Below are 144,179 nucleotides of genomic sequence, written 5' to 3' on the forward strand. Positions count from 1 at the left end.
AGGAACCAACCATGGTTACAGGATGGAACTTCTGGTCCCACCCTCCAACCTCCAGTAAGGGGAGAGGGGCTGCAGGCTGAATCAGTTGCCAGGGGCCAATGATTTAATCCATCATGCCTATGTCATGACATCTCCATAAAAGCTTAAAAGGACAGGGTTTGGAGAGCCTTCGGGTTGGTAAACACATGGAGGTTTGGGGATAGTGGCGTGTCCAGAGAGGGCAGGGAAGCTCCAAGCCCTTTCCCACATACCTTGCCCCATGCATCTCTTCCATCCGGCTGTTCATGAGTTATATCTTTTTGAAATAAACCAGTAATCTAGTAAATAAATTGTTTTCCTGAGTTCTGTGAGCTGTTCTGGCAAATTAACCAAACCTGAGGAGGGGTTGTGGGAACTTCCAATTTGTAGCTGGTCCGTCAGAAGCAAAGTAGCAAGCTGGACTTGTGATTGGCAAGGGAAGTGGGGGTGGGGGGCAGTCTTATGGGACTGAGACCTGTTGAAATAAATGGCTGGCCCAAGATGGAGCCGCTCCGGCCTAGGGTGCCACATCAGCAAACTAAAACTTAGATAATTTTCGCATCCCTGTAAATGCTTGCTTGTCCAGAATCACTGTATATCCAGCCAGCCAATTCTCAACTGCCAAGAAACTGTAATTATTTCCTTGTTCTAAATAAGGACAGATATGCAACCTCAGCCAATCAACTTAAGCCAAATACTTTTTCCCTATTCTGATTGACCTGCTAGTCTTATAAGGAAATCCCCGACCTCCTAGCCAATCATGCCCTGTTTCCACGTTGCCTCTCCTGACATTTTCTAAAAATCGCTCTTTCCCAAACAGCCCTGGGGAAGAGCGCTCCACCGCTTGGGAGGCACTGGACTCCCCCAACCATGGACTGCTTTCCAGTGCATAAAGGACATCAAACTTGTTACTAAATTGTTTTATTTTTGTCATTTGACAGCCCTTACTTAACCCGTGGGATCTGACACTATTCCCAGGTTGATACTGGCAGAATGGAGTAAAATTGTGGGACACCCAGGTGGTGTCCCAGATGGGTGGGTGTATGGAAAGCCCACACATCTGGGGTCAGATGTATAGAGAGCAGGGGTGACACAGAAGGAGTAGGTTTTGTTTTTTGTTTATTTCCTTTACAGACACGTGGGTTCAAGCTTTCTCTTCTGTTTCCTGGCTGAGTAACTCAGAACAAGTTCCTTAAACCTTCTGATCCTCAGTTTCCTCCTTTGTAGATTCTGGATACTAATACCCATTTCATAAGGTTGTTCTGAGACATTAGAATCCATACGTGAAAATGTCTGACAAGAAATAAGTCCAGGGGCGCCTGGGTGGCTCAGTCGGTTAAGCGGCTGCCTTCAGCTCAGGTCATGATCCCAGGGTCCTGGGATCGAGTCCCGCATCGGGCTCCCTGCTCTGCGGGGAGCCTGCTTCTCCCTCTCCCTCTGCCTGCTTCTCTGCCTACTTGTGTTCTCTATCTCTCTGTCAAATAAATAAAAATAAATAAATAAATAAATAAATAAATAAATAAATAAATAAAAGAAATAAGTCCTTAAGGAATGGGGTGTCCTACTTCATAAGTTTTCTTTCATCTCAACCTGAACTGGTTACTCTCTCTGAACTGTCATAAAGACCACAGCTGGGGCGCCTGGGTGGCTCAGTCGTTAAGCATCTGCCTTCGGCTCAGGTCATGGTCCCAGGGTCCTGGGATCGAGCCCCGCGTTGGGCTCCCTGCTCAGCGGGGAGTCTGCTTCTCCCTCTCCCACTCCCCCTGCTTGTGTTCCCTCTCTCGCTGTGTCTCTTTCTGTCAAGTAAATAAAGAAAATCTTTAAAAAAAAAAAAAAAGACCACAGCTAACACAACTGGTTTGACTATTAGCTGGGCACTATGTTGTGATAACTGTTTTGTTGCTGTCTTAGACTTCCATTTAGAACTCATAACTAGTTAACTTTCCAATTAGATTACAAGCAACTTGTAATCTCTGTATTATGTAGCACAGGGTCTTGCCCATAGATTTGGGAAGAATACCCAGTGCGAAACTTTCTCTTCTTCAGGCATAGTTAACACTACTTTAATATGTTAAATACCAGTCATTCTCAGCTATGAGGCTGACAGTAGAAACACGATGTAGGAAGACTATGTCCCCCCTGCATTTTGAAGGATGACAGTGGTCATTGTGAATAAGGACACGGACCGTTATAGCTGTTCTGATGTGGATGTGGTTCCTACTGACTCTGAGATTCCCAGTAACCTCAAGAGCAGTCTGCTTAAGCCCCCACAGGTGGTCCTGGGCCACAGTGTCCATTTCAGGCCTCCCTTTATCCCAGTTTTTAAAGATTGCTTCTGCCGTGGTTCCTGTTGCAAAAGTTGTTTTCCTGGTATCCTTCCAAGCATTCCATGCCAAGAATGACATGATTTATTGTCCTAAGTAGGAACCTACTGGGGACGAAAGGGATGCTATTTATATTTATATTAAGACAATAGGCTTCATACAGTACTACTCTAGACTAACTACCCATCCTTCTCCTGGGACTGGAGCTTGGCCTTATGTTTGCTTATTCTTTCCTTGAGGACCAAGAGCCTGTCGCTGACATCCAGGCTGGTTGGTGAGTAGAGGTCACCACCAAACAACAGATACCCTACACACGGAGTGCCTTACCTGAGGACACTGTCCTTTGCCCTTCTGGCTGGACTCCTGTTGTCAGCTGAGTCAGAATCTCCCACCCCCTTCCCAGAGGAGTGAGTTGGGCCACGTCCCAAGATTAGTGCCTGTTTTACTCTGAGAAAATAGCCACGTTTCCATGCGATAGGGCGAATGCTGCTATTAACCAGTTATCTGGTTAAAGTACAAACAGTCCAGGCGCCTGGGTGGCTCAGTCATTAAGCGTCTGCCTTCGGCTCAGGTCATGATCCCAAGGGTCCTGGGATCAAGTCCCACATCAGGCTCCCTGCTCGGTGGGAAGTCTGCTTCTCCCTCTCCCACTCCCCCTGCTTGTGTTCCCTCTCTCACTGTGTCTCTCTCTGTCAAATAAATAAAATCTTTAAAAAAAAAAAAAAAGTACAAACAGTCCTCAAATAAGGGTCCAGTAGACACGGGTGCTTTGAACTTAGAGAGTGCTGCCAGTTCCATGTGTGCTGTTATTTACAGTGCTCCCAGCGCTGCACGAAGTAGGTCTTTGGGTCAGAATGCTTTGGGGAGTTCCAGCAAACCAGTGTTGCTGTGACTCCCAAGCAACTCCCCATCCACCCCAACTTTTCTCCTGGGGGTCTTGTCATCTCTCTGCCAAGTCAAGAACTTGGGTTTTTCTGACTCCTAGTTTAGGCACCACTTGACACCAAAACTTCCCAAGACACCTTTGCTTTCCATTCTAATTGCTCTTTGAGTTAAAAGCATTTTCCCTAGAAGCCCATATTAAAGACACACATTGACTTGAAGGGGAAGAATGTCAATTAGGACACAGAGGATGCCATTGCTTTTGGATGATCAGAATACTGATACTTCAAAAGGCAGAGTTTTTAAGGTGGGGGATGGTCCCTAGGCATGTTCACCAAAGGGCTTATCAGTATAGTTTCATCTCCTTGAGGGTATTTCTGTTAAATAGGAGGATAAGATCAGAAGAGTCCAGTTAAAAGATCTTCCTTGAAGTAAGTTTAGTCCCCTTTTCTTGGTCTGTATCGCTCTTCGGTGATCTCTCCACTTCTGGAAATTCAAATAATCTCAATTCAGTAAGCATTTATTGAGGCCAACTTTGTTCATGGTATTATTAATAGGCACGGTGATACCAAGAAGAATGAGACATAGTCCTGGGCTTCAAGAAACTCAAAACCTGGGGCGCCTGGCGGGCTCAGTCATTGGGCATCTGCATTCGGCTCAGGTCCCTGGGATCGAGCCCCGCATCGGGCTCCCTGCTCGGTGGGAAGCCTGCTTCTCCCTCTCCCACTCCCCCTGCTTGTGTTCCCTCTCTAGCTGTCTTTCTCTCTGTCAAATAAATAAATAAAACCTTAAAAAAAAAAAAGAAAGAAACTCAAAACCTGGGGACACCTGGGTGGCTCAGCTGGTTAAGTGGCTGCCTTCAGCTCGGTCATGATCCTAAGGTCCTGGGATCGAGTTCTGCATCGGGCTCCTTGCTCAGCTGGAAGCCTGCTTCTCCCTCTGTCTGCCGCTCCCCCTGCTTGTGCTCTCTCTCTCTGATAGAAAGGAAAGAAAGAAAGAAAGAAAGAAAGAAAAGAAAGAAAGAAAGAAAGAAAGAAAGAAAGAAAGAAAGAAAGAGAAAGAAAAAAAGAAAGAAAGAGAAAGAAAAAAAGAAAGAAAGAAAGAAACTCAAAACCTGGTGGACCATTTGAGAGAACTATGTATCCCATAAAAATTATTATCTGCCCTCATTGTCAAAACTTCAGCACCCACGTTTTTTGTTTTTTTAATATTTATTTATTTGAGAGAGAGAGTGTGAGAGAGAGAGAGCGAGAGCACAAGAGTGAGGGGCAGAGAAAACCTCAAGCAGATTCCATGCTGAGCATGGAGCCCGACATGGGGCTCGATCTCACAACCATGAGATCATGACCTGAGCAGAAACCAAGAGTTGAACACTTAACCAACTGTGCCATGCAGGCGCCACACCATGTTTTTATTTCCTTTCCACTAAAAATGATCTACAACCCAAGGGTACCTACCAAAAAAGAACAGATTATACCTGCCTCTTTTAAGAAAAAATTCCCATTAGGTTGCAAATGCATTCTAATTCTCTTGTCTTTTTTTTTTTTTTTGGTTACTGAGTCTCTGTATAAAGTAGATTAAGTACAACTAGATTCACATTTATAGTAAATCCTAATGCATAATTCCTTCCCACCTGAAGGAGCCAGAGAAAAAACAAAGATGGTGGAAAGAAATATCACAGCTACCTCCATAAAGCTGAAAAGCTGCAACCTGCGTGGGTGATGTGCTCACTCTGGTTTTCTTCAAAAGACACATGGGTCTGGGTAGGCACCTATGGGCACATTTAGAAGGAACGTTAGCAAAGGTCTTCTAATTACTAAGTTTCCTAAAAATAGGAAGAGGTTCCATGAAGTAATGAGTTCCTTTTCACTGGCTTTAAACAAAGTTGAAGCTAGACAACCTGTTGAAAAGGGTGCTATAAAGATGAAGATGCCTATATATATATATATTTTTTTTTAAAGATTTTATTTATTTATTCATAAGAGACAGAGAGAGAGAGAGAGGCAGAGGGAGAAGCAGGTTCCCCGCCAAGCAGGGAGCCCGATGCGGGACTCGATCCCAGGACCCTGGGATCATGACCTGGGCCGAAGGCAGACGCTTAACCATCTGAGCCAGGCACCCAATGCCTATATATTTTTTAATGAGGCATCTGTGGGCTGCACTCAAGGTAGGGAGGGACCCGCGGAGGATGCTAGGCCAGTTTGAACTGTACTGAAGATTTTGAAAGCCAACTTTTTTGCTGTCCTCTAAATTATGAGTATGGCATATTTACTGAAAGAACCTCTTCTCTTGGGAGTGGAGGGAACTTGATAAAACACAATATTATCTACAGGATTACGCAGGTTTGGAAACTCTCAAGGAAACTAGGATCACTGACTAGGTCCGCAGGTTTTGGCAACTTAGAAACTCACATCTGTTGGAGGAGTGACTCACTTTAGGCTGAAAGGCTGTTGCTTTAAAAAAGAGACAGAATGAGGGGTGGGAGGGATGGGGTGGCTGGTGATGGACGTTGGGGAGGGTATCTACTATGGTGAGCGCTGTGAATTGTATAAGACTGATGAATCACAGACCTGTACCCCTGAAACAAATAATACATTATATGTTAATAAAAAAATTAAAAAAAATTAAAAAATAAAAAAGAGACAGAATCTGGGACATTATTCAAGCATTTAGAACAAAGTTTAAACCCAAACTGGGATCAGTGCCTGGGTATTCATCAACTTTGCAAATGAAAACAAAGTAAGGGGTGTCTGGGTGGCTCAGTCAGTTAAGCGCCTGCCTTCAGCTCAGGTCGTGATCCGGGAGTCTCAAGTCCAGCTCCCTGTTCAGTGGGGAGTCTGCTTCTCCCTCTGCCCCTCACCCCTCACCCCACTCGTGCTCTCTCTCTCTCTCTTTCAAATAAATAAATGAAATCTTAAAAAAAAGAAAACAAAATAAAATTGAAAACAATCATAGGTACATTTGCCTGTTTGTGAAGATGTACTTTTAATAATGTCGTTGCTTGTAATGTGCCATAGACACATTGATTGTATCTAAATTGATGTGCTAATTTAGATACAAGTTTTAAACCAATTGCACATTTTCTTCACAACTGTTTTAAATAGGACTGTACCATTAATTTAAAAAAACTGGTCACTGCGATTTTGTGATTTATAATAAGAAATAAATATTTGTTCTTTATCCCCCTTGCTTGCACAGAGTTCCTTAAATGCTTGAGATTTTCCAAGTGATGAGAACAATTAAAGTGCCTTTTGTTATGTTAATGAAGTGACTTTGAAAAGCACCCGAGGAAGCTAGCTGGTTGCCACTCCCAACCTTGGGGAAGAGGAGAGAAGCTGGAAGTTGAATACACCACCACGGGCCATTCAGTTCATCAGTAATGTCTATGTAGGACTAAACCTTTAACCTGTGGGATCTGATGCTATCTCCTTGAGATAAGTCAGAATTGAGTTGACATCCAGTTGGTATCCCAAGAATTGCCTGTTGGTGTGGGGAACCACCTCTCCGCCAACACTGGAATGAGTATCAGAAGCTATTTTAGATACTGTAATAGCCTCTCAAGTAACTATTTGCTTGGTTCATTGTCTGGAAAACTAGCATTCTTGCAGTCCATCCCAGCATCATTTATAGAGTTGATTCATCTATGTAACAACTGTTCTTTTATGTTTCCTAAAAAATAAATTCATAATAATAGCTTATACTTATCCATATTCTGGGCCAGGCATTGTTCTTTACATGTATTAAGTCACTTAAGAAAATCTACTTTCCAGGTTAACAATCTTAAGGAGAAAAATAGACCTTTTTCTTTTACAAGCAGTCCATATGTCAGTGATAAATATAGCAGAAATGATCTTTGGTTTTTTGTTTTTGTTTTGTCTTTGTGTGTGTGTTTGTTTCTCAAGGGGATTGTCATGCTTCCCTTTTCTTGAGCCTTATTTCAGAAGCTTCAGAAAAGGGAACTGATTCCAAGACTCTTAAGACTAACCGTATCAGAATCTCTGCCCGCAGGGTTTGTTTGTTTGTTTTTAGCAATTTAAACATTTTAAAGAATGCCCCTGATGATTCTCGTGGATATTAAAGTTTGAAAACCCGCAGCTGCTATCCCTCTTGAATTTCCCCAAACACCGGTAGCCCCCCCCACCTCTCGGAGCTCCCCCCTCTCAGGGTAGTCCTGCTCTTCAGCAGTTTCTTGGTTTTTCTCTATCACTGGTGCTTCTACTCCGTTGCAGGCAAAATGGACAACCTGCATTATCCTGAGAAAATATATTTGGAGCCCTCTTCCTGTATTTTTTTGTAATGCCGTAGGTTGGGGGAAGAGATAGAATAGAGAACACATACCCTAGGCAGAGATGGTTCTTGTTAATAAGGTCAATCACGGGGCGCCTGGGTGGCTCAGTCGTTAAGCGTCTGCCTTCAGCTCAGGTCATGATCCCAGGGTCCTGGGATCGAGCCCCGCGTCGGGCTCCCTGCCCAGCGGGGAGCCTGTTTCTCTCTCTCCCACTCCCCCTGCTTGTGTTCCCTTTCTCACTGCGTCTCTGTCTGTCAAATAAATAAATAAAATCTTAAAAAAAAAAAAAAAATAAGGTCAATCACTATAACACATACATACGCCTTCAAGATTTGAACCTAGAGGGCGCCTGGGTGGCTCAGATGGTTAAGCTTCTGCCTTCGGCTCTGGTCATGATCCCAGGGTCCTGGGATGGAGTCCTGCATCGAATTCCGCATCGGGCTCCCTGCTCAGCGGGGAGCCTGCTTCTCCCTCTGCCTCTCTCTCTATCTCTTATGAATAAATAAATAAAATCTTAAAAAAAAAAAAAGATTTGAACCTAGAGGTATCCTTTTATTTCCCATAGATACCATCACCAGCAGTGGCTTACAAAAGCAACACTGGAAGTTTCTTGGTTTTTCAGATTTTCTCATCTCTCATTATTTATCCAGCTAGCAGTGTATTATTGTTTTGAAAAAGTGATACATGTTTATGGTAAAAACAATTAAAACAGTACAAAAGGATACACAGTGAAAAATAAGGGTATCCCCACAGTAACACCCACCAACGACATATAACTGTGGCCAGTTTATGGGGTGTTTTCACATCAAACATATGGATGTACATATAAACCCCTTTTTGTATACAAATGGGAACATGCTATAGATAATATTCTATGTCTTCTTTTATTCATTGAATAGATCCTCTTTTTTCACTTCATGGGTCAAAAGATGATACTAGGGTCTCTTTGATACTATGCTCATTCTGTTTCCAGGTTTTCTGAATTATACTTCCTGGGCGCCTGGGTGGCTCAGTCGGTTAAGCGACTGCCTTCGGCTCAGGTCATGATTCTGGAGTCTCGGAATCGAGTCCCACATCGGGCTCCTTACTCAGTGGGGAGTCTGCTTCTCCCTCTGCCCTTCACCCTGCTCTCACTCACTCTCTCTTTCAAATAAATAAAATCTTAAAAAAAATGAATTATGCTTCCTTCAAGGTATGCTTCGGTATAACCATAATGAAATGGCTGAAGATTATCTAACCCCACTCTATTATTTGGATCCATCCCAGGTAAATCTTTGATTGAGTCAACAATATTGCAGCTTACAGGTAAGAGGAAGCTAAAAAGGATACAGAGGAGGAGAAATGACTAAATCACACACCAGTACTTATTAGGGCAGAAGTTTACAACTGTAGATTGTGACCCACAGGTAGGTTGTGAAATCCATTTACTGGGTTTCAAAATCCAGGATTCATGGGAATGCAAGAAAAGCAGGATAGAAAATAGGCACAGCACCTATAGAAGAGCTAAGTATGGTCTTATAAACATTCCTGTCAGTGTTACATTCACAAGCATGTGTGTCCTGGTTTCCGACACGAAATCTATCCCCCTACCTGAAGTCACAGAAAAAAAAAAATTGAAAACCATTGTCCCTGAGTACTCCTTGGGAAATTAAGTCCATTAAATCTTCAGAAAAAGTTAGAGGTTTGTGGCCAAATACATTTGACAATGTCTGAGAACCAATTTGCTTTTTGGAGTTTCAAAACTCTTACTAGTATAGGGGCACCTGGGTGGCTCAGTCGTTAAGCGTCTGCCTTCGGCTCAGGTCATGATCCCAGGGTCCTAGGATCGAGCCCCGCATCGGGCTCCCTGCTCTGCAGGAAGCCTGCTTCTCCCTCTTCTACTCCCCCTGCTTGTGTTCCCTCTCTCGCTGTGTCTCTCTCTGTCAAATAAATAAATAAAAAATCTTTAAAAAAAAAAAAAAAAACTCTTACTAGTATAGAAGTCTTGCAGTGAAGCTCATTTAACCAAACATTTCCCAAAGACTGGCTGCAGAACTTTTCTCTGTGTTCCAGAGCTAGCATGAACCTCCTCCAGCGCTGGTTTGGGGAGAAGCGCGATTTCATCTGTGTTGTCAGGGCCTCGTTTCTACCCGCAAGCTGTCTTCTTTGAGAGTGCTAAGTCCTGTTCCCAATTTTGATCCCCTTTTGTCTAGCCCTGAATAGTACAAAGAGGGCTAAGACCTCTTCTCAAGATTCCTCCAATCCGGACATGCTAAGGTAACTAGTCTGGGGCCAGAATGCAAGAACCCAGGGCCTTTCCTTAATAATTCCTTTTGCGGCTCGGCTGGTATTGGGTAAGGTGCACTGGCTTAAGAGCCGAGGCCTAACATTGAGGGGTGATGCAGTAACTAACTAGACTAGGATCTGTCACCCTGGACAAGTTACTTAACTCCTCCGTGTCTCCAGTTATGATATCTATAAGGAGATTGGATGCTGATTTTGAAAGTCCCATTTTGCACCAGTATTTGGGTCTTTATCTGCTGTTCTTAATCTTCACAGTAATCCTGAAACTTCTCTCCAGCCTTTCTTCCCTTCCTTCTTTCTTGACTTACTTTCCAAAGTTTTTTTGAGAGTCTGCTCTTTGCCGAGCACTGTATCGACTGCTGGAGATATGATGGTGAACAAACAATTTTTACATCCCGTTCCCAGCAATCACCTGCTTGGACAAAATGGTGCTTCCTTTAACTCTGTCCAATCTTGGCCCAAAGGAATTTTGAGAAGGATATTCTCGCGCCTGATCCCTATCATTACTACAGAAAACATTTCTTCATTTTACTGAAACATCTACTCTGCTCAAAAATAAATAAGTAAATCTATCACTCATATTTACATTAGAAAATGGATCATGCCGGGGCACCTGGGTGGCTCAGTCATTAAAGAGTCTGCCTTTGGCTTGGGTTGTGATCCTGGGGTCCTGGGATCAAGCCCCGTATCGGGCTCCCTGCTCAGCAGGAAACCTGCTTCTCCCTCTCCCACTCCCCCTGCTTGTGTTTCCCCTCTCCCTGTCTCTCTATCAAATAAATAAAATCTTACAAAAAAAAAAAAAAGAAAATGGATCATGCCAGTTTTCTATTTGGGATGCTTCCCCAGTAATATCCCCCTTGTTCCCTTGGAGAAGGCCCATGATATCTATAGGTGCTGCCACCATACAGTAGCTGGTCTCAGTTCTTACTGTATTCATGCTCTGAATAAGTCCTACCCAGTGGAATTTTGTGCAGGCAAGAATCATTTCTGAGCAGCTGATAGACTGACTTAAAATTAAGTGAAAGTGCTTACCGATGCTAATGCAACCATTCCTTAAAAAGGGTGTAATATCCATGTTAAACATAAATATCAAATATACTGAGAAGGTGGACACAAAATTAGATGTCCCATAAACTTTAACTGTATATTCTGCAAGTTTTCTTTAAAATACACATACAGGGGCACCTGGGTGGCTCAGTCGTTAAGCATCTGCCTTCGGCTCAGGTCAGGACCCCAGGGTCCTGGGATCGAACCCCGCATTGGGCTCCTTGCTCAGCAGGAAGCCTGCTTCTCCCTCTCCCACTCCCCCTGCTTGTGTTCCTGCTCTCGCTCTCTCTCTCTGTCAAATAAATAAATAAAAAATCTTAAAAAAAAATACACATACACACACAAACAAAAAAACAAAATAAGCAAAATATGCTGGCTATTCTTTTTTTTTTTTCTTTTTTCTTTTTTTTAAGATTTTATTTATTTATTTGACAGAGAGAGAGACAGCGAGAGAGGGAACACAAGCGGGGGAGTGAGAGAGGGAGAAGCAGACTTCCCGCTGAGCAGGGAGCCTGATGTGGGGCTTGATCCCAGGACCCTGGGATCATGACCTGAGCCGAAGGCAGACACTTAACGACTGAGACACCCAGGCGCCCCAATGCTGGCTATTCTTTTAACAACATTCAGAAATACTTTTGGATTGCCTGCAACATACATGACAGTCACAATAAAAAATTCCTACGTACTAAAGGACATTAAAAAGGTATACTCTCCAGGGGTGTGTGGCTGATTCAGTCAGAGGAGTATGTGACTCTTGATCTCGGGGTTGTGAGTTTGAGACCCATGTTGAGGGTAGAGGTTACTAAAAAAAAACCTCAAACTTTAAAAATACATAAAAAATAAAGTATACTCTCCAAATGATGGAAGATAATCATTGTGTTGTACTTTATACTGATCAGATCACATCTGGAATGCTGTTCAATTCTTTTTTTTTTTTTTTTTTTTAAAGATTTTTTATTTATTTATTTGAGAGAGAGAGAATGAGAGAGAGCAAGCACATGAGAGGGGGGAGGGTCAGAGGGAGAAGCAGACTCCCTGCCGAGCAGGGAGCCCGATGTGGGACTCGATCCAGGGACTCCAGGATCATGACCTGAGCCGAAGGCAGTCGCTTAACCAACTGAGCCACCCAGGCGCCCAGAATGCTGTTCAATTCTAACACTGCATTTTTAGGGCAATACAGACAAATGAAAGTGTTCTCAGAGAAATGAGGGGAAAATGGAAAAGGAACTTAAAACCATGCCTAAATGGAACTATAAATAGGTGTACATTTTTAGTTTAGAGAAGAGCAGATTATAAGGGCACGCAGTAGCTAGCTGGCTCTCTTTGCATATGTAAAAGGAGATAGTATTTTTGCTATATATTGCTCTGGAAAGCAAAATCCAGACAAAGGGTAGAAGTCATGAGGAGGCATGTTTCAGCTCAAGCTAAGATGTGGATTAGACCTTTGCTTTGGTACTCGATCATCAGAGGCAACCAAGCAGAGGCTAAACTATCACCTGGCTGGAATTCTGTAGCTTTTAATTCTATTTTGAAAATTAGATTTTTAGGTCCCTTCTTGCCCTTTGATCGGTCAGTGTGAAACCCAGAATCCGATGAAGGAATGAGGCCACACTGCGCAATTCTACGATACATTTGAAAAGCTTTAGCTGGTACAAGTTATACATTTGAAAAGCTTTAGCTGGTACAAGTTGATACAGAACTTCTGGCTATTGTTTGGAAACATGTTACTCACAGCTCTAAACCGACTGCAATGCTGTGCGTGGTCTCATTCATATTTCTGATGTCTATTTCCAAGCATAAGTAGGATAAAATATCTCTTCTTATGACCTCAAGGACATAATTTCAAGATATGTATAACTTGCACAGCCAGAAATGTAGTCTTTTGGCTTTTTAAGAATCGAAACTTTGAGAGAATTTTCTTAAGATAGATTGAGTTCAACTTGCCCTGCAATTTTCTGGAAGAAAACCTGTTATCAATTTTCAGAGAATCATCCTGGAAAGTGCTCTCTGACTTTCAGAAGGAGGATGAGAATCGCATCTCATGTGTATCACATCCTGCGTGTGGGCAGAGTGGCTCAATAAAGTGTCACTCATGGATGCATGCCCTGAGTGAGGGGGTGGGGAGTAGGTGACAGGGCAAAGCCAGTGAGGGCATATGGCATAAGGGGGGGGCATGATAGGAGGGTGGAGCTCTGCAGAAGGAGACAGGAAGGACTGGCAGGGCCTCTGCAAGCAAGGGGTTCAGCATTCAGCAGAGCAGTGAGATTAAGCACAGATCCATGCAAGGAGACTGGAAAGAGTAAGAGTCCTTTCCTTTCCAGAAGGCATTTAGATGCACAAAAGGAGAATTGTATATTCTCAGATTTCAGTCCATTGGTATTGAGAATAGAGAAGCCTACAGATTCTGATGGTAAAAATACTACTTTATATTTGAATACTACCTTTGAAATACTATTTTGAATTGTGTGGTATTTTGAATAGTATTTGAAATACTATTTTTCAAAGTTCTTTGTCATTTAATGGGACCAGTTTTAACACTGTAGAAACTTTAATAGTCTTGAAATTTTTGGAATCCCAAACCTGATTAATGACTGCAAAACTCAGGGTATCGAATGTCTCTGCATTTTATTTTTGTAGTAACTTGTATAAAGATCATGTCCCTAACTTCACCATTCTGGCCCACTGCATATTTTGGAAGGTTAGAGTTAGTTTTGTGGTAGCAAAATACTGTCCAGAGGGAAACTGGGCCAGGACATTGACTCAGTTGCTTAAAAGCATGAACAGCAAGTCCAAGATGTATTTTATAAGTTTATTCTGGTGTATTCTAATAAACCTTTGTTCTTACGGTTTTAAAGCTTGTGCCAGTATTCCTCAAACTAAAGCAGAAATGCTGAGTATTATTTTTAAATCAATATTCTTCATACCTTGTAGTCTTACTTAGAAAATGCCAACTCTTTTATTTTTCAAACACATTATTATTAAGAATTCTAGGGGTGCCTGGGTGGCTCAGTCAGTTAAGTGTACGACTCTTGATTTCAGCTCAGGTCATGATCTCAGGGTGGTGAGATAAAGCCCTGTGTGGGGCTCCATGCTGAGTGTAGAGCCTGCTTAAGATTCTCTCTCCCTCTGCCTTCCCCCTCCCCCACTAGCACTTTCTCTCACTAAAAAAAAAAAAATTCTATTCAGATTCATTTATTGAGTATTTATTGAGGAGAAACTTGAAATACAAGTTATGATATTATAAAGATTCAGGGCAACAGAAGGGGTATAGCACATAGTAGATAATAGTGTGGAGTCAGAGTCTGTCAGAGATTAGATTCCAACCCTACCACTTACTACATGGGACTTCTTGGGTGAGTCAGTTTCTCTGTGACTTGGTTTCCTCAGTTGTGCAGTCAGGATAATAATAGGACCCACTTCTTAGAACTGTTGCAAATTTTCAATGGACTAATGCATGTAGAACACTCTGAACAGTGTCTAGCCTTCGGTAAGTGCTCTGTAAGTGGGAGCTATCATTATTCAGAGATTTCTACTTGGAATTCTAAGAGTTCAAGCAAAAGTTTCCTTAATCTTCCCATATATTTTGAAGTATTGGGAAAGGATTTTAGATCTTTGGACCTTTGGGAATGCCCTACCGAAAGAATTTCATTTTAAAAAATGAGAGAATTTAGGTATATGTAGACTAAGGGACTTGCTCAAGATTCTAAAGACAAAAACAATATCAGGGATTCAGTCTTCTTATAATCTTTAGAGCATTGCATAAATATGCAAGCAATCATATGCAAGCAAAAGTAAATAAGTACCCAGAGCCAACTTTGGATCACAGAATCTATTAACACTTGTACCCTTTGGTGTTTTTATGTACACAGCTTTATTTATTATTTTTAAAAATTATTATTATGCTTTGTTGTTGTTGTTATTGTTGTTTTGAGACAGAGAGAGACAGTGGTGGGGTGGAGGGGCAAAGGGAGAGAGAGAATCTTAAGCAGGCTCCATGCGGGGTTCCATCTCACGACCTTGAGATCATGACCTGAGCCGAAATCAAGAGTTGGATGCTTAACCAACTGAGCCACCCAGGTGCCCCTGTACACAGCTTTAAATGCAAGATGAGTTATTCCAAGGTGAGTTTAAATGAGTGACCTGAGTCATCTTACCTTCTGGAAAATGTACTCATTTGTTTTTCCATGCTAGCAACCTTAAGACAATTATCTATACATAGGCAAGGTAGAAGGATTCATTGGGGAAAGCAAACCATATAATTCAAACCAAATGACCCCTTTGGTCTGAACTGTCCAAATAACTCTGACTAACTTGGTTGTGTTTTATTTTGTTTGCTTCATTTTGGAAACTGTGGGATCAGCAAGAAAAGTGGATGAAGAAAGAACTGAATTTTCCAAACAATTGTCTCAATTTTCTACAGTGTTAGAAACAATCAGTGTTTGACCCTTAAAATAGATAATAGGAAGTGCTATTAAAGTGTTTTACCCCAAAATAAGGGCCCCCCAGATCTGTCATTTCACTATTATACAAAATTTCCATTTAAATTTTATGTCTGAAAAGCATTGTTTTTTGTTTTTTTTTTTAAGATTTTATTTATTTATTTGACAGAGAGACACAGCGAGAGAGGGAACACAAGCAGGGGGAGTGGGAGAGGGAGAAGCAGGCTTCCCGCTGAGCAGGGAGCCCAATGTGGGGCTCAATCCCAGGACCCTGGGATCATGACCTGAGCCGAAGGCTGACACTTAACGACTGAGCCACCCAGGCGTCCCTGAAAAGTATTGTTATTCTCAAGATGTTTACTCTAAGCTGCTATCAGCCAAAACTTGAGAGTGCAGCGTCACTACTGCCCATCAGCAGAAAGCAAGGCTAGCACATTGATTTCTAAATATTTGTCTCAGAGGAGAAAAGGTCTTAGACATGAGGACCCAATTTTCCAACATGCATGCCTTGGATTTAGTCCAAAATATAAACCCTAAAATCACCTATCAGTATGAAATTAATTGAGTTATTACACATAGAAATGAAAAAGTGTAGAGCAAAATCAATTATTAGTTGCCACTATTTAAAAATACTAGAAACCTCTTAAAAGTATTTGTCACCATAGTTGGTGTGAACTAAACTATCAACTACCTTAACTGATAGTGACAGAACTCTACACCTAACAACTATAGAGTTGTTCTCTTTGCTTGCACCTTTCAAATTTCTTTTCAAATTCATGTTTACTCATGAATATTGACTCAAAGATGTTGACTCATTAAAAAATATCTAGTGAGTCAATCATAATCATGTAGAAAATGCTATTTGACTACAGCAATATTAAATTAGAAATCACAAACAAGAGATCTTGGTATATTAGGTTGCTCAGGCTGCTACAACAAAATACCACAGAATAGGTGGTTTAAAGATTAAGGTGCCATGGGACGCCTGGGTGGCTCAGTCGGTTGAGTGTCTGCCTTTGGCTCAGGTCATGATCCTGGAGTCCTGGGATCGAGTTCCACGTCAGGCTCCCTGCTCATTGGGGAGTCTGCTTCTCCCTCTGCCCTTCACTCTGCTCATGCTCTCTCTCACTCTCTCTCTCCCTCAAATAAATAAATAAAATCTTTAAAAAAAAAAGATTAAGGTGCCAGCAAATTTAGTTTCTGGTGAGTCCTCTCTTCTTGGCTTGTACATAGCCAACTTTGTGCTATGTCCTCACATGGGTGCATGAGAAGAGAGAGGAGAGGTGAGCGGGCTCTCTGAAGTCTCTTCTTAGGACACGCTAATTCTATTGGATCAGCGCCCCGCCCTTATGACCTCACGTAACTTTTTTTTTTTTTTTTAAAGATTTTATTTATTTATTTGAGAGAGAGAGAATGAGAGAGAGAGAGCACATGAGAGGGGGGAGGGTCAGAGGGAGAAGCAGGCTCCCCGCCGAGCAGGGAGCCCGATGCGGGACTCGATCCAGGGACTCCAGGATCATGACCTGAGCCGAAGGCAGTCGCTCAACCAACTGAGCCACCCAGGCGCCCTTTTTTTTTTTTTTTTTTTAATCTTCTTTAACCTTAATTACTTTCTTAGAGTCCCATCTTCAAATATAGCTACACTGGGGGTTAGGGCTTCAACATATGAATTTTGGAAGGACACAAATGTTCAATCCATAATACTTGGAAAACCTCAAATATTTAGAAGTTAAAAAACAAACTTCTAAGTAATCCATAGATCAAATAAGAAATGACGGGGGAAATTGGAAAAATATTTCAAACTGAGTAACAATGAAAACATACGATATCCATTCTGGGGAGGATGCAACTAAGGCAGTGCTCAGAGAAACATTTATAGCTTTAAATTCTTTATTTTTTTTTCTAAAGTTTTATTTTTTGAGAGAGAGAGAGCATGCACAAACAGGGAGAGGGGCAGAGGGAGAGAAGAGAGAATCTCCAGCAGACTCACTGCTGAACATGGAGCCCCATTGCCAGGCTCGATGTGGGGCTCGATCTCACAACCCTGAAATCACGACTCCATTGAAATCAAGAGCTGGACGCTCAACCGACTGAGCCACCCAGGCACCCCTATAGCTTTAAATTCTTATATTAAATAGAAGAAAGTTCTGGGGCACCTGGGTGGCTCAGTTGGTAGAGCATGCAACTCTTGATCTCCAGGTGATAAGTTCGAGTCCCACGTTGGGCATAGAGTTTACTTAAAAAAAAATTAATAAATAGAAGAAAGGTCTAAAATCAATGATCTAAGATTCCACCTTAACAAGCTTAAAAACAGAAGAGCAAAGCAAACCCTAAAAGTGTAGAAGGCAGAAAATAAAGCAAAAAGCAGAAATCAGTGTAATAGGAAACCTCAAACAATAGAAAAAGTTAATAAATGTAAGAGCTGATTTTACATTATTCACTAGTAATGCTAAAAAGATTAGCATAATTAGTCAAGCCTTAGAAAAGTAATCAAGGGAAAAAAATAAATAATACATTACCACCAATAATAAGAATGATACAAGAATTATTACCATAGATCCTATAGACATTAAAGTAACAATCAAAAGATACTATTAAAACATTTTACCAATACATTTGATGCATTATATAAAATGAAAAAGTTCCTAGAAAAATAAAACTTACCAAAACTGACAAAGATGAAATAATATTTGAATACCTATACAGTAGTCCCCCCTATCTGCAGGGCATATGTTCCAAAACACACAGTGGCTGCCTGAAACCGAAGACAGTACAAAACTCTCTGTATCTTATGTTTTTTCGATACATACACACCTATGATAAAGTTTAATTCATAAATTAGGCACAGTAAGATATTAACAGCAAGAGCTAATAACATGGAACAATTACACTAACAGTGTAATAAAAATTATGTGAATGTGGTTTCTCTCTCTTTCTCAAAATATCTTCTTATATTGTATTCACCCTTCTTATGATGATGTGAGATGATAAAATGCCTATGTGATGAGATGAAGCGAGATGAGTGATGTAAGCATTGTGACATAACATTGGGCTACTATTAACCTTCTGACATATGGTCAGAGGATCATCTGCTTCCAGACTGCAATGGACTGCAGGTAACTGACACCATGGAAAGCAAAACCAAAGATAAGGGAGAACTACTGTATCTATTAAAGAAATTGACTTTTTCATCAAAAACCTTTCCATGAAGGAAAGCCCCAGTTTCATTTGTGAATATTCAAATATTCAAGAAAAAACATCAATCTTACATAAATTCTTTTAGAAATAGATGAAGAAAGAACAGTTACCAATTTGTTTTACGTGGCCAGCATAACCACAAACCAGACAAATATAAAAAATAAATAAAATTAAAGACTAACATCCTTCATAAACACATACTCAAAAATTCTTAATAATTAGTCAATAAAAGCCAACAACATACAAAAAGGATAATACATCATGATCAAGTAGAGTTCTACCCTGGAATGCAAAATTGGTGTCACATTTGAAAATCAGTATAATTCACCATATTAACTGAATAGAGAATAACAATAACATCATTTCAATAGATGCAGAAAAAAAAAACTCAATACCAGAAAAAAAATCTCAATACCCATTCATGATTCATTTAACATCTGAATCATGAACACAATCAATGGTGAAATATTGAATGTTTTCCTTCTAAAGTTCAGGACCAAGTAAAGGACACTCTTCTTCATTACTTCTATTCAACCTTGTGATGGAAGTCTTAGTCATTGTATTAAGGAAAGAAAAATAAATATAAAACATGAATATCAGGGATGAATAATGCTATCTTTGTTTGTTGATGACATGATTATTTACTTATAAAATGCTAAAGAACACGTGCTAGAAATAAAGGAGTTTAGGGATGCCTGGGTGGCTCGGTCATTGAGTGTCTGCCTTTGGCTCGGGTCATGATCCCGGGGTCCTGGGATCGAGTCCCACATCGGGCTCCTTGCTCAGCAGGGAGCCTGCTTCTCCCTCTGCCTGCAGGTCCCCCTGCTTGTGTTCTCTCTCTCTCTGACAAATAAATAAATAAAATCTTAAAAAAAGAAAAGCTATATACCAATGAATTAAAAAAAAAAAGTTTAGCAAGGTCATGAGGTAAAAGGTCAATATACAAAAGTCAATTATATATACATATTTTTAAAGATTTTATTTATTTTTTGACAGAGAGAGAGACAGCTTGTTGAGCAGGGAACCCAATGTGGGGCTCAATCCCAGGACCCTGAGATCATGACGTGAGCCAAAGTAAGGCATTCAACCAACTGAGCCTCCAGGCACCCCTTTGATATAAATTTTAGAATCAGTTTTACTAAATTTTCTGTTTCTGCAAAAAACTTGCTTTAATATGCAAAGAATTGTCATCTTTAAAATATGGAGTTCTCAAATCCATGAAGATAGCACAACCTTGATTTATTTGAGTCTTTAATTTTTCTCTGTGATGTTCTGTTATTTTCTGAATATAGGTCTTGGATATCTTTCATTAATTTTTTCCTTAAGTATTTGATGTCTTTTGATGCAATTGTAAGTTACATTGTTTTAACATTTTATTATTTAATTTTTTAGATTGTATTATGTCGCCTTTTCTCTAGTATGTAGAAATATACGTGATTTTTATATAAACTGTCCTTATATCCAGTAACCTTGCTAAAATCACTTATTGAATCTACCGGTTAATGCAAAGTTCTGATTTTCATGTGCACAATTATATCATCTGTGAATAATGGCAGTTTTATCTCTTTCTTTCCATTCTTTGTGGATTTTACTTGTTTTTCTTGTTAATTGCATAGTTTATATCAAGTAAAATGTTGAATAAAAGTGGCGATAGTGGACATCCTTTTCTTTTTCTTAGAAGACTGAGTATTTCATCACCAAATATATTTTCTGTAGGAGTTTGGTAGATACCTCTTATCAGATAGAGTGTATCCTTTTTCCTTATTTGCTGAGAGTTTTTAGCATCAATAGGTATTTTCATATGAAGGGATATTAAATTTTACCAAATGCTTTTTGGGATCAATTGAAATTATTGAATGATTTCTCTCCTTTGTTTTGTTATTGTGGTAGATTATAATGATTGGTTTTATAAATATTAAATGAACTTTACACTCCTTGGAATAAACCCAATTTGGTCATTGTGTCAACACCTATATCTATATGAATTTAATTTGTTAATATTTTATTTATAATTTTTGCACCTATGTTTATGAATAAACCAGAATTTCCTTGTTTTTGTAATTGACTGTCAGGTTTTGATACCAATGTTATGGTGGTTAGGTAAAATGAGTTGGGAAGTGTTCTCTCTTTCTCACTTATCTGGAAGAGTTTAGGATACATTTTTTTGAACATGTCTGATAGTATTTACTAATAATGCCACTTGGGACTGAAGTTTGCTCTGTGAGAATTTTTTTTTTTTTTAAAGATTTTATTTATTTATTCATAAGAGACAGAGAGAGAGAGAGAGAGAGGCAGGCTCCCCGCTGAGCAGGGAGCTTGAGGAGGGACTTGATCCCAGGACCCTGGGATCATGACCTGAGCCGAAGGCAGACGCTTAACCATCTGAGCCACCCAGGCACCCTGTGAGAATTTTTTTTAATTACAGATGCAATTTCTTCAATAGTATAATATTATACACATATTCTGTTTCTTTTGGTTTCCATTTTGTAAGGGATTTGTTAGTTTCATCTAAATATTCAAATGTATTGACACGATTAATTCATTCTCTCCTTATCCTTTTAATGTCTTTCACATCTTTTTGTCTGCTTTTTCATGCCTATATTTGCACCTTCTATCTTTTTCTTGTTAAATCTTGCAAAGGGTTTTGTTTTCTTTTAAAGATTTTATTTATTTATTTGAGAGAGAGAGAGAGAGAGAGAGAGAGTGCACGCGCGTGCTTCTGCGCACAAGCGGGGGAGGGGCAGGCAGAGGGAGAGGGAGACGTAGACTTCCCGCTGAGCAGGGAGCCTGATGAAATGCTGAGATGCGTGCACAGTGGGGCTCAATCCCAGGGCTGAGATCACGACCAGAGCCAAAGGCAGATGCTTAACCTTAACCGACTGAGCCACCCAGGCAACCCTGCAAAAGATTTAATAAAAACTTCAAAGATAAACATTTTGCCTTGTTGAATTATCCCAATTTGTTTTCTATTTTTTTATTTCTGATCTTATCTGTATTAGTTCCTTATTTTCTTTAGATTTAATTTGCTTATTTTCTTTTAGCTTCTTTAAATAGTTGACTGCCAGCATTTCTTTTTATTTGTAAATATTTAAGTCTTTTTTTTTAAGATTTTATTTATTTATTTGACAGACACAGCAAGAGAGAGAGAGAGAGAGAGAGAGAGAGAGAGAGAGAGAGAGCACAAGCAGGGGGAGTGGGAGAGGGAGAGGCAGGCTTCCCGTGGAGCAGGGAGCCTGATGTGGGGCTCAATCCCAGGGCCCTGGGATCATGACCTGAGCCAAAGGCAGATGCTTTAACGACTGAGCCACCCAGGCGCCCTAAATATTTAAGTCTTAAATTTCCCTCTAAGCACTACTTTAGCTGAATTCCATAACTTCGAAATGATATATTTTCATTAGCATTTAGCTCAGAATATTTTTATTTCATTCTGATTTCTTATTTGGCCAGGAGTTATTTAGAAGTATGAAATTTCCATGCATTTGTGGATTCACTAGTTACCTTTCTGTTATTTATTTCTAGCTTAATTTCTTTGTAGTCAGAGAACATACTCTCTATGATTGTAATCTTTGATATTTGTTTTTTTTAAAGGATTTTATTTATTTATTTGACACAGAGAGAGTATGAGCAGGGGAGAGGAGCAAGGGGAGAGGAGAAGGAGGCTTCCCCCTGAGCAGGGTGCCTGATGCGGGACTCCATCCCAGGACCCTGGGATCATGAGCTGAGCTGAAGGCAGATGCTTAACCGACTTAACCCTAGGCACCCAATATTTGATTTCTTGATTTCTCACAAGCATATGATTTATTTGAATAATTTTTCCATGTGCATTTGAAAAGAATGTGTATTCTACAGTTATTGGGCTATATTTTATTGTACTATATTTTATGTAATGATTAGGTCAATTTTGTTAATTGCCTTATTCAAATATTAAATAACCTTATTGACCCTTTTCTGCTTGTTTTATCAATTATTAAAAAGATTTGTCTGTTTTTCCCCTAATCCTTCAAATATTAGCTTTGTATATTTTGAGGTTGTATTATTAGGCAAACAACTTCATTTTTATTCTATTTTTAAATTAAATTAAATTTTATTTTATTTTAAGAACATTTAACATGAGATCTGTCCTCTTAACAAATGTTTAAGTGTGCAATATATTATTGATGACCATATGTGCAGCAAATCTCTAGGGCATATTCATCTTGCTTGGCTGAAACTTTATGCCCATTTATTAGTAACTCCCCATTTCTTCCTCCCTTCCACCCCTGTCAACCACCACTTCACTCTTTGCTTCTATGAATTTTTAGATAACTCATGTAAGAGAAATCATACAGTATTTGTCTTTCTGTGGTTGGCTTATTTCATTTAACAAAATGTCCTCAAGATTCATCCATGTTGTTGCATGTTGCAGAATTTTCTTCTTTTTAAGGCTGAATTATATTCCACTCTATGTATATACAATATTTTCTTTATTCATTCATCAGTCAGTGGACATTTAGTTTATTTCCACATCTTGGCTATTGTGAATAGAGCTATGTGGGACATTAATGTGCTAACATTTCTTCAAGATCCTAACTTTAATCTTTTTGTATAATTTCCCAGAAGTGGGATCGCTGGATCATGTTGCAATTCTGTTTTTAATTTTTTGAGGAACTTCCATACTGTTTTCCATTGTAGCTGCACCATTTTGCATTTCCAGCAACAATGTACAGAGTTCTACCTTCTTCATATCCTTGCTGACACTTGTTTTTTTGTTTTTCTTATAAGAGCCATCCTGACAGGTATGAGGTGTTACCTCATTTTGGTTTTGATTTGCATTTCCTTGATGATTTGTAACATTCAGCACATTTTCATATGCCTGTTGATCATTTATATATATTTTTGAGGAATGTCTATTCAAGTCCTTAGCCCATTTTATTAGTTATGAGTTTCTTTGCTATTGAGTTGTAGTATATATTAGATATATGGTTTGCAAATATGTTCTCCCATCTCATATGTTGTCTTTTCACTCTATTGGTTCCTTTGCATTGATTCCTTTATAGTGGAATTTTGCAGCTGAAACTATTTGAAAATAATCTCAAAATAAATCTGTTTTCTACCCGAATCTCTAAGTGATTATGCCTTTGTAATAATCTCTCTTCATCTGTCTTTTACATTTCTTTTCTTATTGCCTCCTCTTTCCTACTCTGCTTCACATCTCTGAGGAAAGATTACACAGGAGATATTAGTGAACTAGACTTGTGTCTTGATGGTCAAGTATAGTTCAGAACCATGGAGAGCAGCCCATATGGTTCAAACTTTTAGTAGTCATGATATGATTATAGAAGGATTGTTGGCCTTATTCTAAACCAATTTGTGCAGGACTATGAACACTTCCATAGCTCTTGATACATGCCACTAAACTGCTTTTCAAAAGTGGGACATTAATTTACAGAGCTGCCAAGTAAAACTTCCATGATTTCTCTCTTTATAGCCTTCTCTCATTTATCTTACATGGGTGATGAAATGAGTGCCTACTTTGTACTTGCTCTCAAAAAACTAAAAATTTAGATGGGGGAACAAGTAAGAAAACAAATGATTATATTACAATGAGATAGATTCTATATTAAAGTATGCTATGAGACATGTAGAAGTACACATTATTGCTAAACTTGAAAGTCAGAATTGTATCTCATGAGAAGGTGAAATTTGAGCAGAATGCATTTGAGGGGCAAGAGGCTGGTAGGAGGACAAAGGTGAGGTCAAAATATATCCTAATATGTCATGCCAGCGATTTGGCCTATGGGGAGTCACTGACAATTTTTATGGAAGTGAATAACATGTTTAGATATGCATTTTAGAGAGTTCACTCTAGAGAATGTAATTGAAGCTGGGCAAGACTGGAGGGTGAAAGAGCAATTAATGAGCTATTGAAAAATTGAGGTGAGGTGTAATGAAACAGGAAAGTGAGGCAATAACTGAGGATGGAAAGAAGTGGGACTGATTTGAGATATGCATAAGAACAAAAAGAAAAAAATTTATCATAAATATAACAAAAAGCAAATATGTTTCTCACTGAAAGGCTTCATAGAAACTATACATGAGAACCATGTTTGCCTTTTTTTTTAAAGATTTATTTATTTATTTTAGAGAGGGGTGGAGAGGGGCAGAGGGAAAAGGAGAGAGAAACCCAAGCCGACTCCGTACTCAGCGTGGAACCTGACGTGGGGCTTGATCCCACAACTCATGCAATCATGACCTGAGCCAAAAGTCTGATGCTCAACTGACTACACTATCCAGGCACCCCAAAACATATTTGCTTTTTATTATGTTTATGATAAATCTTTCTTTCTGTCATGTTATTTTCTGAATATTACATTTTTTGCTAAATAATAGTTTTAAATTTTGAAGTAGTAAAATTTACTGATTTCTTCTTTTGTGATTCCTCATATTCTTAATTTTAGAATTGAATTTACAGATTAATTTGGGAAGAACTGTCATCTTCACAGTGTTGAGTCCATAAACAAAGTATATCTATTTACTTAAGAATTCTTTTAAATTATTTAGCCTTTCAAAAAAAATTAGTTTTTCAATAAAGTTTTGTAGTTTTCTTCACAAAATACTTCCATGTTTTAAAAATTATATGTGTCATACACATAAATATATATTATATATATATATTCCAATAAGGTCAAATATTTAATTGCTATTGAAAAATGTATCTTTTCAAATGTCTATTTTCTAGGTATCTATTGTTGATATGTAAAAGCACAATTGATTTTTTGATCTTTTATCTAGCAAACCTGTAGAACTCTTTCTGTTGTAAATAATTTTTCTATGATAATAAAAAAAATTTTCTCTCTAAATAATATCATCAGGGCACCTGGGTGGCTCAGATGGTTAAGTGTCTGCCTTCGGTTCAGGTCATGATCCCGGGGTCCTGGGATCGAGTCCCGCATCAGGCTCCCTGCTCCTTGGGGAGCCTGCTTCTCCCTCTGCCTCTCTCTCTCTCTGTCTCTCATGAATAAATAAATAAAATCTTTAAAAAAATAATATCATCGGCCAAATAATGATTTATTTTACTTTTCTTTCTGATCCATAAACCATATATTTCTTTCTTTCCTTACTATGCTAACAAGACCTCCAGGATTATGCTGAATAGGAGCAATGATAGTGTGCATTCTTAACAAAGAAGCCTATTTATCAAGAGGACTTACAATACCAAATGTTAATGCACCAAATAGAGAGCTTCAAATTACATAAAGCAAAAACTGGTAGAACTGAAATGAGGAATGGATCAACCCACTATTACAGTCAGAGATTTTCAGATTTCTTTCGCAATAATTAATAGATGTACACCAAAAAATCCACTTTAAGGCTAAAGAAACAGAGGATAGATGTAACATATAAGAATAGATATAAGGCCAGTGTTGTGGATTCAAATGCATCATGAAAGAGATGTGTTGAAGTCCTAACCTCTATACTTATAAATGTGACCTTATTTGAAAATAGGATCTTCACAGATGTAATCAAGTTAGATGAGGTCATATTGGATTACAGTGGGCCCTAAATTCAATAAGTCGTGTCTTTATAAGGAGAGAGAGATTTGAAGACACACAGACATAGGGAAGCAATCCAAGTGATAACAGAGTCAGAGACTAGAGTTGCCACAAGCCAAGGAATGCCAAGGATTGTCAGTATCCAACATAAGCTAGAAAAGGGAAGAGGAAGAGGATTCTGCTTCAGAGCCTTCCAAGGGAGAATGGCCCTGCTGACACCTTGATTTTGGACTTCTAGACTCCAAAGCTGTGAGAAAATAAATTTCCATTGTTTTAAGTCACTCAGTTTGTGACAATTTTTTTGTTACAGCAGCCCTAAGAATAAACAGATAATAATAAGATAACAGATAAATGTAACAGATAGATATAAGAATACAAGGCAAAGATATAGAAGACTTGAAGAACATGACCAATCAATGTTACCTAATTAACATTTAGAAAACATCCTCCCAACAAAAGCAGAATACATAATTTTTTTCAAGTATGCACAGAACATTTACCAAGACAGACCATATTCTGAGCCTTAAACCAACTCTCAATAATTTAAAATCATTCATTCATACAATGTTCTGACCACAATGGCATTAAATTATGAATCAATACTAGAAACAGATCTGAAAAATCCCAAATATCTGAAAAATAACTGAAATTTTCACTGATTGAGATAACCTTCTAATTCAGGAGTATGGATTTGAATATGACATCTTTTTTAAAAAAATTTTTCTAATCAGGTTATTCTTGTTCATTGCTATTGATTTTATGAATTTAGGACCCATACTTTTACTAATTCTCATGGTTTTTTTCAGTAAAATTTGTCTAGGTTTTCTGAGTATATAACAACCTGTTTTTCTTTCCCAATATTTACACTATTTATTTTTATTTCATTTGCCCAAATTTTCAGAACAATATTAAATATTAATAGTAATTAACAGTGCTTTGTTCCTGATTCACAGAATGCTCCTGATGTTTAACAACTTCTCAAAGAGATCTGTGATCCTAAAAGTTAAGAACTATTGTTTAGAATCATGAGTTACTAGCATTGATACAATCCTTAATCTATAGGAGATGATTCTTGAGATCATAAAGGTTAAGTGACTAGTGTTCCAAGATCTTACAACTAGACACTGGAAGAACCATGACTAGAATTTCTTTCCATTTATGGTTTTGTTGTTACCAGACTTTATAACACAAATTGTAATGCTTTTCCTCATCTCTCTTTTTTTTAATTGCAAATTATTGCAGGTGCACTTTTTAAAGTAACAAGTGTATTGAGATATAATTCACGTAACATACAATTCACCCACTTAAATTACACAAAGCAGTGGCTTTTTAGCATATTCACAGAGTTATGCATCATCATCACAATTATCTTAGAATATTTGTATTATCCCAAAAAGAAGCCTGGCAGTCCTTGGCCAAAACCTTCCAACTCTTTCACTCCTCCTCCCCTATCTGCCCCCAGCCCTAACCTATTTTCTATCTTTATAGATGTACCTATTCTGGATATTTCATATAAATGGAATCATATGTGGTCCTTTATGACTGGCTTCTTCCATGTAGCATGTTTTCAAGGTTCATCCTTGTTGTAACATGTGTCAGTAATATTAATAATAATATTCTGTTACATGATATATACTTATTCACTCATCAGTTGATGAACATTTGGACTGTTTCCACTCTTTGGCTATTGTAAATAATACCATTATGAATGTTCATATACAAGTTTTTATGTGGACATACATTTTCATTTCTCCTAGGAGTAAAAGTGCTGCATCATATGGTAACTCTATGTTTAGTAGTTGAGAAACTCTATGTTTAAGGAGTTGTTGTCCAGACCACGGCACCACTTTAACCTTCTCACCAGCAGTATAAGAAGCTCGAATTTCTTTCTTTTTTTTTTTTTTTAAGATTTTATTTATTTATTTGACAGAGAGAGACACAGTGAGAGAGGGAACACAAACGGGGAGTGGGAGAGGGAGAAGCAGGCTCCCCGCCGAGCAGGGAGCCCAACGCGGGGCTCAATCCCAGGACCCCGGGATTACGACTCAAGCCGAAGGCAGACGCTTAACGACTGAGCCACCCGGGCACCCTAGAAGGCTCAAATTTCTCCACATCGTTGTCTTACTTGTTATTCTTTGTTCTTTGATTATAGCTATCCTACTGGGCGTGAAGTGGTGTTTTAGTATGGTTGGATTTTCATTTCCCTGATGATTAATGATGTTGAACATCTTTTCATATGCTTATTGCCTATTTATTATCTTTCTTTGATAATATCTATCTATTCATATCCTTTGCCCATTTTTTTAACTTTGAGAATATTTAAACGTTTATTGACAGTTCCAAGTTTCCTCTTTTGTGAAATGACTTTCAGTCACTTGTCTATTTTTCCATTGTATTGTTTCCTTTTTTTCTTATTAATCATAGTTCTTTAGTGTAAATATGTATCTTTTCATATTTGTAGCTTGTATTTTTGCTATCTTTGTGGTCTTTTGATGAAAAGAAGTTCTTAGATTCAATTATCAATCTTTTCTGTTAGGATATCCACTTTTGGAATCTTGTTTTAGAAATCTGCCCTTCCCAGGGGTGCTTGGGTGACTCTGTTGCTTAAGCATTCAACTCTTGATTTTGGCTTAGGTCATGATCTCGGGGTCATGAGATAGAGCCCTGCATGGGGCTCCATGCTTGGCATGGAGTTTGCTTGAGCTTCTCTCTCTTCCTTTCCCTCTGCCCTTCCCCCTGCTCTCTAATTAAACAAATAAAATCTTAAAAAAAAAAGATGTGCAGTATAGTGTATCAGTGTACAGCATATTAAAACAGATTCAAGAGGCAGATTACCTAAGTTCAAATCACAGCTCTGAGACAATTTAACTAACCTCTTTTGCCTCAGTTTCCTCACTTATAAAATGGATGATATTAACCATGTCTACTACTTAGGGCTGTTAGGAGGAAGAAGAGTTGGCGTATGTAAAATGCTTAAAACTATAGCAGGCATGTACTAAACATCAAGTAAGGTTTCCTATTATTATTTGCATCTTTTCTCTATCTGATCTGATTTTTTGAATGAATTGGGTTTTTGTTCCAGAGATAACCAATTATTAAAGCACCATTTTTCGAATAATTCATCCTTTCTTCATTGCTTTGTTCATGTTTCAATTTGGTCTATCTTGCAGCTCTCTATTCTATTCCATTGGCCTACTCAACTATGCCTGTCTTTTAATAATTGTGTTATAACCTTGGTATGGCTGGCTTGCTGGTAGAATAAATCCCTTGGTATTTGCCTTCAAAATTATATAACTATTCTTAGACCTTTGCTCTTAAATATGGATTTTAGGATTCGTTTGTCAAATTCCATAAAAACTCTGTGGGTATTTTGATTGAAATTGCATTGAACCTGTAGATTAATTTTGGTAGAATTGACATCTTTATGGTGCCTCTGCCACTACCAATGAGAGCATAAATTAAAGTTCTCCAAAAACATGTTTTCTCACACAATACACTTTCAGATAGAATTCTTGCAAGTATATGTCTAGCTGACCACAACCAAGTCAAATGATGATGCCTTAAGTCTAAGAGCTAAAAATATGAGTTCTGCCTTCTTCTGGGAAAGCAAATGAAGAGATGAATAGCCACATATATATGATGAAGGTACCTATATATTTAGTTCACTATATCATTCCCAAATGAGTATACTTTTTAAAAAAGATTTTATTCATTTATTTGAGAGGGAGTGGAGCACAAGCAGGGGGAGGGGGAGAGGGAGAGGGAGAAGCAGACTCCCCCCTGAGCAGTGAGCCCAATGACACAGGGCTTGATCCCAGGACCCTGGAATCATGACCTGAGCAAAAGTGAGACCCTTAACCGACTAAGCCATCCAAGCACCCCTAAAATGAGCAAAATTTTGTTTCCTCCTTTTGCTTTTGTTTTGTTTTGTTTTAAGATTTATTTATTTATTTTAGAGAGAGAGCAAGCTAGTGCAGGGAAGGGCAGAGGGAGAGGGAGAGAGAAATTTTAGCAGACTCCTCACTGAGCTTGGGGCCTGCCTTGGGGCTCAATCTCATGACCCTGAGATCATGACCTGAGCCAAAACCAAGGGTCGGAAGCTTAACTGATTGCACCACCCAGGGGCCCCTTGTTTCTTCCTTTTGAAATCCTCTAAATTTTGCTTATTTTTTTCTTCTTTAGCTGCTCTTATAGAAAGCTAGAAAAGTATTGAATAGAAACAGTGATAACAGACATCTTTGTTTTATCCTGATTTTAAAGTAAATGATTCTTATATTTCACCATTGAGTATAATATGGATTTTTGCTACATTTTTATCCAGTTTTTGGAAGTACTAATATATCATTTAAAAGCAAATAGTAATAAAAAAAGCAAACATTAATATTATCTCTTATTTTAGAAGCATAAGGGAGAAAAATATTTATAAAAGATTTTTACCTGCAGATTTAATTAGAGAAGACTTATATGGAGCTTAGAAACCTCTAAGTATAAAATTGGGGCGCCTGGGTGGCTCAGTTGGTTAAGTGACTGCCTTTGGCTCAGGTCATGATCCTGGAGTCCCTGGATCGAGTCCCGCATCGAGTCCCGCATCGGGCTCCCTGCTCGGCAGGGAGTCTGCTTCTCCCTCTGACCCTCCCCCCTCTCATGTGCTCTCTCATTCTCTCTCTCTCAAATAAATAAATAAAATCTTTAAAAAAAAAAAACAAACCTCTAAGTATAAAATAGAATTATGGGCTTTGGAGTACAACACTGTAATTATGATTCATCCTTAAAATAATCAGGAAATGGATGTCATGTTAATTTTAGAACGTTAATAAATAATCTTAAAACATCCAGTGCAGTAAATAAAATAAAAAATGTGGGCCAATATATGGATTATATATTTAAGTCGTTTTCCCCCCTAAGGTTTTAAAGTAACATAATGTAAAATCTTTGAGCTTAAAAAACTTTTAATGTATAAATATGCTGGGCATCCCCCTGACCTCTAATGCTCTGATATACAGGTAGGTATTACCTATGTGATGACTATGCACTCAGTAATTAGAGTGGTTTTTACTGGGTTTTAAAGCCAATACTCAATAGCACCATCTATTGTTGACACAGTGAAATTTAATAATAGTGGAAAGAAAATAGATTCTCAGATCTTCACATTGAAACAAATACAAGATATCTTCTAGCCCCAACTTTCTAAGCTTACTGATAAAGAATGTGAGGCTTAGAAAAGATAAGGGACTTGTCAAAAGCCACAGATTTCTTGCTAAAACTATGTATGCTGTTGCAAACTAAAACTTCTGGAGGTGATTTCAAAGGAAGGAAACATGGAAAAGCAATTTATCCTAGTGATCAAGTCTCAAGGGTTAAACTGTGCTGGTTTTGTTCCTGGCTCCAGTGCTGATTATCTTTGGGCAAATTAATTAACTGATCTGTGCTTCAGTTTCTACATCTGAAAATTGGCGATGCATGTACTTCTCAGGGTTTGTGTCAGAAGCAGAAGTAGTAGAGAACATCAAGCATTGTGCTTGGTAGATAGTGACCAATAAAGGTGATATTATTTCTATTTACAAGTGGTAGCACTACTTTTGAACCCCCTCTATGACTTCAACGTCTGTGTTCTTTAAACTTGACTTTACTAGCCATCAGAAGAGACTGGCAATACCATACATACAAAATAAAACAATCAATGTATGCTTGATATCACAGTATAGATATAAATTTAAGCCCATTGGCTTAGCAGAAGTTTTACAGCATTCTTTTATTTTGGGGAGAGAAGGAAGCTGGTTCTCATATTTAATATTGGAAAAGAGGTCCTTAGTTGTTTGTGTTATTGTTACTGTTTTGTCCAACAAGTTGCCTCTTGTGATAGACCCTATCCTCTTGACTTCGAGGGCAGGCACATGGCCAAAGCCTGCACAATCATAGCATCTAATTTTTCCTGGACACAGTGAATAGTCCAGAGGATGTGTGATGAAAATGGGCCAGGGTCCAGAGGAATCAGAGAAACGAGAGATGTGTGGTATCATGGACCCCACACAAATACATTCCGCAGGATACCTCATTCCTAATAAAGTGTGGTGGACACCCTTGACTATTTATTTATTTATTTAAAATATTTTATTTATTTATTTGACAGAGAGAGGCATAGCGAGAGATGGCACACAAGCAGGGGGAGTGGGAGAGGGAGACGCAGGCTTCCTGCTGAACAGGGAGCCTGATGTGGGGCTCGATCCCGGGACCCTGGGATCACGACCTGAGCCGAAGGCAGACGCTTAACAATTGAGCCACCCAGGTGCCCCACCCTTGACTTTATAAATAATAGTCCCTCTCCTCCTCTTCGTTTAACAAGAGAAGCCTATGTTTTGCAGTCTCTGTTGGAGATATATGTGATCGTGAGACTCACTGAGGCCAGTGGGATGTGAGTGAAATTTTTGAATGCCACTAATACAATTTGATCCTAAACCATTAATCATGTGCTTTTCCATTCTCTTTTCTCCATTCCTGCAGCCTGGAAAGCAGATGTGGCAGTGACTCAGCATTAACCTTTAGATGAGGACAACACTTTAGAAGATGAACATCTTAGAAGACCAGGAGAGAATGGGAAGAAATAGTTTTTTACAGTGAGTTACTTACTGGAAACACTATGTGTGAATGTGGTGTTAGACTGTAAAGTCAATGCATAAGACAAAAATCCATTTGGGGTCAGCCATAAAAAGGAATGAAATACTGATACATGAACGAACCTTGAAAACATTATGCTAAGTGAAGAAGTCAGACAGAAAATGATTCCATTTATATGTAATGTTCAGAATAAATAAATCTATAAAGACAGAAAGTAGATTAGTGATTGCCCGGGGCTGGAAGGGGTGAGGGGTAGACAGGGACTGCTAATGTGTACCAAGCTTCTTTTTAGGGTGATGACAATGTCCTGGAATTAGATAGAAGCAATAGTTGTGCCACTTCAAATATACTAGAAGCCACTGAAATGTACACTTTAAAGGGGTGAATTTTATGGAATGTAACTATCTAAAAAAATTCATTCAGGCTAAATTACTCTTGAAAGTTCTTCTCAGAGAGCCTAATACAACTAGTTTTAACTTTAGTGTAAAAAATATGTTGCCTTTTTAACTTTTACTTTGAGCTGAGTGTTAAATAAAGTAGTATGCTTGCACTGAGGAGCCCTCTTAACCAAAAAAAAAAAATATCTATATATATATATAGATAATATTTATATATATATATTGCCTATATATATATGTAATATATATATATACTTTGAGTCATACTCACTCGTACGGATTCTCACATAAGGGATTGAGATCTGAAGTATTCAAAAGGAAATGTGTGCTCCTGGGGATACAAGAAGAATTTCCAAGGGGTGCTCAGGCACAAATAGTTTTAAAATGAATTTCCTGATCCTCAGCTTGCACGTTATCTTTTCTAAACTGATTTGTGGCTTAGCTGTCAAGTCATTATGTCTTTTTGTCCTTTCTTACCTCCCACCTTTCAATTTACAGGAGGAAGGCATACCTCTTGCTTGTTATAAATTCTTATTACGGTAAAAACCTCAAGGCGCCAAACAATCCGACAATTTGAGGTACTCGTGTTGGGAAAGCCTCCTTTAAGTCAGGGTACCATAAAATCGCGATAGAGCGTTGTATTTTTCCTTGCTTTATATTTTTGGCAAACAATTCAGAGGGAATTCAAGCAATTCCGTGACACGATAGTAGAATCCCTTTCATTCACTTCTACTTATGTAAAAGAACAATCTATAAAAAGGAACGCTAAGAACGGAAGCCAGTTTAAGACTCCATTTGGTAAGGAATTACTGGCTTCTCACCTCTGGGGCTACGAAGAAAACCTCCCGGCATAGTGAAATAAAGGACGCGGCTGCGGACGAAAGACTCAGACGTTTGCAAGCATACTCTTTCCCTGCGACCAACAAAAACGCAGTAGCGCGAGCTTTCCGTTACACTCGTGTTAATTGCGGCACATACATTTCTGCTCACTGGTTGAGTCCACGTTCGTTCGTGGTAGTCCGCTTCTAAAAGCATGGTTGTGTTCAAGCGATACCAGGCCGGCGCCACGGGAACCACTCTTCCGTGAGCAGGTGCCCCTTGCCGTTCTACCGGGAGCTCGGGAAGCAGAGCGAACAGCCACATTATTTCCCTATTGTTTCTAGGGAGAGCCTTTGGGGCTCCAAACAGACCCGGCTCGCGTGGAAGGCGAGCGAGCGCCCCCACCACTGTGACAGCCGGATCTCGAACGCCGACCTGTACGCTCGCCCCCAGCGGCTCTCTTGGCTTTGCCAATGGCCCGCCTGAAAACCAGGCCTAAAGTCGCGCGTCTCCTGTTTGGCTCCGCCCACCAAGTTGGTAGCCCCGCCCCTCCCCGTAGGGGCCCACCCACCCCACCATTTCCGGCACCAGTCTTCCCACCGGCCTCCGTCGCTCTTCACTTCCCTCTCCTCGCTCTTTCCCCCCGCCCCCATCGCCTCCTTTAATACCGTCACGTGAGGGGCGAGCGCGGGGCCTGCCGGGACGGGTACTGCCGGTGGGTCAGGGTTCGGCCTCGATATGGCGGTTCCGGTCGGGCAGTGACCAAGGTTTTGCCGTCGGGAGGATTAACTGGCGATTGTCGGCGTCTCCACTTATCGGGGTGGAATGCGAGGACGCCGGGGCGAGCCCTGAGGAGCGGCGGTGCCGGGGAGGGGTCGGTGTTGTGTGCCCGTGAGCCGAGGCAGCGGCGTCCGTTCCTTCTATTGGTCTCAAGGCTTCAGTGCGGAGCCCCGCCCGGCCGGGCTAGGCCGGCGGGCGGCGGCAGTAGCTGCTGCAGCCGCAGGATCAGCCTCTGAGAGTGGGCCGGAGGGCGGGCGCCGCCGCTGCTTGTGCCGCGGCGATGGCCCAGTGTGTACAATCAGTGCAGGAGCTAATCCCGGACTCCTTCGTCCCCTGTGTCGCCGCTCTGTGCAGCGACGAAGCCGAGCGGCTCACTCGTCTCAATCACCTTAGCTTCGCGGAGTTGCTTAAGCCCTTCTCTCGCCTCACTTCGGAGGGTATGTGGTCTCCTCCCTTTTTCACTGTGCTCCCTCAAAGCCGGGCTGGGAGAAGGAAGTTGGGAGCGGGCAGGGAAGAAAAGGGCGATGTTTACATCTTGGAGCCGGTAGAGTGGCGTCTGGGGCTGGGGCCCCGCGGTGTCTCCGGCGGCGGCTGGGGGAGGGGCCGTGAGTGAGGTTGTCAAGACAGCGCGGTCCTATCCAGTTTTTCTGGGCACTTTCCTTCTTCCCGGGACAAGCCGAGCTGCTTGGTAATTAGAGGAAAGAAAAACATGAGCCCCAGAGAAGGGCGTTGAGACGGTTTTCAACGGCCATAGGGAGGGAGTTAGAAAGTTGCAAGGCGGGTAAGGGTAGGAAGATTGCTGCCTCTTAAACCGATGAGGTCTTAGTAAAGAAGACGAATCATCTTCCTCTGGGTGTTAAACTGGACTTTCAAAGTTGTCTTGAATATTACATTCTTCGGGTAATGGGGTCTGTCTCTTTCTAAGCTTCTGTTTAGTTATTTCATGTATTTTCTTTGAAAATATAAACATTTTAGTAGGTATATAATATCTTATTTAACCTCTTCCCAAAAAATGTTATGAAAATAATAACTTGTAATAGCCTTTTGCTTGATGGACGAGGAAGTAAGGACAAGTTGTAATTAATCTAGATAGTTGGAGTTGAATAGATTTATAGGAATGAAAAACCCCTAAAATTTAGCTTTTCAGATAAAAGTTTAATTAACAGGAGAAATGTGTCTTTTATTTAAGAGCTACCTGTTTTCTCCACCTTTAGGTTCTTTATTAGGGAGAAATAAGCATAGTAAAACTCCCGAGTATTTAACCAATAATATATCTGCCTTTGTAAACAACATAAAGTATAGGTGAAGTTCTTTGTTAAGGGCTGTATAAAATGAAGGGTTCTATAACAAGGCTGTGTCAAGCGAACGACTATGATGTTTATTTGGTTATGATGATTTCTCCACAAAAAGTGCTGTGCCATAAATTTATGTATTTACATGCCACAGGTGTGTATTCTTTGGGAGAATAGCTCCGTAAGTTCACTTTATTATTTAAAGGAGAGCAGGAGCTGTCCAAAAAAAGTTTGGGAACTCTTGGATTTCTTCAGCTTGTACCTTAGTGATCAATCTCAGCTCCTCCAGTGTTATACTAAATCAACAAGAACAACAAAGTGCCCTACATTCTTAAAGTCTTTTAAAAAATGTGAGAATCTGTTTGACTTTGATGTGTATGCCCTTTCCTGCTTTTTAATAAAGAATAATACTAATACCTGATACCTGCTGTATTTAGCTTTTCTCTTTTAGTCTCATTGAATAATATGAGGTAGCTAACTTACCACCATTTTAAATTTGAGGACATTGAAGCATAGAGATGTTAACTTGTTCACAGTCTTCCATGTGGGAAAGATTTAAAAACAGGCAGTGTGACTCAGGGTGTTCTTAGCTCATCTTATCTCCTCGCAATAGAATTGTTCATTCACACTAGAGAGCAGTGCTATCTAGTAGAAATAAAATGGGAGTCACATACACAATTTTAAATTATTTAGTAGTCACATTATAAAAAAAGTTAAACAGGTGAAATTAGTTTTAATATTTCCAAAATGTTAGCATTTCAACATGTAATCATTATAAAACATCTTTGTATTTTACATTCTTTTTCTGTTGCCAAGTCTTTGAACTTTGGTGCGCATTTAGACATTTATATTTTAGTTTGGACTAGACATTTCAATTGCCCAGTGACCACATCTGGCTTCTGCCTTCTGCATTGAATGGTGCAGTGAATAGGGGCTCACTTCAGTATTCTGATTTCCTTCTGTAAACTGCAAAAGATTTAGGGAAGAAATACAATGAATTGGACTTTCATCCTTGAGTAGACAGTTGGTGGAAAGGAAAAGTGCCAGCATTCCCTGTTGAGGAGGGGTGAGGTTAGAATGGCATGGGCAAAAGGTGTAAATTATGGTTGAGTGGTTGGGGAACAGTGAGGAAACTGTCCCTATCAGAGTACAGGATAGTAAGGGAAGATGCCTAGATGAGGGAGGGTCTTGAATTCTAGGAAAGGGATTTTGGATTTCATATCTAATGGTTAAGTGTATAGCAGTCATAGATTCTTGAGCAAGGGTATCAAATTGGGGAGATTAGAATTGTAAGGTTTATAAGGGTAAATAGGAGTTGATAACAATTTCAAAGTTAAAGATAATTAGGGCATAGAAATTTGGTGAAAAGGACTTAATTTTTCTGTGGTTTAATTTTTTGGCTGGTAAATAAATTTTGGGGTTCTTTGCCATCCAGAAAAGCCTACTTTTTTTTTTTGTCTCAAGTGTGGGGATTCCTCGAAGTTAGCTTATCTTTAGGCAGTGAGGCATGAGCATATAACTTCAGGCACATAATTTAAGAATACAACTAACCAAAACAGCTAAAATTTCCTTAGAAGGAGAAAGGAATGTTTAAAAAATGATTGGACTGCCTTTCTGGCCTGCGGGTATTTGAGGTCAAAACTTGCTTTGACTACTGAGGTATCAACATACACTGTTGAGTATTTCCAGGGGACTTTTTTTTTTTTTTTTTTTAGATGTCAGTAGAGAAACACATGGTTTAAAACTGTACTGGGAGAGTTGAGAAAACAAATTTGAATACCATGCATGTGTAGTGCCTTAAAAATACAGTTTAGACCTGATGTATTAGGCAGTAGAGAACCATTCTAGATTCCTTGGATACATTTTTTTAAACCCAAGTATTTATATTAAATAACAGTAATTAGATATATTTTTATGATCATTATGCTAGATATATGTTTGAAACTTAAAGAATATATATTTGTCATTTCAACACAAAGTTTGTAATCATAATACTGCTTGAGAAATTTCCACTGGCCATCCATTCAAAGAGTAGTGGTGGTAGTATTACTTAACCAAACCTCACTGTTTTGCTGCAATAGTGATAGTTCTTTAATAATTCTAAGCAGTTTTCAACACATCATTTAGACATTTATAAGACTTAAGAAAATTTAACTTAAACACCAACTTTTGAAAGTACTTGGTTTTTACTTTCAAAAGGTATATATTACTATTTTTAAATGGTTTAAATTTAAGGGTTTAAAAAGAATAGAATGTAATTTTTATGTAAATCTTGAATATTTTCTGAAGGACCTTTGAAGGATACTTACTGCCTCTTGTTTTCTTAAGTTTCTTTTAAAAAGTATTTCATCAAATTTTTTCATCAAGCTTAACTACTTCAAGTACCAAACTGGGTAAATTCAAGTCAAGTTTTCAAAATTTAGATATATATGTTGTTTGTGTCATTTTTGTACAAGTTATGATTTTTACCCAGCAATTGAGGTTTGCTTTATACAGTAAAGTTTCTTGTGCTAGGTAAAAACATAAAAAATATCATTATTACATTTTTCAAAATATGTTCCATAGAACACCCGATGTATTATACGTTCTCTGGAAATGAATTTTGTGATCAAATAAGTTTCCTTCAAATAGATGTGTTTGGGAGAATTACAGTGTCATTTAGCACATTAAAGGCTCTCGGAAGACCTGGTATAAAGAGACCTTTTAAAAACTTAATCCTATATTTCTCAAATTTACTTAAACCTGGAATCGATTTTTCTAAAACAACTCTTAACTAGCTTGAGGAAAAAGTACTCCATGGAACTGCACATACTAGGAAATGTTACTTCATAATAACAGTATTCAAGAAATTATATGGTAACTTATAAAAATAAGACAGTGGTAGAGCTGAATTTTATTTTGAAATTGAGATGTTATGTGATATATAAAGTCAGCTTTTGTGATGTTGTACTCTTAATTAAGCTGAGCTTTTGAATTTTTTGTGTGTGATTTTTTAAGAGCATATCTCTTAATCATTCTTAGTTCTTATCTTCCTTTTTATTAGGTTAGTTTTGTGATACTCCCGTGTTTTTTCTTATCTATTGTTGTATAACAAATTACTCCAAAATTTAGCACCTTGGGGAAAAAAAAAAAGCATTTATTTAAAATCTTTCAGTTTCTCAGGAATCTGGGAGTGGCTTAGCTGGGTGGTTCTGGCTCAGGGTCTTTCTTGAGGTTGCAGTGGAACTGTCGGCAGAGACTATAGTCATCAGGGGCTGGAGGATCTGCTTCCAAGCTCACTCATGGGATTGTTGGCAAGTCTCATTTCCTCACTAGAAGTTGTCCCGAGACCTCTGTTCTGTGCCATGTAGGCCTCTCCACAGGCTCCCTGAGTGTCCCCATGGCGAGGCAGTTAGATTCTCTCAAAGGGAGTGATGAAAGAGAGAACCCAAGGTAAGAGCTGTACTCTTACAATGTTATTTCAGAAGTAATATGCCCTTGCTTTTGCTGTGTTCTACTGGTCACATATGCCAACCCTGGGACGTGGGAAGGGACTACACAAGAGTATGTATAACACAAAATATGGCATTATTGGGGACCATTTCAGAAGCTGGCTGCCACATCTGTTAACTCATTTCTGGATTTATTAGTAGGATTATCTAATAAATCACCTCTGAACATAGAATGTCTTTTTTTTTTTTTTTTTTTTTTACGTACCTTTACCTTCAGCGAGCGGCTCTAACTCACAACCTCCCTCCCCAAACCAAAAGTCAGTGCTCTATGGACTGAGCCAGGCAGGTACCCCTAGAATGTCTTTTTTTGTGTTAACACTTAGGAATACTAAAAGATAATTAGCCAATTTAAAATTTTGAGAGACGTTTAATACACACATGGCTACTTCTGTTATTTAGCAATTATACCAACTTTAGGGAGAATACTTAATATTTTCTTAAAATATCAAATACAACATGGTATTTTCATTTTTTTCATTTGCTCTATTTCATAGACTAGCTGAGAAGTTTAATTAGGGAGAGAGGCTTGTGTGTGTTTATTTAAATTAGAAAACAAACAATGAATTCAGAGAAGCGAATTTCCTACTACCCAGCTCCCCACTATGCAGAACCAACTAATATTAATCTTTATGTCATATTTACATTGTATTTTTTCCTTTAACAAGAAATCAAACATTATACGATTGAAGTCCCCTTTCCTACCTTCTTTCATTGTGGGCAATCATAATGGAATTTGCATGTATACTTTCTATATATGTATTTATTCTTATAAGTACACATATTTATACCATATATACTATTTTTAAAAGATTATTGTCTGTTTTTAAAAGGAGGTATTGGGGTGGGAGAAGGGATCTGGGCATTACGGGTTTTTTGTTTTGTTTTTTTAAGTAGACTTTATTTTTTAGAGCAGTTTTATGTTCATAGCGAAATTGAGCAGAGAATACAGTTTCCATATACCTCATGTTCTGGCACATACACAGCCTACCTACTATCAACATCCTGCACCGAGGTGGGCACTGACTTTTTTGATGGTGGAATAGGGCTGAGAATGCAGGCAGTACACTAGGAGAAGCAGAGGAAGCCCACATGCAGCACTTAATTTCCCTTTCTTCCCCTTTACTGTTTTCAGCAGTGATACCACAGATCTCACAGGTCACACTGCCCCGCACTGGTCTGAGGGTGAGGTGAGAATTAAGGTTTTGGTATGGATGGGGATTGGTCCCTGGCAGGTCCAAACATAGGGGGAAGGAAAGGACCTACAAATAGGAAAATTGGGAGCAGTAGCATTGTGGGAGGTTAGACTGTCTAGCTAGCCCTTTTGGTGTATAAGGAAGTATTCTAAGTCAGTTGTATTTCTGGAAGACTGTTCCATTTGGAATTTCTGCTTTTTTCTTTTTTTAAGATTTTATTTATTTGACAGAGAGAACAAGCAGGGGGAACAGCAGGCAGAGGGAGCGGGAGAAAGCAGGCTCCCTGCTGAGCAGGGAGCCCAATGTGGGGCTCGGTCCCAGGACCCTGGGATCATGACCTGAGCCGAAGGCAGATGCTCAACTGACTGAGCTACCCAGGCGACCCCCCTTTTTAAAAAAAAAATTTTTTTTTTTAAGATTTTATTTATTTATTTGACAGAGAGGGCGCACAAGCAAGGGCAGCAGCAAGCAGAGGGAGAGGGAGAAGGAGGCTCTGACGTGGGGCTTGATCCCAGGACCCTGGGATCATGACCTGAGCCGAAGGCAGACGCTTAACTGACTGGGCCAACTAGGTGCCCCCCAAATATTTAATTAATTAATTAAATAATTAGTTTATTTATTTGACAGAGAAAGAGCACGAGCAGGGGGGAGGGGCTGAGGGAGAGGGAGCTCCCCGCTGAGCAAGGAGTTGGATATGGGACTTGATCCTAGGACCATGGGATCATGCCCTGAGCCTAAGGCAGATGGCAGATGCTTAACTGACTGAGCCACCCAGGTGCCCCCTCTGTTTTCTGATTTGAGCATTCTTTTTGTGAAGTATTAACCCAATTGTTTATTGTTGTTGTTATAGTTGGGTTGTTATGCATTGTGTAGAATTAATTTCAAGTTTTTTTCCTTTTTTTTTTTTTTTTTTAAAGTTCATATGAGAGATCCTAATAATCAGCTTCATGTAATCAAAAATCTGAAGATAGCAGTAAGCAACATTATCACCCAACCACCCCACCCTGGAGCCATTCGGAAGCTTTTGAATGATGTTGTTTCTGGCAGTCAGCCTGCGGAAGGATTAGTAGCTAATGTGATTACAGCAGGAGATTATGACCTCAACATCAGTGGTATGTAATAAGTTTTATTATTTAAGTAAAGTTTTCTTTTGTTAGAAAAAGCGGTTCTGTATCTTGGAAATCATTCAACAAACACTTAAATGCCTACTGGGTGCTAGGGGCTGGGAATACAGTTGTGGAAAAAACAGTCCTTGTTTTTATGGAGGTTACAGTCAAGTAGGCAGCCAACTATGAACTTCATGATTTCATTTTATATTTTTATAATGAAAATGTGTTTGTAGTTCTCCTTGTAAAGTTAATAGAAGGCTCCATGAGGGCAGGAACTTAGGCTCTTTATTTTCTTTCCAGTGCTTAAAGTAATGTCTAAAACATAAGCATAATAAATATTTCTTGAATGAAAGAACTAGCAGTAGACAAAAAACATTTTTTTTGTGACATAAGTAATACTAAAATAAAGAACATTAAGTTTATTTTACTTTTTATCCAGCTTAGTGTTAAGTTGAAGAAATTTTTATAACATATGAGTCTATATTTAATCTTTTTAAAGTGTTTATTAATCTGATTTAAATGGTAAATGTTTTCTTAATAAGATTGGTAGGTGAAATATATTAATATGTAAAATGAGTTGGCAATGTTTGGTGTGACTCTTTTCTAGTATGAAAAAGGCTAGAGAAATGGAATAGACTTTTAGAGGAAAAGATTAAAAGTACATCATCTAATCAGGATATTTCAGCAACCTAATAAAATAATCTTTTTAGGTTGGTATAATTTATAATCTAATTATTTTAGCACCTGCTTGCATTTCCTTAAACATTCAAAGAGAATTTAAGTGGTATCTTTTAGGTCGTAAAGTTAGTTGGTCGCACTTGTATAGCTAGAAACGTTTGTAGAATTATTTTGTTTAGATATCTTTCTATGTTATTAGCTTTAATTCCAGCAAAAGTTAATTTGATTATTTTAAGTTTAGAATATTATGGTTATCTTTTACATATTAAAAGAATCTGAATTTCAGGTTACGTATTTGAGCAGTTCCTGGCATAATATGTTTTAACACAAGACAAATTTTTGGATATTTCTGGGAGTAAGTGTTGGAATTTGAACTATTGTTTCCCTGTCACCATGGAAAATTCATGTTGAAATGTGAAGGACAATAAATGCCAGAGTGTCCAAGTTTTTATACTACTGTAGTCATTAGTTAATTGGATAATTTGAATAAGTCACTTATTCAGACTTGGTTTCATTTTTTGATAACAAGAGAATTTATTTAGATTCTTTCTTAAGGCCTTTCCTAGAACTTTAATCCTGTGATTCTGTTTCATAGGGTCTTTAACACTTTCGTGATTCTTGCAACAAATATTTATTGATTTCCTACTATATGCCTTGCTTCGCAATAATAGAGATGAATAAGACGTTATATGAGTTCATAATCTGGTGGGGAGATAAACATCTAAATCAGTAATGATAATACATTCTAATTTACAATATCTTATAATCATAATACATTATGACAGGGATGTGGCATATCTGATATGCCAGAGTGCTAAGGGGGCACAGAGCGGGATTAACTATCATATTTAAAAAACAAAAATTTTTTTTTTATACTGCAAATATCTTCCTAACCTCTAAAGCCCACAGTACCTTTTACTTTAAAAAAATTTATCAAAATGATATGTGCACATAGATAAAATGCTGAAAAGACTTGTGCTCCCTAAGTCTCTGCCCCACCAATTCTTTTTTTAAAGATTTTATTATTTGTTTGACAGAGACAGCACAAGCAGGGGGAGCTGCAGGCAGAGGGAGAGGGAGGAGCAGGCTCCCCACTGAGCAGGGTGCCTGATGCGGAACTCCATCCCAGGACCCTGGGATCATGACCTGAGCCGAAGGCAGATGCTTAACCGACTGAGCCACCCAGGTGTCCCTGCCCCACCAATTCTTTTAGTGGTTTCCTCTGGTATTTAGTTAAGCATTTTTTGTTTTGTTTTGTTTTTAAGATTTATTTATTTATTTGAGAGAGAGAGAGAGAGCAGGGGAAGGGGCAGAGGGGGAGGGAGAGAGAATCTCAAGCAGGTTCCACACCCAGTGCAGAGCCCAGTGTGGTGCTCAATGCAGGGCTTGATCTCACAAACCCTGAAAGCATGACCTGAGCTGAAATCAAGAATTGGATGCTTAACCGACTGAGCCACCCAAGTGTCCCTTTGTTTAGTGTTTTTAGGTACTATCTCTATATGGCTGGCTATGGCTTAATCAATTTTAAATTTTATTTATTGATTCTTCATTATAATTGATGAAGATTTTTTTTTAAAGTTTTTGTTCTTTTTTTTTTTAAAGATTTTAGTTATTTTTGCAAGAGAGATTGAGAGAGAGAAAAAGAGGGAGAGAGAGCACGAGTGTGGGGAGGGACAGAGGGAGAAGCTGACTCCCCACTGAGCAGGGAGCCTGACACGGACTCGATCCCAGGACCCTGGGATCATGACCTGAACCAAAGGCAGACGCTTAACCATCTGAGCCACCCAGGTGCCCTATAATTGATGAAGATTTAGCTTAATTATTCCCTCTTGTCCTTTCCCTATCTTCCTAATGTAGTTTTCAAAATTTTTGGTTAAGAATGCTGCAGTCTCGGGTCAAAATGGCGAGCAGGCCTGCTGTTGTAGCATCAAGCTGATGGCTGGAGGGTATTCGAAAGTGGTACTACAGTGCTGCAGGGTTCAATAAACTGGGGTTAATGAGAGATGATACAATATATGAGAATGATGATGTGAAAGAGGCCATAAGAAGGCTTCCTGAGAACCTTTAGAACAACAGGATGTTTCACATTAAGAGGGCACTGGACCTGACCATGAGGCATCAGATCTTGCCTAAAGAGCAGTGGACAAAATATGAGGAGGATAAATTCTACCTTAAACCATATCTGAAAGAAGTTATTTGGGAAGGAAAAGAGAAAGAAGAATGGGCAAAGAAATAACATGGAGTTGAAATCTGTGGTTGCAGCTGCCCTCAAATATTTTTAAGAAGTTGAATAAACCTGAAATATACAATTTAGAACTAAAGGGGCTGCAAATGTATTACTTTAAATAAATGTCTGTTGTGATTATTAAAACAAAAATTTGGTTAATATTCACTGTTTACAGTATTAAGATTAAACATTATTCGCTTCTTTATTTCAAAGCCAAATATTGGGCTCAGTTTGTTCTTATCACTTTGTTTTTTTAGGACTTAGTAATTGCCTTTTTTTTTTTTTAAGTAAACTAGGCCCAATGTGGGGCTTGAACTTAGACCCTGAGATCAAGAGTCACCTGCTCTACAGACAGAGCCAGCCAGGTACCCGTAATTATTATTTATTAGAGAGAGAGAGAGCATAAGCAGGGGGAATGGCAGGCAGAGGGAGAGGGAGAAACAGGTTCCTTGCTGAGCAGGCAGTCCGATGGGGAGCTCAATCCCAGGATCCTGGGATCATGACCTGAGCTGAAGGCAGACGCTTAACTGACTGAGCCATCCTGCTCAGCGGAGAGCCTGCTTCTCCCTCTGCTCGCGTGCTTGTTCTCTCTCTCAGGGTCATAAAGTGGAGCCATGCTCAGGGTGCAGTCTGCCAGGATGCAGTCTGCTTGGGATTCTCTCTCTCCCTCTCCCTCCCTGCTCTGCACATGCTCTCTTTCTCTCAAGTAAAAATAAATATATGAAATCTTAACAAACACACACACACACACACACACACACACACACACCGGAGAGCACCTCATAGTAATATATAAAGATTTTCTCTCTCTCCATCTCCCTCCCTGCTCTGCACATGCTCTCTTTCTCTCTCTCAAATAAAAATAAATATGTGAAATCTTAACACACACACACACACACACACACACACACACACACACACACACCGGAGAGCACCTCATAGTAATATACAAAGATTTTCTCTCTCTCCCTCTCCCTCCCTGCTCTGCACATGCTCTCTTTCTCTCTCTCAAATAAAAATAAATATATGAAATCTTCACACACACACACACCACACCACACCCCTCCCCGGAGAGCACCTCATAGTAATATATAAAGATTTTCTCCCTTCTTACACAGCTGCATGGTGCATCCTTTAATGGATGTGCCATATTTTATTTCACCAGTCCCCTCCTGATGAGCATATGGGATTTGTAGTCTTTTATTACAGATAGTGTTTCATGAATAGCCATTTTGGAAGATTTAATTTGTTTATTCAGAACTCCTCAAAAAAACCTGAAAAACTCCTCAACCTCATCATGAAACAAACACCTTTTTATATATCTACAACTTTTATTACAGATAGTGTTTCACTGGATAGCCATTTTGGAAGATTTAATTTGTTTATTCAGAACTCCTCAAAAAAAACCCAGAAACTCCTCAACCTCATCATGAAACAAACACCTTTTTATATATCTACAACTTACCTATTATTTGTTAATTTGAAGCAGCAGCAAAGCAGCAAAGTAACTAAAAAAATAAAGTAGATAGAGAACATTTCCCCGTATCTGTAAAGATTCCTTCCTATTTAACCAAATTTTCTTGTCCTTGGTGCTGAGTGAAAATATACAATAATTTTCTAGACAGACTAATTTTCACTGATTTGGGGGGGGAAGATATAGGATATTGGTTGGTTAGAAAATTGGTTTTTGTAACAGAGACTAGTATTGTCATTTATTCTCCAATTTTTGCCACTTTTCATATAGATTATAATATTTCTGGGAATGCTTTTTCTCTCATAGCAGTGAACATGAAATGGTTACAGTGATAGCCCTCCTAAACAATATATGAGTTATTCTCATAAGGTATTTGTTGGAGTGAAAATTTTATATATATATATATATATGGCACCAGGTTAGATATTACTATTTGGTCAAGATGAATGGTTCTTTTTCCCCTTTACCTTCCAGTTGGTTAATGTAGTATTATAATGTGAACAAAGTATATTTGCTGTTTTCAGTGATTAAGATGAAAGGTTTGGTAATCAGCATAAATAGCTGGGAATGGAGTGTCTTTTATTTATTTATTTATTTGACAGAGAGAGACACAGCGAGAGAGGGAACACAAGCAGGGGGAGTGGGAGAGGGAGAAGTAGACTTCCCGCCGAGCAGGGAGCCCGATGTGGGGCTTGATCCCAGGACCCTGGGACCATGACCTGAGCCGAAGGCAGACGCTTAATGACTGAGCCACCCAGGGGCCTGGAATGGAGTGTCTTTTAGTAAAATTGATTTAGATAATCTTTTTAAACCTTGTGAAATGACCAGTCTAATGACTTAACTTTAAGTAAGTTTAAAAAAAAAAAAAAATTGTAGAATGCTTAGCATGGAACAAGAGAGGTTTGACATTTTAAGGATTGCATTATATACATTTATTAAAAAGTGAAAATACACCTCTTTATATTTGATTATATAAGGTAAGTATAGTTTGAAATTTCATTTAAAGAGGTTTTGTTATTGTTATACTCAAGTAATCAAATTATAAGGTAGAGGTTGTCAATCTTAACCATTATTGACATTCTGAACCAAATAATTCTTTTTTGTGGGGAGCTGTCTTGGTCTTTTCATTGTAGGATGTTTTGCATCATTTCTGATGTATTTCCCTAGAAGCCAGTAGCACCTGTCTCCATCCCTAGTTGTGACAACCCAAAATATCTCCAGACATTGCCAAATATTTCCTGGGGGTCAAAATCACTCTTGGTTGAGAAAACATTGCTTTGAAATGATATTTATGAAGAAGAGCCACTTGTGACAACGTGACTAGTGGCAGAGGCACAAAACTTTAGTTCTAGAATCTTTTTACTCATATAGGTAATATTTAACGGATGAATAGGTAAGTAGGTTCTGGGATCATTGTATAGGTTTAGGAATAAGTCAGTTTTATTTTTGCAAATATGTATATATGTAAACCTTAAAGAAGAGGTGAAATCTTAAAGAAGAGGTGAAAAATTTTTATATCTTTAAGTACAAGTGAAAAGTGCTTATTTACTGCTGGGAATTATCTTTCACACCTTTTACGAGTATGGACTTAAAATATTGTCTGTTGTAGATTGATTCTATTGAGGAATTTTAACTATTTTATATATTGTTCATTTTAGCTACTACTCCATGGTTTGAGTCTTATAGAGAGACCTTTCTTCAGTCGATGCCAGCATCAGATCATGAATTTCTGAACCACTATTTAGCCTGTATCCTTTGACCTTTGCGTTTTCTTAAAATGAAATGTTTTGGAAGTTATCAATCTCAGAAATAGTTCTACGAAGGCAAAATTATTGAGAGGATATGGAGAATGGAGAAATTATTTTTTATTGATGATGCTTCAAGATTTTGTCATTGTTGTTTTGTTAAATGGCACTCTAGATACAAGACTGGTTGCAAGACGTTAATTTTTTAGTACAAAGTAAGAATACTTTTCTCCAGCTCAAATATTGCACATTTAATAAGTTTCTAAGCCATTTTACAAAGAGGAAAGGTAAACTGTCAGTGTTAACTGCCTTTGCTGATTGCCTCAAAATTAATTGCTTATGCAGAAACTCATATTTAAAGATAGTTTTCCATTTTTTTAGTAACCTGTTTTATAGCTGTTAACCTCTTCTGACCATTATGGCTTTTTAGTTTTCTTAATGAAGTTGCAGAGAGAAGTTAAGAGGTAGGATAGATATGAAATTGCAGTGAGATGGATTGGGGAGGAACAGGATTCAGCAGAGTTGTTGAGGATGTTGATGTATAATTTTGATACTGTTTATTTTTATGTTCATGGATTCCCTTATATATGTAAATGACCTAAAAAACTGTTAACAAAAAACTAAGATTTAAAACCTTGAATTATTTGGAAATGTTGGAGGAATTACTTTGTGTTTGCAGTGAAAATCTATGAAATCAGACTTTTTTTAGCTTGAAAAATCTTAAAGTTTTATTTTAATAGGATAAATATCCTATTAAGGATAAGTGATAATTACCTTAATTAAGTGATAATACCTTAATATGGTTTATAAGGTATGTTGGTAGCATCATCTAGTGAAGCTGAACCTGTGGAACAGTTTTCAAAGTTATCACAAGAACAGCATCGAATTCAGCACAACAGTGACTATTCCTACCCCAAGTGGTTTATACCAAATACCCTTAAATATTATGTACTTTTACATGATGTAAGTGCAGGAGATGAACAGAGGTAAGCTTTATTTTTTTAATTTAAAATTTTCCCTGTTAAATGACTAAACATTAGTTTGGACATGGCTTGTTTAAATTTTAGATGTATTTTTTATCTAAGAAAGTAAAAGCTTATTAATAAAACATTTAACTATATCTTTTATTCCTGAGTTATATTTGACAACAGAGTCATTTTATGTTAGATTTCATGTGCATATCCAAACTTCCCTTTCGCTATATATCTCTGTTACTACAATGTTTGTACAAAAGTGCCTGCCATTTTACACCTATAGGTCTTAGCTGTTATTTCTTACTTTAAATTATTTCCAATGTTTTTCTTTTCTCCTTCCCAGCTTTTCTTTTACTTTTCACTTCTTGACTGTTTTTTAAAGACACTTCTTTTTTTACTCTTCACCCTCTTGTCACTTTATATTTTTAGCCTTGATATTTTCACGGTCTCAGAAACATCGAGACATTTCTTTCTTACGTGCCCTTTAATAATCATTATTAGTGAGTTGCCATAGTCCTTTTATCTTTGGAACAAATGATTAACTTATCTTTAAAAATAAGTCTTGAAAAATAAGATAACATAAAATGCAGTTTTATTTTTATGGTTTTGGAGTTTATTTTGACTTTTGATTCAAGATGTGGATCAAATTAATTTTTTGTTTCAAACTGTCACTGTGATTTCTCAATGCCATTTAGGAAATGCAGTCAAATAATTGTTTCTTGCCGTTGTTCTGAGCACATACCATTATCTTTTAAATAAATATTCCTTTCTTTTTATTTTTTTTATTCTTTTTTTTTTAAAGATTTTATTTTTAAGTAATCTCTACACCCAGTGTGGGGCTTGAACTTACAACCCTGAGATCAAGAGTCCCATGCTCTGGGGCACCTGGGTGGCTCAGTCGGTTAAGCATCTGCCTTACACTCAGGTCATGATCCCAGGGTCCTGTGGTTGAGCCCCATATCAGGCTCCCTGCTCAGTGAGGAGCCTGCTTCTCCCTCCTCCCTCTGCTGCTCCCTCTGCTTGTGCTCTCTCTCTGTCAAATAAATAAATAAAATCTTAAAAAAAAAAAAAAAGTTGCCTGCTCTACTGAACCAGCCAGGCACCCCATAAATTTTCCTGTATAACCAAAAAATTTTTCTGAGGAATAATTATTATTTGGGATTTTTTGAAATCATAAATAGTCTGTAGCCTGTGGATAAGGTATACCGTATAAATAGAAATAATTTGAACTGGCTATTAAAATTAATTTCTATCAGTTGAATATGGTATATATCTTTCATACTGAATATTTGTAACTGGGATATTTAAGTAATTCAGGTATTAGATCAGTTGTTAGTATGTTTAGCAGTATCATTGGTAAAGTGAGCAGTTTATTGTACTTAAGTGTATATACATATATACACATACTTGTATCTGTTTATACAAATTTATAACTTTTATTTATCCAGTCTTTTTTTTTTTTTTAAGATTTTATTTATTTATTTGATAGAGAGAGACACAGTGAGAGAGGGAACATAAGCGGGGGGAATGGGAGAGGGAGAAGCAGGCTTCCTGCTGAGCAGGGAGCCCGATGCGGGGCTCGATCCCAGGACCCTGGGATCATGACCTGAGCCGAAGGCAGATGCCCAACGACTGAGCCACCCAGGCGCCCCTATTTATCCAGTCTTAATTTTATAGTGTATAAATATGAATTAATAGTTTGTCATGCCTGCTATTTGTGTGGTACTATTTTTTACATTTGAATACGATATAAGATTTCTGGGTTTGGGTTTTTTTTTTTTTTTTTTGCACTAGATGGCTAATTAACTAAAAAGATACCATTTAAATTAGGTTAGCTCTATGTACTAAAATTTCATTTTTCATCAGAATATGATGTTTGGTTCTTAGGCTGTCTTATCACTTGAATTATCTTTTTACCTACCAACTAGCGTAGTTTAAAGTATGGAAATAAAAATGCTTTTTGTTGCATCTGAGATGTAACTCATGGATCTGGCTATTACAAATTTTGCAAGAAAAAAGGGTGGATTTTATGCAATAAAAACCTTGGCTGCTCTTCAATTTTCTCTCTTTTTCTTCCTTTGAACTGTGTCCCTTTGAAGACAAGGGAAGGGTAAACTGTGGCAGTGAAAGATGTTTTCGAAGTTTTGGGGTGCTATACTTTTCTGTTTAGCCCTTACTTTTTTTTATAAATGTTTGTTATTTAAGATGGAATTTCCAAAAGTTTACTTCCCAAAACCTGGTTGTCATAGTTGAAAGAGTTCCTGATCTATAAGTTTGAAGCCATTCTTTGGAAATTCACAGCGGACATTATTTGCAAATGGAAGGCTTGGACGTGGTCTCCTGGCTTTGTTTACTGTGGTTCTCCAACTAGTTTGACCACCAGTACCCTCTCTTTGAATAATGTAGGAGTATCTTGCAAAATTTTATTCCATGAAGCACATTTTGATAACTGTTTTTTTTTTTTTAAAGATTTTATTTATTTGAGAGAGAGAGAGAATGAGAGAGAGCACAAGAGCAGGGAGGGTCAGAGGGAGAAGCAGACTCCCTATGTGGGACTCGATCCCAGGACTCCAGGATCATGACCTGAGCCAAAGGCAGTCGCTTAACCAATGAGCCACCCAGGCGCCCTTGGTAACTCTGTTTTAAGGTGATATCCAAGCTAGCTAAATTTCAGTTAGGATCATGATCTTTGTTTTAATTTTTTTACTACTTTATTTCTGATTTTCTGTTCTGCCTTTTTTGGGGATTATTTTTACATTATTTTACTATCTGTTATTGCTTAAGGTATGCTCTCCATTTACTACAAACTTTTTTTCCATTTTTTATTTTAGAGCTGAATCAATTTATGAAGAAATGAAACAGAAATATGGAACTCAGGGTTGCTATTTACTTAAAATTAATTCTCGAACATCTAATCGAGCATCAGATGAACAGATACCAGATCCTTGGAGTCAGTATCTCCAGAAAAATAGTATTCAAAACCAGGTATATGTAAAAAACAACAATGAAGCAAACCACAAAAGCTGTATTTCAGTTTTATGACATAATGATATCACTGTAGAATTTTTTTTATGTCTTCATCTAACTAGTAGAATAGTTAATATTTATTTTGTGGAATCTGGCTAGTTCTGATCCATCAGCATGTGAGCTCTTAATTCAGTGGTTTAACACTGTTTTAACTAATACGTAATCCCTTATGCGTACTCCTTCCAGGTATATAACATCAGTGTTACTTGATCTTTTCTTAAAAGATGAAAAGTAAATTACCTAAGAATTGAATTGGATTGGCTAGACATGTAGCGAATAGAATTTTTTACTTGTACATTTAATTCCTTATGAATGCTTACAGTCAATTCTTTATTATCCACATGCTCTGGGGTTGCCTTCCTTCATTTTCAACATGCTGTTCTTATGGCCACCTTTTGGAGCTCATACTTTTTAGGTGGGTGGGCTTTTTTCCCTAACTTTCCTTTGATTTCCTTTCCTTCTGAATTTTCAGGAAGTGTTATTTCTTCCTAATTTGTTCCTTTCTTAATCTAGAATTCTAGACTAATGTTAATTGTTGTCTATGGGTTGAAGTGGGTAGGTATAAGTTTTCATGGTCTGTCAAACTTTTTAGATAGAATTGTATGCCACTTGGTAGTAGTCAGGTGCCAATTTCCCATGCTTAGTTCAGATAATCAAGAGTTGACTGTTTTCTGTATAGAAGGGGGATTTTGTAAGTAAATGGAAAATGTATTTGTATTTTGTACATTTAAACTACATGTGTACTTTGTGATATTTTTTAAAATATCAATTATAGTTTATGTAATTTTGGATGTCCTAATATAAATATTGTTTAATAATCTGTTTATTTGCCTTATTTTTCTATTTTACATATGGAATTTTTGATCCAGATATAGTGCTATGCTGATATTTACTTTAAGATAATGCTGGGGGAAAGTGAGGAAAAAAAGAACCAGTTGAATAGGAAGGAGTTTTATTTTAAAATATGGTCTTTCCGGGCCACACTCAGAATAGGAACAATATTGAAAAAAAGAATTTTGAGTCCAGTCATCCTAAGGAAGGGAAGCATAAGTCAGATTGTCCAATTTGAGAACTTTTAACAGAAGACAGAAGTATCAGAAATTCTATAGCGATTGGAGGATAGTTTTAAAGCTTATCAAATCTAACCCCCTAATCTAATACTTTTAATTTCCTTTACCTAATGAATAACCTCATCTAGTACTCACTCTCTTAAGTGACCTGTTCCATGTCTGAACAGCTGGAGGATCAACCAAAAATCATCTCCCTTTGCTTGTACTCATTGGTCCTTTGGGACCAGTTTTTCATTTAGTCAACTTTCAAAATATAGTTCCCATGTCCCCTTTTATATTTTTTCTAGGCTAACTATACCTAGTTTTTTCAACTCTTTCTTGAATGGTGGTTTCAGACTGTTTCTTGTCCTAATCACTTTTATCCTGTTAAGTTCCAGCTTATATATTTCTCTGAAAGCAAGACACTCAGAATAGTACCTCAGATTTACTACTCTCACAGAGTAGTCTGGGTATTTATTTATTTATTTATTTATTTTCCGTCGGCTGGGTATTTTTATTTTAAGTTTTTTTGTTGACTGAGAAACCAGCGCCTTTGTACAAATATCACTTTGGATATTTTAACACACTATGATGTATTCAGAATTACTCCGGCCTATTAACACTGTATCCATGACCCAGGAGATTACATACCATCCCTCTTATTTTCCCCTTCCTGACTAGTAGTCCATCTCTCTTCGCATTTATTTACTTCAGACACTTCTACAGGTATTAGTTTGGGCATGTACTTACCATATGTAAACAGGAAAACTGAGCTAGAGATCATTTGAAGTCAGAAGAATTAGGGTAGTAGATTGAATGTGAAAAGGAAGTTAGGAATATAGGAGGTGTGGATTGGAATGATAAGATAGATGGAAGAAGTTAAGAATTTGGAGGACTGGAAAGAAAATGTCTTGCTAAAACAAATAAATGAGGCTTAGAGTTAGCAGAAGTTGTTGATGGATTTGGTGGTATCTTAAACATGATTAATTAACTATAACTGCTAATGCTTTTTTATTTTATTTTGATAGGAATCATATGAAGATGGCCCTTGTACTATAACTTCAAATAAGAGTTCTGATAGTAACTTGCTTTCATTGGATGGATTAGATAACGAAGTCAAAGGTCTTGATATACTTTCTCTAAGTTTCTCTTTTGATTGGAAATATGCACTGTTCTCAAAGCATGCTAATCCTTACAGATAAAAGATGAGGGAAATTTTCATAATAAAAAAAATGAGCAGATTAGCTTTTCCTTTGAAGAATTTTTTGGATCATTTGAGTTTGAGTTTTTTTGACATTTAAAAATTTATAAGAGTAATATAACATATTTCTTTTATTTATTTATTTATTTATTTTATTTTTTTAAAGATTTTATTTATTTATTTGACAGAGACATAGCGAGAGAGGGAACACGAGCAGGGGGAGTGGGAAAGGGAGAAGCAGGCTTCCCGCTGAGCGGGGAGCCCGATGCGGGGCTCGATCCTAGGACCCTGGGATCATGACCTGAGCCGAAGGCAGACGCTTAACGACTGAGCCACCCAGGCGCCCCTCATATTTCTTTTAAATAATTTGTAGAAAGCAAGGGGGAAGATACTGTGTGCAGCATTAATTATTCCCAAAGTTGACATGATTTTGAGAGCTTTATTTCTGTATTTTAAATACAGTTTTGATAGTGACAGCTCTAAAATTTCTTTTGTTAAAAATTTTTATTAGCTGTGTTATTTTAAAATGACTCTCTTATTTTAACACTGTATTTTTCTTTTATTTACATGAATCTTTAAATTTCTATTATGTGTAACAAGGATTAACCCAAGTTCTATAATTTTAGGAGGGAAAATGTTAATGTTATTGTATCTTAGACTTATAAGATATACAGAAAGATAAAGGGTTCCAACATTGTTCTTTTTTTTCTTTAGCAGTATGGTAGTAATATCACAATTTTCTGTTGCATTCTGAGAGTAAAAGAAAGATCTGTTTTTCAGTAGATGGCTTACCAAATAACTTTAGAGCTCATCCACTTCAGTTGGACTCATCCAGTGACCCTTCTAACAGCATTGATGGCCCAGATCATGTAAAATCTGCTTCATCATTACATGAAACAAAGAAAGCAAATACTGGAATTATTCATGGTGCATGTTTAACTCTTACTGATCATGATAGAATTCGACAGTTTATACAGGAGTTCACGTTTCGGGGCCTTTTGCCCCATATAGAGAAAACAATTCGGCAATTAAATGATCAGGTAAGCTTTAATTGTTTGGATTAGTATTTTTAAAATTTCAGCGAAGAGTTAACTTGGGAATATAGTAGTGTAAGGTATTTACTAGGATTTATTGGTGTCACTGTTAGTGATGAAATTTTGTTAAATCCTGGAAGGTACCTATTCATTTACATTAGGGATTTTGCTAGCATATTGAACAATTTTCTTTAAATTGATGTTGTTAAAATGAATATTTGCTCACTTTTAAAGCTTTTTAGTTATTTAGAATTCTTTTGTATGTAAAAGTAAACTATTAAATTCTCATATTTGTAATAATCTTTTTTGGTAGCTAATATCAAGAAAAGGTTTAAGTCGATCTCTATTTTCTGCAACTAAAAAATGGTTTAGTGGCAGTAAAGTTCCAGAAAAAAGCATTAACGAGCTGAAAAATACATCTGGATTGCTGTGAGTAAAATATTATTGTTTTTGTTTTTCCTGTGTTTAACTCTGACTGGTGTTTGACTTTGTGATGTCCGGCAAAAATTGATTATGTTTTTAGATTTTTAGTTTCATATTGGTTAAAACTGAAGTAGATAAGAACAGTGATTATAAGTTAATTATAGTAAAAAGTTTTTTTAAACCATTAGGTAGATATCTAAAAATAAATAAGAACTGGGAAGGTCCCTTACTTTGGGTTTCTTTCCCTATTTGTAAAAAGATGGAGTTAGATTAATCCATTAATAACTCATCTAAATTAAAATATGGTCTAGTGATTCGGAGTCATGGCATACATTTAGACAGTTTTCATTAATATAAAATCTTATTTTAAGGGAAAATAAAATTCATTTTGGGTTTTTATGTTTTTCTTGGTTATTTATAAAGTTAGTCACCTAGAATTAACCATTTGCTTCATAATTTGACTATGGAGAAAATGCTTGCCTGCTGTTGAGAAGTTCTCAGTATAGGGCTATAAATTATATAAATATAATTGTTTCCACATATCTCTGGGAAATGACAGTCTCTCGTTGGAGATAGAATTCTTATAAGACCAGATTCGTTTTCCTAATGTTTTAGACAGTTGAACAGCTTGTTAGACATTTTATAATATTTAATGGTTTAGGGGTCATAAATTACAAATTACTTTTTAAATTTATTTTATATTTACAGGTATCCACCAGAAGCACCAGAGCTTCAAATCCGAAAAATGGCTGACTTATGCTTTTTGGTGCAGCATTATGATTTGGCTTATAGCTGCTATCATACTGCAAAGAAAGATTTTCTTAATGATCAAGCAATGCTTTATGCAGCTGGTGCCTTGGTTGGTATTCTATAATATTATAATTTCTTACTTCTGTTACCATAAATGATTTAGAAATTTCTGTTTATGAAATGGCAAGCAAAATACCTAGGGATGAAGTTGTACTCAAAGAGGATATAATGCTTTATAGGTTTTGAATTAGTTTATGCTGAATTGATGGATTTTCCTCAAACTAGTATATTTAAGTATATCATATATGAGAGTTGATGTCTTAGCTTTGGCTAGTACATTCTAATTTTTGTGTATGCAAAATTTAATTTGAATTTCAGTTATTGAGTGTAACTTTTTTTTTAGCAGATGCTTTTAGACCTATTGAAAAATCTTTTAAAATTGCTTAAATGCTTTTTTTTTTGACGTATGACTATATATATCAGTTAAGAACATGTACTTTGGTGTGAGACAGACTGTCATCTGAGGCAAATATTGAACATCCCTAAGCCTCAGTTTTTTTGCGTGTTAAATGTGAATCCTAATGGCATAAGGTTAGATAAGGTATAAGGCCTGTGCTGTGTCTAGCGCACTGCTTTGTATATAAAGAGCTGTAAGCATCAACTATGTTAGTTTTTATAATTGATATGTAAACCTTGGTGTGGCAGTATTTTTTTTTTTTTTTTTAGAGAGTGAAAATGAGTGGGGGGGAGGGGTAGAGGGAAGAGGGGGAAAGAGAATCTTAAGCAGGTTCCATGCCCAGCAGGGAGCCCGATGTGGGGCACCATCTCATGACCCTGAGATCATGACCTGAGCTGATATCAAGAGTTAGATGCTTAACCGACTGAGTCACCCAGGTGCCCCCAGAAAGAATTTTCTATACTTGTTTGCCTTGTAACATATTTTTAAAAAGTTGTCATACATAAATGCATAATCTGCTTTCTGTGTGTAGAAAAGAGTAAAATTAACACTGTTCCTTTCTACATAATCACTTTAAAAATATATAAGCTTGTAAACAAAAGTGTGAAGAACAAAAATGTATAAGAATAAATATTTCATTGGAAATTATCATGTAGACACTCGTTTAATAATTGCCATTTATTTTGCATTTGTTTTAATATGTATGTATAAAACTAAAATACGTAACTTAATGTAAAGCTAAAATAGCAAAATTATATTTTTCTTTTTATTTCTGTAATATTTTTAATGAAACACGTCTGCTAACTTTTGAAAACCTTGTTCAGGAACTGAAATCTTTATGAGTTGAAGTGCTTAAAAACTTATATGATTTGTCCTTGGCTAGACATTCTGTAATCTCATCTAAAATAATGACTGTATGAATATGAATTCATAAATACTTAATGTTATTTCATAAATACAACATAGGTATGAATTTATAACATGTACATTATATAACTGCTAATTGAATATTTGTATATAGGTAGAATTTTATAAAGGTAGGGCAAAAGATTTCTGTGGTTTTATGGTATGTAAGCTTTTTCATTTTTATCTACAATCTGTTAAATACCATATTTAAATCATTTAGGTAGAGGTATTAGTAGCAACTATATGAGAGAAAATAGTTTCGCCCTGGAAAATAAAGTCATATCTCCTATAACATAATATATGAATACCTGAAAATTCTTGTAGTCTATAAAAACTGCCCTAAAAATAACAGGCTTTGGAGAAAAATAGGGTTGGGATCTGTATATGTATCTTTGAAACCAGACTACAAACAAAAACATAAAATGTGTTTGTTCCTTGCGAGGTGATCTATGTAATGTAGTGAGGCTACTGCAGCATGGCTAGAAGTTACCTCAGGGAATAAAAAACATACACAAAACCAACATGTAAATACTAGCTGGAAGTAGAGGTGGAGGAGAGTAGCTCCTAACCAGTGGACATGCCATAAAGTAGAACATGGAGGGAAGTGCAGCTGCCTTGAGCCAAGAACTGTGCAAGTACACTGGGCGTGTACTTCTCTGGAGAGAGGATCTGTGTGCACCGAAGTGTAGGTGGTCATTTTCTGTTTTCTTAAAATACAGATGAAAAGAGCTCCTGCCTGTGCAACAGCTGAGGTCAGGGCTTATTCCTTTCCTGCCAAAGGTTATAATTTTATATTTGCTATTTTTGATCCCCTTGTCTAAGAAAAATTGTTTATAAATGAACACAAATTTTATTTGTACTGCTACCACTTTCCTATTTACCATTCACGTATTAGCTAATTGATAAGGTCAAAATGTATCATAGTAGAACAGACCATACTGCCTGCCTTTTTAGCTAAAAATTGATATTTAGTTATGGTAACTTTAAGTTAAATATCATAGCAAAACTAGTAATAGGAACTTTTTTTTTTAAGATTTTATTTATTTATTTGACAGAGAGAGACAGCGAGAGAAGGAACACAAGCAGGGGGAGTGGGAGAGGGAGAAACAGGCTTCCCGCAGAGCAGGGAGCCTGATGCGGGGCTCGATCCCAGGACCCCGGGATCACAACCTGAGCCGAAGGCAGACGCTTAACGACTGAGCCACCTAGGCGCCCCTAGGACTTTTTTTTTTTAAGAGGGGGAGCGTGCATGCATGTGCAAGTGAAGGGGGGGAAGAGGAGAGGGAGACGGAGAGAGAGCATCTTAAATAGACTCCACACTGAGCACAGAGCTTGATCTCACAACCCTGAGATCATGACCTGAGCCAAAATCAAGAGTTAGACACTTAACCGACTGAACCACCCAGGTGCCCCAGTAATAGGAATTCTTAAGGAAATATTGGTTTTTTTTTTTTTGTAGTTTAATCTGTCATAACTACCTTAACTAACTGAAGGCTAAGTAGATCACTCCTTCTTGATGAAAATCTTTGTAAAAAGTATTAATCCACATCAAAGACTATGAGACATGATTTAATGGATTATTGAACATCACATGGTAACTTCGGGTGATCATTTTGAATGTTCTCACCAGATCTGTAGAAATTATGTGTTTTGTTTGATGTATATTGATTTAATATTTCTTGCAGAATTAAGTTAGAACATAACTTAGAATTTGGGGGCATATTTTTTTCTTCTACGATTTTTTCTTAGTACCCTTTTATTAATGTATTGATATATAATATATATAATTTGTGTATAGTAAATATGTGTTTCTGTACAATATAGCATTCTACCATATATTCAATACGTATTTGCTTTTTTGTATAATAGAAGCATATGTATATTCATTATGTATATTAGTTAAATTATAAAGTAGCTAAAACACGCTTCAGAACTGTAGTATATTTTGTCACATGGATATAATATATTTTCATTCAGCTTATTCATTAAATTTTGGAACAAATACTACTGGACACCAAGGATAGAAATGCATTCTGAAACAGATACAGTTTATATTATCATGGAACCTATAGTCTGTCGGGTTAAAGGTTTTAATCATTCTCCCAATTTTTAGATAATTATTTGGTTTTTTCTATTTAAAAAAATGTTGCAGAGAAATACATTTATTCATTCTAAAAGTGGATTGGCATTAATGGTTTTTCCCCCCAATTTCTGAAAGTTTCATTTATTTCTAGTTAAATTTTTATTGAAACTTAGTCTATAAGAGGACATAGTAGTGTAACGAAGGCCAAAACCCCTTAATTTAGTCTTCATTCCTAGTCTAAATTCCTTAGCACCATTGTGTATTATTTGCGTTATTAACTAAAAGCATAGATGTCAACAACAGAATGGCTTTTAAAAGTGAAATAAAAAGTCCTAGAAAATTGACGGTAATATAGATCTAAGAAATGGTCTTTTGTGCCTTTTGTATGGTATAGGATATAGAGTGTGTAAGTAGCTAAAATATATATGGTGCAAGTTGTGAGCTCTGCTATCATGCTAGTAATTAGAAAGAGATGTACTTTACCTTATCTCTCTCTATATGGTCCTATCATCAGTCTGTTTACTCATTGAGGGATAAGGAAGAACAGGGAGGAGGTGGTAGCGGAATCTTAAACTAGGTACACCTGGTAGTTGTATATACCATAACTCAATGTGTTTATCAGGTCTTCTTGAAAAATCTTATTTAAATACTGAATGACAGACTTTGGTATTTGACTAGAGAATTTAAAAACTAAAAGCATATAAATATATTTTTCAAGTCTGCATTAATCCATGAAATTTATACATGTGCATACATAAAAAGCTCCAGCAAACTTCAGTCCAATTTGTAGGCTTCCAAATGCTTAATAATAAGTATATTTCTCCTTTTGAAGTAGTATAAATAATGTCTTTTTCTTTAGGAAATGGCAGCAGTGTCCGCTTTTCTTCAGCCAGGAGCACCTAGGCCATACCCTGCGCATTACATGGATACAGCAATCCAGACATATAGGGATATCTGCAAGTAGGTGACTAGAATGTTTATGTTCTATCCATTTAGAGGTAAATTTAACACTTATATTGTTATTAGGTATAAATGGTTCTTTGTTTTTCATGCTTTAAATTTAAACAAGCTCCCGAATCAAGTTAATATACTCAGAGACAAGATGAGGTGATTTTTTAAAACTAGTGTTTTATTACGTCCTTTCTCTTCCTATTTTGTTTGGATTTGTGGTTAGGAATTTGTTATATGTAATGTTGAGGTTATATGTTACAGTGAGGGTGATTTTATTGTGGGGACATTTCTAACCTGAACTACTCTTAAGCCAGGGGTTAGCCATTTTGAACTTTTCTTGTTAAATAGGCAGAACACAAAGAGTTAAATAATAGTCCAGGGAAGAAAATGAGAAGTGTTTTGTACACATAATGAGCTCTGTCAGAACTCCATAGGAGTTAGAACTTGCCACCTGTGAGGAGACTAAACTGATCCAGAAAGTGGTCAGAGAGGTTTCATAGGATTTTTGAGGAATGGATCTGAAAGAAAGGTGGTTGGGATTTGACAGCCATGAAGACATTTCAGGAATTGTGATTGGCAGAAATATTGTTTTGGATGCGTCATCACTGGTGAAAGGGAATAGGGTCCTGGCTAGGTTAGAGGATGTATATGAAAAGGTGTTTTGAAAGGTATTGGTGTGGGGAGCCTTCATTCTCATTTATCATTGTTATTGTTAAGCTGTAGTTAAAATTTATGTAGTTGCAAATGGAGAGTTCTTGAATATTCTGTAGAGGCTTGACATAATAAAAGTTATTTTTCAGAAAGATTGATCTGACTGTTCTATGTAGAATGGATGGGTTGGAAGACAGATATAGAGGTAATTCCGTCTCTTATAATATTATTTAAGGAGTAGTGATAGTAGTAAAGCAGTGCGTTTACAACACAGCACTAATAATCATTAGCATTTTTTTGTGTGCCCGGCATTTGCCACTATGCCAAAATAATTTACACACTCATTGAATCTTCATAACAAATCTATGAAATGGTGGGTACTATTACTATCTTCATTTACAGATGAGAAGAATGAAACTTAAAGAGTTTAACTTGCCTTGGGGCCACAGCTAATAAGTGGTGGAGCCAGTTTTGGATCCCACCTCTTAAACTTTACAATCTATTCTAGAATGTATTTAGAGATTCTGGCAGCAGATACAGCCCTCTGTGAGAACACATAGTTACTGTGATGTAACAAGGTATTACTGTAGTGCTAATTATATTTTTCTTGTTTTTTTTCTTTAGGAATATGGTATTGGCTGAGAGATGTGTATTGCTTAGTGCTGAAATCTTAAAAAGCCAAAGCAAATATTCAGAGGCTGCAGCTCTTCTAATACGGTTGACTAGTGAGGTACTGAAAATGTGTAGTATTTATTTACTTCAGTAACGTTTCATAAATTTTAAAAAATGTTTCTTTTTTTTGAGAGGGTGTGCAAAACATGAAAGTAGAGGGAAATTTCTTTTTGAGAGTTTACAATATGGCTACTTATTTGTGAATTAATTTTAAATGTATTTTTAAAATATTTTATGAATTTATTTTATTTCTATATTTTAAGTCTACATTATTATTAATTACCAACATGTATTGTACATCTTTTATGAATTAGATTTTGACTTATGCATAGCAATATTGATTTATTTAGGTTCTTTTTTTGTTTTTTAATTTTTTACTTTGAGTATAGTTGACATACTACATGTTACATTAGTTTCAAACGTACAACATAGTGATTCAACTTCTCTATACTTTAGGTTCTGCTCACTATAGGTGTAGTTACTATCTGTCGCATACAACAGTATTACAGTATCATTGAGTATATTCCTTATGCTGCCTTTTATTCCTGTGACTTATTCATTCCATAACTGGAAACCTGTATCTCCCACTCCCCTTCACTTGTTTTGCCCATTTCCTTATTCCCTTCCCTCTGGCAACCTTCAGTTTGTTCTCTGTATTTATAGGTCTGATTCTGCTTTTTTTTAATTCATTTGTTTTTAAGTTTCCACATATGAATGAAGTCATATGGTCTTTGTCTTTCTCAGTCTGATTTGTTTCACTTAGTATAATACCCTCTAGGACCATCTATATGTTGTTGCAAATGGCAAGAGTTCATTCTTTTTTACGGCTGTGAATGTTATATTGTATATATATAAACCACATCTTTCTTATCCATTTGTCTATCAGTGGACACTTGGGTTGCTTCCATATTTTGGCTATTGTAAATAATGCTGCGATAAACATAAGGGTCCATACAGTTCTTTGAATCAGTGGTTTCATTTTCTTTGGGTAAAAACCCACTAGTGGAGTTATTGGATCATATGATATTTACTATTTTTAGTTTTTTAGAGGAACTTCCATACTGTTTTCCACAGTGGCCATAACAATTTGCATTCCCAGCAGGGCATGAGGGTTCCTTTCTCTCCACATCCTCGCCAATATTTGTTATTTCTTTTCTTTTTTCTTTTAGCCATTCTGACAGGTGTAAGGTGATATCTCATTGTGGTTTTGATTTGCATTTCCCTGATGATGAGTAATGTTGAGCGTCTTTTCATGAGTTTGTTGGCCATCTGTATGTCTTCTTTGGAAAGATGTCTATTCAGGTCCACTTCCCACTTTTTAATGGGATTGTTTATGTTTTGGTGTTGAGTTGTTAAGTTCTTTATATATTTTGGATATTAATCCCTTATTGAGTATATCATTTGCAAGTATCTTCTCCCAATCAGTAGGTTGCCTTTTTTGTTTTGATGGTTTCTTTTCACTATGCAAAAGCTTTTTATTTTGATGTAGTCCCAATAGTTTATTTTTGCTTTTGTTTCCCTTGCCTTAGGAGAAATATCTAGAAAAATGTTGCTACGGTCAATGTCAGAGAAATTACTGCATTATCTTCTAGGATTTTTATGACATCAGGTCTCACATTTAGGTCTTTAATCTATCTTGAGCTTATTTTTGTGTATGGTGTAAGAAAGTGATCCAGTTTCATTCTTTTCCATATAGTTGTCCAGTTTTCCCAGCACCATTTATTGAAGAGATTTTCCCCTGTTGTATATTCTTGCCTCCTTTGTCATAGATGGATTGATCATATAAGGATGAATTTATTTTTGGACTGTCTACTCTGTTCCATTGGTCAAAGTGATTCATTTTTATGCCAGTACCAGGCTGTTTTGATTTTTAGAGCTTTGTAGTGTGTCTTATAATCTGGAATTCTGATATCTCTAGCTTTGTTCTTTTTTCTCAAGGTTGCTTTGGGGTCTTTTGTGGTTCCATACAAATTTTAGTATTAATTTGTCCTATTTCTGTGAAAAATGCAGTTGGTGTTTTGGTGGGGATTGTATTGAATCTGTAGATTGCTTTGGAAGTATGGTAATTTTAATAATAGTAATTCTTCCAGTACATGATCATGGAATATCTTTCCATTTATTTGTGTCATCTTCAATTTCTTTTTTTTTCAATCTTTTTTTATTATTATGTTAAATACCATACATTACATCATTAGTTTTTGATGTAGTGTTCCATGATTCATTGTTTGTGTATAACACCCAGTACTCCATGCAGAACGTGCCTTCTTTAATACCCATCACCAGGCTAACCCATCCCCCACCCCCTTCCCCTCTAGAACCCTCAGTTTGTTTCTCAGAGCCCATAGTCTCTCATGGTTGGTCTCCCCCTCTGATATCCCCCCCTTCATTCTTCCCCTCCTGCTATCTTCTTCTTTTTCTTCTTTTTTTAACATATAATGTGTTATTTGTTTCAGACCTACAGGTCTGTGATTCAACAGTCTTACACAATTCACAGCGCTTACCATAGCACCCAATGTCTATCACCCAGCCTCCCACCCCGCACCACTCCAGCAACCATCAGTTTGTTTCCTGAGATTAAGAATTCCTCATATCAGTGAGGTTGTATGATACATGTCTTTCTCTGATTGACTTATTTCGCTCAGCATAATACCCTCCAGTTCTATCCACGTCGTTGCAAATGGCAAGATTTCATTCCTTTTGATGGCTGCATAATATTCCATTGTATATATATGTATGTATGTGTGTATATATATATATATATACACACACACACCACATCTTCTTTATCCATTCATCTGTCGATGGACATCTTGGCTCTTTCCACAGTTTGGCTATTGTGGACATTGCTGCTATAAACATCAGGGTGCGCATACGTACCCCTTCGGATCACTACATTTGTATCTTTGGGGTAAATACCCAGTAGTGCAATTGCTGGATCGTATAGTAGCTCTATTTTCAACTTTTTGAGGAACCTCCATACTGTTTTCCAGAGTGGCTGCACCAGCTTGCATTCCCACCAACAGTGTAGGAGTGTTCCCCTTTCTCCGCATCCTCTCCAACATCTGTCGTTTCCTGACTTGTTAATTTTAGCCATTCTGACTGGTGTGAGGTGATATCTCATTGAGGTTTTGATTTGGATTTCCCTGATGCTGAGCGATGTTGAGCACTTTTTCATGTGTGTGTTGGTCATTTGGATGTCTTCTTTGGAAAAATGTCTGTTCATGTCTTCTGCCCATTTCTTGATTGGATCATTTGTTCTTTGGGTGTTGAGTTTAAGAAGTTCTTTATAGATTTTGGATACTAGCCCTTTATCTGATATGTCATTTGCAAATATCTTCTCCCATTCTGTCAGTTGTCTTTTGGTTTTGTTGACTGTTTCTTTTGCTGTGCAAAAGCTTTTTATCTTGATGAAGTCCCAATAGTTCATTTTTGCCCTTGCTTCCCTTGCCTTTGGCGATGTTTCTAGGAAGAAGTGGCTGTGGCTGAGGTCAAAGAGGTTGCTTCCTGTGTTCTCCTTTAGGATTTTGATGGACTCCTGTCTCACATTTAGGTCTTTCAACCATTTGGAGTCTATTTTTGTGTGTGGCGTAAGGAAATGGTCCAGTTTCATTCTTCTGCATGTGGCTGTCCAATTTTCCCAACACCATTTGTTGAAGAGACTGTCTTTTTTCCATCGGACATTCTTTCCTGCTTTGTCGAAGACCATAGAGTTGAGGGTCCATTTCTGGGCTCTCTATTCTGTTCCATTGATCTATGTGTCTGTTTTTGTGCCAGTACCATACTGTCTTGATGATTACAGCTTTGTAATAGAGCTGGAAGTCCGGAATTGTGATGCCGCCAGCTTTGCTTTTCTTTTTCAACATTCCTCTGGCTATTTGGGGTCTTTTCTGGTTCCATACAAATTTTAGGATTATTTGTTCCATTTCTTTGAAAAAAGTGGATGGTATTTTGATGGGGATTGCATTGAATGTGTAGATTGCTCTAGGTAGCATTGACATCTTCACAATATTTGTTCTTCCAATCCATGAGCATGGAACGTTTTTCCATTTCTTTGTGTCTTCCTCAATTTCTTTCATGAGTATTTTATAGTTTTCTGAGTACAGATCCTTTGCCTCTTTGGTTAGATTTATTCCTAGGTATCTTATGGTTTTGGGTGCAGTTGTAAATGGGATCGACTCCTTAATTTCTCTTTCTTCTGTCTTGTTGTTGGTGTATAGGAATGCCACTGATTTCTGTGCATTGATTTTATATCCTGCCACTTTACTGAATTCCTGTATGAGTTCTAGCAGTTTTCGGGTGGAGTCTTTGGGGTTTTCCACATAAAGTATCATATCATCTGCAAAGAGTGAGAGTTTGACTTCTTCCTTGCCGATTTGGATGTCTTTTATTTCTTTTTGTTGTCTGATTGCTGTGGCTAGGATCATCTTCAATTTCTTTTATCAGCGTTTTATAGTTTTCAGAGTACAGCTCTGTCACCTCCTTGGTTAAGTTTATTCCTAGGTATTTTATTCTTTTTGGTGCAGTTGTAAATGGAATTACTTTCTTACGCATAACAATATTTAAAGCAACATGCATGCGCATCATTCTAATATAAAATTGATACTTAAAATGAGTAATTACTGAGGAATTTTTAATCTTAGTTTCACTAGTATGAACTTGTAAAAACATTGTCTTAAGCATTCAAAATAATCTATATTATGAATATTTCAGAAAAGGAGAAAGCAATCCATTTATATAGTTGCTATTGAAAGTTTAAAGTAGGTATTATTTTTATTATTTTGCATCACTAATAGGTATGTAATGTATTACCTTTCTACCCCATCTCCAAACTGGCCAACAGTATTTGCATATTTGCCTTAATCTCAAAGAATAAACATCTCATGTCAGCATGCCAGGCATCTGCTGCAGGTGGCTTAAGGTCAGATGTTTCTGACCATGTAAGTTCAAAGGTCTGTAGTTAAGGGGAAGGGTTGTATGCTAGGGCTCAATTTCAAAGCTACTTTTACAGCATCTGACTTACTCTCTTCCTACTTTGAATCTGATTGGTAATAAAAGCATCTAATAAAATTTGATAGGTAATACATTAATATTAAACAAGGGTAAAAGAGTGTGTTTTTTAAAGATTTATTTATTTTAGCGAGAGAGCACGGGGGAGGGGCAGAGAGAGTGAGGGAGGGAGAGAATCTCAAGCAGACTCTCCACTGAGCATGGAGCCTGACATGGGGCCTGATCTCACAACCCTAAGATCATGACCTGAGCTGAAATCAAAAGTCAGACCCTTAACTGACTGAGCCACCCAGGTGCCCCAAAGACTGTGTGTAGATGGAAAGTTCCAGAAGAGCCACCGGCGCTGCCACCTCCTCTTCCTCCTCCTCCTCCTCCATCATCATCATCTTCTTTTTCCTCCTCCTCCTTTTTAAAATTTAAATTCAAGTTAACATATAATGTAGTGTTGGTTTCAGGAGTAGAATTTAGAGATTCATTACTTACATACAACACCCAGTGCTCATCCCAACAAGTGCCCTCCTTAATGCCCATCACCCATTTAGCCCATCCCCCCCACCCACCGCCCCTCCAGCAACCCTCAGTTTGTTCTGTGTAGTTGAGTCTCTTACGGTTTGCCTCCCTCTCTGTTTTTATCTTATTTTTTCTTCCCTTCCCCTGTGTTCATATGTTTTGTTTCTTAAGTTTCACATATGAGTGAAATCATATATTTGTCTTTCTCTGACTGACTTACTTCGTTTAGCATAACACACTCTAGTTTCATCCATGTTTCTGCAAATGGCAAGATTTCATTCTTTTTTGATGGCTGAGTAATATTCCATTGTGTGTGTGTGTGTGTGTGTGTGTGTGTGTGTGTGTGTGTGTGTGTGTGTACACAGCAGATATTATTAAGTTGCATTGACTCCGGGCTTGTAAAGAATGGTAATGATTTTTTTTTTATATGTATGGCTAAAGACAGAATTTTTAGATGAATGCTCAAGAACAGAAGAACGAAATCAAACCCTTCCTTTGTTTGCCTTTTAAATGTTACTACACCCTATGGTTTTAATCCTTGGATCACTATACTTTTTACTGTACACATTTTTTGGGTGATCAGTTCTTAGTGATGATTTTCACTCTTAAATCTGACTGACTTCTCTTTGAGCTTTAGATTTGTAACGCCAGCTGCCTTTTAGACTTACCTACTTGGGTGCTTCCAAAGCAACTTAACAACATATCTATACTAAAGTCATAAACTTGCTTACCTTATTGCTCATGATTTAAAATTACGTTATAACCAGCTAGTTCCTCATCTACTCAAGGCAGAAATGGGATGTTACAGGAAACTGCCTGTAGTCTCCTATCCTATCAGTAATCCATTTTTTAAATTTTTTTTTTTTTTAAGATTTTATTTATTTATTTGACAGAGAGAGACACAGCGAGAGAGGGAACACAAGCAGGGGGAGTGGGAGAGGGAGAAGCAGGCTTCCTGCAGAGCAGGGAGCCCGATGCGGGGCTTGATCCCAGGACCCTGGGATCATGACCCGAGCCGAAGGCAGACACTTAATGACTGAGCCACCCAGGCGCCCCTTTTTTTAAATTTCTTAAACATAATTTACTTCCCTCCCCCCCTTTAAATCCCTCTTCCTGCTGTCCTGGTTCATGTCCGTAATGTCCTTCTCGACTGTGGCCCTTTTCCTCTTTGTTCCCTTGTCTACTAGTCCTTATATCAGTCATGTCCTTCAGATAGTCATCTGCAATACCCCAGGTTATCCTAAGTGTCTCTATCCTCCCCTCTCATATAATGCTGTAAGACCTGACTTGTCATATTATATTAGAAATTATATTTAAGTTCTTGAGGGTAGGGAATTGTGTTGTCTTCTACATATTTATCTTCCGTGCCTGACTCTAGCCTTGGCACCTGGTATATAATTTACATATGTTTGCTGAATTGAACATTAATTATTCTAAAAAGGTTTCTGTAAGATATAACTAATTAGGTTAAGGGATGATATTAACAATGTCGAATAATTGATATTGCATGGACACTGGCCAATATGAACAGTTGCTAGACATAAACTATTTAGTAGAACTGAATATAGATTCTTGAGTGTTGATGTTTTGTATTGTCATAAATAATCTTAACTTGGGTTTGAATATGTTGCTGTTTTTCAGTCCAGGTGAATGTAAAGGGAATTTATGGTTTTAGGAGCTTGAATAAAAATTATTTGGACCAAATTCTTCTGTCTGCATTACAACCTTGTTATTTTCTGTCATTATTCTTTCTTCCTTTCCAAGTTTGTTTTCACCTTTTCAAACCTGGATGATTTGTTTTGTCATCAAATTTGAAGAAATTTATCATAGTCATTGTTTTGGGGTGAGAGGTGGGATGAGTGGTGGGACCTTTCCCCAGAAATTGTCATTCCCAGTGGTTTTTTTCTGCTATACCTTTCAGATATTTCTTTGAAAGCAAAGACTACTAGGCATAGTGTGCATAAAGTTATGTTAAATTTTAAGTACTAATTGTATTTATTGTGTGCATTCTGTTAATTAAAAAGGCTTATAATACGTGAAAAGTGCACTTGTCTTGAGGATAGGGAACAACAGAGTTATGTACTCTTCACATGAGTGAGTTAGGTTTCCTAGATTTTTGCTAGCACTGTTTTGGAAAAGACAGCTGTGAGGCCTGGGTGGAAAGAGTTGGACTTTGGCTTTATTTTTTGGACTGCAAATTTATGGGCAAGTGGATTTTATTCTTGTTATGGATTCTCAGGATGACAGAGCAAAGCCAGGTAATGATAAAACATGCCACAGTTACCACCACATAGGACGGTATGTCTGAGTTTGGTGCTTAAGATGTGATGCTTTTTCCCTACTGTGTCTGTGTTTCTGTGCTGAACATTTATTCTGGTCTTAATAGCCCCTTTGTCTGTTACTGCATTTAAACACAGTAAGTCAGGGTTTTTACCATCAGGGATAGTAGTAACAGTTTTTACCAGTTTCTCCACCTTGGGAGAAACTGTTCCTGTGGTAAACTGATCAGCTCATAGCACCTTTCCTACTAACCTCAGTTACACAAGGAAAAAATCTGAAAGCCGTACTTGAGATTTGATTTATTTAAGTCTGTGCAACCAGTGCCCACATCCATTGTGTTTTTATGGAAGCGTTTATTGAATCCTCTACCTCAGATGATTCCCCCCCCCCCAATATTTATCCTCATATTTTAAGTTAATGTTGCAGTTTTTATTTTTTATTTTTTATTTTTTTTAAGATTTTATTTATTTATTTGAGAGAGAGAATGAGAGACAGCACAAGAGGGAAGAGGGTCAGAGGGAGAAGCAGACTCCCTGCTGAGCAGGGAGCCCGATGTGGGACTCGATCCCGGGACTCCAGGATCATGACCCGAGCCGAAGGCAGTCGCTTAACCAACTGAGCCACCCAGGCGCCCAATGTTGCAGTTTTTAAAATTATCTCTTGGGTTATGGGCAAAGTTCATAGGCTGGAATTCCTGTTGAAATAGTATCACAGATTTTTTTTTTCTTAGTTCCTTGTAGAGCATATGTAATACTTGTCATATTGTAGGTGTGAACCACCACTAAGATAAAACTTTATTCTTCAACTCATTAAAAGCCTCTGCTTTCTAGATAAAAACTATCACCTTGTGAAATTCTTTCATTTTTCTTCCATCAACACTGAGGGCAGTTGTCATTTTTCTTCAGGACTATTTTTTGGTTTAAAGTAATCTACTTTCTACTTTAGGTGTCACTTTAAGAGACAGGGACTACAGAAGAACAAAGTTGCAGTGAGTCATGGGAGTAGGGCATTCAGTTCAGCAGATCAGTTCTTTCTCAGACAACTGCCATACTGGATGCAAGAGCGAAAAATACATGCCATGGACCTCCTGGTCTCTCCTAAATTGGTCAGCCCTTGAGTATTAAATTTGACAATGCTGAGGGTTTACGGTGCTGGTCTCAATTGGATTGTACATTAGAATCATTTACACACCCTCAAAGTTATCTAGGGCATGTTCCTTATCTTAATTTGAATGTCCAGGATTGCTGCCCTTCAAGGTTTCTAGCTTAATGAAACCTCACAGGCAATTAAAAAAATATGTATTTATGCTGTATGTCTGTATGTGACTGCATGTGTTTGTGTGTACATACTAGGAATAAGTTTATAGCACTTAAAGACTGTGAAATACTATTGAAAAGCCTAAATAAAATTCTGAAATGGAAGAAGTAATTAGAGGGAATTGCCTGTTCCAGATATTAAGATGTATTATAAAGCTACAGAAATTGACACTGTTTACAGTGATAAGAAAGAGTAATGGAGTAGAATGAGAATTTAAATATAACATATGATTAGGTGTCATTTAAAATTAGTAGGGAATGTTAGGTTATTCACTAAATGGTATTGTGACATCTAGCTGTTTGGGGTTGGATTCCTATCTTACTCGCTATGTGATGATAATAGTTTGATTAAGTTATAATATGAAAAAAACATATATAGCAGAATATATAGGAAAGGATTTTTTTTTAAATCTAGGAATAACATCCTTTCTTAGTTTGACGCAATATCTTGAAGCCATAGAGGCAAAAGTTAGTATGCTTGACTACTAAAGAATAAACTCTTTCATGTCAAAACTGGGAAATACTACTTGCAAATGTATGACAAAGGCCTAATATTGATTAAGTGTACAAAGGGCTCTTACAAACCACATAATCACAAAAACCCATTCACAAAAGAGTATAAATGAACAATTCACAGAAAAAATACAAAGACCCTTAAACATATGAAAAGATTACCAGCCTTACTATTAAATGTATGTTGAGGAGCAAAGTGTCTTTTTTTTTATTAAAGAGGTAAAAATTTTTTAAAATAATTTTTGGCTGAATAGAGTGGAAAACCTACACTCTAATTCTCTGTTGATGAGATTATATGTTGGTACTACTTTTTTTTGTAGCAGTTTGGCTCTGTCGATTAGAATTTGAACTATATACGTAGCTTTCATTAACTCAGTGGTTCTACTTCCAGAAATGTGTCTAATAAAAATACATAATTACTCAAAAATGGTTTTATAAATATGTTTATCAAAGCACTTTTTTGTAGTAACAAAAGTAATAAAAGTATGAAGCAATATTAGTCAATTGGAGACTGTATTAATAAATTGTGGTATATTTATATAATAGAATACAATGTAGCTTTAAAAGAAATAAGAGATGTAGATGTCTTAGAAGGATGTCCATGATACTATATTAAGTCCAAAAAATGAGATAAAGAATATTTTGTATAATACCATTTATGTATGAAAAAGTATGTGTATTTTTAGAAAACTGTATATATTTAACATAAAAGCACAGATATAGAGAGGAAGAAATGACAGATAACAACACCAACCTGGTAACTGTAGTTACCTATGGCAAGTCGGATGAGGCATGGAATGGGGAAGAAAAATGTTCACTTTTTTTTTTGAAACATTTATTCTTTAAGGAAAAAAAAAAGTATTTTTTAAAGAAGAAAACATTTTCCTAAAAATTAAAAATGCACTCCCTAGCTCCCCTAAGTAATTCTTATGTAAACCTTTGGATAAGAACTGTGTGTCAATTGTACATTCCTGATTTTCCCACTTACTAGCTTTTGGATCTTACTTGGACAGAAACATTTGATCATTAGTTTTTGTCACAAGGGGGTTTGAAATAGGTAATAATATCTACCATTTACTGAATGCTTTCTAGATTGTTTCCTCAGATCTGTTTCCACTCTAATTTTGTAATTGCTGCAGAGATAGTTATAATAATCAATGATCTATGAGCACTTTTTTGATGTAACTATAATTTGTTGACATTATTGCATTTAAAGTAAATGTTTTCTGTTTTCAACTCTCCCTGGGGAAAATAATGGCAGCAGAACACATGGAAGGGCATGGTAAGTTCAGCTTGAGAATAGCTGAAAACGTAGAGAAAGTTTTGGTGAAAATGTTGTTGATACTTGATCAGCATCCTTCACTACTTTCTCTGTTATTTGTAAAGTGATGATGGCTCTTTCATTTGAAAGGTTATCCTTATGGGTGAGGATGTAAATGTGGTATGTGGTTTTTGTAGATACTGATGTAGGAGTCCATTGAAGTGGAAACTAATTTGAGTTGTACCATTTACTAATAATGCTAATAGCCGGTGATAATCTTTGAAGGGGAAACCTTCTAAACTTTTTAATGAAAAGCAGTCATTTTGGTATTTTTGAATTAAGCAAAAATTGAGAATTGCTTTTAGATACAGTAAACTTAATAGAGGATAAAGCAGTAGATTAGATTATTTCATAATTACACACATTCTCTTTTATCTTTCCTTTTTTTCTTGGATAAATGGAAATATGCTATTGGATATCTCAGATCAATTTCCTGAAGAAATTAGATTAGTGTGAGTCTGTTGTTTTCTGTGCTCTCCTTTCTGGTTTATCTGTAATCAGTATACCTGTATTAAATTCTCAGGTTATATACTTTTTTTTTTTTTTGCCATTTAAAAAGGGATTGCATTTCTTCAGAGATTTATTACATGCTGCATATCATAACCAGACATTTGGCTTTATGAAAAGCGAAAGAAAATATTTCATAGTAGGGAATTTTTGAAGGATTTTGAGAAAAATTTGTGCTTATTCGAAGAAAGAATCGTCAAGATTGGATTGCCCCTTGATCTCTGCCCTCAGATACTCTTACATTAAACAGTGAATATGCTATAGATTATTTTTAGAGAGTAAATTTTTTTTTGAAAGTAAATGTTGAACTGTTATCTTTTTACTTTTAATTTTGTGAAACTAACCTTATTTTCTTTTAAACATTCAATAGGATTCTGATCTTCGAAGTGCACTTCTTTTGGAACAGGCGGCACATTGCTTTATAAACATGAAGAGTCCCATGGTTAGAAAATACGCGTTTCACATGATATTGGCAGGCCATCGGTTTAGTAAAGCCGGGCAGGTGAGTGCATTTTCTTAAAAAAAAAAAAAATTTTGTAATAATTTAATTTTTGTTATAATTCTGTTATTTTATAAATGTATGTCATTTGTATGGCATTTCTCCAGCCCCAGTTGCCCCTTGTAGTATTAGTTGGAGGGAGAATTGCTAGAGGCAGAGTGGTAGCAGAACTAAGTGGTGGTTTACTATAAATATAGATAAGTGTGGTTTGAAGAATCATCTCTGTATTCCTGGGACTATACAAGGAGCTTAGCATGTACCCATAAAACCATGGTCTTATTTCTTAAAGAGCTTTTTATATGGTAGGGGAATATGAGGACTTAAAAAAATTTGGTTAATAATAAATTTTTATGAACATACTTATATTTTTCAGTCTGTGCTAACCAAACATGTCAGTGTTTTAAATTGTATGTTATTACAAAGGTGCAAAGAAACAAGTGTTCAAAAATTACTCTCAATTTCATGTAAAAATGCCATGGTTTGTTTTTTTTTTTAGTATTTTTTTTTTTATTTATTTGACAGAGGGGGACATAGCGAGAGAAGGAACACAAGCAGGGGGAGTGGGAGAGGGAGAAGCAGGCTTCCCGCAGAGCAGGGAGCCCGATGCAGGGCTGGATCCCAGGACCCTGGTCATGACCTGAGCTGAAGGCAGACGCTTAACGACTGAGCCACCCTAGTGCCCCCAAAATGCCATGATTTTTAGAAGACAAGTATTTCAAGATTGGGTTCCTCCCTCTATTTTTGGAAACTGGCAAGTTAGAAAATAGGTGAACTTACTTTATATTAGATGTAAAACTATAAAAATATTTATAAAATTATATATCTTTTTATAATAATTGATACACTCCATCAACTAGAATTTCTCAGGTTCTAAAGTGGAACAAAATTTTAAACTATCATTTTTCACCTCCTTCCATAGTAAATGCAAATGCATCTGAAACATGTTATCCCATTGTTTATTGCCCTTTAAAAGTGTTTTATTTAGAAATTAACAAAACGTAATAAGCATGTGGTTCCCTTTGCTTGGGAGGAAAATTAAATACCCCATTAGGAATGGTCCATTGTCTCTTATTAAAAGTAAGTAATCTTTTTCCACATCTTTGTCCACTTTTGTGAATAGTTTCATTTATGAACATGATGATGTCACTGGAACTGGAAATAGCTGCTCATATTTCATCTTCTGAAATTATAGGGCATGTTGCTTCTAGGAAATGCATGCAAATTAAAAATGCTACATTTGTAGTAAGTTGACATACATTTACTATTTGGCTTATTAATCATCTTTTTCTTTTTAATAAGATTTTATTTATTCATTTGAGAGACAGAGCACAAGCAGGGGGAGAGGCAGAGGAAGAGGGAGAAGCAGGCTCCCTGCTGAGCTGGGAGCCGGACACGGGGCTCAATCCCAGGACTTGGAGATCATGACCCAAGCCAAAGGCAGACACTTAACCATCTGAGCCACCCAGGCGCCCTCTTATTAATCATCTTTAACTGTAGTTATCGCGTGGTGTTAATGATTCCAGGGTACCCAGTTTTGTATTTTGTGACCACTCTATATATACCCTGCATCCAGAAAATCTCTTTCTCAGACAGTATGTAGAAACTGAAAGTATAACTAGAAATGCTTTTCTATTGAAAAAACAAATACATGTCCTATTGTAGCTGGTCAAGAATAGTATCTTCCTTGGAAGGTGGGACATAGAACACAAATAGTTGTGACTGAGGGCAAGTTGTTTCTGAGACACACCAACTTTTCATGACATTTCCATTAAAATGTGTGTTGTTGGCAGGGATGAGAGGATGCTAGAAAAGATCATATGTGTATATAGAAAGGCCATTTCTCAGTCCTTTCTGACTGAGAGCTCGTGCTGAATCGCTTATCTTGTCCCCAGCATTTTTAATAGTTCCTTTTTTTTACCATTAGTTTTCCATTAAGAATTATCAACAAGTAAAAGGCATTTAAAAAAAAGAACTGGCGGGGGCGCCTGGGTGGCTCAGTCGTTAAGCGTCTGCCTTCGGCTCAGGTCATGATCCCAGGGTCCTGGGATCGAGCCCCGCATCGGGCTCCCCGCTCTGTGGGAAGCCTGCTTCTCCCTCTCCCACTCCCCCTGCTTGTGTTCCCTCTCTCGCTGTGTCTCTCTCTGTCAAATAAATAAAATCTTTAAAAAAAAAAAAGAACTGGCATTACCAAAGATTAAAATTAGTAAAAAATTTTAAGAAAGTGCTAGAGAAGGGTGTGTTTGTGTCCAGTATACCCCGGGACAGTGTTTCAATTTTTACTTTAAAAGGCAGATTTTATTTTTTTTATTTATTTTTATTTTTTTAAAGATTTTATTTATTTGAGAGAGAGAAAATGAGATAGAGAGAGCATGAGAGAGGGGAGAAGCAGACTCCCCCCTGAGCAGGGAGCCTGATGTGGGACTTGATCCCGGGACTCCAGGATCACGACCTTAGCCGAAGGCAGTTGCTCAACCAACTGAGCCACCCAGGCGCCCTTAAAAGGCAGATTTTAAATCCTTGTTACCTTTTAAATCTCTTTAGATGCTTTTCCAAGAAATCCTAAAAAATGCACTTGAACTCAACATTTTGACATATTAAGTTGTTTCTTTGTATCTTAGTTTTTTTTTTTTTTTAAGATTTTATTTATTTATTTGACAGAGACACAGCGAGAGAGGGAACACAAGCAGGGGTAGCGGGAGCGGGAGAGGGAGAAGCAGGCTTCCTGCGGAGCAGGGAGCCTGATGCGGGGCTCGATCATGACCCGAGCCGAAGGCAGATGCTCAACGACTGAGCCACCCAGGCGCCCGTGTATCTTAGTTTTTAAGACTCAGTGTTTGTGTTCCTTTTTACTAAATGCAATATGGAGATTGGGGGTGTTTTTTCAAGAAACATCACTTAAAAATTATTTTGAAACAATCTCAAACTTATAAAGAACTTACAAGTACAGTTCAGAAACTTGACCTGAGTGATTTGATAGTTGTCTACCTGGTGCCTCATTACCCACAAATACTTTAGGACATATTCCCCGTTTCCTAGAAACAAGACTTTTTCTCCTGTATAACCATAATACAACAATCAAATCAAGGACTCAATACAGTACCGCTAGCTAATCCTCCGACCTTATGCAGGTTTTGACAGTTGTCCCATAAATGTCTTTTATAGCATAAGGATCCTGTTTAGAAGGATCCTTTGACTTTATGACCTTGATACTTTTGAAGATTACGGGCCAATTATTTTTATAGAGTGTCCCTCAATTTGTTTGGTGTGTGTTTGGTGTTTCCTCATGATGAGAATTCAAATTGTGTATCTTTGTAGGAATATCACAGAAGAGAGACTGAGTTCTTAAACTGCATGCTGTTAAGTGGCAGATGATTTTGATTTGCTTTAATTATTTACCAAGAAAACATTTCTTTAAAAAACAAGCAGTCCTGGATATACATGGTACAAAGTTTGTAATCCACCCTCGAGAGGGGAGTAGGTACAAGAGTATACTCTGAAGTAGAAGGTTTAGTGGAGTGAAGCCTCTTCCTTGGTACCAAATCCCAGGTTTAAGATAGAGGTTGTCTGACTTCAGAGGGTAGCAGTGATAGGTAATTAATGCCAAACATATGCTCACAGGTGTGGCAGGATGCAGCAGTGGGCAAAAGAAAAGAATATAGCATACTCTTAACCAAACGAAACAGTAGTTTAATTAGCCTTCAGCCCAGTGCAGTGGTATAGAGATGACCATAAGAAAATTAGTAAGATAGTTCTCAGTTATAAAATAACAACCTGACTAATTCACGACTCTGTATGCTACTGCTCTGAAAACTCCCGGATGGTTTTTCATAAAGTCATGATTATTTTTGACTTCTTAGACTTCCTGCCCTTGGACAAAGCAGTCACTTGCCTGCTTCAGGACCTCTTGTTTTTTAGTAATAATTGCAAAGGGGTCTTCATAAATGTTAGTTTCATTTTCTCATCATTCTAGTCTCTGTTAGAAGAAACACCAATTACCACGTTCGTGATTCTGTGTGTGTGTTTATTTTTTCTAGTCCAAGAGAAATTTGGATTTTAATACTTCGTTTTGTTTATTTTCTTTCAGAAAAAGCATGCTTTACGCTGTTATTGTCAAGCCATGCAAGTTTACAAGGGAAAAGGCTGGTCTCTTGCAGAAGATCACATTAACTTTACTATTGGGCGCCAGTCGTATACCCTTAGGCAACTGGACAATGCTGTGTCTGCTTTTAGGCATATTTTAATCAATGAAAGTAAACAATCTGCTGCTCAACAAGGGGCCTTCCTCAGAGAGTATCTTTATGTTTACAAGGTGAATACTTATTTTCAGTAGTAGATATTAAAATTTAAGTCATTATTTTTAGTAAAAAAAAAACTCCTTTAGTAGTTGTTTAATAAAATGGTTTTCTTAAAATTTATGTAATTGTCATAATAAAGTGTGGCAGTATGCCCTTTGGTCATAGATGTGAGTTGCATTGCCCTTCTACAGATCTTTAAAAGGGAATTTTAATATTCCAGTAAACATTTGATCTGTGCCTGTTCTTGGAACTTAAAAAAAAAAAAAGAAGAAGAAGAGATGCCACAAACTTTCTGGACTGCTTCTTCTTTATTATTATTTTTTTTGCATCATAACTGATTTTATAATATACTGGGTCCTCATACCATCCTTTGGAAAAAGTAGTTTACTTTCTTTTACCTATGAAAGATGAAAAGGTATGTGTCTGTGGGAAGTGGACATATTATTATGGTCTAACCCAGAAAATAGGAAGGAAAAATACCTCACTGAGACAGGAGGTTAGAAAATATAAAACATTGTTTTACGGAAAAATTTATTTTTCAAATTTTAAAAATTTTTCCTCAAGACTTGTGAGTATATGAATATTTTATCTATCCTGCAGAAAATACCCTTTCATACTTTATAAATTTGAGATCATATGGGTTAGAATTTTGACAGATAGGATGCTGTAATGAGTCACAGAAAATAAAGTGCATAGCAAAATAATATTTGGAAATTTCCACATCCAAAGAGAGCTAATTAGCTGAGGAACTTTAGATCTAAAGATTCTCTTGGCCAGGATAAATGTTATTTAAAATTTTAAGGCTGATAAATTAAGTAAAACTAGTAATTCTTTATCTTAATATTCTTGCTTAACATATTTTTAATACCTTGCATGTTAAAAAATGAGGCAAATATAAAGAAAGTAGAATTTTCTCAAAAAGTTCTTTTTCTTCTGTATTTCTCCTAGAATGTAAGTCAGCTATCACCAGATGGTCCTTTACCACAGCTACCTTTACCGTATATTAACAGTTCAGCAACACGGGTTTTCTTTGGCCACGACAGACGACCGGCAGATGGTTCGTAAAATTTTATTTCGCCTTGTTACCTAGTGACTATTTTTTTAAGTGTTTTTTTTTCTTTATTTAAGAAATGATGTTGTAATTGTTAAAGAATATTTGAAAATAAATAACTCTGTACCGAATCACTTAACCATCCTACCACTACTTCAGTGGTGTACCTTCCAGCTCTACAAGCTAAAAATAACAACAAAATAGCTATAATTATAATGGATTTTTTCACATAGTATAAAGAATGCTCATGTTATTACGTAGTCTTATTAAGCATTTTTAATGTCAGTAAGATACTCTATTCAGTACATATAAATAAAGTACTTTAATATTTGCTTGTTATATAGTTGGACTATTTCCTTCTTTCCTTACATAAAATTATGTTGTGATGGACATTTTTGTGGATAAAACTTTTTTTAAGTTTTTATTATGGAAATTTCAAATATTCTTAGAAGCAGAGAACAGTTGCCAATATTCTGCTGTTCTTGTAAGACTTTTTAAAATATAGGCTTATTTTCTTAGGATTGAGCCTTAGAATGGCAGTACTGGGCCAAGAGTATAAATATGTTAAAGTAAACTTTGTAATTCTAAGCATTCTTATATTTGAGCTTATTAATATGTTTCTCCTTGAGATTTAATTTAGTATTTTATTTAAAAATATTTATCAATGGGTGCCTGGGTGGTGCAGTTGGTTAAGTGTCCAACTCTTGGTTTCAGCTTGAGTTGTGGTCTCAGTGTCCTGGGATCAGGCCCTGCATTGGGCTCCATGCTTAACACGGAGTCGTCTTGAGACTCTCTCTGCCCTTCCTTGCTCCTCTCTCTCTCTCTTTCTCAAATAAATAAATAAATCTTAAAAAAAAATACATATATATATATATATTTATCAAAATGTTTATGCCGGCATTGGTTTTAATAGCAAAAAAAGTAAAATGATAGAGGAGATGATAAATTTTGGCATATTTATATAATGGATTCATGCTGTAGGACATGAGTGAAATTGTTCTACATGTTTCAATATGAATAATACACCATTAATGTTCAGTGAAAAAAGTTACAGAATGATCAATCAAACGTAATTCCATTTATATAAATTTCAAGCATACAAACCGATTCATACAATGCATACATTGTTTATGTATACACTAATATTTGGTAAAGTAAAAAATATGGATGAGAACACTATATTTCAGCTTTGGAATAGCTCTGGGAAGAAGTGCTAGTGGAGATGAAGGAGAGTAATAGGATTTGGGAGGGTTACAGAGAGGATAGTAATTATTTGTAACATTTATCTTATAAAGAATATTTTGGATCTTATGACAAATGTTGACATTTGTTAAATTTCAGTATATAAATATTGTTATTCTCCATGTGTTTCTGTATGTTTGAGGTATTTCATATAAAATTGTTTGTGCAATATTAGGGAAAATATATTCTTTCAGAGTTAAGGAGAAAAGAACATCAATATTATAAGTCAAGTGCCAGTTAGACTAGGGTTATAAGAGGATATTTTTCTCTCAGATAATTAAACAGGCAAGAGTGAGTATGTATGTATACTTATTTGGCTACTTTGGATTTTTATTTAAAATGTGTTTCATTTGAGGGCAGGTGCTAATAAATGTGTGCTTAATTGTGACTTTTTTTTTTTTTTTTTTTTAGGTGAAAAGCAAGCAGCTACTCATGTAAGTCTTGATCAAGAATATGATTCTGAATCCTCTCAGCAGTGGCGAGAACTTGAAGAACAGGTTGTAGCTGTGGTTAACAGAGGAGTAATTCCATCCACTTTCCACCCCACACAGTACTGTTTGAACAGTTATTCAGATAACTCAAGATTTCCACTGGCAGTTGTAGAAGGTGATGTACTTGAATTTTTATTCATGATTTTTTGTTTAGTTTACTTACAGCAGATACAAGATCATTTTCTATGTGCCAAAAATCACTGGAAGCCGGGCATGAAAAAATAAATTAGGAAACATAACTTAGTGAGCTGCATCTATAAAACCAGGCATTGTGGGCTCTAATACTGGTATATACAGTATGCTATTGGAATATAGAAGAGAGAATGACATTTGTTAGTACAAAGAAATTGGGGGGAAATCTTTTAGAGGAAGTCTTTTTTTTTTTTTTTTTAAGATTTTATTTATTTATTTGAGAGAGAGTACAGAGGGAGAGTGAGAGGGAGAAGCAGACTCCCCGCTAACCGGAGAGCCCGATGCGCGGCTCGATCCCAGGACCCTGAGATCATGACCTGAGCCTAGGCAGCCGCTTCACTGACTGAGCCACCCAGGCGCCCCTAGAGGAAGTCATTTTAAAACTAAATCCTGAATAAATGGACATGTACAAGGTGGTAAAAGATAGTCTAGGCAGAAATGAAGAGCTGTGAAAGTAAGGTGTGTTTAGAAAATTGAAGAATAGGGTTTAGAGGTTTAGGTATAGGTTTAGAGAATCGAAGCATAGGTGGGGTTTATTAAAGTTATTAATTTAGGCCTTTCTTTTGTAGAACCAGTAACAGTGGAAGTGGCTTTTAGAAATCCTTTGAAGGTTCCACTTTTGTTGACTGATTTGTCATTGCTGTGGAAGTTTCAACCCAAAGATAGTAGTGGAAAGGATAATGAAGAAGTTAAAGAACTAGTAAGTTATTAAAAGGTATTTGTAATAAGCATGTTTCAGTAATAGCCTTAACAGATGCATAACATTTCAATTTTTTCTCTTCAGTGAGCTATACTTATTCTTTTTTATGCTTATTTGCCCTAGTTATAAAAAGTATGACATATGCTTATTGTTGAAAATGAGTATACAAAAAACATAAGGAATAAAAATAAAACTGTCTTCTCAGTATTTAGAAATAACCACTTTAACACTTTTCTGTATCTTCCTAGTCATTTCCATTTGTATGTTTGCTCTCATATTTGGGATTCTATCATATTGTGTATGTTCGTTTTTTTTTATTCTGTGTTGATTCATATGCATATTTTGATATTAAAATGTCTCAATATTTCATTTCTTTATAATATTCCATCATGGATGACCTGTAAGCTCTTCTAATATCTCTCCACTGATAGTAGTTTTAGAAGTTTCCATTTGTTTACTATCATCATAATACAGTGGTGAAAATTTGGGTGTATAGTTTTTTATCCTGATAAATTCTGTAGTAAAGATTCCTGGGCATGAAGTTAAAACATTTTAGGGAATAAGTATTTTGGTACTCTATTAGTTTCCCAAAAGGTCATACCAACAAGCTTTTCACTAACAGCACATGGGGTTGCATATCATCTTTGCAGCATTAAGTATTCTTATTTATTAAAAAAAAAAAAAATCTTACTGATTTGATAGGTAAGAAAAATGCTATTTTACTTTATTATTTTCCATGTCATTAATTTCTGGTGAAGTTGAAGTTCTTGTATTTCCTTTTTTTGTGGATTGTCTTTATATTTATGTATCTTTTTCTTTTCTTATTCAGGTCTGTAGTAAGCTCTTTATCTAGGATAGTTATTTTTGAAGCGGGAATGACTTGAACAAATAATTTTTGTTACTAAGCTGATTGTAGCAGAAAGAACTGGGACAGTACATTCTTTACCAATTTATATGTTATTCACCAATATCTACTCTATAACTTTAGCTTTTTTATACACCTAACTATATGTTTTAGAAATGTGGTAAATATTATTTTGGAACTGGGAAATATCCCAACATTTTGGCACTGATTTATGGAAGGAGAACTTGAAAGAAGATGTATGTCATACTAACTTTAGTATAAATTATTTTTCTTGAAGTGTTTTGATTTTTAAAGATTGCCTTATTTAAAGTCTTGTTAGTTAAGTCCATTAAAGACATTTTGTGATTATTTACACTCGTGAATAATTTGAAAGATTGAGATTTTGTAGGCTCTATTCTGACTGGAATTTTAGCAACTTTATGAATTTTTCTAATGTTTTTTAGATGTCTGGAATACAAATTAGAAGCATATAAACTGTTTACTCTTGGGAAAGTTTTTTTTAAATATCCATTAGCTTTTTAAAATATATTAGTCTGTTTAATATATTAGATTTTAAAGGAGGTTTATTAAAGTTGAGTGAAAATTTTCATTGTGTATAATTAAGTTACACTTTTTGCTGTAAATTTCAAACTCTTTGGATTTCTTCATAAGCTTCTGCTGATGGATTAAGATGCTGAAATGGAACTTAGGGAAATGTAATTTTTATTTATTGTGTGAAATAACTAACTTCATGGTAAAAGTAAAACAGTGTTTATGAGGACCAGCTTTACCCCAAGTGTAAGTCAGTTAACTCTGCTTTGTTACATGACCAGAGATTGTTACAGAAGTCCTTGGTTTGGAGGCCACAGGCCTTTTTTTGCTCTCTCTTACTGCCCTTATTATCCACCAGTCTTTTATGCATCTTGCTTAGGTGCCATTACTTTGTGTAATTGGCCAATTTGGAAAGAGAGGCTAGTCAGAGTACAAAATGGGGAAATTTGCTCTGATTGTAAGATTAAATGGCCATTTTGGCCATTGTTGACCATTAGTAACTGAACTTTATCTCTTGAAGTTTTATCCTCTAGGCTGCAACTTAGAGTAGGTCACTTACCCCCCCTCACTTGAATTGGACTGAATGAAATGAAAAAATGTATATATCATGCATTCTGCTACTTGCGTGGCTTTACTCCAGGTGTGAAAGTAAAACACTTTGCATCTTGCTTAGCACATAGTAAGAACCTAGTAAATACTAACTATAATTATTGTTATTGTTCTTAAGTACTGACATATAGGAATGTTAATATACTGATACTTTATTCATTAGAATGTATGTTTTACAAAATAACTTATTTTTCAGGTAACAGGTGAACCTGAAATGATTGGAACTGAAGTTATTTCAGAATTTTTAATTAATAGTGAAGAATCTAAAGTGGTAATTATTTTATTATTTTTTTGTCTTAAGCCTTTCAAAAAGTAAGATGCAAACAAATTTTAAAAATCAATTTATTCAGTTTGTTTTATATTCTAGTTTTCTTAAAAGGTAAAATTTGGAAGATTGGGAAACAGGAATTGCACAAGAGGAAATTGGTGGGAAGAGTAGATTTGCAGTGGTCTTTGGTTTGTTAATTTCCAAAGAAGCCTGGTGGAAAGTTTTTGCTTTTTTGAAGGCGGTCAGTGTGATAATTTCATATAATATTTGCTCGACCAGAATATTTTGGTTTTTGTTGACTTGGAAGTGTTAATGAAGATCCAGGCCTGTTTACAGATTTTCTTTTGAAGAAAATGCTTTCCCATATAAGAAATTAATTGATTATTCAAAAGTTTAGGTCATGAGTTTATATTTTTGCAGTATTACAAAATTTAGGTATTGCGCTATTTAAGATATTATGAAAACAGATAATAAGAGTGACTTAAATGTCTCCACAGGCAAGACTAAAGCTCTTTCCCCATCACATAGGGGAGCTGCATATTCTGGGAGTTGTTTATAATCTTGGCACTATTCAGGGCTGCGTGACAGTAGATGGCATTGATGCTCTTCCTAGATGTCACACAGGTAAAACTATAGCATTGCTAAACAGATACAAAACTAATAATTAAATCTCCATAGAATAAATGAATGAAAATGAGGTGTTTTTAAAATAGGTTTAATGTGCCTTAACAAAGGCATTTAGTCAGATTATTTGGGTTAAACTCTGCCATTGCTTCAAAAATAAAGTTTATTCCCTTCTAATGTATTTTATATCTGCAAAATAAGTAAATCCTAATGAGAAATTAATCAGCATACAGTAGATGTGGTTAAACATAAAAATAAAGTACTCTTAATTCTTTGATTAACCATGCTACTCAGTAATTATTTAGGATTTTTCTAGAAATAATCTGAAAGTTACAGTATTCAAGCTAAATTGATGTCATTTAACATATCAAATTACTCTAGGGCATTGACTGTTTTTTGTTTCAGGAAAACATTCCTTGAGTATGTCAGTCCGAGGGAGACAGGATTTAGAAATTCAAGGTCCTCGACTTAACAATACAAAAGAAGAGAAAACATCTATTAAATATGGTCCTGATCGACGTTTAGATCCCATTATCACGGAGGAAATGCCACTATTGGAGGTATTTCACTTTTTTTAAAATTTCATGGATTAATAAATTGTCTGTAAGGTCAGATAATATTTTCAATAAAGTAATCTTAGACTTTGAAGTTAATGATATTACATTGAACCATACTTTTTATTATTAAGCTAGGTTTAATAGATCTAATTCACAAAGATAAATCACAGCCAGGTTATAAAATATAAACCTCAAAATATTAATGGAAATTGAGAAAATACATTTAAAGGACACTTTGTTTAATAAAATCAATGACTTTGTTTATTAAAATCAATGGCTTTTTTTTGATAAGGTACAAAAACAATATGGGAGGTGGCGCCTGGGTGGCTCAGTCGTTTAGCGTCTGCCTTCGGCTCAGGTCATGATCCCGGGGTCCTGGGATCGAGCCCCGCATTGGGCTCCCTGCTCCGCGGGAAGCCTGCTTCTCCCTCTCCCACTCCCCCTGCTTGTGTTCCCTCTCTCACTGTGTCTCTGTCAAATAAATAAACAAAATCTTTAAAAAAAAAAAACAAAAAACAAAAAACAATATGGGAATTAATGCTTATAAAAAGTTTGAGCAAAATAGATAAATATATGATTAAAAAACAATATTCCCTTCATTCTCTCTGTTTCCCACCTCACCCTACTTTCGTGCCTCTAAGTTAAAGCTTTTTTAGTTACAGAAGATAGAAACTGATGGCTAGGTGTAGCATAAGCCAAAAAAGAGAAAATGTTTATTATTTAGTTGAAGGTTATTGGAACATCTCTGAGAAACTGAAGTATTATAGAACGATAAGTCTCAAAGAAGAAGGACTTGGCACCTCCAGGAAATGTAGCAGCAAATGTTTGTAAGCCTTTAGAAAGCATTACTTTTGATATGACCTTAGTCAAACAACTTTTCTAGTCTTTGTGCCACTTTATTACAAATTTCACGTTTCTGGGAGAGGAATCTGGCCTACCTTGGATCAGTTGTCTACCTGAGAGGCAAACTAATGGCAGGGTCATGCAGTGTTACAAACACTGGCAGGAGGTCTGTCTTCCTGCATCCTCAAGTTTTCCTTCTAAAAGTGCTGGTGAGGGCGCCTGGGTGGCTCAGTTGGTTAAGCGACTGCCTTCGGCTCAGGTCATGATCCTGGAGTCCCTGGATCGAGTCCCGCATCGGGCTCCCTGCTCGGCGGGGAGCCTGCTTCTCCCTCTGACCCTCCCCCCTCTCATGTGCTCTCTCTCTCATTCTCTCTGTCTCAAATAAATAAATAAAAAATCTTTAAAAAAAAAAAATAAATAAATAAAAAATAAAAGTGCTGGTGATATTAAATTGGTGTTTCTCTTTTCAGGCCTTTCATTGTACACTCATATATAGTTTTAGTAATTATAAATGGAATCATACTGCACATTTTACCCTTACTTGCTTGGTCTTTGTTTTCATTCAGTAAAAATTCTTTTTTTTACACCTACATATGGCATTCTTTATTTAGATATATCATAATGTATTTTAACCATTTATCTGTTGATGAGTGTAGTTCTGGTTTTTCATTACTGACAGTTCTTCAGTAAGTCACATTATGTATATATGTTGTCCATGTTCTAGTTTAGACCAAAATGGAGTTGCTGGGTCAAAGGGTATATAAATAAAACATTTTGCAACATACTACAAAATTACCTTCAGCAAGGCTATAGCAATTTGCACTTTGCTTGAGAATGGGAATCCTTTGCCTCACATCTATGCCATACTGGATATGATCTTTTTTTTTTTTTTAACTTTCGTGAATTAGGTTGGTGAAAAACTTTTTTTTTTTTTGGAAGATTTTATTTATTTATTTGACAGAGAGACACAGCGAGAGAAGGAACACAAGCAGGGGGAGTGGGAGAGGGAGAAGCAGGCTTTCCGCTGAGCAGAGAGCCCGATGCAGGGCTCGATCCCAGGACCCTGGGATCATGACCCGAGCCGAAGGCAGACGCTTAACGACTGAGCCACCCAGGCGCCCCAAAACATTTTTTTTTTAAAGATTTTATTTATTTATTTGACAGAGACACAGTGAGAGAGGGAACACAAGCAGGGGGAGTGGGAGAGGGAGAAGCAGGCCTCCCGCAGTGCAGGGAGCCCTATGTGTGTCTCAATCCCAGGACCCTGCGATCATGACCTGAGCCTAAGGCAGATGCTTAACTGAGCCATCCAGGCGCCACATAAAAATGACATTCTTTATTTACATTTCTCTAATGTCTGCTAAAATGATCAGTCTTTGTGTTTTTAGTTCATATGATTTTTTTCCTTCCATATGTCTATATGATTACCTGTTGATATCCTTTGAATTGGCTATCATTTCCCTTTTCTCATCGGATGATTTTTATGGGCACTAATCCTATACCTATAGTGGGGGCAGGGTAGGTATATTCATGAAAAGGTGGCGTGTGTGTGTGTTGAGGGGAGGTTATTGCTGAGCTGCGTATATTCTGCCCAAGTTTTACACTTGCTTAATTATGTTTCATTTAAAGAGTTGTGTAGGGCAAATAGAAGACTTATAGACTGACTTCAGTGCTAGTTTCTGGATGATAAATATTTCACACATATTGATTTGGTGTCTTTCACCATGTTAAGATTTTTGACATACATGAAGTCCTATCTGATTGTCCTTTGTTGCTTCTGAATTTTAGACTTACAGAGACTTCTATAGTCAAAACTTTTATAGTTTTATTTTTTAATGTCTGTGTTCTTTTTTAAATCCAAGGGAATAATACTCTTCTGAATGTCTAGGGGTAGGGAATCAAACTTTATTTGTTCCTGGTCCTAATTACCATTAATTGAATATTGGCAACTCACTATACCTTCTTTCTAATACACTATTAAATATCCTGAAAGTATGCATACCTGTTTTTTGGTTTTGGGGTTTTTTTTGGATGATAACCTATTCTGCTTGATCATAGTTCCTCATCTCTCTGTGTCAATACTATATTCTTGCTTTATCATTTTTCTTAACCAAATCTTTCTCATAATCTTTAATTTTTTTTTTTTTCTTAATACTTGCGCCATTTTATCCAAACTTGTCAAGTTCCCATAGTAATGCATGGGATTTTTATTATGATTTGCATTGCTACACCTAGGAGTTCTAAGGCTGAAGATGGATTGAAATGAGTTGGGATCCAAATTTTATTTTAGGTTTAGTCATCATTTTAGGTTAGAAATCACTAATTAATAAACAGTTTGCTTGGAATTCTATACGTAAGAATTTGCTAGAGCTTACTTTCAAAAGGGAAGATTCTGGCTACTCTGGTTAAATTGAGATCAGACAGTAGAGGACACCAAAATACTCCATTTTTATTATTTTACTAGCTTATAATTTTCATTGTACCATATTACGATGGTCTTTGTAAGATTGGTAAAAGTAGGGGCGCCTGGGTGGCTCAGTCATTAAGCGTCTGCCTTCGGTTCAGGTCATGATTCCAGGGTGCTGGGATTGAGCCCCGCATTGGGCTCCCTGCTCCGCGGGAAGCCTGCTTCTCCCTCTCCCACTCCCCCTGCTTGTGTTCCCTCTCTCGCTGTGTCTCTCTCCCTTAAATAAATAAATAAAATCTTAAAAAAAAAAAAAAGATTGGTAAAAGTACAAATGGTTTTTAAGTGCAGTACTTCTCAGATGACATATTATGTGTAGAGGCTTACTTTTAGACTTCTTTCTAAGCCCCGTCTCTAATTATCTGACCTTGGAAAGTTTCTTTTCTTATGAAATGGGGTAAGTTGAACCAGATGATGTATGATTTTAAATCTATTTAACTCAGTAGTTTTAAAATTTGTTTTTTATACTGCTAGTTCTGTACTTAATTTTTCTTCTTGTATACCATAATGAGTTTTTTAAAAACTTTATTGTTATAGATGCAGTTCTCCTTGAAGAGGGTATTTTAACAGAGGACCTCTTACTCTACATAATAACTGGTGTTTTGTTGATTAAACAAAAAAGCTTGTAAAGTGAATAACAAAAAAACCACAATAGGTCCATACCCTAAATATTTTACCTTAAGAAAACATACAAATGTACACATTTATTCACTATTTTGAAGGGGGGGGTGGATTTAGGTCAGAGGCCTTTTCTGTGAGTTCTTTGTATTGGCACAGGTTTCCTAATATGAATTTTGTTTGTCTTTCATGCATTCACCCACATCCATAAGTTGTCATTTTAAGTTTCCAGTTTTGGTTTCATTAGAGTGAGAATCTAAAGATCGTTGTTAAGCAGTTTAAGTACAATATATATCTAGAGTAGAGTTTATTTAAAAATGAAATCAATACTTTCAGGCAAAGATAGAAGCAGTTTACATAATAATTTAATTAAGCAAGTTTGGGAATAAGTAGTAACTCTTGATAAGGAGAAGAAGGAGGGCATAGTAGAAAGCCTCAAGTCACTAATGCTCACTTCCTTAAACATTACTCAGTATTTTCTACTAAGATGCTAGAGAAATTGGTTAATCCAACAAACCACAGTATGAAGTCAGTTAAAAAGACCTTTTATTATATTTGGGTCAACAATGGTAGACATTAATATTGGTAAGAGATTTCATGGAACATTCCTATTTCTAATACCTTATGTCAGAAGTATTTTATACAATTCAAAGTGTTTAAGGGAGTAGTGAAAGAAGTGACCAGTCTAGTGTCTGATGAAATAATCTCTTAAGATGTGTTTACCAAGACAAGAGTGAGGATGAAGATCTACACATGGTGCATCACTGTTCTGCTAATTCCAGCACCCTTCCCATTTTACCAATGCCTTAGCCTTCTTGATGGTATTCAAGTGTCTGTGTATTTTAGTGTGTCTTTTTGGTACTCTTTCAACTGTTTTTGACATATCATCTCAAAATTTATATTCCTTCACACATTGTAACTTATTTGACTAAGTTTATTTGACACTGGCTAATCAGTACATACTCAGTGTCTTTAATCCTATGCCTGTTTTTCTTCTTTTTAACCTGTGTTTTAGATTTCTACATTAATTCCTTATTTTCTCATACCTGTTTTTAAAGCTTCTGATGTCCACAGAATTTATCTTCTTCCGTAAGACTATGGCCATAGTGAATTTCCATTTAAATTTAGATTAAGAAACATAGGTATTTCTGGTGGTGGCTCAGTCGGTTAGGCGTCTACCTTCTTCTCAGATGATGGTCCCGGGGTCGTGGGATCAAGCCCCGAGTCGGGCTCCCTGCTTGGCAGGGAGCCTGCTTCTCCCTCTCCCCGCCCCCTACTCGTGCTCTCTCACTCTCTCTCAAACAAACAAATAAATAAATAAAATCTTAAAAAAGAAAGAAACATAAGTATTTCCACTGGATTTTAATAACTCCTGTGGGACTGCCAGCCATAACTTTATTAAACCTTTTTTTCCTCATACTTGTACCTTTATATTCCTCCTTTCTTAGATACTGTGCGTGTACTTCTGACATTTACACTTAAGCATCTTTTAAATGCAAATAACTTACTAGGTGATTTTGTTAGCCCATATTTCTACCTCTCTAGTACAGCTTCACATTCACTTATCTGAAATCCTGAGGCCAGATGTGTGTTGAAAATCATTTTTTTATCCTTAATTTTTAGAAAGTGTGTGTGTGTGTGTTTATATCCAAAGTGTTATGTAACCCCTTTTGGGTTTGTGGTAGCATCTGGAAATCAAGCACATTAATATTGCATGAGTGAACCACATGAATGTCTTACTGAATGGGAAAGGGTATAAAACGCCTTTGTTAGATCAGGTTTCATTCCCATGTGAGTTACTAAAAGTTTGAGGTTGTTCAGAGCTTTTTGGGTTTTAAAATTATGGATATGGAATCATGGATCTGTACATTCTTCCCTTTTAAGATCTCTGGTGTATCTTTGCATCTTAATGATGTATAAAAAATAGTTGAATTATTTTTCAAGTTGACATTGATAAGGGCTTTTCAACTGATAATCATTTAATTTACATAGCCATGTTAAATTACTTGTAACTTGTCCATAGTCTACACAGTTGTCAAAGTTTTGTTGATAGCTCACTTGTCACTGATGTTTTATTTATTTATTTATTTATTTTTAAAGATTTTATTTATTTATTTGACAGAGAGAGAGATAGCTAGAGCAGGAACACAAGCAGGGGGAGTGGGAGAGGGAGAAGCAGGCTTCCTGCCAAGCAGGGAGCCCGATGTGGGACTCGATCCCAGGACACTGGGATCATGACCTGAGCCGAAGGCAGACGCTTAACGACTGAGCCACCCAGGCACCCTGATGTTTTATTTTTAATTCATAACTCTGCAATCTGCTACTGAATAACATTGGTCTCTGTCTCATCTTTTCTAAAATGGAGTTGTTAATTGCCATATATTCAGGGAGATATCAAAGAGAATTAATAATTGTAAACCTTTCATAAAGAAATACAGCATCTTAAATTGTTTTTCACTAGAGGTTCGGAATTTTTAACAGACAGTATAATAATATTTTTTCCCTCCAATGCAGGTGTTCTTTATACATTTTCCTACAGGGCTCCTCTGTGGAGAAATCCGAAAAGCGTATGTAGAATTTGTCAATGTCAGCAAATGTCCTCTTACTGGATTGAAGGTTGTTTCTAAACGTCCAGAATTCTTTACTTTTGGTGGTAACACAGCTGTTCTAACACCGCTAAGTCCCTCAGCTTCTGAGAACTGTAGTGCTTACAAGACTGTTGTGACAGATTCTACCTCTGTGTGTACAGCACTCATATCGTCAGCTTCCTCTGTAGACTTTGGCATTGGCATAGGGAGTCAGCCAGAGGTGATTCCTGTTCCCCTTCCTGACGCCGTTCTTCTGCCTGGAGCTTCAGTTCAGCTACCAATGTGGTTACGTGGGCCAGATGAAGAAGGTGTCCATGAAATTAACTTTTTGTTTTACTATGAAAGTGTGAAAAAGCAGCCTAAAATACGGTGAGTATTATAAAACTTTCTTGATTTAACCTCTGTGTTTAATGTATGTGCACAAATTCAAATAAACATTTTGATATTTGTTAACACATGTCATCGTTTGTTAAGAAATTATGCCCTTCCAAATTATACATGATGTTTATATTTGAGCTTGTCCCTAATATAAGTTCTGAGTAGCCAAAAGTAGAAAAAATGAGGCTACCTTAATCTTTTTAGTGGCTTCTATCTATAAACTTCATGATTCTTTGATACAACTAAGTACTCTGGCCAAAGTTACCACATAATAATGAAATTCACAGGTACCATTTGTATATGAAGACAACCTGCTATAGTCATCCTGTTTCAAGAAAATTATTTTGTTTTACCCTTCCTTTTCTCTTGTGCCCTCTCCTGACCCCTGAGAATGTATGGGGAAAAAGGTATATATTTGTAGAATAGATGATTAGGGTAGTGTTATAATGAGGGTCACTGAAGAAATCAAACCTTGGTGCTCACAAGGGTCGGTGGCCTATATATTATTAAACAACATATTATTTTATTTATGATAATGCTGTTGTCATTTTTATAAAATTAACTAGGAATAATTGTGTTACTCCATTTATTAATGGAATATTTAAAATATCTTCTAAGACTTACTGTGAGGACAAAATGATACAGTACTTATAAGCATGGGGACATTTTAGATGCTCAATAAATATTAATTCTCCTTCAGAAGACAATAGAGCATACTCTGACCAAGCAGTCAGGGAAGGCTTTGTGGAATATAGTAGTGGTGAAATGAGCTTCCGAAGAAAGTAAAGATTTCAGAATTTGGATATCAAGGGGGATAGGCAAGAAAGTAGTGGGTATTCCAGGGAGTAACTATATATAAATGAAGATTTGTAAATTAGGAAATATAAACCGAATATAGTTAGTTTGATCACAGTGTAAAATATGTGTAAAAGAAGTAAAGGGGAAACTATTAGAACTAATAAATGAATTCAGTAGAGTTGTAGGATACAAAATTAACATATAGAGATCGATTGCATTTCTATAGTTCTATAATGAACTATCGGAGAAATTAAGAAAACAGTCCTATTTACAGTTGCATAAAAAAGAATACCTAGGAATAAATTTAACCAAGGAGGTCTTTTACATTGATGAAAGAAATTGAGATGACACAAATAAATGGAAAGATGTACTGTGTTCATGGATTGGAAGAATTAATATTGTTAAAATGTTCATACTACCCAAAGCACTCTACAGATTCAATGTAATCCCCATCAGAATACCAATGGCATGTTTTACAGAACTAGAACAAAGAATCCTAAAATTTGTATGGAACCACAAAAGACCCCAAATAGTCAAAGTAATCTTGAGGAAGAAGAATAAAGCTGGAGCTATCATGCTGCCTGATTTCAAACTGTACTACAAAGCTATAGTAATCACTGCAGTATGATACTGGCACAAAAATAGACACAGATCAATGGTACAGAATAGAGAGCCCAGAAATAAATGTATGTGTATGTGGTCAATTAAATCTATGACAAAAGAAGTAAGAATATACAGTGGAGAAGATCATTTCTTCAATAAATGATATTGGGAAAACTGGACCATTATCTTATACCATACACAAAAATAAATTCAAAATGGATTAAAGACTTGAATGTAAGACTTGATACCATAAAACTTCTAGAAGAAAACATAGGCAGTGAGCTTTTTGACATTCATTGATCTTACCAATATTTTGGGGGGTCTTCTCAGGCAAGGGCAACAAAAACTAAAACGGGATCACATCAAACTAGAAAGCTTTTGCACAGTGAAGGAGACCATCAGCAAAACAAAAAGACATCCTACTGAATGGGAGAAGGTATTTGCAAATCATGCATCAAAAATATATAGAGAACTTACACAATTTAATATAAAAAATTAAAAAATGGACGGGATCTAAGTCCACATTTTTCAAAAGACCTACAGATGGCCAACAGGCACATGAAAGGATGCTCAGCATCACTAATCAGGGAAATGCAAATCAAAACTACAATGAGATATTACCTCAAATTTGTCAGATTGGCTATTATCAAAGACAAAATAATAAGTGTTGGTGAGGTGGTAGAGAAAAAGGAACCCACAGACACTTGGTGGAAATGTGAATTGGTACAGCCACTTTACGGAAAACAGTATAGAAGTTCCTCAAAAAACTAAATAGAACTACCATACGATCCAGCAGTTCCAATTCTGGTTATTTACCTGAAGAAAAGAAAACCGCCATATACACTCCTGTGTTCATGGCAGTAGTATTTACAATAGCCAAGATATGGGGGCAACCCAGGTGTCCCATCTATCAGGATAAAGAAAATGCGGCATGTGTGTGCACACGCACACACACACAAATGTTACTCAGCCATAAAAAATAATGAAATTGTGCCATTTGTGATAACACGGGTGGACCTAGAGGGTATTATGCTAAGTATAATAAGACACAGAAAGACCATATTTTTTTCACCTATATGTGGAATCTGAAAAAACAAAACAGAAACAGACTCATAGACACAAGGAAGAAGCTGCTGGTTATCAGAGTGGGGAGGGGGTTGGGGGTGCGGGTGAAACAGGTGAAGGGGATTAAGAGGTACAAACTTTCTAAAATAAGTCATGGGGATGTAATCTATAGTATAGGGAATATAGTCAGTAATATTACAATAGCTTTTTATGACGACACGGTAACTAGATTTATCAAAGGGATCATTTCATAGTGTATACAAATACTGAGTCAATATGATTTATCCCTGAAACTCCTAGGACATTGTATTTCAGTTGTACTTAAAAAAAAAAAAAATTTAAGAGGTAATATTAAAAAAGAGTAGTAGTAAAGGGGAATTAACATTGAAATGTAAAAAGCTCTATTGTGGAGGGCCTTCAATGCCTGGTGAAAGTTTGGGGTTTACTTGATAGGGGATCAGTTGCTTTGAAACCACTGTCAGAGAAGTGGCATAATCAGGACATTGCTACATGAAAATTATTTTCATGTGCTATACTGATGAGTTTGGTGAGCAGACATGCCTAGAGTCTGGGAGACCATTAGTTTCCTTCCAAACTGAGAAGAAAGAATTTGAAATGAAGTTATGCTAACTAGATAATTTTACTGTATTATATTCTTTGTTTTTGTTTTAGAGTACAAATGGTCCTGAGAGCAATTAGGTTTTAAAAGCTTTGTTTGGAATTAGAGAATCATAACACATGGAGAGGTTCTTCCATTAAATTTGCAATTTTGTATTTCTTCAGTCACAGAATATTAAGACACACTGCAGTTATTTGTACCAGCCGATCTTTGAATGTACGAGCTACTGTCTGCAGAAGTAATTCTCTTGAAGATGAGGAGGGCCGAGGGGGCAATATGCTAGTCTTTGTGGATGTGGAAAATACCAATACAGTAAGTTGGTTTAAAACTAAATTTTATTTTTAATTATATTAAAGTGTTTCCTTTATTTTTAGGGAAGGATTTTTTTCCCCACAAGATAGCGTAAGGTAGGAATTTAGGAATGTTCATCTACAACAGTGTGAAAACATCTTAATTTTCCATTAACTTTGTAATTTTTTTTATATATATATTTTTAAGATTTTATTTATTTATTTGTCATATAGAGGGGGTGCACAAGCAGGGGGAGCAGCAGGCCGAGGGAGAGGGAGAAGCAGGCTCCCCGCTGAGCAGGGGGAGCCCGATGCGGGACTCGATCCCGGGACCCTGAGATCATGACCTGAGCCGAAGGCAGACACTTAACTATCTGAGCCACCCAGGCATCCCTAACTTCGTAATTTTAAGTCTAAAAGGGACCTGGTGGCGTTAATATATTCGTATGATATATAGCCCCATATGTGAGTAATTCAGTACCACAGAGATCTAATAAAGTGCTTTCTAGTCTCACCATTGAGAATCTATTGATATAACTAAATTTACAAAGTTGTGTTAGGATTTCACATTCCATATTAACTTGATAACCTTCACTTACACATTTCTGAGAGTATCATTTTCTTCATATAAAGCATTTCAAACATTTTACCATTCCTGTTTAAATACTCTAAATATAAAAATGAATATTAAAGAAGGGAATTGAGATCTCATGATTAAAATAAGATCTTAGCTTCAGGTTGATTTAGTTCAAATACTTACTTGAAGTGTTATTCTGAATGTCCTTTGCTTTTGGCTTCATAAACTTGTAAGGTTGCTTCTTTTTAAGATATTTGGGGTTTATATGCTAATACTTTGCTGATCTTCAATGAAAGTAACATTTGTAAAAATAAGATTTTAAGATTTTATTATTATTATTTAAAGATTTTATTTATTTGTCAGAGAGAGAGAGCACACAAGCAGGGGGAGCTGCAGGGAGAGCGAGAAGCAGGCTCCTTGCTGAGCAAGGAGCCCAATGTGGGACTCGATCCCAGGATCCTGGGATCATGACCTGAGCCGAAGGCAGATGCTTAACCAACTGAGCCACCCAGGCGTCCCTAAAATTTTAAGATTTTAATAATTTCAGGAGAATAAAAAATTATGTACAGTTTAACTTTATGTGCATTGGCTGTATATTGGGATTCTGATTTGTTTTTGTTGTTTGTTTTTGCCTTAGTGAGAATGAGATATCTCAGAAAGATTAGAAGAAATAAAAATGCTACAGTTTTGATTCAAAATTGACAACAAGGGGTGCCTGGGTGGTGCAGTCGGTTAAGCCTCTGACTCTTGATTTAGGCTCAGGCTCTGCTCTCAGGCTCCAAGCTCAGGGCAGAGTCTGCTTAAGTTTCTCTTTCTCTCTCTCTCTCTCTGCCCCTCCCCTCCGTGCTTGCACACGCATTCTCTGTCTCTTCTCTCTAAAAATAGGTAAGTAAATCTTCAAAAAAAAAATTGATAACAAATACTGTTTGGTCTAGTAAATACTACCAGTAACTCATTACGATAGGTTCTAATAACTGAATACCTTTCAGTATTTTAAAATTTGCCACTGGTGTACATTATAGTTAGATACAGTTTTTGGATAGAATGTTGACTTCTCTGTTTTAAGAACGTTTAAGGAGAGGGTGCCTGGATGGCTCAGTCAGTTAAATGTCTGACTCTTGATCTCAGCTCAGGTCTTGATCTCAGGTGGTGAGTTCAAGCCTGGCATTGGGCTCCATGCTGGGTGTGGAGCCTACTTAAAAGAAAAAAAAAGAATGTTTAAGGAAGGATTTAAATAACTTAAGCTTTCTAAAATGTATATTGTTTATTTCAAAATAAAAATTTCATCTTATGTTAATCAGTACTTTGGTAGCAGTGTCAGAATATTGTTTTCATTAGAACACTCTAAGTTTGTGCTCCTAAATCCTGAACGACTCTTATTTCTCTTCGATAGAGTGAAGCAGGTGTTAAGGAATTTCATATAGTACAAGTATCAAGTAGTAGCAAACACTGGAAGTTACAGAAATCTGTAAATCTCTCTGAAAACAAAGGTTTGTGACTTTTTCCTTCTTCATAGTGAATTCTCACATCTTCATTGCTTGATTTTTTTTTTCAGAGTAGTACTATAATATCATAAGATTGTTGGCACCTTTTTAATAATTAACTTTAAAGCATTCAATTGTGTTTTCATTAGTGTATTTGACTGTGAATCAAATTACCTTTCTTAATTCATTCTTTCCCATTTTTTATTTCCTTCCACATCTTTCTGTTCGCATTTTCTTTAATCAATTGGAAAATCAGTGCCTGAGTACATGATCACTTTCAAAATTTCAAACAATGCAGAAACACATAGACTAGAATATGGAAGGTTCTTTTTGTTTTCTTTGTTGTTTTTCTGTGTATAATGATACCTCTGTAGTGACTGACTTTTCCATGTATTTCCATACCTAGATAATGCTCAAACAGAATATGCATACTTGTGATATATATTGACAAATTGGTTTCCAGAATATTTCTTTCAGTTTATTATCCTGGCAGTAATATGAGAATGCCAAGTGTTTGTAAGAGTGTAGTGAAGCTAGCAAAATGATATTTGCTCTTTCTGGAGAATTGTACAGTATATTTCAAAAAATATAAAAATGTTTAAACTCTTCTTTAGTCTTGGTAATCCTTATTTTTGGAATTCATACAAAGGAATTAATTCAGAATACATGAAAATCCATACATTGAAAACAGAGCAGTGTATTGCAAGGTTATGTTTAGTATGGAAAAATTCAGTGTGGATTTAATGTAAATTATAACTCAGACTATTTTTTAGTCATTAAAATATGTTAACATTTTTAAAATGTTTACAATACTGAGAAAATGCATCATAGCACAGTATGTGCATATAATATTGATATAAATCATACATACGAAAAAATACTGAAAGGAAATGAAGAAATGATAGAGTGGTGGGATTGTGGGCTCCCTGGTTCCCAGGTTCTGATCTTTTAAACTTTTCTGTTTATCTGTAATGTCACACACACACACCCCAACATGTATTTCAAGAAAATTGAATTTCATCCTTTTTAAGAGCTGAAATTTGCTTTATGGAGATGAAAAGAAAGATTTTTTCATTAAACATTATTTATAATTGTGAATTATTTTTCAGTTTGACTAAGGAAGCTTGAATGAGTAAGGTTTTACCGTGTCATAAGCAGCTAAGAAAGATCTTTGAAATTTTCTTTTCTTTCTAGATGCCAAACTTGCCAGTAGAGAGAAGGGAAAATTTTGCTTCAAGGCAATACGATGTAAGGAAAAAGAAGGTAAATTCATTTTATTTTCACACTTTCCTAAGGGTCATTTTATATTTCATGCCAATGATATTGATTAGTTTGTTTTCCTGTTTTTCAGTTGCCACACAGTTCTCAGAAAAATATACCTTTGCAGATATCATCTTTGGAAATGAACAGGTATGCAAATGAGCACAGTAGCATTTGATTTTAAAAGTCACAGTTTTAGAATATCTGACTATTTTGGCAAAACTATTGATTTAGTAATCCCCAGAATCTTTTGTGGATGAACATGTCAACTTTGTTGGGTTTTGCAGCTTATCTTCATGTTTCAAAACAGAGCAGAAATGCTATATGGATTATACCATTTTAATTAGTAAACTAACTTCCTTTTGAGAGCATCATAGGTGTAAAAAGTATAATCCTTGGGATTAAAAAATGAAACCGGATTATACAAGGGAACCTATTTATTAGGGAAAGTGGTCACAGTGGAACATAAAGATGATAATCGTCTGGATTTTGGTGTATCATATGGTTCTGACATCCAAATAATAAACTTTTTTGTGATTTTAAATATGTTGTCTAGGACAGTGATAATCCAACTTAATTATTTGTAAGAATCACCTAGAGCAGTGGTTTTCAAACTTTCAGAGACTGTACATATGAGTATCTGGGGCTCTTGTTAAAATGCAGATTCTAATTCAGTAGGCCTGGGATGGGACCTGAGAGTCTAAATTGCTGTAAGTTGGGGCACCTGGCTGGTGCAGTCAGTAGAACATGTGATTCTTGATCTTGGGGTCATGAATTAAAGCCCACATTGGGCACAGAGTTTACTTAATAAAAAATATGTATAATAAATTGTTATAAGCTCCTAGATGATGTTGAGGTTATCAGTCTGCAGACCCTATTTTTGATCTAGAAGATTTTGTAAAAATGAAGGCTTTGTCTCCCCAACTCTAAAAATTATGGCTCATTACGTCTTGGGTGGGGTTTAGGAATGTGCATTTTCAACCAGCTTTGAGAAATACTGGACCAAGGGTGTAAAATTCCATGTAGTTGTGCCCTGTTACTGTTATTATTGCTACTGTTTCAGTTACTGTTTCTTTTTTGTGTTTTTTTCTTTGATAATCCTAGACATTCTTACACTTTTGTATTTCTCTTATCATTTGCCTTCATCTGACACATTCTTTGTGGCTGTCTTTTGACTACTTGAAGAAATAGTTACTTAGAATATCTCAGTGTACCAAAAGCCCAGTAATTCCCAAACAATGTGACTTTTGTCAACACTGTGCCTCTTGAATGATTGAATTTAGGTTTCATGATTTCAGTTGTTTGTTCTGTTCATTTCTTTTTGAAACTTAAAATCTTTAGAGACATAATTAAGACCTTTAAGTTATATTAAGATTGTAATTTTTATTGTATTTGTTGCCAAATAATTTTGCATAGGAGTACTGAAGAAGGCAGAAACAAAGACATTTTCCCTTTTGACGAATCTGGTTGAATAAATAGAACTCACCAAGCACTACAGGTTACTGAGAAACCTATAGGGACAATTGTTTACCAGAAAATAGTTCACTCTTAAAGGGGAAAACATCTATTTATTAATATTTAATAATTAACTTGAAACTTAGCATCTATGTAATATAGCCTATAATGCAGGGAATCTTAAGTATAGAGATTTTACTATGAAACACAGTATTCTGTGAAAGGAAATCCTGTAGTTCTGATTCCATTTAAAATTTTTTTTAAAATTCTTTTTTCATGTTCTCTCCCTTCAAGTATAAAAACCGTATTAAGACCAGTAATTCCATTTGCATTCTGTTTCATTGGACGTTTTCTAGGGTTCTAAGTATTTGAATGAGAAATATTTCTGTTATTTTAATAGTACAAAGAATATTACTTTTCAGTAATTTATTTTTTATGCATTTTCTTAGAACTACCCATTATCCTCCCTTGATACTTGGAAGGTCAAACCTAATGTCATGGCAGTGTAGTTTAATTACTTTGAGATAGTAGCTTTAAGATTCAGGGTAATGTGTACCAAATATTTTAGGTGTTTACCTGTCTTCGTGTGTTTTACAGCCTCCCTGTACTGACAAATTGACAAGAAATTATTGAATAAGCCTTTTGGTTATATAGAAATATATAGAGAAATATAAATTTTGGTAGGGTATATTTAGTTGAAAACATTTATGTAGATAAATGATTTTCTTTTAACAGATAATAAGTTCAGCAAGTCCATGTGCAGACTTCTTTTACCGAAGTTTATCTTCTGAAATAAAGAAACCACAAGCCCAGCCATCTGTGCATGCAGAAAAACAGTCAATAGAGGATGCTGTGAGATTAATTCAGAAGTGCAGTGAGGTGGATTTGAATATTGTCGTATTATGGAAGGTATGTGTTATTAAATTATTTCAGCAAGCCTTGCTTGTAGATTCTTCAGCCTTAAGCTGAAGAACAAATGTAAGCTGGTATTATATTTTTTCTGTGTAAAATTTTCAGTTTCAATATTTAAGTTATTTTATAACTTTTTTTAACAGTTCCATAATGACTTTGTAAATCTTTTTTTTTTTTTTAGGATTTTATTTATTTATTTGAGGGAGAGAGAGAGAGTGTACGTGCATAAGTGGGAGGAAGGGCAGAGGGAGAGAGACAAGCAGACTCCCCACTGAGCGGGGAGCCTCATGCAGGGCTTGATCCCAGGACCCTGAGATCATGACCTGAGCTGAAGTCAGACACTTAACCGACTGAGCCACCCAGGCGCCCCCCATAATGACTTTTTTTACTTAGAGAAAGAATTCATTCAAATTAGATAACTTTCTTCTTTGTTACTACTGTTAGTTCTTAGTGGTACTGAGAACATTGTAGATATAGTAAGCTCCATGAAAACAAGTATCATTATTAAACTCTTTATTATGGGCATTTTCAAACACCAGAAAGAGAAAAAATAGCACTGTGAACCTTCAGGTACCCATTACTCAGGCTCCATAGTCATTAATATGTTGCTATTCATTTTTCATCTATTCCAGTAGCCCCTCTCCTTTGTTTTATTTTTACCTTCCTTTATTTTTTGCTGTAGTATTTTTTTAATAACATAATATTTTATCTGTAAATGCTTCTGTATTTACTTCTAGCAGATGAGGACTCTCTTATATAACATAACCCCAGAGTATTTTTTATCTCACCCAACCAAATTAACAATAATTTTGAATTATTATTTGTTGGTTTGTTTTCAGTTTTTCCAGATTATTTGAAAATATTTTAAGTTTTTATTTTTTTAAAGATTTTATTTATTTGAGAGAGAGAGAGACAGAGCACAACAGGGAGGGGCAGAGGGAGAGGGAGAAGCGACTCAGCTCTGAGCAGGGAGCCTGATTCGGGACTCGATCCCAGGACCCTGAGATCATGACCTGAGCTGAAGGCAGAGGCTCCACAGACTGAGCCACCCAGGCACCCTGAAAATATTTTAAGTTTTCAAAAATCACATCCAGATAAGATCCACACATGGCAGACCAGAATGAGATGGTTTAGACTTTAGTCTTCCTTAAAGTTATTTACTATAATACAGAGGAGGCTTGTTTCTCACAGTGCACCCTTTTGTATTTTATGCATGTATTATAAGAATTTGTAATTACATATAGATTATGTTACATATAATATATAATAAAATTACATATTATTTTTTAAAAGACAGTTCTACAGTGCAATTAAGGATCTTGCCCTAGGATATTCACCTGAACAGGGTGGAAAGGTTTGATTTTATGTTGTCTGAAACAAGGGCTCACATAGAGATATGCCCATAGTAGATGATCAGTACACGTATTTTTATTTTTTATTTTTATTTTTTTTTTAAGATTTTATTTATTTATTTGAGAGAGAGAGAATGAGAGAGAGCACATGAGAGTGGGAAGGGTCAGAGGGAGACGCAGACTGCCCGCCGAGCAGGGAGCCCGATGCGGGACTCGATCCAGGGATTCCAGGATCATGACCTGAGCCGAAGGCAGTCGCTTAACCAACTGAGCCACCCAGGCGCCCCAGTACACATATTTTTAAATTGGTTCAAATACTCTATTCTTTTTTACTACATCACACAATAAACTTTTTTAAAACCAAGGTGGCATGAGTTTCAATAAAATTTCAACAAAATGGTACTTTAATTGATTTAGGTGTATAATAATAAAAAGATCAGTTTCCCATTTTTAGCTTGAAATCAAATCTTCTTGAAGCTTAGGATCAAGAGGCTTCTATTTTCAGGCTCAGTGGTATTGCCCCTTAATGCAAACCAACCACTCATTAAATGTATACTAGACCCTTGAGGTATGTGGCTGCATTCCAGATTTCTGCCCTGTAACAATTTGAAATATTTCTGAGACAAGATTTTGAGTAATGTATCTGTACTCTGTATTAATTGTTAAGTCCACAGTTTGGCTGGGGGGAAAACAGCCCTGAATAGCAGCCCACTACTACTAGTATTGCTGATTACATGAAGAAGAAAACTAAGCTATGATGCTCCTTGGCTAGAAAATGGAAGTTTGAATAGAATAAAGAATAGGATATTAAGTTGATTGTGGCTAGTATCTAAGATAAGTTTAGCACATACTCATTTGAGAAAGTGGTAGATTTTCTTTAGTGAAGTGTCTAGATAATGCAAAAAAGCACTGCATGAAAGGAAACTTGAAAAGTCATTTAAGTTGTGGAGTAGGAAACAGGAAGCATTAGGAGTCTTTCAGTAAAATAGGATGCAGGAGAAAAACGAAGAGCTCAGACAACATTTTTGTGAAAAATAATTGGAAAAGGGGCACAGAACAATTCCTAACCAGTCTTAACCAAATATAAAGGTTTGTTTTAAAAAGTTAAGTCTTTGTGCAGAGAGAAGAATACATTATAGAATTTGACAAGGCTATGGATGATTTTTGTTCAATCCCATGAGACCATTGGAAAAAACATAAGACCTGTCTCAGAACTTTACCCTGTCAGCATTCATCCTCTCAGCTAAAGGCCCACCCCAGCAGGTGTTTAACTACAGCATCGCTGGGCTGTGTAGTAATGCACACTGAGCAGGTCCCGGCTGTCCTGTGTCTTTGTGCAGCACTGCTCCAGGTGTGATGTACGGGTGGCAAAACTAGCCATGATAAAATAAGTACACAGATTGAAAATATGAAATGAAAACATTTAGAAACTTTTATAGCATTTTGCCTGAGAAATGTTATGTCTGTTGAATCTAATAGTAAAAAAATTGGGCTTGTCAAAAAATTTTTAAGCCTTTGCATAATGTGATGATAACAGTATATCAGAGCCATTTACATACAACATTTTCTCTGGGGCAGAAGCAGTTCAAGAGGGTGATGAGTTATATGCTGGAACCAGTGTTTTGATATAGATGAAATCAGCCTTTTTTTTTTTTTTTTTTAAGTGTATGTACTTACGGTTAAGATATCCAAGGGTGTGACATTTTCACTTATAGGATTCATGATTGTACTCACTGATTTTGTTCTACTAGGTGATAAACCCTGAGGCATTTCAGAAGCAAGACTATGAGAAAAAATGTTTTGCCTGTGTATCGTCAGTCCAGTAACAAAAAGGCTTGTGTTAGAGCACTGCTCTTTTGGACTAGTTTCTTAAGAGCTCTAGAGAACATTGAAAAAGATTTTAAGATGTGTCCCTTAAATATTCAGGCCAACTGTGTTAAATTGAAGCAAAACAGATTTTGACAGATTCTCTATTGATTGAATGAATAAATAAAAGTAGAAATTCTGACGCATCCATAGTGTTGATAATTGTTAAGTAGCCATAATATTTCTCCCTTCCATCAAATATTGCATTCATTACTTTTGAGGTTACTGCCAAGAAAGGTAACATTTTTGTGCTTTGTATGTTTAGGCTTATGTAGTGGAAGATAGTAAGCAGCTTATTTTGGAAGGTCAGCATCATGTTACTCTTCACACTATAGGAAAAGAAGCCTTTTCATGTCCTCAGAAACAGGTAATAACAGAGTTTTCTTTGTTTGGGTCTTCTTGTGAACTGTGGAGTGTTTTGTTTGGTTGGTTTTTGGGTTTTTAAAGGGGTCTGGCTTGTGCAGGCTTTTATATTGAGATTTGAGTGGGGGGTTGGTGGCAGAAGACTAATTTAAATGAGAAATGAACATAAATTAAAATTTATTAGCATCTCATAAGAGTATTAAAATACACTTGTGATCTGGAGGTTTCTAATAAATATTCTATACTGAATCTAGAATTCATAGTTATAAAAAGAATTAATTTGCTTGAGAGGAAGGGAAACATGCCTATACCACTGCAGAACTCCAGGGAGGGCAAAGCATAAAATATAAAGGATGCTCCATGGAGTGGTGCAGCAGCTGGTAATAGTGTTTAATGTGTTTTCTGATTTCTCATAAAATACTGTTTCATCTTACCAAAAAGTTCTCATAGTATATATGAACACAATTTAAGCACATCCAGTAATTCAAACAGTGACCTTGTATTGTGTTTATAAATATTGGATCTTAATTTCAAGCTTTCTCATTATTTTTGGTGAAAACTTTTATTTTGAAATAATTTTCAAACTTGCAGAAAAGCTGCAAGTATAGTATAAGGGACTCTCTTATACTTTTCACCAAGGTTCACCAGTGGTTAGCATTTTACCTTCTTTGCTTTATCATTTTTTTCTCTATTTATGTACACATTGATTTTTTTTTTCTTAATTTACTCCCAAGTAAATTGCAGACATCCTTCTCTCCCCCCATTTAGTTCACGAGTATTCCTAAGAATAAGGACAATCTCTTACATAATCACAGACACCATTATTAAATTCAGGAAGTTTAACATTGATGCAGTACTCATATTAGTCCATATTCAAATGTCATCAGAGGTCTGCATTATATGCTTGACAGTTTTTTTTTCCTACCCAGGCTAGTCCAGGATCATGAGTTGCATTTGCTTGTCATGTCTCTTTAGTCTTCTTTAATCTGGGACAGTTTCTGAGCCTTGATCTGTCATTATGTCATTGACATCTTTGAGGAGCATGGGCCATTTATTTTAATGTAGAATAATACCTCTTTGGGTTTTTCTTGTGTTTCTTCATGATTAGATTAAGGTTATACATTTTTTGGCAGGAATACCACAGAAGTGATGTTATGTCCTTGTCAGTGTATTATATCAAAAAGCACTTGATATTAATTTGTTTCATTATCAGTGATGGATCATTTGATTAAGATGGTCTCCACCGTATTTTTCTACAGTAAAGTTACTGTTTTTCCTTTCGTTTTCTAATAAGTAATTTGTGGGGAGATAATTTGGACCTATGTAAATGTCTGATTTCTTATCAAACCTATGTCCACTAGTTTTAGCATCCATTGGCAATTCTATGACTTGAATCAGTTTTTACTTCGATGGTTACAAATGGCAATATTCCACTAGTTTTAATGAAGATATCAAATTTAACCCCAAATCTATTTCTTAATTAAAAAATTGTTTCTTCACCTTTGATTAATACAGAAGTCCCAAGTTTTAGTTGTATATAAACTTTTGATAATTTGGAACATCTCAAACATTGGCAAAATTAGCACTTGGAAAATGAAGAAGTGATTTTATAAAATTTATTCATGTTATATTTTCATTTTACATACCATGAATGGCATATCATTTTTATTTCTCTGTATTTCACCTTTGAAATATTTTTTATTCTCTTTATATGATTAACTGAGCTTGGGAGATAAGGCAGTTTCATAATACTGTGAATAATAGATTTGGAGCCCAAAGACTTTGAGATTGATGACCAAATTACTTGCATAACTTGATGAACCTTAGCTTACTACTCACTTACAAGGCAAAGATAATAGTTCTTTACTCCTTGCCTCTCTTGTGGTGGAACTGTCATAAGGTATGAATCAGGTCCTTATTGTCAAATTACTGGACAAATATTTAGTGCTGGTTGTGAAAATACTTTTTGCTACTTTTAAGCTGGGAGAGGGGGAAACTCTTTTAAATATTCTCTCAGTAAATTAGCTCAGGCCTTTGGTATCCTTTTATGGCCATTGTTTGTGTGTTTTCTACCTAAGTGGCATATGGAAATTTATTTAGTATAGTTTAGAAGTCTCAAACAATAGCTTGGTTTTTTTGATGTTTAGAATATATTAAACAATAATACATTTTTTGAACTTTCTATTAAAGTGTAAGATAAATACAGAATAGTTGAATAGCTCATTGAATTTCACAAATTGAAGAACACTTCAGTATAACCAGGACCCCGATCAAGAAATAGAACATAAGTAGCACCCCAGAAGTTCTGTTTCTGTTCTCTTCTTTCCTCCAGAGTAAACCTTTAGTCACTGTTCTCTGACTTCTAAATCAAAAACAAATTTAGTTCTTGCTTTTACAGCTGTATACATCAGGGATCAACAAACCTTTTCTTTTTTCTTTTTTTTTTAAAGATTTTTTTTTTTTAAGATTTTATTTATTTATTTGAGACAGAGAGAATGAGAGAGAGAGAGCACATGAGATGGGGGAGGGTCAGAGGGAGAAGCAGGCTCCCTGCCGAGCAGGGAGCCCGATGCGGGACTCGATCCCGGGACTCCAGGATCATGACCTGAGCCGAAGGCAGTCGCTTAACCAACTGAGCCACCCAGGCGCCCTTTTTTTAAAGATTTTATTTACTTATTTGACAGAGTGAGAGATAGCGAGAGCAGGAACACAAGCAGGGGGAGTGGGAGAGGGAGAAGCAGGCTTCCTGCCAAGCAGGGAGCCCGATGTGGGACTCAATCCCAAGACCCTGGGATCATGACCTGAGCCGAAGGCAGACGCTTAACGACTGAGCCACCCAGGCGCCCCAACAAACCTTTTCTGTCAGTAGCCAGATGATAATATTTTAGGCTGTGCTGGCCAGAAGGTCTGTGTCTTAATTACTCATCTCTGTTGTTGGAGTCCAAAAGCAACCATAAACAATATGTAAACAAATGGATATGGCTGTTTCAATAAAACTTTCTTTACAAAAACAGGAAGCAGGCTGGGTTTGGCCTGTGGGCTATAGTTTGCCAATCCCTAGTGCAGATCAAAATCCCAACTAGGCTAGCAGGAAATTAAAAATCAAAATTTCCCTGGATGGTAAAGAAAAATGGAGAAAAATGGTTTAAAAAGATAATAATAGTAGAAAGGGGGTGATATTCTCTGTTTTCATTTAGGTGATAATGATATTTATTGAAATGTTTACAGTGTGCCTGGCACTGGTTATACTGAGACTTTTACATGCATGATTAACCTTCAGTTAATACAGATGAAGTACTGTAATCTATAATAAACACAGCAGTCTATTTTCAAAATGAAATTTTAAAGCAATTTTAGTTCTTCAACTATTAAAACAGGTGCTATACAATTCAATGTCTGTGGCTTAAGTACTAAGTAACAACCACAACAGATTTTGAAATTATTATGAACCCCTTTTTATAAATAAGGAAATTCAGTCTTAAAGTATTAAATACCTTATGTGGAGTTGCTGGAATTTAAGTCTAACTCCAGCACATAATAAATAGGGAATGAATAAATGATTCTGATCCTAGATTGTTTATCCTCAATTGTATCGCAGATGATTCTGTTAGTTTAAATAACAGCAGAAAAAGTATTGTTCATGCTTTCCTTTATCTCAACTGTTTTTAACTTCTTTTATTTGTATATGCTATATTTTAACAAGACAATGTTTTTATTGTCATATATATTTTTTTTCTTTTCTCAGGAGCCACCAGAAATGGAACTATTAAAATTTTTCAGGCCAGAAAACACTACAGTTCCTTTAAGACCATCCGTAGAGCAGCTTTCTAATCTCATTAAAACGAGTCTTCACTATCCAGAATCATTTAATCATCCATTTCATCAAAAAAGGTCTGAGGTTTATTTTTGTTAAAATTTTTCTACAGTGCACGTGTGCGTATATACGCACACACTCTTATTTATTTATTTTAACAATGGCATTAACCCCAGTATTGAAAAAGAAATTTAGAATAATATTGAGTCTATGGAAATTGCTCTTAAATAATTTACCCTTTACTATGATTACTATATGCTGCAGCTGTGGTTAGAGGTAGATAATTGCCTTCGACACCTCAGTTGCTGAAAGTTTCCTTTTGGTGAGCACGTTTATCATTAAGTCAAAACCAAGAAAAAATATAATTTTGGTTTTGTTTTAGACACAAATTAAATGTAAGAAATGACTATAGTATAGACTCATCAAACAGTTCAAATTTAGACAGCATTATGAAGCTTTACTAAGTGCTAAATGCTAACTTCTTGGAGAATGATGTTCAGTTGACCCTTGAACAGTGTGGTTCCATCTATGTGGGTCTACTTATACATGATCTTTTTTGATAAATACAGTATTGTAAATGTGTTTTCTCTTAAGGATTTTCTTGATAACATTTTCTTTTCTCCAGCTTACTTTATTGTAAGAATATAAAATATAATTCATATAACATACCAAATATGTGTTACTCGACAGTTTGTGTTATTGGTAAGGCTTTGAGTCAGCAGTAGGCTATTAGTAGCTAAGTTTCTGGGTAGTCAGAAGGTATACACAGATTTTTGACTGTGTGGGGGTTAGCACCTCTAACCCCTTTGTTGTTCAGGGGGCATCTGTATTTGTAATTTTGGTAAGTAGCTTGATTATATAAACTTAAGATTCTAAAAATAAAAAGTCCTAAGTCAGATGACACTTCAAAAAGTTGCTAGTTTGCAGGTATAAGAAAAGATGGAGAGACGTCTATTAGAACCAGTCTATAAGTGATAAGTGAAGGTATGAATTTTGGTGAAAAATTCACCCTGGATAAGGGTGGCGATGGGGTGGGATAGAACAAAAAGAGAACAGTGACCTGCAGAGCAATGACATCTGAGAGAAAAGCTAAAGAAAAAGGAATCCACAAAGAAGACTAGTTGAGAAGTAATTAGGAAGAAAAGACCAATGAGGAGAAAGTGGTATCTCAAAACTTGAGTGAGAACAGTTCAAAGAAAGAGAATGGTTTAATTGTTTAAAATGCTGCAGAAATGTCAAGTAGTAAATGGACCAGAAAATTATTTATTGGATCTGACAAGAGGTCATTAATGGTTTTTTAGAAGAATGTTACTATATAATGGGAGTGCAATCAGGGTATAATAGGTTGAGGAGAGATTGGGAGGTAAGTAAGTAAAGTGTAGTCTACTAGTGTAGACCACCCTTTCAGAAAGCTGGGCTATGAACAGGGATCCAGGAATATCCATTCAGTATTGTTTTCTTACTAGGTAAGATATGGTTATGTTTATGGTCTTGAAGGAAATGATGGGATATAGGGAGAATAACAGAATCCTTAATAGATGGAAAGATACACAGTCCAAAGAATCACGGGATTAGCTTTGGACTACAGAAGGGATCTCCTTACTATTGAAACAGGGAGAGGAGAAAGTAGGGAGAAATTTTAACGTATTCACACATGATGGAGTGCCTCCATTTTAGGGAATATTTCTAGGAGCAAAGTAATATAGGAGATAAGAGAATAAAGGATAGAACATTTGAGAAGTAAAATTTGAGGGTAACTTCTGAGAGGAATGAGAAGAAGCTGGCTAAGGACACACAGATTGCTGGGCAAAATTAAGACCTTGACAGAGACTTAATGTCAGACATATTTAAAAAGTAACTTAAATGGTGCTAACCACTTTTAAACCTTCTCTTTATTAAATATAACACACAGAAATGTGCTCAAAAACAACATGTATGACCATGGTGATTTTTTTTTTTCCCCACAGAGTTAACACCCAGATAACCACTTCTATGCTATTGCTAGCATCACAGAAGCCCCCTTTGTATTCCCTCCCAGGCACTACCCCGTGTGCCCCCAATATTGGTAGTCACTTCTTTGCTTCTCTTTATAATTTTTCCAACTAAGTATACAACTCTATATTTTGATTTGCTTGGGGCATTTTTTGAACTTCTTATATAAGTGGAATTATAGAGTATATTCTTTTTATGTCTGGCTTCTTTCATTTAATATTATGTTAGTAATTGTTAACTATTGCACGAAGCAATAGAATTTTCGTTGCCTTATGAATGTTTGAACATACCGGAACAGTTTATCTATTTACTCTACTGTTGATGGACTTTTGGATTATTTTCATATTTGAGCTATTTTGAATTCTTCTGTGAATAATCTTGTGTATAATCTCCTGGTGTATGTGTGCTTGCCTTTTTTTCCAAGTTCTTCCAAAGTTTAACCAACTTGCACATCCCACTTAGCGGTATACGGGAATTCCCTCTGCGCCACACCTTTACCAACACTGTTGTCAGATTTTTAAAAATTTTAACCATTTAAGTTATTTGTAAAACTTTTTTGTCTAGGTCTTAATGTTGCTCTAGGTCTTAATGTTGCTCTAAAGTGCAGCCATAGTTGAGGAAAAAAATTTTATGTTTTATCCCTGTTGAACCTGTTTTGACTTCATGTACTTTCATGGGCAGTTTTGATTCCCTGATGTTTCATTTTAAGCAGTTGTTCTACTTCGTTTATCAGACCCATCCTGCTTCACGTACTTCCTGAATATCTTAGATCCCACAGTGCTTCTTTTTAACCTTAGTGGTTAAAACCTTGGCTGTGCTTTAGAGGCAAGGATGTTTAGGAGTTTTCCACATGATTTTATTGGGGTAAAAAGACTCATAGAATCTAGGCAGTGTAGGGAAGTATGTGAAGCAGGATAGGTTTGATCATCACTTCACCTCCCATTCATCTTATACATCTGTGAAGCAGGGGCATACCACCTAAATGATCAAGCTAAAGTAGAGTAGTGGGTTAAAAACAAAACATCACAGTTAAATAAAACTGTGCATGGAAGTATGTGAAAACAAGACAAGTTAGATAAGGATAAAATGCGGCATTTTTTTCCAACCCTGGCTGCACAGAATTACCTGGGGAATTTTTGAAAATCCAAATGCTCGATGCCACTTTAATCAGAATCTCTGGGAATAGAACCCAGGCATCTGTATTTTTTAAATGTCCTCACATGATACCAGCATGCATCCGTATCAGTCATGGTTGCCACAGTAATGCTTCATAACAAACCACTCCAGAATTCAGTAGCCTACAAGGCATTCTCACACTCATGGATCTGCAGGTCAGCTACCATTTGGCTTGAAGCTCATCTTCAAGCTGTGGGTTGGTTGGGTTCCTGTCTGTACCACATATATTTTGGGCTCAGTCCAAATGGGCAGCAGCTACTTGGATATGTCCTTCTCAGTGAGTATCTCTGGAGTACAAATGTGAACCATATTGTGAGAGCACATTGATTCTGTTTGCATCAAAGACATGAATATTCCATTGGCCAATTAGCCTCACCTTCACAATCAACAAGGATGATCCACAGTCCCCCGGTGGGAAGGGTTAAGGGAGTGAGTAACTGCTACACAGTAGTTATAGTTATACCACACTAACTGAGATTGAGAAACACTGAAATAGAGAGCCAAAGTGATTGGTCATCCCTGTGACACTAAGAGTAGAAGTATAATTGAGTGAGAAAGCCGGAGAGATGGGAGATAATTGTCAGAGAGTGGAGTGACAGAGTATTATTTCAGAGGTAGCTATTTTAGGTGACTAAAAAAAAATCACAGTATGGTCACGGAAAGTAGATGGCTGAGTTTTGAATAGTACTAAATTTGAGAAGATGTTGAATGGGTCGTCTACTTAGTAAAGTTGTCCACATGATGACAAGACTCGGGATTAAAGAGAAGAAAGCAAATTCATGCCGAAGCTTTTAATAATTGAAGCCAATAGATGATACAGAAGAGATGCGTAGAGCAGTGGTATGCCCCTGCTTCACAGACGCAGGAGATGATGCGAGGTCAAGCGATGTTTCCCTCATCTTTACCTAAGATATTTCAAAATACTCATCCTTTCCCCTTCCCCCAAAGAATCTGCTGTACTGAGTTACTGTTGCTGGGTTTAGTATGTCAGTATGAGGACACAAAAAAAGATGAAAAACTGTGGAGTAGTTTATTACAAATAAATGGGTGTTTTGACAGAGGAGATAGGAAGAAATCATCAAGGAGTGGTATTGGAACTACATTAATGATACATTCTGACCGGAGATGTGGAAGATGTTGGAAGAACAGCATCTCTTGTCAAGAGGGCTATAGAGGAAGCTGTGTACTCAGCCAAATTTCAGTTCAAGTAAGATATAGAAACATAAAGAGAAGAGATTGAGGACCTGAAGGAGTGTTCTTCATGTAATACAGAAATGTGGGAGGGGATGTGTCAGGAAGAGGTTTGATTACGGCACGTAGCACACGGACCGTACAGGAATAAGAAGATGAGAAAGAATATGTGACCAGACATAACAAAGATGTGAAACATACTGAGTTTAGCTGCCATAGCTTTCAAAATAAGAAGTCACATTAGACATGTTTATGGAGCTTTTGAACATGTGCTAGGCATTATTCTCAGCACTTAGCGTATTTGATCCTACCTAATCACTATCATGAGCCCAAGATGTAGGTACAATTATTGTTCCTAGTTTACAGTTGAGAAAACTAAGATACGGAATTCTTGAGCTAATATTTAAACTTTAGTCTAACTGTAGAACCCATACCTTTAATAATGCTAAATTTGGTGGCTGGGGGATAGTTCTCAGCAGTTTGGTCTCTGTGTGGCTCATCAGATTAGCAGTTTTGAAAGACTGTTGTATAAAGTGGTTTTTAAAACGTGGTCTCGGACCGTGCCCTCAGCATTATCTGGGAACTTGTTAGAATGCAAATCCTTGGGCCATTCCTCAGACCTGCTGAACCAAAACTGGGAGTGGGGCCTAGTAGTCTTTTTTTTAACATGCCCACCAGGTAATTCTGGTTCATGTTCAAGTGTGGGAAACACAGGTCAGATATGAGAAACACCCCATGTAAAGAATGGATTGTGTCAGGGTGCTTATCCAGAGGCTGTTGTAGTACACCAAAAGACAAGGTGCCTTGAACTTGTAAGGAAAAAAGATAAAGTAACCAAGTTTCAGAGTGTGTGGGAGAAAGAATTGACAGGAATTTGTGAAGAATAATAGAAAATTGGGAATGGGGACTAGTGAGGCAGGAGCTCCCATTCCCAAGTAAGAAGCACTTAGTATGATGCCTGTGGGATAGATGGGGGTGCTATCCACTGCAACAGTGAGTGGAGGAAGAGAAGGAGTGAAGATAATGAGTTTGGTTTGGGGCTAGGAAATACCCAGATGTTCACATTTCTAGAGGCATTTAGATAAGGCCTGGAACATTTGATATTTGAGGATCAGATGGGAACAGAATAGCAAAAGTTCCTGAGGTTTTGCTTTGTGTTACAAATTATGTAGTGGGATTTAATTTAAGGAGGCGCTTCAGACTGGAAACCTGCGCAGTAGTCTTTATTACCCTCCTTTCCTTGTGAGAAGTTTGTGGGGGAGGTAAGGGCATAGCACGGGCACAACTGAAGGGTATGTTTTTGAAATTATCTGAGCTTTTTGGTTGAGGGAAATCTGTTATTTGCAGTATTGTTTGGAAAATATTTCTCAGTAAGAGGATATAAAATTTCTGAAAGCATTAAATACATTGAGCAGAATTTTAAAGTTATTTTGTGTGAACTTATAAGGTTACTGTATTTTATTTTTTACTATCTCTTTATTCTTTGTGTTTATAGAGTAAAATATTAACAATAGTATGTAACCAGCCTTCATTTGTGCCTAGGTTATGTTTGTTTATTATGTTCTTGATTTGAAATTTATACCAGTCTGTTCATATGTCCTCTTCTGTCACTGCCTGTCCATTCTATGCTTTATTAAATGCTTTAGTAATTTATTAATTATAAAGCAATATCAGAAACTGGATTACCTGAGTAAATGTGTCCACTTAAAAAGGCTTTCCTCGTAATTTGTTTTATAGAAATTTTCATATTCTCTAAAACAGGGTGGCTTTTATGCAGATTTGGTAGAAAAGCAAATGTCAATCAAGGCCAAGTTCTCAAAATAAAGTAATTTTCAAGAAACAAAGAGAACAGGATTAGTTGTTGGCATTTTCACGATTTATTTTTTCTTCATTGATCTTTCCTAGTTGAGATTATTTATAAATTTTTGTTTTTCATTTTGAGAAATAACCACCAAGAAACACTTCAGTTATTTTTTAAGAGTAGCTCTAATAAATGGAAACAAAATGGTTTTGTGGACGTGTATATTCTGATATTTAGCATTCAGGCATTGTAGGAACATATTTTCCTTCTTATTTACACAAATAATGTGTCTTTTTGAATTTTGGAACTCAGTTTTTTCCCTTACTTGAATCTAATTGTCTTTTTTAAGGAGCTTGTTAGGTATTCGTTAAGTGTTATTTTCAAGAAAGTTGATTTTAAAAAGAAAATGCACAGCTTAACCTCTCTATTTTCCTTCCACAGCCTTTGTTTAGTACCAGTCACCCTTTTACTGTCTAATTGTTCTAAGGCTGATGTTGATGTAATAGTTGATCTTCGGCATAAAACAACAAGGTAAAGATTCACTTGGTGCAAGATTATTTTGTAGTTTAGGATTGATGTGAGAACAGTTTAGCATTTTGAATTATGCACATAATGACCTAACACGGATAGAGAAAGTTTACTCAGGTGTGCCCTGGATTTGTGTTTGACATTACAGAAGTGTTATAGAGGAGTTAGAGAGGATTGTCTCTGCATCATAGTGGTGACAGAATGACAAGCGATTTCCAAAAGAAGCAAATTGTTTTGATCAGAGACAAAAATTTTTATGAAAGTTTGTTGGTGATAAAGAACTCTAAAATTGAAAATCAGCAAGTTTGCAATAGAAGTTTTTTTTTTTTTTGTAATTATAAAATAATACTTAAAAAAATACAGGTCCATACTCCCATATCTGATATCTCAAGAGCTAGATGCTTTTTGGAATTCAGAAGTTTTTGGATTTTTAGAAAAGTAATGTGAAGTGTATACGGATTATTATTATATAACACCCCGAATAGGATCTGGAGCAGCTCTCTGGAATCCAGACACATTCTGTGTATGATTGATTATGTGTGTCATAAATAACGCCTTATTGGTAGATTCTGGGTTGCTTCCCATTTTTCAGCATTATAAACAGTTTCAGTATTATAAGCATTCCTGCATACAAATTGTTTTTATGTTATGGATAACCAGTTGGTTAAAAGCTGAGGTTTGAAATCAGGTTCCATAATTTACTAGCTGCTGTTGTGAGCATTAATTGAGATAACACTTGTGCTTAGAACATAGTACCTGGTAACAAATGTTAGCTATTATAGCAATAGTAATACTACCTATTGCCCTTGTCGTTATTAATAAATAATTGGCTTCATGAAATAGTTTCTAGAAGTAGAATCTCTAGATGAAAGGGATCTGTTACTAGAACTTCGGGAAAAAGTTTATAAAGAAAAACCCTCCAACTTACCATTTTCCTTCTCCCACATAGTCCAGAAGCATTGGAAATCCATGGATCATTTACATGGCTTGGACAAACACAATATAAACTTCAGCTTAAAAGCCAGGAGATTCACAGTTTGCAGCTGAAAGCATGCTTTGTTCATACAGGTGTTTATAACCTTGGAACGCCTAGGGTATTTGCCAAGTTATCGGACCAAGTTACAGTGTTTGAAACAAGTCAGCAGAACTCCATGCCTGCCCTGATCATCATCAATAATGTGTGACAACTTGCACATTTGTACTGAAATCCACAAGAATCAGTTTCATCTTACTGAATGGATTTTAACAGCAGTATTTTAAGTACCTAACTTGTTATGGAGGTTGGTGTCGGATTGCTGCAAAATACTTTCGACTTGTCAATGTGTTGATGATGCAAAGCACGTTGGACTGAGAATACTTACATTCTTTTTTTGTATTTCTTTAAACCCTGGTAATAATTTACATACTCATAATACAGAGTTTCAACATATCCACGTACCTTATTAAGCCCTGTCTTAAAAACCAATGTCTAAGTCTGCTGTTACAACTTATTGATGGTATCTGAATATTACCAGATGATTCTGAGGAAGGAAAGGCCTTGTTGGCAGTACTCCTGTTAAGCCATTAGTCTATAAATTCCAGCTTTACTGTGAAGTTCTATAGAGTGTTAAATACAAGTTTTCCTGTCTTGCATCACACAATTCTCTAAAATCAGTTTTGAACTTTGGTTATAGAGTCTTCATACTTCAGTATCTGGTGGTTCCTATGGCTTATACATAACTTTGTAAAAAGAAAAAAAATTTTTCTGATGCTTTGAATATAGTTTTGAAAGGAGTTTGACTTTTTTTTCCTCATTCATCTCAGCATAGGGTGCACTATTTCACAATATGAAAATTTTTTGTCATTTAAATTATCATATTCTTTATTATGTAACTTTAACAATTGAGTTGATCTGTTTAAAATATAAATCTACTCAAGTTAATTAAAAATAAGCTTTTCAAAAATGTATTATATTTATAACAAATGTAAATAGAATAAAGACATGCTATTCACTGTATAGATTTATTAGATGCTTTTATTTTTTAATTCAAAGGGTTTAACATATTCTTTATTTAAAATGAATGCCAACCATATTAATTACAGCAGGCCAAACCAATTGTTTCCAAACATGAAATACAATTTTTGTTCCTACAGTCCTTGGTGGCCATGTTTTACACAAGCAAATGAATTTTGTCTTTAAATGTGTCATGTCTGATGCCCAGTTACAAATTTGGATAATTGTTTTATATCCTGGGAAAAAGGAAGATCATGCTTACTAAACTATTGAAAGTAACCACATTACAGACTGTGATGCTGGGTATGGTAGATTAGGTGATTTAGCCTTCCTGCTGAAGAAAAGTAGAGTCTAAAAATGAGAAGAAAACATCTTACTAAAAACAAAGTGTTAACAATATAGTCAGTTATTAGTGGACCAAAATCTTGGAGAAGTAGAGAAAAGAGACCACCATTTGGGGCTACTTTGCCTTGGGAGTGTTTATCTACTTAGGAAGAAGCAACTGAAAGGCAGAGCCTTACATTTGATGCACTCTGAAACAAGAAATACAGGTCAGGAGAAATCATCTAAGCTGAAGCAAGGAGAAATCATCTAAGCTGAAGCAAGGAAGATAGGCACAAGAAGGTAAGGGACCTACTGGGTTCAGTGGGAAAGTTTTATGTTTATTTGGAGTCCCAGAAAGAGGGGAGAGAGGGTAGTGCGGAGGTGGTATTTGAAGTGAATCTCTGAGAATTTCCAAGATGGACGTCAAGTTACAGATTCAAGTGGTTTAGTAAATCCCAACAACATAAATATAAAGAAACAATATCCGGATGCCACATAGTGACCTGCTGGGAATTTTAAAAAGGGGGGAATACAGTCTTGAATACAGAAGACAAGTGGTAGCACAACTGATAGCAGACTTCTCGACAGAAATCATGGAAAACAGAAAATGGGTCTGGGGGTTGAGGGGGATATCTTCAAAGCGTTGAAAGAAACAAACTACTAAGCCACAATTCTAAACTCAGCAAGAATACCTTTTAAGAAGGAAATTAAGACTACCTAAGTCTTAATCCTTCCATTCGTTCTGCAATTAAATATACAAATCAAAAAAAAAAAAAAACAAGAAAAAACAAGTGAAGCCACACCTAACTCATACTTCGGACATAACTACACAGAGAATACTCCTAACTTCAAATTATCTGTAAGAGAATTTAGCACTGAATTCCAACAAGCTGTCTCAAGCATCTACTTACAAGCCTTTGTAGAAAGTAGAGGTGGGGAAGACAGGAATCCAGAAGGAATTGTGGAGAGGAGACAAGAGAACTCAGGGTCTAAGGGCAAGCTGAAGTCACTCTGACACAAAGCAAGTCTCTCCGGAGCCTAACTGTAAAAGTACTCAACGAGATCTGGCGGCTAGAGCTCTGATGACAGTCTGTAGTGGGGCCTTTAGGAGCAACAAGGGACAGGATCTATTCCTCAGGCAACTAAGGAAATGCCTCCTAACTGGGGTAATCTCATAAATTGGCTACTTAGAAGAGTACTGAGTATTTTGAAGCTTGTGCCGCCCAAGAACTTTCAATCTCAACTGAAATTTTTCCATTAAGATTCATAGCCCCAGGCCTGATTTCCAGAAGACTCCATTAAAATGCAAATACCTGTTAAGTACCCTGATAACCTACCATAATCGATATGATGTGCCCTGCAGCTTGTGAGTGCAAGGCTTTACTTGGAATGGGACGCCAGTACAGTACTTAGAAGGGAGGTGAGGAGTGCAGGTGGGAGGAGCAGGAATGGGGGCAGGGGGCTGAAGGAGCCAAAGAAAAACTTAGCCGTTACAGACTTTTTGCTTAGGGTCAACCCTGTTTGATAATATTCTATTGTTCGTTCCCAGGTTTAATGGGCTATGGTATTTGGCCTCAGGAGAGGAGATTGCATGTCATGTGTTCCCCTTTCTCCCCTATGTTTCTATTTTGATTTGTAAGCTGTGATAGAAGTCAGCTTTCCTAACTTCAACATTTCTTCCCTTCCTTAGCGATTGAATTAATTATGCTGTAATTGGTGGCAGAAAGGGACACATCTGAGAATTAGATATTTTTTGTGAAAGGCAAAAAAAAAAAAAAAAGTGTTCTTTTTTGCATTTGAATAGTATGTCTTGGTTCAGTAAACATTCCAGGAGGATTATCCTTTGAAGACTATTACTATCTGTTGATTAGAAAGTCTGATTTCAAGATAACTTTTTAACCAGAGAAGGAGCATTTGGCTGGGAGAGGCAAATCTAATTTTACTACAGAACCTTGGTACTTGCAGATAAAGGAAGAGGAGAAGGTGTTTCCAAGGGAGGCCGCTGTAATTGAAGGAGGAGGACAGGCTCAGCCGAGTCTGGAACAGGTGGAGCCCCAGCCCCGGTGCCTTCCTTGGCTGCCACAGTTTAGTCTGCCTCCCAGCAACCCTCTAGGGGGAACTGCACAGAAGCGAGGAGAAACTCAAAAGACCTCATTTTCCAGATTCAAAAACATTGAAGATTCCAAACCTGGGTGCAGAACAACTCTTGTTAAGAGCAGGGTTGCGCACCTCTCTGCCACAGCTGCTTGCACTTCTGGGTCTTTTACTACTGTCCCCAACTCTGCATTCAATGACGTCTTCGCTGGCAAAGCTTGAAACTGCCCATAGTGGAATATTTACGCCAGGGACATCAAATGCTACCTATTAGGGCTTGATGTATTGATTTTTGCTGTTTACTCTAGATCTCCGAAAGCAATGGAGAAAATGTTAATAATGCAGATTAAGTTTAAAAGTGTTGCATGAAGGTAGCTTTTACATTATGAATAGCACAAATATTTGAAGAAATATTCCTCCAGTACCTGAAAACTATTATCCAGATCAGCAAAGAAGTTGCTCCTGTCATTGATGAACAACATCAGGTGAGGATTAGCATATCTTCTCACTTTCCTCTTCCCCCTTAACATAAACAAAAATATCAATCAAGATTCGTACTGGAATTGTTCTCATTTGTTAATTACAAGATAGGTGGGTTGCTCAAGAGCTTGGCAAAACTAAACAAAGGCCCTCTGTGAGGATCACTGGGCTATATGGTATTTGCAATATAGAATACTGCATATTTTATTATTATAAGTTGCGTGCTATGAAGACTTTATATCTGCTTAAAAAGCTTTTTTAGCCTGTAATTTGATAAATATTTACCAGCATACCTCTGGGTATGGGCATAGACCATAAAGAAAAGTTAGTATTCTGACTGACATCCACATTGCAGTTAGCCAGGAGCTGAAGTGTCTTATAGAATATTCCAGGCTTTCGGACTCAATAGCGAAATGGTTCTCAAAATGTATGGGCATAATCATTTGCTACTAAAAATGTAATTTCAGAGGCTACTTACCCAGAAATGGATGGTCTACCTGCCTAGACCAATTTTGTTGGTCTGGTTTGAGTATGGAATCTTGTTTTTGTTGTCGAGGTTTGTTTGTTGTTTTTTTTAAATCTTGTGGTTTTAACAAGCCCTGATGCTGAATGGGGGACCTGTATACCACGCTTTCGGAAACACGGCCTTAGGGAGCCTGAGAAGCACTGTTTCTGGCTGCAGATTTTTATTAAATTTGTTACTATCTAGTTTTTAGTCACATCATGGAAATGTTATTCTTCTTCAAAAGTTCTAGGTGACTAGGCCAGTGTTTTAAACATAAGCCCCTAAAATGTGACAAATTGTTCAAAGATTAATTTTCTACTTAAGGATATTGAAAGAAAAATTCCGTTTACAATAGCTCATTTGCTCAGTTGGTTAAAGTAAACAATTAGGCTGCAGCTGATGTTCAATCCCAGCTTGCCTGTGACTTTATTATTTCTTGGCTGCTGATCATAAGTAACTATCAAATCTTACTAGCTTTTGGTGTTGTCAGTTTTGCTATTCACAATAATTGGATTCTTTTGGGCAGGTATTTGTCCTCTCTGCTAGGTATAGGTAGATGAGAGCTGTAGATAGGGTGACCACATAAGTTTTCACCCAAAATGAGATAACTTGAGAGTGAAAGGAGGCGCTATTAATAATTACAGTGGGACAAACAGGCATAAACTGGGTCTGTTCCAGGCACACTGGGATATGTGTTCATATTAGCTTAGGCTTTCCTTCCTCTCAGGCTATTTGCTGACTGGTACATTACAATGAATTCTGCTACATGTCCAGATACTGCACATTCATAAAGCAGCCATAAGGCACATTCCCAGATGCTTAGAGAAGTTCTAGTTCCCTACTTTTTTGGCAGAAATGTTTACTCAATTCAGATGTGATGATGAGTGGCAAGATTCAGCTAATCTTCAAGTTGGAATCAGGTGACAGAATTCTTTGATACTTAGTGACCTGAACCAGGACTGAATTTTAGCCCTAGGCCAAGAATGCCACTCCACTGGGTATGGGCTACTGGCCTATCTAGATTCTTAAACCCTCTCCATGTAATTGTGGAAGAGCTTGTACATATTTAATATTTCTAGCCAATATACATATCTTGAACACCACTTATATCACCTTTATGTTGTTAAAACTCTCTATGGCTAAGTGAGACAGCTGATATTTGAAAGGTTTTGAAAGCCATTTTTTGGATTCTGGACTGATGAGATTTTCAATGGCTAAATAACCACCCCTGGGTTAGGTACTTCAGATGCTTTTTTAACTACTCCTAGGTGGTTAAAACAAAATTTATATATCACCCTGTCTTTGGTGAGCTATTTTTTTTTTTTTAAGATTATTTAGAGAGAGAATGGTGGGAAGGGGAGAGGGAGAGAGAGAATCTCAAGCAGACTCCCTGCTGAGCGCAGAGCTGTTGCAGGGGTTGATCTCGTGACCGCAAGATCATGACCTGAGTGGAAGTCAAGACTTGGATGCTTATGGGATGACTGGGTGGCTCAGTTGGTTAAGCGTCTGCCTTCGGCTCAGGTCATGATCCCAGGGTCCTGAGACCGAGCCCAACGTCAGGCTCCCTGCTCAGTGGGGAACCTGCTTCTCCCTCTCCCTCTGCCTGCAGCTCCCCCTACTTGTACGCTCTCTCTGACAAATAAAATCTTAAAAAAAAAAAAAAGTCAGACCCTTAACCAACTGAGCCACCCAGGCACCCCTGGTGAACTATTTTATTTTTATTTTTATTTTTTTTAAGATTTTATTTATTTATTTGAGAGAGAGAATGAGAGACAGAGAGCATGAGAGGGAGGAGGGTGAGAGGGAGAAGCAGACTCCCTGCTCAGCAGGGAACCCGATGTGGGACTCCATCCCAGGACTCCAGGATCATGACCTGAGCTGAAGGCAGTCGCTTAACCAACTGAACCACCCACGCGCCCCTGGTGAACTATTTTAAAGTAAATTATACTCAATATAACGTTTGGTTGTAACTTAAGTAAATGCTATAGATGTACCAAGATGGAATATTTCCTCTTAGGTTGATAAGAACTGTAATAATAAGACTTAAGTCTTTAAGCACAATATTATAAAATAGTATTTCCCAAAATGTTTTCCACGGAATAGGAGGATGTTAATAGATATTAGATGAAAAAAAAGATTTCCCTGACTAAACAAAATTAGGGGTTTCTTTACGCTCGTGTGCACTCATGGGAGTTTCCTAAACATATCCAACTAGGGATCAGCCCTCCCTTGTCAAGCATTTTTCAGAACTAGTGATATGCTCATAGACTAAAGATTGGTAAGCTTTTTCTGTAAAGTATCAGACAGTAAGCCTTTCAGGTCTATGGGGGTACATACAATCTCTGACTGCCAAACACAGTATGTAAATGAATGGGTGTGACTGTTTTTGTAAATAAACACCTGTTTCTGTAAGTAAGAGAATAATAACAGTGTTATTCGTTTTAACACTGAGTGACATCATTAGGACATCTTCGGAACCTGGGCAAGACCAGAGAATAAAGGAGGAGAAAGGAGAGAGGACAGAACATAGGGAGAAGGAATGTCTCATTCCTCTATGGCAGGTTTCACTAAGATGTGGCAAGTGATTCTCAAAACCAACTATATCCACTAGAGGGCACCAGGAATGCAATTTTACATGGGTGCCATGCTTACCATTTGCCTTTAAAATGTGGAAATTAGCATTTGATGAGGTAGCACTTAGTGGAGTTTGGCTTAGCATTTTTCTTCTGCTACAGAGAATTAGAATCAGGCAAGTTAATGATAATTTACCAACCTAACATATTAACAATATTAACCCAGGATATAGTTCGTAATTAAAACAATTATTGGCAGATCATCCAGTAGCGGCGGCCAGGAAGGAGACGAGGGCACCGCGGCACGACGCCATGCCTTTCTTTGATGTGCAGAAAAGGCTGGGCCTTAATTTAGATCATCGGATGACAATCCAAAGTGCTGAGCAGCCTCACAAGATTCCAGGTCGATGCCATGCTTTTGAAAAAAAAAATGGATAGAATGTGCGCATGGAATCGGTGGTACCCGTGCAGAGAAAGAGTGCAAGATAGAATTTGATGATTTCGTAGAATGCCTGCTTCAGGAGAAAACGATGAAACGTCTGAGTGACATCAGGAGGCAGCGAGATAAACTAATAAAGAAGGGAAGTACACACCTCCACCTCACCACTTGGGCAAGGAGGATCCTAGGCCCTGAGCAGAGCTGCTGCTGATGGCTGGAGGCTGATTTTCATGTTCTCTCTTCTCCACTGGAAAGTTCATTTACTGAAAACCTCTTTGTGAAAGTGTCTAAAAATAAAAGATTGCTCTATCCTAAAAAAAAAAAAAAGATTATGGACTTTTTAGTAGCCTTTACATCATCCAGAGAATCAGGATGGATGGATTTTCTTGAAACTTTTAATATCTTTTTTTTAATTGGGCGGGGGGGGGGGGCGGGGTGCAAAGGGAGAGAAAGATTTTTTTTTTTAAGATGTATTTATTTGACAGAGAGAGACAGCGAGAGAGGGAACACAAGCAGGGGGCAGTGGGAGAGGGAGAAGCAGGCTTCCCGCGGAGCAGGGAGCCCGATGCGGGGCTTGATCCATCCCAGGACCCTGAGAGCATGACCTGAGCCGAAGGCAGACACTTAACGACTGAGCTGCCCAGGCGTCCCGGAGAGAAAAATTCTTTTTTTTTTTTAAAGATTTTATTTATTTATTTGACAGAGAGAGAGACAGCGAGAGAGGGAACACAAGCAGGGGGAGTGGGAGAGGGAGAAGCAGGCTTCCCGCCGAGCAGGGAGCCCGATGCGGGGCTCGATCCCAGGACCCTGGGATCATGACCTGAGCCGAAGGCAGACGCTTAACGACTGAGCCACCCAGGCGCCTCCGGAGAGAAAAATTCTTAAGCAGGCTTGACAGGGGGCTTGATCTTATGACCCTGAGATCATGACCTGAGCCAAAATCAAGAGTCTGATGCTTAACCAACTGAGCCACCCAGGCACCCGAGGTTTATTTTTTTATTTTTTTATTTATTTGAGAAAGAGAAAGAGCACAAGCAGAGGAGGGGCAGAAAGAGAAGCAGACTCGTGGGGCTTGATCCCAGGACCCCGGGATTGTGACCTGAGCCGAGGGCAGATACTTAACTGACTAAGCCACCCAGGCACCTGAAGCTTTTAATATCTTAAGACCCTGTAAAGTTTCACTGATCAGAAAGTCATTTTAATTTGTCATAGTGCAATCTAAAATGGAGGCTAAAATGGGAAATTGTTAAACCAACAAAACCTCTGATAAAAGATGAGGGTAAGAAGAACTTAATCTGGGGATGCCTGGCTGAGACTTGATTTCCAGGTTGTGAGTTCAAGCCCCACATTGGATGTAGAAATTACTTAAAATCTTTTTTTAAAAAAAGAATTCTTCCAACCCCACTTGTTGGCTGTGGACAAATCTCTTAACCTTTTTACTTCTATATATATATGGAAGATTTTATTTATTTATCTGACAGAGAGCACAATCAGAGGGATCAGCAGGCAGAGGCAGAGGGAGAAGTAGGCTCCTGCTGAGTAGAGAGCCCGATGTGGGGCTCGATCCCAGGATCTGAGCCTCATGACCTGAGCCACAGCCGCTCAGCCACAAGACTGAGCCCCCCAGGTGTCCCTCTTTACTTCCTTATAATGCAGGATTCTTTTATGGTATATATTAAGTGAGAAAATGGGTTTTAAATGGGACATGGTTGGTGTCCAATACATATTGGCTAAATCATACATGGGTAGGCTCTATGTTTGGGTTTCAAAGTACCTGCAGAATTCCTCCTAGTGAGATATATTAGGGCAAGATGACTGAAGCCAGAAGGGACCCCAGGCTGCTGGGGAGAATAGGAAAACTTACCAGCTTGATTCAGTCATTTGGACAGCTTTCTGAAGTATCTCACAGTTACCTAAAAGTCAAAATCTGGCACTCGTTAGAAGTTGGCATAAATAATCTTAAAATTTTTTTAAAGCAGAAGTTGCAGTACTATAAACTAAAATCTTGATTTCAAGATCAATGCCAGGATTGAGGTATCAAGTGTACTACTTGAATACTTACATATTTAAAAGGAGATTATAATATTTTGTAAGCAGTAAAGTAAGGGTCTATAATTTGGGGCTTTTGAATTTCCTTGTGGATAATAGGCTAGAACCTCTGCAAACAAGACTGCCTTGGAAGATCTACTGTGAATGGCTCCCCTATCAGACTACCTGGGTTTGAATCCATAGCTTTAGTCCTTACCGAACATGAGACCTTGGAGAAGTAAAGTAACTGAACTAGCCATGTTAGTTTTCTCATCGGTAGAGTGTGGCAACCACAGTTCTCATCTCACTGGGTCATTGTGAAGATCAAATGACTTAAGTCCATAAATGTCTTAGTTCAGTGACTGACAGGTAGTAATTAATAAATGTTTTAAAATATGATTTACTTAAATTCCCTTTGAGAATGCCCTTTCATAAGGCTAACAGATGCAGTTTGAAATGGCTATATAAACCATAAACCCATAATCTACTCTATCTATAGCAACCATTACACTATTTTAAGTTTCCAATTTTGTTCAAGATTATAGGCTTTATTTTGATTGCAGGCTTGGGCCTCATGCACATTAACTATGAGATTTGCTTCCTTCATATCATCTCCTAATACCTATAGCAGTGCAGGATGCACCATAGAAATGCTTTTGAATTGAAGAATTGATTAAATTACCTTTTGTCTATTATACAACCTGAGTGAATTTCATGATTAGCAGTGCCAATATACAACAACTCTTCAATGGCTTTAATATAACATGTATGGAATGCTTTGTAAATAATACTAATCATAATCCTGGCATTTAGTTTACTAAAAATAAGCTTTCAAAACTGAATTCATATAATTGCATGCAACCGGCCCTTTTACCCATGACCAAAAGTTTAAGGGATTTAGGAAAGTGGAAACATTGAATTTGATTCTGTATTGTGCTTTCTTGCCAACATTGTCATTAAAAGTGATTGCAAGTATAGAAGTTATAATGTGTCATTTATCCAACAAATACTAATAGATAGAATTCTAAATATTAATTCTCTGGCACTATTCTAAGGGCTAGAAACACTATCCTGGGCATTGGTTGCAGGGATATCTAATGTTAACTTAAGAGATTAATTTTTAGCTTAGCAGAGATAGCAGTCTTTAGACAACAACTGTATGAATGCTGCATTTGTGAAGAACCAGAATTTCATTTTGAAAGATGCAAGAAAATGTTTTGCTACATACATTTACTAGACCAAGCAGTGAGATCTTTTGTTCACATTTTTCTGGTTATTACATTTAAATTTTTTTGTTCACTTTACTTACATACTGTAAAATTAATTGCTTTTTGTGTATACTTTTGAGTTTTGACAAACATACGTAGTCCTGTGACTACCACCAGTCCAGACACACAGCAGTGCCACCACCTCCCCGAATTCCCTCCTGCTGCCCCTTTACTTCAGTTTGCCGGGGCTGCCGTGACAAGGTACCACAAACTGGCTGGATCACACAACAGACATTTATTGTCACAGTTTTGGAGGCTGGAAGTTCAAGATCAAGGTGTTGGCAGCGCTGGTTTCCTCTGTGAGTGAGAATCTGTTCCATGCTTCTCCCCTGGCTTCTGGCGATTTGTTGGCAATCTTTGGTTGTCCCTTGGTGTGTAGGAGCATCACCCTGTCTCTGTGGTGTTCATCACCCTCGTCTTCCCGTGGTGTTCTCTCTGTGTGCACGGCTGTGTCCCAGTTTCCCCTTTTTATAAGGACACCAGTCGTTGGGATTGGGGGCCCACCTTACTCCAGTATGACCTCATCTTAGCTAATGACAACAGCAATGACCCTATTTAGTCACATTCTGAGGTACTGAGGGGTCAGGACTTCAACACTGAATTTTGGGGACACAATTCAACCTGTAACAGTGGTCAACCGCTCCCCTAACCCTCAGCCTCTGGCTGCCACAGACCTGTTCTGTATTTTAAGTGTTCCTTTTCCAGAATGTCATATAAATAGAATTATACAGTATATATACCCTTGTCTCTGGCTTCTTTCGCTTAGCATACTGCATTTGAGATCCATACACATTGTGTTTTTGGTTTGTTTTTTTAAAGATTTTATTTATTTATTTGACACACAGAGAGAGAACAAGCGGAGAGAACGGCAGGCAGAGGGAGAAACAGGCTCCCCGCTGATGTGGGGCTCGATCCCAAGACCCTGGGATCATGACCTGAGCTGAAGGCAGACACTTAACCTACTGAGCCACCCAGGCGCCCCCATACACATTGTTTTATGTATGTATCAGTAGTTTCTTTTTGTTGTTGAGGAGTATTTCAGGAGGTACCAAGTTTGTTTATCCATTCACCAGTTGAAGGACATTTGAATGATTACCAGTTTTTGGAGATCATAAATGAACTTGTTATAAACACTCACATTCATGTTTTTATGTGAAAACAGTTTTGATTTCTTTTTGGTGAATTCCTAGGAGTGGGGTTACTGTGTCATGAATGTGCAGGTAGTGTATGTTTAACTTAGTAAGAAACTCAAATTATTTTCTAAAGTGGCTGTACCAGTTTACATTCTCACCAGCAATGAATGAGAGTTCTTATTGCTCTTCATCCTTGCTAGCAACTAGTATTGTCAGATTTTTATTAATCTTTAAAAACCCAGTTTTTTAATTAATGTTTAAAAATTCCAGTATAGTTCACATACTGTATTGTATTAGTTTTGGGTGTACAGTATAGTGATTCAGTACTTCCATACATCACCCCATATGATATGTGCTCCAAGGTTGCTTTCATTAAAACCTACTAGAAAAGTTGTGTCAAAGAGCTGACCCTCACCTGCCTCTAACCCTTTGAGGGCAATTGTTATCTATTAAACCTACCCAAGACATTTGTTCAAAATGAGCCTCACTTGTCATCACCTAAAGGGATAATAAACAGTAAACTGTAAACTTAAAAAAAAAAAAAAAAAAGACATTTGTTCTTCCAATCTATGAGCATGGAATGTTTTTCCATTTCTTTGTGTCTTCCTCAATTTCTTTTATGAGTATTTTATAGTTTTCTGAGTACAGACCGTTTGCCTCTTTGGTTAGGTTTATTCCTAGGTATCTATGGTTTTGGGTGCAATTGTAAATGGGATCAATTCCTTAATTTCTCTTTCTTCTGTCTCGTTAGTGTGTAGAAATGCAACTGTTTTCTCTGCATTGATTTTATACCCTGCCACTTTGCTGAATTATTGTATGAGTTCTGGTAATTTGGGGGTGGAATGTTTTGGGTTTTCCACATCAAGTATCATGTCATCTGCAAAGAGAGAGAGTTTGACTACTTCTTTGCTGATTTGAATGCCTTTTATTTCTTTTTGTTGTCTGATTGCTGAGGCTAGGACTTCTAGTACTAGGTTGAATAGCAGTGGTGATAGTGGACATCCCTGCCGTGTTCCTGACCTTCGGGAAAAGCTCTCAGTTTTTCCCCATTGAGAATGATATTCACTGTGGGCTTTTCATATATGGCTTTTATGATATTGAGGTATGTACCCTCTATCTTACACTGTGGAGAGTTTTAATCAAGAAAGGATGCTGTACTTTGTCAAATGCTTTTTCTGCATCTATTGAGAGGATCATGTGGTTCTTGTCCTTTCTTTTATTAATGTATTGTATCACATTGATTGATTTATGGATGTTGAACCACCCTTGCAGCCCAGGGATAAATCCCACTTGGTCGTAGTGAATAATCCTTTTAATGTACTGTTGAATCCTATTGGCTGGTATCTTGGTGAGGATTTTTGCACCATGTTCACCAGGGATATTGGTCTGTAATTCTCTTTTTTGGTGGGGTCTTTGTCTGGTTTTGGGATCAAGATAATTCTGGCCTCATAGAGTTTGGAAGTTTTCCTTCCATTTCTATTTTTTGAAATAGCTTCAGAAGAATAGATATTAATTCTTCTTTAAATGTTTGGTAGAATTCCCCTGGGAAGCCATCCAGCCCTGGACTCTTGTTTATTGGGAGATTTTTGATTACTGCTTCAGTTTCCTTGCTGGGTATGGGTCTGTTCAGGTTTTCTATTTCTTCTTGGTTCAGTTTTGGTAGTTTATACATCTCTAGGAATGCATCCATTTCTTCCAGATTGCCTAATTTGTTGGCATATAGTTTCTCATAATACGTTCTTATAATTGTTTGTATTTCTTTGGTGTTGGTTGTGATCTCTCCTCTTTCATTCATGATTTTATTTATTTGGGTCCTTTCTCTTTTCTTTTTGTAAGTCTGGCCAGGGGTTTATCAATCTTACTAATTCTTTCAACGAACCAGCTCCTAGTTTCGTTGATCTGTTCTGCTGTTCTTTTGGTTTCTATTTCATTGATTTCTGCTCCAGTCTTTATTAATTCTCTTCTCCTGCTGGGTTTAGGCTTTATTTGCTGTTCTTTCTCCAGCTCCTTTAGGTGTAGGGTTAGGTTGTGTATTTGAGACCTTTCTTGTTTCTTGAGAAAGGCTTGTATTGCTATATACTTCCTTCTTAGGACCACCTTTGCTGCACCCCAAATGTTTTGAACAGTTGTGTTTTCATGTTCATTTGTTTCCATGAATTTTAAAAATTTTTCTTTAATTTCCTGGTTGACCCATTCATTCTTTAGTAGGATGCTCTTTAGCTTCCATGTATTTGAGTTCTTTCCAAATTTCCTCTTGTGATTGAGTTTCAGTTTCAAAGCACTGTGGTCTGAAAATACGCAGGGAATGATCCCAGTCTTTTTGTACGGTTGAGACCTGATTTGTGACCCAGGATGTGATCTTTCTGGGGAATGTTCCATGTGCACTCAAGAAGAATGTGTATTCTTGGGCGCCTGGGTGGCTCAGTTGTTTAAGCGACTGCCTTCGGTTCAGGTCATGATCCTCGAGTCCCGGGATCGAGTCCCGCATCGGGCTCCCTGCTCAGCGGGGAGTCTGCTTCTCCCTCTGACTCTCCCCCGTCTCGTGCTCTCTATCATTATCTCTCTCAATAAATAAATAACAATCTTTAAAAAAAAAAAAAAGAATGTGTATTCTGTTGCTTTAGGATGGAATGTTCTGAATATATCTCTGAAGTTGATCTGGCCCAGTGTGTCATTCAAAGCCCTTGTTTCCTTGTTGATTGTCTGCTTAGATGATCTGTCCATTGCAGTGAGTGGGTTGTTTCGTTATTAATTGTTTCATTTAATTGGCTGCTCCCATGTTAGGGGCATAAATATTTGTAATTCTTAGATCTTCTTGTTGGATAGACCCTTTAATATAGTGTCCTTCCTCATCTCTTATTACAGTCTTTGGTTTAATATCTAATTTGTCTGATATAAGGATTGCCACACCAGCTTTCTTTTGATGTTCATTAGCATGGTAAATGGTTTTCCACCCCCTCACTTTAAATCTGGAGGTGTCATTGGGTCTAAAAGAGTCTCTTGCAGACAGCATATCAATGGGTCTTGCTTTTTTATCTGATCTGATACCCTGTATCTTTTGATTGGGGCATTTAGTCCATTTACATTCAGAGTCACTATTGAAAGATATGAATTTAGTGCCATTGTATTACCTGTAAAATCACTGTTTCTGTATATTGTCTCTGTTCCTTTCTGGTCTATGTTACTTTTGGGGCTCTCTCTTTGCTTAAAGGATTCCTTTTAATATTTCTTGTAGGGCTGGTTTAGTGATCACAAATTCTTTTAGTTTCTTTCTGTCCTGGAAGGTTTTATCTCTCCTTCTATTTTCAATGACAGCCTAGCTGGATAAAGTATTCTTGGCTGCATATTTTTCTCTTTTAGTACCCTGAATGTATCATGCCAGTCTGGCCTGCCAGGTCTCTGTGGATAGGTCTCCTGCCAATCTAATGTTTCTACTGTTGTAGGTTACAGACCTCTTGTCCCAACCTGCTTTCAGGATTTTCTCTTTGTCTCTGAGATTTGCAAGTTTCACTATTATATGTTGGGCTGTTGATCTATTTTTATTGATTTTGAGGGGGGTTCTGTGTGCCTCCTGGACTTGAATGCCTGTTTCCTTCTCCAGATTAGGGAACTTCTCTGCCATAATTTGCTCCAATATACCTTTTGCCCCTTCTATCTTTCCTCTTCTAGGATCCTAATTATTCTGATATTGTTTTACTTTATGGTATCACTTATCTCTCAGATTCTCCCCTCATGATCCAGTAGTTGTTTATCTCTCTTTTTCTCAGATTATTCTCCATCATTTTGTCTTCTATATTACTAATTCTCTCTTCTGTCTCATTTATCCTAGCAATTAGAGCCCCCATTTTTTATTGCATCTCATTAATAGCCTTTTTGATTTTGACTTGATTAGATTTTAGTCCTTTTATTTGATTAGATTTTAGTTCTTTTATTTCTCCAGTAAGGGACTCTCTAGTGTCTTCTATGCTTTTTTCTTTTTTTTCAAAGATTTTATTTATTTGACAGAGAAAGACACAGCGAGAGAGGGAACACAAGCAGGGGGAGTGGGAGAGGCAGAAGCAGGCTTCCCGCTGAGCAGAGAGCCCAATGCAGGGCTCGATCCCAGGACCCTGGGACCATGACCTGAGCCGAAGGCAGACGCTTAACGACTGAGCCACCCAGGCGCCCCTTCTACGCTTTTTTCAAGCCCAGCTAGTATCTTCATAATTATTATTCTGAACTTTAGTTCCGACATCTTACTTATATCCATACTGATTAGGTCTCTGGCAGTCATTACTGCCTCTTGTTCTCTTTTTTGAGGTGAGTTTTTCTGTCTTGTCATTCTATCCAGAGAAGAATAGATAAACAAGAGAGCAAAACACTAAAATGGCAACAACAACCCCAGAGAAATATACACTAAACAAATCAGAAGAGACCTGAAACCAAAAAACAAATTTTTTAAAAAATTAATTTAAAAAATAAAAAAAAAAAGAGAGAGAGAATATAATCAGACAGGTGAACTGAACAGAGCAATACACTGGATCCTGTGTGTATTTTGTTCTGTTTGTTAGAAAACTAGATCCCAGAATTGTAAAGAAAGAAAAACTTATATATGTACAAAAATAAAATTAAATACAATGAAAGGACAGCACCTAACTGTAAAAATGAAAATTAAAAGACTTTAAAAAAAGAGTTGGTAAAATAAGAAATTGATTCGAAAAGGAAAGAGAAAAAAATTAAAATTGAAAGACTAAAGAATCATGGGGAAAACCCCCATGAATTCTATATACTATTTTCCCCTAGTCCTGCAGTTTTGCAGTTCTCATTGATCAGTAAACTTGGTCTTAGCTGAATGTTCTTGCTGATCTTTTGGGGGAGGGACCTATTGCACTGATTATCAGGTGTCTTTGCACAGCCCTTGCCACGGGGCCAGGCTAAGTAATCTGCTCAGGTTGGCTCTCTGTGGCTTTGTTTCCTGAAGGCTTTCCACACAGCTTTAGAGGATGAGAATGAAAATGGCAGCCTTCCAATCTCTGGCCCCAGCCGAGAGCTCGTGGTCCCGCTCCTCTGTGAGCCCTCAGAGAAAAGCAGTCAGTCACTTCTGTCTCCCTTTTCCCCATCCACACTCCGTGCTTACCCAACCTATGACCCAGCATTCCTATCTCAGGCACGTGACCCCGTTTGGAGTCTCCAAACCCTGCAGACTCCTGTGGTGCACACCCGCTGGAGGCTCGCTCCCCACAAGGTTTATCTTCCTATATATCACCTCAGATTCACTTCTCTGCATGTCCTACCTTGCAGAAAGTGGTCGCTTTTCTATTTGTAGAATTGCAGGAATTCTTTTCTTAGTTCTCCAGGTGAGTTTGCAGGTATTCAGAATGATTTGATAGCTATCTATCTAGTTGAATTCCTGGGACCAGACAAAACTAAGGCCTCCTTTGCCATCTTGGACTCATCCAAAATTTTTTTTTTTGTTAATGTGGTAGGTACTGACCCTTTGTACTGTAATTGTTATTGTGTGTGTGAATCCAGTCATCTTTTGATATTTGAGGGCTCTCTCTATGTTTTTGCTTATAAGGAAAATAATTTTGTTTTCATTAGAAGCTTAAGACTTGTAATATGTATCAAGGAGCGTGTGACATAATTCTGCCCATAAGCCTTTACTTAATAGCCTTAGTTTAGTAAAACTCAGTTTGAGCTTTATTATTTCTTGGTTTCCTGCACCGAAATGTAGTATTTTATCTTAAACAATCTAACAACCTTATTTTGTAAAAAAAAAAAAAAAAAAGTTCCCCAAAGCATTGCAAATGTTAAATTAGGTTTGCTCTCTAAAATTTGGATGGATTATAACCTCCAAGCCAACATGAGTTGATTGTAGCAGCTATTTAAATACATATTTGGAAAAATGAATGCTTTTTAGGCTGTATTTCTGGAAGGTTAGAGGAGAACCTGGTAATGGTTGCCTCTGGACTGGAAAGGGGAGGGAATACTTGTGGGACAGGAGCAGGGAGTGAGGGGAGACTTCCTTTTACTCTATATTCTTTGTCACCATTTACATATCAATCCATGCAAATAGCTTTATTTTAAAATTACAATAATTTAAAACAAAGCTAAATTCCAAACATTATGCAGGATATTTTAATTAAACAGATCTGAGTAGGGAATCACGAATTTACATATTTAACAACAAAAATGTTCATTTCTTACATTTCCTCAGGAATGTGACATTTTTATGAATGTAATGATAAGATTTAGAATTATCTCCCGAATGAATGCATGGTATCAATATTTACCATCTGTCACTGGTAATTACCATAATCTTCACATTAACTAAAACAATCAACAATCTAGTTTTTGCCTCTAAATGACATTTTTGGATCCATTCCCCTTGATAACAAAGAACTGGAGTATTCTCACAGAGATTCTCAGGAATTAATTAAGTGAAATATAATTGACATGTGTACAACATATTGATTCAATATTGGGGAGTGGGAGGTACAGGCTTCCAGTTAAGGAATGAATAAGTCACAGGGATGAACAGAACAGCATGAGGAATATAGTCAATGATATTGGAATAGAGTTGTATGGTCGCACTTGTGAGTGCAGCATAATGCATAGACTTGTCTGCCAAATCATTACGTTGTACACCTGAAACTAATGTAACATTGTGTGTCAACTATATTTCAATAAAAAAAAATTTGTATACATTGCAAAATGATCACCACAGTAAGTCTACTTACCATCTGTCACCATACAAAGTTATAAAAATTTTTTCTTGGGATGAGAACTTTTAAGATGTACTTTTTTAGCAACTTTCAAATATGCTATATAATATTACTGACTATAGTCACCATGCTGTATATTACATCCCCGTGACTTATTTATTTGATAACTGAAAGTTTGTTATCTCTTGATCCCCTTCACTCATTTCACCCACCCTAACCTCCCCCCTCTGGCGGTTGCCCAACTATTCTCTGTATCTATGAGTTCTGTGTCTCAGGATTATTTTACATGACTCATCTAAAACTTACGGACAAAACATGTCCCATTTCCTCATGCAATGCCCAATTGTTTCACTTTCTAAAGTGCCGATGACCCAAACTCTGTGTTTCACAGACACTCGAGGTTGTGTGGCAATGGAGGGTTGTTATACTGGAGCACAACACGGTGGCAGGTGACATCCAGGCAGCAGTCTGTTGAGGACCTTTACCCCAGGCATCATTTTCCACTTACCTACTTTCCCACTTCCAATCTCATCATCTGGCTACCAAACCTTGCTCTCTCCCTTTCCGTCTGCCTCCTGAAATGCCATATTCATGTCTTACGGACTTACGGACTCGTAGGATGCTGCAGAAAACAATTCTGTTTCTTTTCCTTCCCCTCCCCAGTACACACACTGAAACCCACCCAGGTGAATTGAATGAAATTCGGGGCCATAATACTTTCAGTCAATACCCTCCAGTCACCTTAAATCTCAAGAACAGCCTCAATTTCAATAATTAAAATTTCCAGGGCACCTAGCTGGCTCAGTCAGTAGAGCATGCGACTCTTGATCTCAGGCTCTTGATCTCAGGGTAGTGAGTTCAAGCCCTACTTTGAGTACAGAACCTACTTAAAATTAAAAAAAAAGGGGCGCCTGGGTGCCTCAGTTGTTAAGCGGCTGCCTTCGGCTCAGGTCATGATCCCAGGGTCCTGGGATCGAGCCCCGCATCGGGCTCCCTGCTCAGCCGGGGAGCCTGCTTCTCCCTCTGCCCACCCCCCCTGCTTGTGTTCCTTCTCTTGCTGTGTCTCTCTCTGTCAAATAAATTAAATCTTTAAAAAAAAAAAAAAATTAAAAAAAAAAGAACCACACAACTGTCTTGGTAAACCCAGCCTTAAAAAAAAAATAATTAGGGCGCCTGGGGGGCTCAGTTGGTTGAACGACTGCCTTCGGCTCAGGTCATGATCCTGGAGTCCCGGGATCGAGTCCCGCATCGGGCTCCCTGCTCGGCAGGGAGTCTGCTTCTCCCTCTGACCCTCCCCCCTCTCATGTGCTCTCTCTCAAATAAATAAAATCTTTAAAAAAAAAAAATTAAAATTTTCAAGCACCTTATTTATTTATTTTAATTAAGTTTTTAATTTTAATTCCAGTATAGTTAACATAGTGTTATATTAGTTTCAGAGGTATGATACGGTGATTCAACACTTCTATTCCAAGCACTTTAACAACCAGCATTCTGAGTTTCATAAAGTTAAACCTTTGTTTCTCTACTAGGAAGCCTTAAAATGGAGAGGAGCATGGCCAACTTGCCCCTTTTTCTTTCATGTCTCCTCCCCTTCTGTCTTGGTATACCTGGCTGCCTCCAAATCTTCCAGAATTTGGTGAGAGAACTAAGTAGGAGAAGCAAGGGTTAAGAAAGGTCTCACCTCGGGGCACCTGGGTGGCTCAGTTGGTTAAGCGACTGCCTTCGGCTCAGGTCATGATCCTGGAGTCCCTGGATCGAGTCCCGCATCGGGCTCCCTGCTCGGCAGGGAGTCTGCTTCTCCCTCTGACCCTCCCCCCTCTCATGTGCTTGCTCTCTCTCATTCTCTCTCTCTCAAATAAATAAATAAAAAATCTTTAAAAAAAAAAAAAAAAGAAAGGTCTCACCTCACTGGTACTGTGGCAATCTGACATTGATGTTCTCCCGGCTCTCTGGTCTTCGCTATTGTTTAACATTGACTCTATCAGGGAATGTTTTGTGTTTTTGGGAGAACTGCTGTTGCTAGAGATTTCTCGCCTAATGTGGGCACACCTCCTTGGGTGGCTGTTGATGGCTCCCGTTTCCCTCTAGGTGAATCCCTTTTTAAAAAAAAGATTTTATTTATTTATTTGACAGAGAGAGAGAGCACAAGCAGGGGGAGCGGTAGGCAGAGGGAGAGGAAGAAGCAGGCTCCCCGCTGAGCAGGGATCCCGATGCGGGGCTCGATCCCAGGACCCTGGGATCATGACTTGAGCCGAAGGCAGATGCTTCACCGACTGAGCCACCCAGGTGCCCCCTGGCAGCTGGATTTAAAAAGGGGTTCACCTAGGGGCGATTTAAAAGGGGTTCACCTAGAGGCTCCTGGGTGGCCCACATCTGGTACTTAGTGCCAACAAACTGCAAATGCAGACTATTCCCAATGAAGCCACCTCTCTCCTTGCTCTTCTATTGGAGGAATTAGCCAGTTTCTTGCCTTTCAGCTTTTCCGTCCATGGGCCTGATCTTTACCTCTCTTCCCTACGGTCTCCATGAGATCCAGGTCACAGTGTCTGAGAAGTTCCACCGAAGCCCACCATACCCTTTTTTTCATACCCTTGAGGGGCATGTTGAGTCAACTGGATGTTGACCATCTCCTCTGTGCATCTTGCACAAGACTGTTTAGTGACTGCCTTTGGAATATGGGAGTACTTTCCACCTTTTGTGTTATTCTTGGGATTTGGGATATCAGTGAAAATGAAAACAGGAGTCCCATTTCAGTCATTATGCAGAACAATTTAGGTTTCTTCATGTCATTATTATTGTATATTGGCCATTTCCTGACGGTAATGCAACCAAAATGACCCAGCAGAATTTTTTTTTTTTTAATTTATTTGACAGAGAGAGAGAGACAGCGAGAGAGGGAACACAAGCAGGGGGAGCGGGAAAGGGAGAAGCAGGCTTCCCGCCGAGCAGGGAGCCCGATGTGGGGCTCGATCCCAGGACCCTGAGATCACGACCCGAGCTGAAGGCAGATGCCCAACCAACTAAGCCACCCAGGCGCCCCTACCCAGCAGAATTTTTGAGGCTGTTATACTCTTCATAAGGAATTTTACTCTGTTCATTTCCGTTTGCTTTCTCTTGGTTTTTTCAATTTTGCTCTCAGTATCCCTGTATTTTCAGCAATATCTCATTTTTGTGCTGCTTCCAATATAGGCTTCACTTGTATATTTTTATTTTCCACTTTTGTTCATGTCCTTCTCATCTTGTTCTTGTGATCTTATATCTCTTGGCCTCATGCTCTTGTTATGTAGAGGGGATTGCTTCATTAAGTGTTTTTTAATTTGATGGGTGTATCTTTGGTCACATACTCTGTCTGCTTTATGGCAACATTATTCAGGTATTTTTCTTGTTTTTCCTTTTTCCTTCTAGTATTTTTTATGTATATTCTAGTCTGGTTTCTAACGTCATCCTCAAAAGAAATGAGTTCCTTTACCAACAAGGTTACAAGAGGTTCATGGAGAGATGGTTGTGTATGTTTGTTAATGCTGTGTGGCAATAATTTTGTGTGCATGTGTGTGTGTTGCAATAATTGTCCTTATAATCGAGGGTTATATATATGAATAATTTTAGCCTTTGCTATTTTGTAGCCAAGAATAATAGCTGTGGAAGTTCCTTGTGAATGTTTTGCCTCCACTCTGCCTCATTGCAAGATTTTTTTTCTTACAGAAAAGGCTTGTCAGTGTAATTTCTTGTCCAGCCCTACCTTCTCTGTTTTTCTTACATTCAAACTCAAACAAGAGAGACTCATGACAGAACACTCTTCTGGTTATCCTTCAATACATTTGATGCTATCCTTCAATACGTTTGATGCTCATTAAGAGACTCCTTTTTAAGCTCATTTTTCTTTATTCAACCATCAACAGTTGGGTCTAATTGTTTATTAACGAGTAGACTGGTTTGGGCACAAAATGACGTTTCAATTAAAAGGAGAGGCTTGATTCTACTCCTATTTTTAATTTCCATGCTTGCATGGAATCTTGGGCTAGTAATCATAGATAATCATAGGGAAAATGACTTTTCTCCTGAATTTTTAGGAAGCATAATTAAGCACTTAAAAATTAACAGTGCTCAGGACTAGATGAATTAATAAAAAGACAACACAGAAATAGCTTTATAATAAAAAAATTCCAGAGTAACAAGATAAAATAAATTTTAAAAATATTCTTCTATAATAAATGAGAGGTAAGCCTGATGCTATTCTCTAGAAAGCTATTCCTCTATTATGAAAAATAGAATTGTCGACTCAAGGAAAGTTAATTAAAATCTAGAAAATGTCTGTTAGCCTAAAATGAATTGTAGTTTGGGGAGATTCAAAACTCCTTGTTAAGTTTAATATTTTATAAATTAGTACTGTCTGCCTCGTAAATTTTTTATGCAGCATATTTCACCTTAATGTATTGAATCAATCAGAAAATGGTTAATTGCAAGTCAGGTATCACATGTAAAATAAATTATTGGGGCACCTGGGTGGCTTAGTCATTAAGCGTCTGCCTTTGGCTCAGGTCATGATCCCAGGGTCCTGGGATCAAACCCCGCATCGGGCTCCCTGCTCAGTGGGAAGCCTGCTTCTCCCTTTCCCACTCACCCTGCTTGTGTTCCTTCTCTTGCTGTGTCTCTCTCTGTCAAATAAATAAGTAAAATCTTAAAAATAAATAAATAAATAAATAAAATAGATTATTATTGCTAATGTAATAATGTAACTAATGTAATAATTCTTATGTTCTTATATATAGAAAGTTGGAAATGGCTACTTTACACAAACACTCATCTACCTATTATAATTATTTTAAAATGTAAATTTAGGTCTACTGTATAGGAATTTGGAATTGGATACTTGTCACAAACTCACATTTGTCAGTTATAATTATTTTTATTTTATTTATTTTTTTAAAGATTTATTTATTTATTTTAGAGAGAGAGAGAACGCAAGCACCAATGGGGGGTGCAGAAGGAGAGAGAGAGAGAAATCTCCAGCAGATTCCCCACTTGAGCACAGAGCAAAATGCAGGGCTTGATCCCACAACCCTGAGATCATAATCTGAGCCAAAATCAAGAGTCGGATGCTCAACAAACTGAGTAACCCAGGTGCCCCAGTTACAATTATTTTTATAGGTGAGCTTAGATCCACCATTTTGAACATGATGATCAATTACAAATTTATATCTCCAACCAAAATTTCTCTCTGAGCTTTAGCCCATTCAAACTCAGCATGTTCTGAGCTATCCCACCTTCCCGTACCTTGATGTTCCTACCTTATCTCATTTATGGCACTATGCTTCAGCCACACACCAAAGCCAAGACACAGAGACTTGTCCCTAACTTCTTCCTCTCCCGCATTCTCCACAGGCAATAAACTGTCATGTCTTGTTAATACTATCTCTGATCACATGAATTTGTCTACTTTACTCCTTTTCCATTGCTATTCCCAGACTCCAGGCTTCTGTGATGACTAGACCGGTTTACAAAAGTTACCTAATGGGTCTAATCCTCATGTTACCCCGCCTCCAATCTAGTTTCCAAATTATGGCCAGAGTTTTCTTCTAACGTGCAAATCTGATCAAGTAATTGTAAGTATTCTGTGCATCATCTGGGGAACGTCCTTCAAGGGATGGGATGTGCCTTCCTTCTCTCATTACTCTTGCTGAAGGCCAGGATGCAGACTAGGATGGCTGGGGCTAGAGCAGCCATCTTTAGCCACGAGGTGGAAGCCATGTATTGAGAATGGGTCAACTAGTTAGTAGCAGCCCATAGTCCTAATGATTGCAGCATCTACATAGTAGCCTAGAATTCTTTACTTGGACTTTTGTGAAAAAGAAATAAACTTTATTTTTATTTAAGCCATTGATATTTTTTACTGACTATAACCCTAATAAAACTGTATAGCCATTACTAGTAAGTCTGTTTGGTGTGCCATAATATATTGTTTATGCCCAGTTTCTAATACAGCAGTTAATTTGGTTGGATTTAGCATTGCTATTGTACACCAATTATCCCCCCAAAGTCTCAGCCTTCCATACTCGTTGTTTAAAGTCTCGTCTTTGACCAGGTCCCATCCACTATCTCCAAGGATGCTTTTCTACTATAAGGCCATTCTGGCTGTGCTTGTCTGGACAGCTGCTGCTCTCACTTCTGGGAACACGTCTGTCATTGGGCAAGTAATACACTTCTCTTTGGCTGCAGCTTCTCCCATGCCACTGGGCCTAAGTGTGGGCCAACCCACGTCCTTCCTTAAGGCCCCAAAGCACAGCTGATACTAAGCTATAGCACTGGAACAAGAATTAACTGAAGGCTTGCAGTTAACAAGAACACAAGCTAGAATCTAAACAGCTAAAATTGCCCAAATGCCCCATTTTCCTAATTTAAACGAAAGCGTGAAGTTCGGTCTTCGCCGATCCATTTGTCTCAGTGGGCTTTTACTGGTTGACAGTGGGGCAACATCGATTCAAACTGCTGTTTATAAAATATTTACATCTTTTGCAATGGGCTGCAAGCACACCCGCCTTACCTTCACTGCACATGGGGACATCCGCTTTGTTCTCCTGGATGCTAGCTTCCAAGGCTGCTCACTATACAACTCTTCTGGAAGATTGTGGTCTGACACAAAAGGTCAGGTAATGTTCACAAGACATGCAGAAATGCAAGACACATGGAGAACTTCTCCCAACAGAAGGCCATTATGTCCCTTGCGGGGTACGCCAAACATTTAAGATGCTCTCTTGAGTAATATTAAGAGTAGCAAAACACTTTTAGAATGTACTCTACCTGGAAAATTATCCATAGCATATAGTCTTAAAGAGAAAAGTGTTATATCAAGGAATTGTTAGGATTGCTAGCCAAGAACCTGGGAATATGGATAGCCTTAGAAACCGTATTTGTAACCTCTCGTGTTACATAACATCTGTGCTAGACATTTATTTCTTGGCATCACAACGCTATTGATGATAATCAGAAGTTCTTTGCAGATGAAGACAATTGTTCTGTAGTTGCTCAAATGACAGGTAATGCAATTCCAGGCTTCCCAAATTTCACACGAACCTTTCCATTTGGGGAGGCTCACACCTGGTCTGTAGCTTGTTATTTCCTTTTTCTTATTTCCTATTTTGGCTTCATATGCATCCAAAATGTTCTATATTTAGTGTGACTCTCCCCCCATGTGAGATGGTATGATATTATAGAGAATTTTTAATTCTTGCCGGCTGAAGTAACTTTACCTTTAGTCCCTTATTTATGGTGGAAATACCACAACTCTCATAATTTATTTTTTATTTATTTATTTTTTTAGAAGATTTTATTTATTTATTTGACAGAGACACAGCGAGAGAGGGAACACAAGCAGGGGGAGTGGGGGAGGGAGAAGCAGGCTCCCCGCTGGGCAGGGAGCCCAATGCGGGGCTCGATCCCAGGACCCTGGGATCATGACCTGAGCCGAAGGTGGACGCTTAACGACTGAGCCACCCAGGTGCCCCCCAATTTTTAAATCTATTTTTAAAGAAATTGTTGTTACAGTGTGATAAGAAGTGACACTTTAAAACCCAGCTCAGGTTGGGTTTTTAAGGCACTCCATGGAATCACCACAACCCAGAGCTGGTTTTTAGCTTTATAGACATATCGGCAACTTGATTATGAATACCCCAGAAATATGTAGTCTCTAGTGGAAATGACTCATGTTATTCAAATTCACAAACGATAGATATATTAACTAAAATACTAATTTATTACTTTTTAATGAGGGATATTAGTTTCTAGTGTTAATAATATTCAAGACCACTATAGTAACAAATAACCCAAATTTTTGTTACAATAAAGTTATTATAATGGTTTTTGTGGGTCAGGACTTCAGATAAAAGAGAGGAGATGGCTTGTCTCTGCTTCATGATGGCTGGTTACCTCAGCTGAAAGATTGAGGGCTGGGGGCTAGGCTCACTGAAGGCTCATTCTCTCACAGGTCTGTCTTCTGGTTGACCCTGGGTGTTGTTTGAGACCTTAACTGGGCTGTTGACTGCAACATCTATATGTGACCTCTTCGTGTGGCCTGGGCTTCCTCACAGTATGGGTGGTTGAGGGACCCGAAAAATCAGCACACAGGGAAACTGAATTATTAATCAGAATAATACTTAATTTTTTATGACTTTAGTGAGTGAAGTACATTTTTATAACTTTTAGAGATAAAGTAGGTCATCATTTGCCATCTGGAAGATAAATCGATGGTATACATGCCACCGTTACACCATCCGTGCTCATGGTGAATGTTGTGCTAACTCCAGAATCCTTCACAGTGCAGTGTTTCAGGTAACCACGACCAATAATCAGGGTTAAACAGACATGTTGAAACCTGTCTGCCATCCTCATGAAGGATTAGTTTTCCTTAGGTTTTGGCCTAAGTCAAACAAATTGCCCTGCTTCAGAAGAAAGAACTTCGTGATTCCAGGTCTAATTTCTGCTGAAGACGTTTGCCCACTTATTCTGGAGTCATCTCTACCGTCTTTATGTTCCCATATAAGATGTATATACACATGTATTACAGTGTTTAACTGATTCTGCACTACTCTAAATTACTTAAATCTTTAGGATAAACCTAGCTGGGTTAATTTCTTTTAGCTAATGATACTGCAGCATGCTTGTGTTAAATTTCCAAATACATTGGTAAAATTACATTTCCCAGAAGACGTATCTTGATCCTTTGGATAGATATGTAATTTGTCACATGTCCTCAACCACTCACTTTTTAAAAACTTCCTATAGATTAGTCATTTTTCCAGCAGACTAAACTCACTCATGGTAATGGATTTTAGTAGTTTGATTTTCAAAGGTTAACCTTATTTCCCAGTTCCAGGAAACTCTGACAACACGAATTTGCTGACAAAATGAAAAAAAAAAAAAAAAACCACTTTAGTTTTAGAGACAATGTTTGGCTATCCCTTCATCTGAGCTTGCTACATTTCTGATTATTCCACTAAAGGTTCAAATAGCTCTTTTTTTTTTATAGTGAAATAAACCTGAACTATATTTTATGATAGACCAAACCCTATTCCAACTCACAAAGATGCTATTCTTATTGTACTTACTGGAATTTATGTATATTAATAAATGAGCCATTGACTTATGTCAGGAAATCTTTGCTATTCTGAAATTTCCCAGTAATGCCATTAACCAAGTTTTTTTTTTTTTTTTAAAGAT

General features: G+C 37.0%; 1 protein-coding gene, 1 long non-coding RNA gene and 2 pseudogenes across 6 annotated transcripts; 3 read left to right on the forward strand and 1 right to left on the reverse strand.

Annotated features, from left to right (window-relative positions):
• Window positions 1-21,173: 21,173 nt before the first annotated feature.
• Window positions 21,174-34,358, reverse strand: LOC144379857 (uncharacterized). Its single transcript, XR_013443343.1, has 3 exons — window positions 33,846-34,358; window positions 33,296-33,355; window positions 21,174-21,377 (listed from the first exon to the last, which is right to left on the reverse strand). It is a non-coding gene; the product is annotated as an uncharacterized LOC144379857 (long non-coding RNA).
• Window positions 34,359-34,515: 157 nt separating this feature from the next.
• On the forward strand, window positions 34,516-117,421 carry TRAPPC8 (trafficking protein particle complex subunit 8). 5 transcript variants are annotated; one of them, XM_078060467.1, is made up of 30 exons: window positions 34,516-35,060; window positions 41,517-41,711; window positions 47,746-47,835; window positions 48,644-48,818; window positions 51,638-51,791; window positions 53,911-54,004; window positions 54,864-55,123; window positions 55,431-55,546; window positions 56,249-56,399; window positions 60,596-60,696; window positions 61,963-62,068; window positions 72,898-72,918; window positions 73,835-73,966; window positions 78,048-78,272; window positions 79,207-79,315; window positions 80,963-81,157; window positions 81,804-81,934; window positions 84,136-84,210; window positions 84,705-84,831; window positions 85,237-85,391; window positions 91,828-92,270; window positions 95,529-95,676; window positions 97,625-97,721; window positions 98,910-98,978; window positions 99,067-99,125; window positions 101,166-101,339; window positions 104,826-104,927; window positions 108,669-108,814; window positions 115,339-115,428; window positions 116,375-117,421. In XM_078060467.1, the coding sequence occupies exons 1-30, from the start codon at window positions 34,904-34,906 to the stop codon at window positions 116,607-116,609; spliced, it is 4,332 nt and encodes a 1,443-aa protein (XP_077916593.1). In that variant the 5' UTR covers window positions 34,516-34,903; the 3' UTR covers window positions 116,610-117,421. The 5 variants fall into 5 exon arrangements, with proteins under 5 accessions (XP_077916593.1, XP_077916594.1, XP_035952581.1 ...); XM_078060468.1 differs by having other exon boundaries at window positions 72,901-72,918; XM_036096688.2 differs by having other exon boundaries at window positions 54,867-55,123.
• Window positions 43,883-44,735, forward strand: LOC118538630 (cytochrome b-c1 complex subunit 7 pseudogene; annotated as a pseudogene).
• Window positions 117,422-122,990: 5,569 nt separating the features above from the next.
• On the forward strand, window positions 122,991-124,132 carry LOC118538629 (NADH dehydrogenase [ubiquinone] iron-sulfur protein 5 pseudogene; annotated as a pseudogene).
• Window positions 124,133-144,179: the final 20,047 nt, after the last annotated feature.

Source organism: Halichoerus grypus, chromosome 13 (assembly GCF_964656455.1).
Source record: "Halichoerus grypus chromosome 13, mHalGry1.hap1.1, whole genome shotgun sequence".
NCBI lineage: Eukaryota > Metazoa > Chordata > Mammalia > Carnivora > Phocidae > Halichoerus > Halichoerus grypus.

What these genes read in the sequence shown, in the direction of transcription:
- TRAPPC8 (XM_078060467.1), top strand. Translation starts at nt 34,904, where the DNA reads ATGGCCCAGTGTGTACAATCAGTGCAGGAGCTAATCCCGGACTCCTTC. An exon ending in CTCTCGCCTCACTTCGGAGG is followed by an intron (nt 35,061 to 41,516) that starts GTATGTGGTCTC and finishes TTTTTTTTAAAG; the next exon opens with TTCATATGAGAGATCCTAAT. An exon ending in ATATTGTCGTATTATGGAAG is followed by an intron (nt 101,340 to 104,825) that starts GTATGTGTTATT and finishes TTGTATGTTTAG; the next exon opens with GCTTATGTAGTGGAAGATAG.